Here is a 104842-nt window from a genome sequence, read left to right on the forward strand (position 1 = left end):
TGGTAGATCTGCGTCAGTTGAACAGCTCAGTCATGTGACTGAAGTTCAGGGTGCTTACACTCATCAGTCGTGTCTCAGACCAAGTCCGAGGACTGGTTTGTCACGATGGATCTAAGGACGCAGATTTCACGTCTCCATCCTTCCCTCTGAAGGGAAGTCCCTCAGGTTTGCTTTTAGGGGCAAAGCTTACCGATATCGGGTTCTTCCCGTTGGCCCTGCACTCGTACCCCGCATTTTCACATCAACGATTGGTTGATTCTAGCTCGATCAGAGCAGGTGGCGACTCGGCATCGAGATGTCGTTCTCGCGCACATGCAGGGGTTGAGACTGAACGCCAAGAAAGTGTGATTTCTCCAGTATAGAGAACCACTTATCTAGGCGTGGTGTGGGATTCGACCACGATGCAGGCACGTATGTCTCCTGCTCGGAGCGAGTCGATCCTCACCTCAGTCAAGAGAGTGAAAGAGGGCCAGTCACTCACTGTCAGGCAGTTTCAGAAACTGCTGGGGCTCATGGCAGCTGCGTCCAACGTGATTACTTTTGGCCTCCTGTACATGAGACCCCTACAGTGGTGGCTCAAGACCAAGGGGTTCTCCCCGAGGGGAAACCCGCTTCGCATGATCAAGCTCACGCGGCGATGCCTACGTGCCTTAGACATGTGGAGCCAAGCTTGGTTCTTGTCTCAGGGCCCGGTGCTGGGAGCTTCCTGTCGCCGCGTAATGCTAGCGACGGACGCATCCCTCACCGGTTGGGGAGCGGTCATGAGTGGCCACCCTGCCCGCGGTCTGTGGAGCGGTCGCCATCTAACGTGGCATATCAATTGTTTGGAAATGTTGGCCGTGTTTTGGGCACTCAAGCACTTTCTCCCGGACCTAAGAGATCACCATGTGTTGGTGCGCACCGACAGCACAGCGGTGGTCTCTTACATCAACCACCAGGGAGGTCTGCGTTCGCGCCCCTTGTACAAGCTGGCGCACCAGATCCTTGTGTGGTTCCAGGGCAAACTTCGCTCGCTCAGAGCCATCGATATTCCTGGGTATCTCAATGTGGGAGCAGACATCCTGTCGAGGCAGGGGCTGAGGCCCGGGGAATGGATGCTTCACCCCGAGGTGGTGAAGCAGATATGGAGGTTTTTGGCTGTGCGACTCGAGAGTCAGCGCTATGCCCCTCTAGTTCCTCCAGCTCCTTTGGACTGGACGCTTGGTACAGACCTGGCCGAGGCTTCGTCTGTACGGTTTTTCCCCGATCGCTCTGCTCCCGGGAGTTCTGGATGGCAACAGGGATCTGGTGAACAGGTTGGAGACGGGTTCGCCCTATCTCCTCCTGCATTCCCCAGATCTAGCGCTCTCGCTCGTGGAAGCCCGCGTGTGCGGTTCTTCCCCCTCTGAGTGAGTGCTCGCTGTTGCAGCGCACGTTGCCGAGGCGACGCCCGCATTACGTGTGGAAGTTCTGGCCTCTGAGGGGGCGCAGCTCATAGCTTCCGGTCTCTCAACCGAGGTTGCTGAGACCATCTTCCAATCCAGAGCTCCCTCTACGAGGAAACTGTATGCCCTGAAGTGAAAATATTTCACTTCTTGGTGCGGAGACCGCCACCTTGACCCAGTTAACTGCCCGTTTGGTACAGTGCTGCAGGTCCTGCAGGCCCGTTTCTCCGCAGGGGTAACTCACTCCACCCTGAAGGTTTACGTGGCGGCTTTATCGGCCTACCACGCCCTTCTCGGTGGCCTTACAGTGGGTCGACACCCCCTGGTTACAGGTTTCCTCCACGGTGCGCTGAGGCTGAGGCCTCCTGTACGACGTGTCCCTACGGGGACCTGGCTGTGGTCTCTTAAGAGAGTGGGGATTTGTAGGCCTTTCATGGCCCCTTCTTATCTCGTCTTTGCCCCTGGTCTGGCCAAAGCGTTTTTCTACCCTCGAGCGGGTTACTTCCTAGATCCCCTCTTCTATACCACGGCCTGTCGTGCTGCAGGCCCTCAGTCCTCCTCCCGTTCGGGAGCCTGACCAGCGAAAGCATAACTGTGTGTGTCCAGTGCGAGCACTGGACGCATACGTCCACAGAGCTGCCCTGTGGAGAAGGACGGACCAATTGCTAGTTTGCTTCGGTCCTCCTAAGCGGGGTCTGCCTGCTTCTAGGCAGACCCTTAGCAGGTGGATTGTGGATACTATTTCCTTGGCCTATGAATCTTCAGGCATCCCTTCGCCTCTGGGGCTTAAGGCCCATTCAACTAGGAGTATGGCGGCCTCCAAGGCCTTTCTGGCAGGGGTTTCGATGCAGGATATCTGCAATGCTGCGGGTTGGTCCACGCCCCTCACCTTTGTTCGGTTCTATCACCTTGATCTTACGGCCACTCCCAGCTCTTCTTTCTCGCCCTCGCTGTGCTCCCAGTGATACACACAGGGCAGGTATTTTGGAAGTCTGGAGGCGTGGGCATCTCGTTCCCCTAGCGCTTCGACGCAGCTCGAGTTCCTGGAAGGGAACGTCTCGGTTACGTATGTAACCCCGGTTCCCTGAAGGGAACGAGACGCTGCGTCTCGAAGCCATACTTCAAGTAAAAGAATGCCACCTCATTGTACCCAGTTTTTGAAGATGCTTATTACTGCATTCATAGAGCAAACCTTTTGATAATTGTTTACAGTGTAAACGGAAGTTACTCCCATAATTTGCATAAAGCATCATAGGAAAAAGGTGGAATCAAATGCAATTAAAAAAGGTCCTCTCTGATGTGTATAATGTTGGAAAGTCTGATTCATTAGTGAATTGTTTTTCTCGGGCTGATTAAATAATAACCACATCGAGTCTCTGCAAGCATTTTAGTGTAAATGTAGCTATCTGGTCAAGTTTGACAGCTTTTAGACAAAGCTGTTAATTTCACCCGCCTTCAGCGAAAGTGAAATGAAAAATTCTGTTACTCACCCGCATGATGTTCCAAAATCTGTATTGCTGTTGTTATTTTTCAGAAAAACAACCTTATGCAGCTTCTGCAGTATAGTCCATATTGATCAGGCAATGTCTGTATCAAAATCATTCATATCAAATGTTAATAAAATAGAAAAAATAATAAAATATAAGCAGACATACACTATGCAAAACAAAGCAAATAAGCAAGGCGCATAAAGTTGTCCTAGTTATTTAGAATCAGTGTATAGTGTGTATGAAAAAGCAGATTAAGGTAAATGTTAAGCTATAGAATATAATAAAACACTCATTTCACATTAAAAGAGCCATTTATATCCGGAAATATATGGAAAAATTGTGAAATGTGAGATGCTGTTCCTAATATATTATGGGTAGCTACAGTATATGTGCATGATTGTGTGCTGTGGTTGAAAGCAGTATGTTACGGATGGTTGGTTCTCTTGTTAAGGGGGTCCACATGGGCATTCCTTGAGTGAGATCAGGAGCACAGTGAAAGGTTTGGATGACTGACCCAATTAAAACTCGCTGCTGTTGACAGCGGTGGAAGTCACTTATGCATGAGATAATCCCAATGCTCATTAACAGTACTGTGTGCAAGTGTTTGTGTGTGTGTACAGTACAGAAGGTGTGTGTGTGTGCGCGTGAACGCTGCAGCACGTGTGGTAGATGCACGTGGAGATGCTGCGGTCGCTAGCGGAGGATCCAGGCTCTGCTGTTGCCTGGTTACCAGATTAAACCCAGCGCCTCCTAAACAGGATTTTTTCAAATTGTTTTGTTTCCCTTTTCATCACTGCAACAAGAACAAAATGTTGCAGGTTTAAGAAGCACATAGTGTTCATATCAAGCACAGTATATGAAATGTAATTCAGAGTGACAGGTAGTAGATATCCTTAGCTTGACCCAGAAATATAGAATTATCAGATAAAACTGGAGAGAGTGGGATTACAAGAGTACTGAGGGCGAAAAAGGCTGGTATTACTGAGGATCTGTTATGAACAGAAATTACATTTGCGATCATTGATTTTCACATCCCGAGGCTCTTGGTTAGAATATAAAGTTTATTCATGATTCAGTTATAAGTTTAGTAAAACATAACTTATAAACAAAATGTATTCATAAGCCAATTTTGTAAGACAACATTATGTAAGATACATAAAAGAATATATTTTAATACTTAGGAATGAATTAATTCTAAACATCCATGTCTTAGTATGTGAGAATAGATTTCTTTCTTTGGAAATTTTTAACAAAACTTTATGCTTAAAACAAGTTTATTCATAATTCAGTTATAAGTTTCCCATTAATTAAGTTACAAGTCTTTGTATAAGGAAAATTTTGTAATACAACATTATGTAAGATACGTTTAAAAGAATATATCTTACTTAGGAATGAATTAATATCTTAATATCTAAACATTAATATCTTAATACAACCCGAATTCCGGAACTGTTGAGACGTTTTTTAAATTTGAATAAAATTAAAACTAAAAGACTTTCAAATCACATGAGCCAATATTTTATTCATAATAGAACTTAGATAACATAAATATTCAAACTGAGAAATTTTACAATTTTATGCACAAAATGAGCTCGTTTCAAATTTGATGCCTGCTACAGGTCTCAAAAAAGCTGGGCACGGGGTAACAAAGGGCTGAAAATGCAAGACATTTTGAAAAGATTCAGCTGGGAGAACATCTAGCAACTATTTAAGTTAGTTGACATCAGGTCTGTAACATGATTAGCTATAAAAGGGATGTCTTAGAGAGGCAGAGTCTCTCAGAAATGAAAATGGGGAGAGGCTCTCCAATCTGTGAAAGAGTGCGTAAAAATATTGTGGAATCACTTTAAAATTGTTCCTCAACATCAAATTTCAAAGGCTTTGCAAATCTCATCATCTACAGTGCATAACATCATCAAAAGATTCAGAGAAACTGTAGAAATCTCTGTGTGTAAGGGACAAGGCCGAAGACCTTTGTTGGATGCCCGTGGTCTTCGGGCCCTCAGACGACACAGCATCACTCACGGCATGATTCTGTCATTGACATTACTAAATGGGCCCAGGAATACTTCCAGAAACCACTTTCTGTAAACACAATCCGCCGTGCCATCTGCAGATGCCAACTAAATCTCTATCATGCAAAAAGGAAGCCATATGTGAACATGGTCCAGAAGCGCTGTTGTGTCCTGTGGGCCAAGGCTCATTTAAAATGGACTGTTTCAAAGTGGAAAAGTGTTCTATGGTCAGACAAGTCCAAATTTGACATTCTTGTTGGTAATCACGGACGCCATGTGCTCTGGGCTAAAGAGGAGTGAGACTGTACAGCGTGTTATCAGTGTTCAGTTCAAAAGTCAGTATCTCTGATGGTATGGGGGTGCATAAGTGCATACGGTATGGGCAGCTTGCCGGTGTTGGAAGGCACTATGAATGCTGAAAGGTATATAAAGGTTTTAGAGCAACATATGCTCCCCTTCAGACGACGTTTATTTCAGAGAAGGCCTAACCCTAACAATGCAAAACCACATACTGCAGCTATTACAACAGCATGGCTTCGTAGTAGAAGAGTGCCTGCAGTCCAGATCTTTCATCTATAGAGAATATTTGGCACATCATTAAATTAAAAATACGTCAAAGACGACCACAAACTCTTCAGCAGCTGGAAACCTATATCAGGCAAGAATGTGACCAAATTCCAACATCAAAACTCCAGAAACTCATATCCTCGATGCCCAGACATCGTCAAATTGTTTTGGTAAGAAGAGGAGATGCTACACCATGGTAAACATGCCCCCGTCCCAACTATTTTGAGACCTGTAGCAGGCATCAAATTTTAAATGAGCTCATTTTGTGCATAAAACTTTAAAATTCCTCAGTTTAAACATATGTTATGTTATCTATGTTCTATTGTGAATAAAATATTGGCTCATGTGATTTGAAATTCTTTTAGTTTTCAGTTTATTAAAATAAAATAAAAAAATATTTAGACAACCATTTTTATTTATCATTTTTATTTTATTAATTAATTAATTTCCTAATTCTAAAACTTCATGTCTTAATATTTGAGAATAAATAAAATTTCTCATTGGCAATTTTTACTGTATTAAGGTTTACGTGTAAAATAAGAAAAAACATTTATTTTAAAATTGTAAGATATTTATATTTATTAAATATGAAGAAATATAATTTGAAAATGTATGATCTTAAACAATTTTGATTGTAAAAAGTACATTTTTCTTGTTTAATGATGCTTGAATATTTTTTACTAGAAATTAAGCCGATTTGTGTCTGCTACTTAGCCATTTAAAATGTACTACCGTATATATATCACATACTGCATGACATATAAAAACAAAGTTTATTGAAGATGCACAAAAGCATCCAAAGTTTTCAAACTATTTGACTCATATCTTTTACTTGTGTCTTGATCTGAATATATCTGAAATGTATCTTAGTCCAAAGCTGGCTGACACAGTTTTGCCTGAGCCAAAACACATATCTACCTCCTCTCCTGCCTCTTTTCTTCTCTTCCTCCCTCTCTCTGACCCTTCCACACCCACACGCACATCCATCATCGGCTGTGAGTTACCTGTGTGGGAAAAAAAGCCCTCAGCTCCAGAGATTAACCAAAAAAGAAAAAAGCAAACAAACAAAAAAAAAGATGTTTTCCCAGCCATCAAGCTCTGCACCACAGAAGAAAGTGGCTGCCACTATCATTCCTGCCAATTACCTCCGGCCCCCTCAGGCATCTCCAGTTTCCACGGTAACTCAAGGCACCCACTGTAGATGGGATGTGCATCACCATGGCAACCTGAATCGAAGCCCGGTACCCCAGTGTCCGTAGCTTGTCTTCATAGTGACAGTGCGGACAACCCTCATTACTGAAGGGCTCGTGCTGAGGCTATGAGAACCCTTTGATCACATGACCCAATTATGGCAAACATCCAGTATGTGTGACAACCGCAGACAGACTAGTTTCAGCTAGCTTATTCCTGCTGTGCACAAATCACTTTAAACTCAGCAGTGAATTCAGGCCATCACTCTGCTAAGCATTCATTTTTTGTCCTAGTACTGCACAAAGGTTTCAATCATGTCTCAATCTACATTCTAATAAGATTTAGTCAATGGATGCAACTGATGTGAACTTCATAGCCTACTCTCTTAAGTAAAATAATATATAAAATAAGGAGCTACTGCACCAAAGTATGAGAAAATATATACAAAGGATGACTTGCCATGTTCACCTTTATAGAATATTGTTACAGTTGTTAAAAAGACATAATTTTATCAAAAACGAATACATACATATTGAAAGCAAAAGATGAAAGGTATAGTATATTGTTAAAACGTTACAAATCATATATATGTGTGTGTGTGTGTGTGCGCACGTTTTTGTGGCAAATGAGGACATAAATTTGTATAATGACACAGGTATGACACATGTATTACAAGGTGAAGGTGACTTTTCAGGACTGGAAGGTGACTTTTCAAAACGTTTATAAATCATACAGAGTGAGTTTTTTTGGGGGGAAAGTTGAAATGCAGTCTCCTGTGAGGGCTAAGTTTAGGTGTAGGGTAGGTGAAGGGCACATACAGTTTGTACAGTATAAAAACCATTACGCCTATGGGATGTCCCCACTTTTCACAAAAACAAACGTGTGTGTGTGTGATTACTATGAATGTTAGTTGTTTAAAAGTTTACGCTACAATGAAACAGTACAGAGACCTTTACTGCAAACAAAAATATATATGCATTCATAAAATTACAACATGTATGTTCAAAACTTAACCCCGTAAAACCCATGACATACTGAAGAAATAGTACAAAATATATATATATATATCATAGCTGTTTTTGTTTAGGATCATATTTGATACGTCAGGATCTTATGGACTATATAGTATGATAGGAGAATATGGAGATGATACTCAAGGAGGAAAAAGCCTTATATTGAGAGGCCTAAATTGAGCAAAATGTGCAATTTTTGGTGCAGTTGCTGATATTTATATGGCCAAGAAATAAACACACACACACACATAGAGCAGACTACTTACATAAAATGCATATAAATATAATTTGTCACTCTGTATACATATAATGCAATGCACTGACTGCAGTGATGATTGAAAGATGAACAAATAAAAGTTCCTCAGAAGCCTGACGTATCATATTTGATGCATTTTCACTCACAAAAAAGCAATGCATGGATAATCAAGTTGCTTCAGTCCAGTTGGTGTTCGTTTTGAAATATTACTAACAATATAAAATGTTATGCTTATACTTTGTAAAAATCATCAAAGATTTCACATGTAGCATCTCCTTATGATCCTTGATGGTCATTGGGACTTCATGTCTTAAGAGACCCTTTTAGCCTTTTGACATTTGCATATAATTCACAGCCTGGGCCCATATTTTACCTTTATATGGGTACTAAATTGCCAGTGGTTGTCACCCCACTGTCAAAAAGATGCTGAACAGAATTGACTATCTGTTCTCTTCATCGGACTTCAAACACATCCCAAGAGAACTAAATGACCCTTGGTACCAGGCCTGGCTGACAAGATTACAAAATCCTGATTACAAGATACATAACACACACATAGAGACATTTTCTTTATTTAGACCATAATTAATCAGTTACAAATGCATCTGCTATATGCATGTGTTGTTTGTATGTTTCCTTATTATATTAGCCTAGTTAACACTCGTTATTCGTATTAGTAAGCTCTAAGCACTCATATTCATTGTATGAATGTATCTCTGGTTTAATACCTTTTAGATGTCTCTTTCTTGATATCAAAATGATCTGCTCTTTATTCCTCAAACAATGACGTGCACTATGTGATTATGAAATGCATCATACTAGTTTTACGGTAATGTGGGAAAAATTACACCATGTCTCCAGATCAGCTTCAGATCAGAAACATGCTTCCTGTTTCTGATGCAGAAAAGCTAGTCCATGCATTCATGACCTCTAGACTGGACTATTGTAATGCACTGCTAGCTGGTTGTCCTGCATCTTCAATAAACAAGCTACAGATAGTCCAAAATGCAGCGGCTAGAGTTCTTACCAGATCAAGAAAATATGATCATATTACCCCAATTTTACAGTCTCTGCACTGGCTACCTATTCAGTTCCGTATCATTTACAAAATATTATTACTTGCCTATAAGGCCCTAAATGGTTTAGCTCCTGCGTACCTAACTTGTCTTCTACCACGCTACAATCCAACCCGCTCCTTAAGGTCGCAAAACTCTGGACTTTTGGTAGTGCCTAGGATAGCAAAGTCCACTAAAGGAGGTAGAGCTTTTTCACATTTGGCTCCTAAACTTTGGAATAGCCTTCCTGATAACGTTCGGGGTTCAGACACACTCTCTATGTTTAAATCTAGATTAAAGACACATCTCTTTAGCCAAGCATTCACATAATGCATTTTATAATCTTGTACTGTAGTATATCTGATCAAATGTACATTATTATTATTCTTTAGCTTGGGTTGAACAAATCATTTTTGCTTAGATGGAACAGCAGCTACGCTAATTATGTCTCTATTTGTCTCTGTTTCTGCCACGGGATTAACATCCCGTGGTAATTAGGAATGACAGAAGCTTCAGTCTGGATCCAACCCCTAAATGATCTGAGATGACCGAACACCTGAGAAAAGATAATGCCAACCCCTCAGAGGACCTAAGAGGATGCCAACGCTCAGACAACATACAGAATTACCAAATGACCACTGGAACTAGTTGAGACCTTACAATCTGACTTTGCTGCAGTTAAATTGAACTGCTGGTTTGTTGGCCAGAGGATTTTGATTTTGATATTGTGCAGTTGCTTTGACACAATTTACATTGTTAAAATCGCTATATAAATAAAGGTGACTTGACTTGACTTGACAGTCATAAAACATGCAAATGAGTTGTCAAGGGGGACAAAGAAACACTTTCCCGCTGAAACTATGTGCCTTGTTTTTGGTCAAACTAACCAAAATGGGTGTTACAGGGAAACCAGTTAAAACGTATCTTCTTCTCTTTACCTTCGGTTCCCTGGAGACACACATCACCGTGGAAACCTTGCGACTCCCCTTTCGGGGGGAGTCCGAGCTTCTGGTAGTTTTGAGTTCAGTAACTTTGGCGATTTAACTTCGGACCAATCGACCCGTGGCTGGAATGACGAAGCTTTCACTCCTAAAGGAATTCATCAAGAATCTACGCATTATACATGCACCAGGACACTTTACTCAGCACCAACAAAACCAATCTGCAAGTAACCGCTTGTTAACTATTTAGATGCGCTTCTAGGCTTCGACCCCTTTTGATTAAGGTGATGTAATTCTTTGATGGTTCTAACAGGTTGTGTTTAGCTGATGTGCAAATCCTGCCATTATGCTCTCTCTTGCGCACGAGCGCTCTCTCTCTCTCTCTCTCTCTCTCTCTCTCTCTCTCTCTCCATGCCTTCCTTGCGTTGGCATCTATGTTTAATGTGTGTATGTTTGTGTTTAGTTCAATGTTACATCTTCCCCTGTAGTGTAGTTTAATAAACATCCATATGTATTCACACTTGGTTGTCTGTGTCTGCGGCTGACAGAACGAGGTCACTTCAGTGTTCCGGTTTTGCTACATGCTCTATGAGCGATGTATTAGTAAGGAAATTAATTTTTCGTGGCCAGAGAAATAATTTTCCTTAGAGTCAATAGACGATTAAAACTGTCCGTACTGCGGACGAACAAATCATTTTATTGTACTATTAATGCTACAGTTAATTCCTGAAGATAATATATAATTGATAACAACCCATTATGATTAATTATGTTCATCTCACTTTGAGCTAATTTGCTACACACAGTAAAAAAACTCACACCATGACCTGAAGGTGGGCATTTTTAGAACTATGCTAAAAGTCATTTTACTTGCTAAAAAAGTATGAAATATCAATCAGACAACTGAAGACATGTAGTAGATTTTGTACAACAGGCTTTTTTTAAGTCTTGATCATGTGAATAATTTCTAAGCGTTATAGGGCCGCACAGGATTAATGTCCGTTGTGTTAGGGATATGAAACACTGTGCTAAAACAAAGCTTCCAGCATCGGTTCACAGGCAGGATACTATCAAACTGTCTGCCTATAGCAACCTGCAGGGCTCTGCCTCAGGCTCCCATGTCTCTCTCTCTCCCTTACACACACACACACACACACACATTGGAACTCCTATCATTACAAGGACTTTCCATATAGAAATAGTTGTTATACTCAGTTAATGATATTTTCTATCCCCTAACCCTAAACCTCAAAGAAAACCTTTTTCATTTTTCATAAAACATTGTTCAGTAGCCTGTTGAATTACAGAGAGTTAGTATATGTTCTTATAAAGTGAAAATCTAGATATTCGTACTCTCAACATAGCATCTTCTCTTCCTCTTAGTCAATTATTCCTAGCAATAGCACAAATAACACAGTTAAATGCAAGTGAATACTGAGGGGAGGGAAGCAGACATTTCCTGGAAGGTTACATAACTTGCTCCAATCACAGACAACCATCAGCAAGCTGAGATAACAGATAGGGTTTTCATTTCTTCTTTTCACGATACATCCACTTATTTTTACATGGCAAAAAGGAATGCTTGTTATAATAATAACTTTAGTGCAAGAATAAGCTGCTGCTAAGACCTCAGGAAATTAAATTCAAATGCAAAACAGAATATACAGTGCCCTCCATAAGTATTGGAACAGTAAAGACAAAATTGCTATGTTGGCTGTAGAGTCAAGACATTTGCAAATATGATTAAAAGATGAAAATGAGACAAAACTACAGAATGTCACATTTTATTATTAGCCATTTCAACATATACAGGTTTTACCAAATAAAAAGAACAGCACTTTTAGAGTTCATCCCACTCATTGATGTGAGCATAAGTATTGGGACAGTTGAACATAAGGCAGATATAAAAGATTAAAAGCTATTATTTAGTTGCAGATCCCTTGCGCACAATCACAGCAGTGAGTCTGTGACCCATAGACATCACCAGACTCTTGGTCTCATCCTTTGAAATACTTTTCCCAGCCTTTAATGAAGCCAATTCCAATTGTTGCTTGTTTTGGGGAGTTTCTGCCTTTACTCTCCTCTTCAGCTGGTGAAATTCATGTTCAATTGGATTTAAATCTGGAGATTGACTTGACTTTCCATTTCTTTGCCCTTATAAATTCCTTGACTGAACTGGGTTTTGGGTCATTGTCCTGATGCAATATGAAGCACTTCCCAATTAATCTGGTGGCATTTTCTTGAATATTGGTTGGCAAGATGGTTTTGTACTCTTGCAAATTCATTCTGCTACTGTCATCATACATTAAGTCATCAGTAAAGTTGAGAGGGCCTGTTCCAGAGAAAGCCATGCATGCCCCTGCCATGACACCACCTCCACCATGCTTTACAGATGAGGCTGTGTGATGGGATCATTTGCAGTTCCCTTTTTTTCTCCACATTTTTGCTTTCCCATCACTTAGATAAAGGTTCATCTTTCTCTCATCGGTCCATAAACACAGTTGCAAAACTCTTCTGGCTCACCTTTGTGCTTTTTTGCAAACTCTAATCTTGCCTTTCTATTTTTGGTGCTGGTCAGAGGTTTGCATCTTGCTGCGTAGCATCTGTAATTCTGTGTCAAAGTCTCCTGAGGACAGTAGATTGTCAGAGCATCACCCCAGCTTTCTGGAAGTTTTTGGTGATTTTACAGACACGTCTTTTTCACAGCTTTTATGACTTGTCTGTCATCAACTACTTTTGTTTTCGCAGCCGATTAGGTCATTTTTGCTTGCTGGTGTCGCTGGTAGTTTCCAAACTCTTGATTTCTCCATGCCCTTTGTTTTTGCTATAGCTCTAATTGACTTCCTCTTTTCTTTTAGCATCCAAATTGCTTGCTTTTCTCTCAAAGTCAGCTCCCTCATCTTCATCCTGGTTTGTGTGTGTCATCATCGAATGCAAGATTCAGAATACAAAAGTAATGGATATAACTGATACGACACATTCCCTGCTTTTAATATCTGAAGAATTAATGCAACAGGACACAGCTGATCACTTAGAAAGACCTGAGAGGCAACTGTTCCAATACTTATGCTCACATCAGATAGAGGGATGAAACTCTAAAAGTGCTGAACTTCTTAGCTGGTAAAACATCTATGTGTTGAATCACCCAATAATAAAATGTGACATTTTGTAGTTTTGTCTCATATTCATCTTTTAATCATGTTTATAAATGTCTTGACTCCACAGGCAACAGAGCAATTTTGTCTTTACTGTTCCAATACTTTTGGAGGGCAATGTATATTGCTTAATGATGTAAAGGTGAGAGTTCACATAAACATCATTCAAATTCATGTTAGAACACATCTGAAGGAAGTTCCCTGCTGTATGAAGAAGCACGGAGAGAAGAAGAACAGCAGAGAGAGTGTATAGCTATTTTTGATCACATGATGAAATATTCACTGAGCTCCTCATGATGAAATAGCTTTCATATTTTCTCTCTTCTTCTCTCCCACATACTGCATCTTCTGCAGCCTCTCCTTTGCCTTTGAAAAATGGGTTTCTGTCTCTCATGAACTCATTCACTCATGAAAACAACTTAATTACAAAGGATTTGGGGCAAATGCCATTATTACCACACAAACAGATGTACACATACACAAACACACGCTTTGAGAAACATCTGGTGGAAAGACAGTGTACTGTAATTAGAAACTGATTGAAAGTGTGTTTCTCTGTGCTGTGTGTTTGTGTGACTGTTGATGCCTCTGTATGTGTTTGGGGATCCGCCTTCATTTGACTGGGTGCAATTTATCACGCATTGACCTCTTCCATCACACGGGCCGATATCATTTGCCATGGTGGGCGGATGAAAGGATCACTGTCCAGAGATCCTCACAGATGAATTATTTCAGAAAACGCCCTATAGATTTCACAGACACACTCCATGTATTACCCACAATTATATTCTGGCAAGAGTGTGTCAACTGGACAGTGTTGGGAAACTACTTAGAAACCTAATCATAAGTTTATTAATGACATTACAAGCCGCAAACAGTTACAGCTATGTTTTAGTTGGAAAAAAAAGATGAGGGGTTTTAATCAAATGATTAATATCAATTACAACAACATCAAACTTGAACTGGTAAATTTATACAGTACTTATACAGTCAAACAGCATAGAGACTTGAATCTGTAAATCATATTAAATCTGTTCATCGACAAGAACCATTTCAGTAGACAGAATTGGCCTGTCCAACCCTACACTCCATAAATCCATTCACTTGGAACATTCTACTGCTACATAATCTATGTGATAAAGGACCGTTTAGGACAAACCAACTCTCTAGAACATTGGTCTCAAACTCAGTTCCTGGAGCGCCGCAGCTCTGCACAGTTTAGCTCCAACCAGCTCCAAATCACACCTGCTTGGAAGTTTCTAGTGATACTGAAGAGCTTGATTAGCTGGATCAGGTGTGTTTGATTAGGGTTGGAGCTAAACTGTGCAGAGCTGTGTCCCTCCAGGAATTGAGTTTGAGACTAATGCTCTAGAATGATTAATTTATTCCAGTTATACAAAATGAGAGAGTAAAACATTTTTAGGACCAACTGATTCACTACGGAATCAGACTTTATAATGTTATAATACATTATACACACGCACACACAAACACACACGTGAGCAGCTGTGCAGAGCTATGAGTTTATCAGACACACACGCCGACGGTTCAGTACAGTCGGAGGCAAATGTTTGTGAAGAGAGCAGGCGGATTTTGTGTCAAACTAAAGGATGTGAAGGGCAGAAGAGAACATAACGATGAACTGAGCTGAGGCGGAGGAGGAGGTGTGCGAAGATTTGGTGGGATGTTTATTGTTTTTGTGCATCGTAGGCAGTGAAAAGACACTGATGCCCATGATGAAAGCACAGTGAGTGTGTGAGTGACAGCCGAGAGACGGAAGAATCACAGACTTACATAACCTCGTTAGCGTGTAAATGACTTGGCATTACGCCTCAGACAAAAATGTCATCTTAGGGATAAGAGGTTTTATTCCAGGGAACCACCAGACTATTATCACTCACAAAGCAGTCGAAATACACTCCTGCTGCAATCCAGAACCAAACAGAGTAGTTGTTACGTGATTCCCTCTAGCCATGTGTGTTCTAGGAAACAGCTTGCTGCTTCTACTAATCAGACTAAAAGTTTATCATGTTGACCAAAATTTGTTATGCCCAAGTCTTACGGCCATAAGCAGAAGATACACTTTATACCTTTTATTTTTGTAATCATGTTGCCATTTCTTGTCTTCATCTGTTTACATCATGTGTTGTAGTTTAGGCCACAATATCAGTTTCTGCATAGAGTATATAATCTAATACATAGACAGAAAGAGACTGTATATATATACACACGGGTACATCTCAAAAAATTAGAATATCGTGAAAAAGGTCAATATTTTTTGTCAGAAAGTGAAACCCATATATAGATTCATTACACATAGATTGAAATATTTCAATTTCTTGAAATTTTGATGATTATGGCTTACAGATAATGAAAACCCAAAGTTCAGTGTCTCAGAAAATTAGAATATTACATAAGATCAATAAAAAAAGGATATTTTAAACAGAAATGTTGGGCTTCTGAAAAGTATGTTCATTTCTATGCACTCAATACTTTGTTGGGCCTCCAAGAAGTAATTCATAGATTCTCTATGGGGTTCAGGTCAGGCGAGTTTGCTGGCCAATCAAGCACAGTAACACCATGATCATTGAACCAGCTTTTGGTACCTTTGGCAGTGTGGGCAGGTGCCAAGTCCTGCTGGAAAATTAAATCAGCATCTCCATAAAGCTTGTCAGCAGAAGGAAGTATGAAGTGCTCTAAAATTTCCTGGTAGATGGCTGCGTTGACTGGGGACTTCAGAAAACACAGTGGACCAACACCAGCAGATGACATGGCAGCCCAAATCATCACTGACTGTGGAAACTTCACACTGGACTTCAAGCAACATGGATTATGTGACTCTCCACACTTCCTCCAGACTCTGGGACCTTGATTTCCAAATGAAATGCAAAATTTACTTTTATCTGAAAAGAGGACTTTGGACCACTGAGCAACAGTCCAGTTCTTTTTCACTTTAGCTCATGTAAGACGCTTCTGACATTGTTTCTGACATTGTTTCTGTTTCTGACTCCAGCTTCAGTCCACTCCTTGTGAAGCTCTCCCAAGTGTTTGAATCAGCTTTGCTTGACAGTATTCTCAAGCTTACGGTCATCCGTGTTGCTTGTGCACCTTTTCCTACCCAAATTCTTCCTTCAAGTCAACTTTGCATTTAATATGCTTTGATACAGCACTCTGTAAACTGCAACACCTTTCAGTAATGACCCTCTGTGACTTACCCCCCAGACAGCAGCTGACTCTTCCCGGATCCATTTTCAAACTGGCAAATCCGCTTTACAGTCACATCCGTTTCATCGCTGTAACACGGATCCAGGCCGGGCCCAGTGTTTCAGTGGGCGGGAACTACTGTTGCAGAGAGGATGCTGGCCATGTCCGTGGAAACGAGCGCACGTTTTTTTTTCTGGAGTTCATAACAGAAGACGTCAAAGATATTTTGCTGTCTAATGATATGTGTTACAATATATTGTTTCAATATCTTAGAGAAACCAATTTAAGTGGAAGGATATAAGTGAAGTTTTTGAGGATAACAGCGTACAGTCTTGTATCTGCAATGTTAATGTTTATAAGTGCAAGGCTGCATGCATTTATTTGATCAAAAATAAAGTAATAAAAAAGTTATGAATGTGAAATATTATCACAATGTGAAATAACTATTTTTTATTTGAATATATTTTAAATTGTAATTAATTCCTGTGAATTTTCTGCATCATTACTGCAGTCTTCAGTGCATGATCATTCAGAAATCTTTCTAACATGTTGATTTAGTGCTGGATTTTTATTGGTGCTCAGTTATCAATAATGGTTCTTATTATTAATATTAGTTGTAAAAAACAATTTTCATATTAAGCAGTTTTTGCTGCTTAATATTTCCTGGAAACAATTTTATGATTATTTGATGTATAGACAGTTCAAAATAACAATTTATTTGAAATATATTTTTTGCAACATATTACATTTATAAAAGTAAAAACATTTATAGTTTATTTGCTAAATAAAAACAGTCTTTTCTATTAAATAACACTCACACACACACTAGACATTTGAATGGTTGTATATCATGGTTTCTGCATATATTAAGGAGCATACCATAACCTTTTTTTCTAACGTTGATAATAATCAGAAATGTTTCTTGAGCAGTAAATAAGAATATTATAATGATTTGTGAAGGATCATGTGACACTGAAGACTGGAGTAATGATGCTGAAAATTACATTTTGATTCCAGAAATACATAAAATTATAATAAGAATAATAAAATTACATTTTACAATATAATTATAAAGAAAAATATTTTAACTGATAATTACTTTGAAATTGTAATTAAAATAATTTATTTATGTGATGGCAAAGCTGAATAAATAAATGCTTTTCTTTTTAACATTTTATTTACACAGGTTCCCAAAAATGTAAGCAGTACAACTGTTTCCAACATCGATAATAACGGAGTATGAAATTAGCATATTAGAATGATTTCTGAAGAATTATGTGACACTGAAGACTGGAGTAATGATGCTGAAAATTCAGCTTTGATCAAAGCAATAAATTATATTTTGAAGTATATTAAAATAGAAAACCATTATTTTTAAATTTTAATACTTCACAATATTGCAGGTTTTTTTTCTTTATTTTGGTTAAATAAATACTGGCTTGATAAGCATAAGAGACTTATTTCAAAAACATTAAAAAGAGTAATGTGTCCAAACTTTTGACCAGCCCAGTCCCCTTGAATAAGCAGACAGAACGCTTTCAGGCACATCCTGAATGATAGAAACAGAGGGGCACTGAGGAGACAGACATGTATTACATTATATTGTTTGGTATGGTTTTTATTTATAAAATCTCCAAAATATGCTTTTATTTCTGTTAATGGTATGCTCCATGTTAATTGAGAAATTGTCCAGCAACACTATATAACAATTTGTTTCAATTTCAGGTTCCACCTGAGAGCCAGGACTGTCAAATAATAAGGTGAGTTTTTTTTAGTGTTCAGTGGAGTTTGAGTTATTCCAGTCATTTGAGTGCCACGATTTATAATTGAGTATTGATAATATTTAGTGCTTAATAATTTTACAACTAGTGTTGTTCATACTGTTGGTTTTTATTATATAAAACAGGTGGCACATTTTCCCTTGCTTTTCTTCTCTGTTATATCACTTATTATACTTCACACCTATGGGCAGTAAGCAGAATGAACAGTATCTTTGTTACACACAAAGCAGGACAAAATTGCTCGATTACAGGAAAAATACACAATGCTAACCATGGTTAACATTTATGATGTGGAAAAGCATGTACAGTGTGTGCATAATTATTAGGCGAGTCAATATGCTGATCATATTTTTTAAGCACTTTTACTAAACCACATCAATCATAATAACTACTATTAATTTGTTTTACGATCATATATTTTATAATTATGTAATCAACAAGAACTGGAAGTGAAAAATGCTTACTGATGTTCCAGAAAGAAACAATACATTAAGGGGGTGAAAAATTTTGAACAGAATGAAGATGTGCACATTTTTTTTTATTTTGCCTAAACATATTTTTTCATTTAGTACTGCCCTTCAGAAGCTACAGAAGATACTTGCATGTTCCACAGAAGTCAAAATAAGTTCAATTTACCCTGATCTATGACCCTAAATTATTTTAAAAGTTTTTAAGTTCCGTTTTATTGTTGTGATTACTTTTTTGAATGATTATTTTACATCCTTTTATGTAAAACACTTTGAATTTCCATTGTGTATGACATGTGCTATATAAATACACTTTTCAAATTCAAAAACGTTTTCACCCCCTTAATGCATGGTTTCTCCTTCTGGAGCATAAGTGAGCGTTTGAACCTTCTGTAATAGTTGCAACCTGGTCTCATAAAAATACGTACCTCTGTGCACTTTCTGTGCGACACCTTTTTAATAGTTGCATATGAGTCCCTCAGTTGTCCTCAGTGTGAAAAGATGGATCTCAGAATCATACAGTCATTTTTGGAAAGGGTTCAAATACACAAAAATGCTGAAAAACCAGCAAATTTGTGGGACCTGAAGGATTTTTCTGAAGAACAGTGGACAGTTTAAATGTTCAGGACATTGTTTGTCATGGGCTCATGAAGAACTATCACTAAACAAAAAAACACAGCCGTGGATCATTCAGGTAACAGCACAGTATTAAGAATCAAGTGGAAGTAAATAACGGTGTCATTTTTATAAATTCAACCATTATTTTCTCTTGTGGACAATATGTAAATGTGTTTTATGTGAAATATCTGAATCAGGTCAGTACTAAATAAATAAAAAATAACATGCATCTTGTATGATCCCTCTTACTTTGGTAAAATACTTAACATTTAGCAGATTCTGCAAGGTGTATGTAAACTTTTGACCATGTGTGTGTATATGTGTATATGTGTATATATGTATATATGGAAATAAAAAACCATTTCCACATTTAATCTTTTTTTTTTTTAGAGACAACGAAAAGGAGGGAGCTGTGAGACGGAGGGCTCGCATTTACCTCAAAAACGGCATTGCAGAAGACTCGAACGACTAGAACCAAGCACACAATGGTGACCCACATTTGTAAGAACTTTCCCTGTGGTAATTATACAGATTCTTCTCATTCTCATTGTGTAGCACTGTTTTAAGCTTAGTGAATATTATGTACAGTAAGCATTAGAAGTAGAGACTTGTACTACTTGGGCTAGTGTTTTAAATAAACTTTAATTTTGCTTCTGGTGCAAACATTTTCAAAATGAAAGAAAAGATGCACAGTGGCACATCTTTTGAATTGTTTTGTGTAGTAATTCAATCAGTGGCTGCTCCAGGATTTTTTTGTTGGGGGTGCTAAGGGGGGGCTTAACAGTTCAGAGTGGGTGCTAAAAAAACTAATTAAATTGAGAGAGTAAAGTAATGAATGCCTAAAGCTTTAGCTATCAATTTTTTATATATAACAGCTTCGAAAAAGGCATATTTTACTTTTTTCTGTGGTATTAAACTTCTCATATGCCACTGTTATTAGTAATATAGGCCTACTAATGCCAACTGCCAAATATGACACTTACAATGTAATATAATTTATGAAGGAATATAGAAAAGAGAGAATTGGGATTTTTTTCTTTTTTCAATTCAATAAAAACTTTTTTTTTTTAAGTCATAAAACTATTTCCACACGGGCACACATTGCAGGTGATAACCTCCCCGTGCTGATTTGCATGGTATCATGTGTCGATGATAGCCAGAGAGAAGCATCAACAATTGGCAATATTAAGAGGATTTAGCATTTCCAATTAATGTAGGCCTGTTACATTATTCTTATTATTAGGCCTATTATTATTATTAGATTACTTTTATTATTAAATTACATGAAATCATTGCCCCGAAAATTATTATTTTCATAGCGCATCACCTTATGACGCACTGTGAGGATAATAAAATAGGCTACTAGCTTACTCCTCATTGAAAATGTTTTTTTAAAAAGATTTTTTTTTTTCAAACAGGTCTATTAATTTATACAATGAATTATAGGCCTATAATTAAACTGATTAACACTGCAGTCATCAATGAAAATTCAGAGCAGCTTTATTTCAGGCAACGATTTTCAAAAACAACCTGTTTAACACGAAATACGTTTCTTCTCATGTTTTTCACTATACAAGCCAAAAAAAATAAATATTAAGGGAATAATTTAAGACAGTTATATACCATTATCAGCACATGTTAGAGTAGATTCATCTCTCGTTTTCTCAGAGAGAATATGCGCCGTTAATGCAGCGTTAGCCATCAGTTCCTCTTCAGAAACTCGAGCTGCGTCAGGAGACGCTTTGGGGAACGCCTACAGTGTAACTGGCTCTGAATACCAATGAAATCTGTCCAATACATGGGCGGGACGTCACGGGCGAGGTGACGTAATGACCAGCTGGTATAAAAGCACGTGCGATGCAACCGCCGTCAGCTTTCTGTCATTCAGCTAAGCGCTCTGTGTCTTGTAAGTCCTATTTATTGTTGTCTGTCCGTTTTACGAGTCATGTCAAAAAGGTTTTGTAAAACCCAGCGTGGGAGAAGTGAGGCGCAATATAGGCTGTGTGTTCCTCCGTGCAAACGTTATTTGTGTGCGGAGGATACGCACAGCTTGTGTGTGCTTTGCTTGGGAGCGAGGCATGCGGAGGCAGCCCTCGAGGGGGCTGACTGTCCGCACTGCGAGGGTTTTCCTCTGCGTGTGCTTCGCTCCCGAAAGGCCCTCTTCACTGGAGAGGGTTCTTTCATTGGCGTTCCCCGCGGCGCGGGGCCCGCTTCCGCTGTGGCGAAGCGGAGACGACGCTCGTGGGGTTCGCAACAGGATCTAGCAGAGGGATCGGAGACGAGTGAGTCTTTATCTCCATCCTCACCTGCTGGATCCCGCAACCGCTCCCCGAGTTCGGAAGCACGCCTGACGGTTACTTCCCCTCGGGCAGCGGCCGCGGCGCTTCTCTTGTCTTCCTCTGAGGAGGTTGATGTGGGAGGCGCCGAACATGTCGCACCCCCTCTTTCACCCCAGTTTGAGGAGCTTGTGGAGGTAATCACTCGTGCTGTAGCCTCGACTGGCCGGCCGAGTGTTCGGTGGAACCGCGGAGAGGAAAACTGGACGAGCGTTTCCTGCGGTTTCAGACCTCACCTCCACATCGGAGCCTGCCGTTTTTCCCTGACCTCCACACTGAGGTGTCGAGGTCGTGGGGAGAACCCTTTTTGGCCCGCCTCTTTGAGGGAGCGCGGTTATGGGGCGATGCCGCGTGTGGAGCAGACGCTTGCGGGCTATCTGTCTCCTGACGTGGTGTCGTCCCTGAAGGCTCCGACCTTGCCCACCAAGCCGCTGCGCACATCGTCAGCGCTGGTGGGCAAGGGGTACGTCATGCTGGTTCATGTCTGCACACCATGGTGGTGTTGCAGGCATACCAAACGGACCTGCTCAAAGAGTTGGATGAGGGCGAGGGAATTTCTGCGGAGGGCATTTGTGAGCTCCGCAGAACCGCTGATTTGTCTCTCCGCGCCACCAAGGAGACCCGTGCCATTGGGCGGTCTATGGAAGCCCTGGTGGCGGCGGAGAGGCACCTGTGGTTGACCCTGTCAGATATTAAAGAACGCGACAGGGTCTTCCTCCTGAACGCCCCGCTGTCGCCTTCTGGCCTGTTTGGTGACGCTGTTGACTCGGTTGTCAGCAGGCACCAGGAGTCCGGGAGGCAGGCGGCGGCGTTCCAGCGGTTTCTCCCTCGCCGCTCTCCAGCTCTCGGGGCTGCTGGGCGAGAGCAGCCCCTGCCGCGTGCTGGCTCCTCGCATAGGGAGGCGCAAAAGGAGAGCGTGGCCACCCGTGCGCCTCCCCGTAAGCGGGGTGGAAAGAAGGGTGCGCGACCGAAGACCGAAGACCTCTCAGCCTAAGCAGGATCTGCGGACCATGCTTCAGGTGAGGAGGTCTTCGGCCAAGAAGCCCTGATGGTGGTGGACCAGGGCTTATGTGGGTAGACCCCGCTGGGGTAGAGCGACGATCGCTGCAGCACACAGCGGTCGTCGCCCCCCAGCGCCCTCAGGAGATCGTTCTGCCAACCCTGCCACCTACGCTACTTCAGGGCACAGCGGTCTCCAGCGAGCACACATCTCAGTCTCTTGCGCCCGGTATCGTAATAATTATAGTGGATTTAACATAAAAATTAAAAATCTAACCTTAAAATGCATGCATTTCATGCACGCTTCTCACTTTAAATACTTTGGTGAATTAATAAGAATACTGGTAACACTTTAGTGTCCAATTCTCATGATTAACTAATTGGTTATTAACCTGAATATTTCTGGGATATTGGCTGTTTATTATTACTTAAAAAGCACAGTCTTATTCTGCAAGACTTTATTCTGAATCCTTAATCTGACCCAATTCTTAAACAATTACTTTACTAAGTATTAATAAGCAGTAATTAGGAGTATTTTGAAGCAAAAGTCATAGTTAATAGTGATCCTAATCTAATCTGTATATATACCAAAAGTATTGGAACGGTAAAGACAAAATTGCTCTGTTGGCAGTGGAGTCAAGACATTTGCAAATATGATTAAAAGATGAATATGAATATATGTATGTATGTATATGTGTGTATATATATATATATATATATATACACGTGCACATATACAGTATATATACACTGTATATTTATATACATAAATATAAACGCATATACATGTGTGTGTGTGTGTACTTATTTACTGATAAAATAAGACAAAATATTGACATTTTGTCAGTTAATAAATGAGTAAATAAATGCATGTAAGAATACCGCAAACTCTTTGCATGGGCTTAAGTATAAATGTCTTTCTTGCCTTCAATGTACTGAGAAATTTAGGCCAGTATTCTGGTGAAGACAATATATATGAATTATTTTTCTGATGTCATCCTGTGCTGATGAAATGCCCTGTTGTTCTGGTGTAAAAGTAATTGTAAATCATGCATGCACATCTGTCTCTGTCTCGTTCACACACACACACATACACTCAATTTCATCTCGCACACATTCACATTCCCGCACACACACACACACACAACAGTCCAAATCAGCTCTCAAAGTTTGGAGAGGTTGAGCCACACAAAACTGTTCCCATAGCAACAGTCTCTCCATGCAACTGTCTTTGCAGTAGTTTTAGATTTGCAAATGTACCCTAATGATACAAATTACTGGCACAGCCATCCTACTTTACTGTATGAGAAAAGATAAGAGGAAGAGAGAGGGGGAAAGAGTGCACTATACTCAGAATATACAAGATTCATTCTTTAAAGCTTGATATCTCACTGTCTCTGAGGTACTTTATACTGGAAACACAGATAGATAGAGGCTGAGATGGGACTGTGTGTGAAACTGGGCTTGGACGGTGTTGCAGAGAGCAGCCTAACTGCCACCAATTACACTCTCCCCAAAGGGGTCAACTAATTAGTGATGATGAGGCCTCCAAATTGATCTGTCACAAGCAAATGCATCCATTATTTATGCATGGCAGCATTCACTTAACACACATGGGCAAACTTTAATTGTGTGAGTGTTTTTAGGAGCATGTATAAAGGGCTGGTGTGTGAGTTTAGGTAGACTGCATGTATGTGAGTGTGTTTTATCCAGTCTTACTCCTTTAATTCCACTAGGGATATTGAGCACTTCTTCCTTAAAAAGAGAGAAATAAAAAGAGACGTTCACTTCGGTCTCTCTGCTTTATCACATCCCTTTGATTTTAAGGGAATCAACATCTGCAAAATATCATGCAAGAGAGATATTCAATGTTTACATCATCGTTTAATGTTTATATCATTGTTTGTTTAGTTCAAGCCACATTATCGGCTTCTGCATACATTATATAATCTACATTAATACACAGACAGAAACAGACATAGATTGTGTAACTTTCTAAAGCATATTTTTTCAAATATGCACAAAAAGAAGCACCTATATTTAAATTAGTGTTTTTATCTCGTTTTCCAGTAAAAAAATAAAAAAATAAATAAAAAAGAGAAGTAAAATTGTGGATAAAATTATTTTATTTTTATTATCCCATAAAAAATTTTGTCTTCTTTTGAATATAAACCTCACTGTATTTTGTTGCTCTTACATTGCGAATAAATGGTTGTTCAAAAATAAAATAAATAAAACAAAGATTATTGAAATACATTTTAATACATAAAAAAAATGCTCTAATTTCACATTATTTCAGTGTTACCTGCTGTTTCTTTGTGAAATTTACTAGCAATTTCTGAATGAAAATTATTTCTGCACCATTTTCTTTTCAGATTGAATGATTTGCACATATGCATTTTTTCATACAAACGTACTGAATTTGTGTGTGTTTTAAGTACATGTATGTCCATTCATTGAGAATTCAGTAGGAAGAAAATGAGATTAAAGTGTTTACTGAGAACAGTCTGTTTCTTCCTGACCCATCATTTCCATAGAGGGAGAATCTCGGGGCCCATATTCTGACACACAAACAAAATCAGAGTACTGATGCACACATAGTTCCTCGTCTAGTGCTTTCACTGGTGTATTTATCCCCTGTAACAGCATGTACTGCCATTACATTTGATTTTATATCTCAGAGGCAAAAGAACAGCCAAACTTACTAGCAGAACTCCTAGTTCTAGCCTGCAGTGATGCCAACAGAACAACTCTATCCCTCATATAGCTGATCCCCTCTGTTCGGCCTGTCCAGAAAGACAGCATTACAGGGCAGATTAAGACCTTCAATTTTCGGAGGAATGCTCTTGGGAAAAGCGGCCAGAGGTCTATTACAGTAAGAGGGGGAAAGAGTCCAGCCTGTGGTGTTACATCACCGATCCTGGGGGATATTTTAATCAGTGCGGACACGAGGCGGACCGGGTACTGGTTTTAGACCTACCGCCTGTCAATCAGGGTCTGTCGACCCGCAGTGGCAGATTATAGTCAAGGTCGGGACAAACCAAACATATGTCCAGAGTAAGGCATGACAAGAAAGGAGGTCAGAGAATTTATTGCAAGCTGGGATTTTGACTTTCAGAATGTATTGTATCCATGTGTGCTCAGATTTCTCTCTCGTTCAGGTGTAACCTACACTTTTTTTGGTTTTAGGTCAAACATAGTCCTGTCAGAAATGCTGTACCCCTTCATCAGCACCAAATCTGTACCATTATAATTAACATTACTAAAAAGTTCTTAAAGTATGGTAATTTAGTTATTTTGTGTGATTTTTTTCCCGCTGTGTTGTGCCAATTTTATTGTGTTGTGGCTTGTTTCCTTCGTGGTTTCTGTTGTGTTGTGCTAACTTCATTGTGTTGTGGCTTGTTTCCGTCATGATGAGCTAATTTCGTTGTGTTGTGGCTTGTTTCCGTCATGTTGAGCTAATTTCGTTGTTTTGCGGCTTGTTTCCGTCATGTTGTGCTAACATTCACAGGAGTACCACAAGAGAGGAGAAAATGTTGAATAACGTCATTGTTTTTGTTTTCTTTGCACACAAAGTATTCACATAGCTTCACATTAAGGGTGAACCACTGATGTCACATGGACTATTTTAACGATATCCTACCTTTCTGGACCTTGAACGTGGTAGTTGCGTTGCTTTCTATGCAGGGTCAAAGCTCCCGGATTTCATCAAAAATATTTTTGTGTCCTGAAAATGAACGAAATGAATGAAGGTGTCTTAGGGTTAGGGTGAGTAACTAACCCTTTAATGTGTTTGAAAAACAGACATACCAATCAGCAATAAATATTGTCTGATCCTTCCTCATAAAAGCACATGGTAATGGGATGCATCATATACAGTTCACTTTGTTCTGCATCCTTTTGCTCGTACTCCAGTGTCTGCAAGAAAATATGTCAGTGTTTAATAAAAACTATATATTGTTTTATGTACATATGGCCATACAGCAGAGCACTTTTGCAAGGTGCAGTCCAGGATAAAAACTCTAGTCATAAAACATTTGTTAAACCCAAGGTCTCCTGTTTGCGTGTCTATATGTGTGTGTGTGTGTGTGTTTGAACCGTGATTGGGTTTTAAAGGCTTTTATACTCTTGATGGTTGCTAGCAGATTTTAATCACACACTGAAGAGGAGAGAGAACGAGAGAAATGGCGAGGGAGGGGAAGAATCAGGAGTGCATCTCTCTCTCTCTCTCTCTCTCTCTCTCTCTCTCTCTCTCTCTCCCTCACACACACACACGTAACCTGACCATAACCTCTTCCTAGCTAAGATCATACAGTGCAGTCTCATCAGCACACAGTGTTCGTGATGACCTGATCTTAACCTAGCACAGTATTATAGAGGCAGTTACTTTTAACATGTTTTATCATCCTAAAACAGCCAATACTGCAGCTACATACTGCACAGCACATGCAATCAATATTATAATAACATGATTTTTGACATATGATGAATTCAGTGCTGCATTTTATAGAATGAATGCATTTTCTAGCATTAATACAACTGTATTTCAAGGTGACCTTGGTGATTTGGCTGACAACTGGTATGATCTCTGGGCAAGTTAAAGACAAATACAGGTAAAATCAGTGATTTAATCAGTCTGCATTCATTATAAGTGCTAAATAATGATTACCTCATTAAAATGTTAGTCTATGTCATCTGACTTTCTGCTGGTAAGAAGGTCCGCAAGCATTCTAGTAAATTCTGTGATGTGTCTGGGAGGGGGAGCTGGTCGGTGAGCTGGGCTTTCATTAGTGAAACTCTGCATAGATGTTTGCCATTCTGCTTTGAGAGCTTATTAGGGGGTTTAGCTCCTGCACTGTAAGAGAGTGGAAACGTACAGACTGTACAAACAAGATGCAAAAACCACGGGCAGATGTGTTCTCTGCTGCAATCCAGCAGATGCAAATCCATCGTATTACTTTTGCATGTATGCATGTGTGTGTGTTTGTGAGACTTTAGGTGTGTGCATATTTCTGGATTGGCTTTATTATGTTTTTAATTTTATGGTTCTAGATTTTGATGTACAGAAGTAACACACAGTGATTGCAGTTTAACAGATAAATACATCAGAGAATGCAACACAAAATTATATAAAGCTTCTAATCCAATCTACACTATATTCACCTGCATCTATCTATCTAATGAATGTTCAGAACAGACAGACATGAACTCATGCCTCAATGACATCATCATGTCTTCTCAATTGCACAGACCTCTGTCCCACTAATCTGTGCTTCTCAGTTAACATGGTGACACCATAATGGTCTTGAGGGGCATCCTTTGACTTTTATGGCCCTTAAAGAGTATATACAGAAATATATTACACTCTGTAATATATATATATATATATATGTAGGATGCACAGCAAAAATTGACAGCACTGGCAGCATTATGGATGGCTTGAAAAACGATTATACATTTATATTTTCTATTTATTATTGCATTTTATATTTTTTATATTTTAATTGTTAAAATCAAGATTAAAAAAAAAACTAGCAGCTGTGGATGCCAGAAATTCACAGATAAAAAAAAAAAAATTATTGGTTTATACATTTGGCATTAATGATTATATATTAAAGTTCTTAAATATTAATCAATTAACAAATGAATCTTTTTTTGCATATATATTTATTATATTTTGTTTATATATATTATTTTCATATTACAATTATTTAACCCACAATATTTGACATTTTTGTTATATTTTAATTATTTATGTATTTTAATAATTTATAAAATTGTTAAAATATATACAGTAGTAAATACAAAAAGGACTAAAATATAAACAATTGTGATGCAACATGTAAGGACTTTCCAGGAATGTTCTTCTAGTGTCTTTAACAGTACCATGTAAGGAAACCCATCTTTTGCTTTTAAAAAATCTTAGTGCTTCAAGTTAATTGCCACATTAAACCTAGTAAGGTAACATACCTTTGATAAGTTTTATACTGCAACACTGTTTTTTTTATTTTTTTATTTTGTAGTTAGATATTAGTATTGACACTAAAGCTTTCTCCTGTTGCAAATGTTTAAATTAATAGGTGAGAACAGCAATTTAAGAGATAAATGTTAACATTCTGTTGACAAAGCTCGCTTCCTCTCTCAGCACAACCCTGTCTCTCACCTGGGCTCTACTGCCCAGAAATCAGGGATTTTGGATGCATCTCACGAACTCACTGCATCCTCCCTGCGGTTGGAAGCCTCCAATTAGCTGTGCTGTCCGTGCACATGCAAGCCCAGGCTTCCTCCTCCTTCTCAAGTCGTCTGTGACCTGAATGCAATTGGATTCTTTAGGGGGAGACTGTGGAGCCCCTTTGCCTTCCATTCAATTCTGAATCTCATTCATAAGAAGCAGCACCACTGACAGAAGCATAACTACACAGGGGAGGGGGGAATCGCCCCGGCTCTCTCTCTGCTGCAAAACATCAATGAAAGCGCAGAGAGCATACCAAACCCAAGCGTGCACCTGCATACTAAGTAGGGGATGAAAGAGAAAGCACAGATAATGTAGTCTCTCTCATCATACAGATAAGTGAGGAAGCATTCGATGATATTTTAGAACATATTGAGGGTACTCAGACACACTGACACACAGAGAGTGCAGTGGATAACAGCTCTTGAGTGTAATTCATGCTTTGGCATGCTCATGGATATTTCAGCAGGGTGAAGTTTCTTTGGTTTCTCTCTCTCTCTCGCTCCCAGCCGCAGGGTGTATATGAATGTGGGAAATTTTGCTGGACACAAGCTAAAGCGGTCAGGCTTGTAGTGATGTATATCATGTGTCACAGGGCATGATTGAAAACACTTTTCCTGTCAGGTACAGTCAAATGATCACCCAAAATATACTTGGAAATATCAGCATTGTCATACCTTACCAGAAATGTGAAGAAATTGAATATATGAATAAATATGTACTCAATACTGTAAAATATAATTATATACATATGGATAGAAATTTTAGATGCAATTTTAATACTAAATCTTAAATCTAAACCTATAATATTTTGTATTATTTGAGTAAATAGATTTTTTAGAGAATAATTTTAGTATTTTTTATAAAGTAACATTATATCAAATAAAATTATTTATATATATATATATATATATATATATATATATATATATATATATATATATATATATATATATATATATATATATAAAGAGAGAGAGAGAGAGACATATACAGTGCCGTGAAAAGGTTTTTGCCCCCTGTTTTTTTTTTGTACTTTTTGCATATTTGTCACACTTTAAAGTTTCAGATCATCAAACTAATTTTAATATAACACAAAGATAACCAAAGTAAATACAAAATGCAGTTTTCAAATAATGATTTCATTTCTTAAGGGAAAAAGCGGTCCAAACCTGCCTGGCCCTATGTGAAAAAGTAATTGCCCCCTAAATCTAATAACTGGTTGTGCCACCCTTGGCAGCAACAACTGCAATCAAGCATTTGCGATAACTGGCAATGAGTCTTTCACATTGCTGTGGAGGAATTTTGGCCCATTCTTCTTTCCAGAATTGTTTTAATTCAGCCACATTGGATGGTTTTCGAGCATGAATGGACTGTTTAAGGTCATGCCACAGCATCTCAATCGGATTTAAGACCGGACTTTGACTTGGCCACTCCAAAACCTTAATTTTGTTTTTCTTGAGCCATTCAGAGGTGGACTTGCTGGTGTGTTTGTGATCATTGTCCTGCTGCATAAACTGACGGCCGGACATTCTACTTCAGGATTTTCTGATAGAGTGCAGAATTCATGGTTCCATCAATTATGGCAAGTCATCCAGGTCCTGAAGCTGCAAAGCAGCCTCATACCATCACACTACCACCACCATGTTTGACTGCTGGTATGATGTTCTTTTTATGAAATCCTGCGTTGGTTTTATGCCAGATGTAATGGGACACACGCCTTCCAAAAAGTTAAACTTTTGTCTTATCAGTCCACAGAATATTTGCCCAGAAGTCTTGGGGATAATCAAGATATTTTGGCAAATGTGAGACGAGCCTTTGGGTACTTTTTGGTCAGCAGTGGCTTTTACCTTGGAACTCTCCCATGGATGCCGTTTTTGCCCAGTTTCTTTCTTATTGTTGAATCATGAACACTGACCTTAATTGAGGCAAGTGAGGTCTGCAGTTCTTTAGATGATGTTCTGGGTTCTTTTATGACCTCCCTGAATGAGTCGTCATTGAGCTCTTGGAGTAATTTTGGTAGGCCGGCCACTCCTGGGAAGGTTCACCACTGTTCCAAGTTTTCTCTATTTGTGGATAATGGCCCTGACCGTGGTTCGCTGGAGTCCCAAAGCCTTAGAAACGGCTTTATAACCCTTTCCAGACTGATACATGTCAACTATTTTGTTCCTCATCTGTTCTTGAATTTCTTGAATTCGCGGCATGATGTGTTGCTCTTTAAGCATGCTTCACTTTGTCAGCCAGGTTCTATTTAAGTGATTTCCTGATTCAACAGGTCTGGCAGTAATCAGGCTTGGGTTTGGCAAGTGAAATTTAACTCAACTTTCTAAAATAATGTGGTTAATCACAGTTCTTTTATGATTTAACAGGAGGGGGCAATCAAGTTTTCACGTAGGGCCAGGTAATTTTACATACATACATATTTGGATATTTTTACACCATTTCAACATAAACTAATAAACCTAATGTGACGCATTTGTTATTCATACATAAGATTTTTCAGGTAAAGACATCATGTTGCTTAGAATCAACAAAAATCTGCTCATTGTGAAAATAATTAATTAATACAAAAGTATGAATAAAATATATTAAAGGGGACCTATTATGCCCCTTTTTACAAGATGTAAAAGAAATCTCTGATGTCCCCAAAGCGTATATGTGAAGTTTTAGCTCAATATACTCCACAGATAAATTTTTAAGGCTTGTTAAAATTGCCAGTTTTCGGGTATGAGCCAAAACGCGCTGTTTTGAGTATGTTGCTTTAAATGTGAGTGAGCTGTTGCTCCTGGAGAAGAGGGCGAAGCTTCAAGAAGTCCAGCTCTGCATTAGCAGTGCTAGCCTTTGCAAATAAACATTTCAATATTAATACAAGCCTTTCATCTTTACAGAAAACTACTCGGTTTCAAAGTCAGCATTGTACATAGCATTGTATTTTCCACTTAAATATTTATTTAGTAAGAGCATAAAGCTACTTTTGAGTTGCCAACTTGCCATCAATGGAGAAAGATGCTTTTTGCAGCCAGATGGTGTAGTTACACCATTTACCAGCAGGGTCTAACTGGACTATGCTAACCTGCCTTGACTCTTTGGCAGAAACTATGGTTACCATGGTAAACCTTAGTAAGGGGTACAACAGTTTGCATCAGGTAGCCAAGAATGCAATGTATCTCTGGAATCACAGTATCATCCATACAATGTGGGTAAACGTTCAAGTTAATTTTATTTGTATAGCACATTGTATAACATTTATTTGTATAGCATTATACCACATACACACACAACAGACCAGACAAAATTTAATACAACCCATTTAAAAATAAAAAATGGCCATATCACAGTAGTCAATACACAAAGGAAAACAAATACGTTTTTAGCAGGGACTTAAAAACTGACAGAGAAGAGGCCATTCTAATCTCTAGAGGCCAAAGTCGAGGCCCTGCCACTGCAAATGCACGCTCACCTCTACGCTTAAGCCTAACGTGCGGGACAACCAACAAAGCCTGGTCACAGGATCATAGGCATCTGGACGGAGTATAGAGATGAAGGAGTTCAGAGAGGTAGACAGGGGCTAGGTTGTGTAGGGATTTATATACAAAGAGGAGAATTTTGAAGTCTATTCTCTGACAAACCGGCAACCAGTGTAAGGATTTAAGAAATGGAGTGATGTGTTCATGTTTACGACACTTTAAAAGAAGTCTGGCCGCAGCATTTTGAACAAGCTGAAGACATGCAATTTGAGACTTAGATATACCGCAATATAAAGAATTGCAGACGAGATGTAACAAAAGCATGAACAGCCATTCTGAGAGTTTTAGGACTGAGGAAAAATTAAATTTTGGACAGTAAGCGAAGCTGATAGAAACTGGATCCGATAACAGAAGAGATATGTTTATACAATTTTAAATGCTGGTCAACAAGAACTCCTAGGTTCCGTACCCGAGAGGATCTAAAAACAGATAAACTTTCTAACTCAGGGCTTATACACTGAGAGTTTTCATTGGGACCGAAAACAATTACCTAGGTCTTGTCTTCATTTAGGAAGAGGAAATTTTGGGCTAGCCATGATTTAACCTCCTCTAAACATTGCAGAAGAGAAGTAATCGCAGTGGAATTGTTTCTTTTGATTGGTAGATAGATTTGAGTATCATCTGCGTAGAAATGAAAAGACAGGCCATGTTTACGTAGAATAGAGCCCAGAGGTAGAATGCATAGAGAAAATAGAGAGGGAGCTAAAATAGAGCCTTGTGGAAGGCTACAGGTCAGAGGAGAAACATGTTAACATTAAACATGTTTAAATGTGCAGGAGCTTGGTTATGTAGGGCATTACATTAAACACGCATGTGTGGAGAAGCATAAAGACACATGTTTCTCACACTGAGTGCATGTATATCCCCCTCCTCTCCCACCCTGCACCTTCTTCATGGATTTCAGACCATATTGCATGCGTGTCAGTGCAGAATGGAGGATGAAAAATGACAGCTTTGAGGGTGGCTGGCCTTGGCTGCCAAACTAAACACGCATAGGACAGAAACTCTGTATTCATTTAGGAGTGGAGAGACAGTTGCTGTGACTGTCAGGGATTCTGCAGCCGTAGCTGCTGCCGTGCCAGTCCATTAGAGCGAGGAGAGTTCCCGTAATTCCCTAACACAGATTTCCAAGCCCCACAGGTGATGCTGTACATACATAAACTACTGCGCAGTTCATCATTGTACTGCAGCTCAACAGTGGCCCCTATGGGCTGATGAATGTACAGCACCATATATTATGTTTCCCATACGCTCTGTGTGTGTGTGTGTGTGTGTGTGTGTGTGTGTGTGTGTGTGTGTCTGTGATGTGTGCACCTGGTATTTATCACGTCCTGGGGACCAAATGTCCCCACAAGGATAGTAATACCAGTAAATCTTAATCTTGTGGGGACATTTTTTGGTCCCCATGAGGAAACAAGCTTATAAATCATACAGCATAAAGTTTTTTGAAAATCTAAAAATGCAGCATGTTTCCTGTGAGGGCTAAGTTTAGGTGTAGGGTTGGTGTAGGGCAATAGCACATACAGATTGTACAGTAAAAACCATTGAGCCTATGGGATGTCCCCATAAAACATGGAAACCCAACATGTGTGTGTGTGTGTGTGTGTGTGTGTGTGTGTGTGTGTGTGTGTGTGTGTGTGTGTGTATACAATTAAGCCACATATGCTCTCTCTTTTCTCTCTAAAATAGCAAATGCGCCTTAAGTCATGCATCATGCCATTGGTCAATTTTTGCAGGGAACTGCCTTCAAGCTTTCTGATTAACTAACATGCAATAACTGCTGTGACTGTCAGACTGTCTTTTTGCTGTTTAGAGTTGACAGCTGTCACATAAAATGTGTGAGATTTAGCAGGAAACCTGAGTCATATGGACGTTTTATGCTTGGAATTGGAGAGAATCAGTTACAGCAGTTTTATTTGGACTGCTCACAGTAAAGCTGTATTTTCTGTCTTATACTGACATCTTCTGGTTATGTAGCCTATTTGAATTACATGATCACAGAATGCTTCTGTTTGACTACTATTACCCAGCGTCTCTGACAAAAAAATAAAGTAATAATAATAATAAAATAAAAAATAACTGCATTCTCAGTATTCAAATAGCCTACATTTTCTTATTGTACATGTGCTGCATTAAACATCTCAAGCCGTCTTGACTGCAGCAAGAAGTGATATTTTTTTTTTAAGGAATCATTCCTTTGTTTACCCTGTGGATGGCAGGCATGTCTGTTGAGACGAAAGAAGACTACTTGAGCTTTTGGCAGTTTTCTAAAGGGTTTTTATAAATATCAAAAAGTAGGTTAAAGGTAAACCATATCCATACCTAGGAGGACAATATCCTTTATTATGACTACAGCTTTTCTAAAAAGGATTCCACAGCCAGGTCTGAACAAAACACCTTTTCCTTGTTCTTGACTTCCAGGTAATTCACATGTGGAGAAACACACTCTCTCACCCATCCTACTGTTTTGTAATATGGCTTCAGTCAAAGTGCCTTGGTTTGCTATCCCAAGTCAGCTGTGCTCGTACTTGTGGCCTAATATCTGTTAAAAACAAAAACAGATCACGCTATACGTTCGTATAGTCGCACACAATCTCAGTTATGGACAACTGAGTAAAACAAATAATCATTCATGAGAAGTCAAAGCCTTAAACAAGAGACAGATTCCATGTCACGTGTTGTACCATTTTCAACATGATCAGTATGTCCAATTGATAAATTATCCCATGTTGCCTGTGGCGACAGTTATAGTTCCTCCCTTAGTGGGGTTCTGTTTACAGTGGCAGGTACAGTAGTTCCATTTGGTGAGCACTTTTCTGCAGGTGGTTCTGTAATTCAACACTTCATCTGCTTGTTGTTTGACTAGCATGGCATTATTGTCAGTTAGCAGACGGTTTTTATTCAAAGTATCTTAGTACACAAACTAATGCCTCCGTACACTTGATGGAAACCTGGCCTTGGGTGATTCTGGCAATGCTACAGCAGAAAAACATGACCTGACAACTTAACAGTATTTACTATTTAGGTTAAGGTTTCTTAGAAAATACGAGTAGTGTTTACCTGTGAAAAACTTACCACAGTGACGCCAGGGTATTGCTTTGAGGTTGCTAAAATATTCAATATCTGATAGATATTGTGGTCTTTATATATGACTCTGGTTCTCTTGTTTAGCATAAGTATATTGGATTGGAATCACATTTGAGGCGAAAATCTGATCAGTTCGAAATATAATAGTACACCTCACAATAAGAGGTATTATACTTGTTTGTATCAGTGCAGGGTGAGTTTAACACTTGTACTGTTTCAAAAAAATCCCACACCATTGGTTTCATAGAAATTTGAGTTTCGAGAAAAAAAAACAGTGTACAAATCCATATTTAAAAAAAAATTACTTTATTGAAGAAACGTATGCATATACACCACATTAAGCTCTCGTACATTTCAGGTACTCAGAACATGAAAAGTTTAGTGACAGTTAAAATGATGACATAAAATGCTTGCAGTTTCTTTTACAATATTGTACTGGAATTAACGCAGACAAAACCAATCACACATCTTTGGCTAGTTATCAAATGTGTGTCATTCCCCCACAAGGCACAAAATACTAATTTCTTTTAATGCACTTAAGTAATATTTTCTTAAATTGGCACTTTCCTCTGCCAAACCATCACGAATTAGCATTAAAGGCGCATTCTTGCCAGAGTTCTTGTTTTTTTGACGTACGAGTTAAATAATTTTTGGCATGCACATATAATTCAATACCCTAGAGTATAAGGACTCATTCAAAAAGAAACATTTATAAAATTGAAAAAAAAAAGAAACACTCATTCTGTCTATGGCTTTTAACAACTGAAAGTTATCAGAAAAAAAACAAGCCTATATAGCAAAAAGACACCAAACTCACACCATTTATTTACACAAACATACGGTCATAAAACTACACACCAAAAAGCTACACTCAAAAAGGTTATAGAAAGGCCATGTTGTGTTATGTGCATATTGTATGTGTGCAGGGTCTTGCCGTTACATTGTACAATTCTCAGAGTAAAACGAACAATGTGTGTCTTCTATTGTTCTGGTCTTGCAGCTGACAAAACTAAACAATCCTGCTAACCAAAAGCAGGCCACAGAGCTGACATCACTGTTCTTGGAATCCCCAGCGCACAAACACACAATCTTTTGCTGCTATGTCATGGCACTGTACACACAAATACTGCGCTTAGATTATTGTGAGAACAAAAAAAGGAAGAGTTTTATGGGAGTGGAGAGTGTGAACTGGCCATCTGGCCTGATGCTTCACCATTGCAAACACTTACTGATACAGTAAACCTGAAGAAGGATCATCAAATTAATATTTACATCCAGGACACTGCAGTATATTGACTTAAGTGCCTGGTTGGGGCTTTTGGATATCTATAAAGAATAAATAACTTTAAAAAAGTGACAGAACAAAATATGTTTCACTTATAAACAAGACATCACTGCTTGTATTCTACATGATGTGCAAGAAAGCATGTTGCTAAATGATACTTAATAATAATGCAGAGGATAATCGACTTAGTAATGCTCCATGTGGATGTCAATACTATAAAAGAGCAAACACGTCTTGTTAAATGTCATGATAGCCACAATTTCTACTACTAAATACAATTATTATCACCCAAATACACACATGCATATGTAAAGAAATATTAAAAGAAACAATAGTTTTCGGTGCCTGATGGATTTTTGTGAACTACTTACCCATTAGAAATGGCAGCTCAACAAAAAGTTGTTCCTGCATATTCTGTGTCTATCACACACACATCCATCACAATCAAACACTCTATCCACCAGTCACAAATAATCACACCATTCACCCACTCAAAACAACAACTTTCACCATACATTAGAATACAATGCAATAATAGTAATGAAGTGGAAGAAACAAAATCACAAATAAAGACACTTAATCAACGGGAACAACAAATTGAGGATGAGAGATCAGAGACCAGCTAGAATTCACAGCCAATGAGCTGTCAATCAGTTTAGAAGTATTTGGGTAACGGATTTGGAAATATGCTAATTCATACACAATCTGTATCTGTCAATCAGGCTGGTAGAAGGCAGATAACAAATGTCACAATGAAAGTCAGTTAGGGTCTAATTTTGTATTGACTAAAAGATCATCTTTTGTTTTCTTTAGAAGAAAAGTCATATGGGTTTGTAATGACGTGAGGGTGAATAAATGATAGAATGTTTATACTGTACACTGAAATGAGTTATAGTGTAACTGTCAGTTTAACTGACTGGTCTCAAAGCTTGTGAACTGAGGGGTTTGGGACTCACCTTATCTATAATAATGCTACAGTATCTGTAGTAAGACTCAGTTTATTCATGTCCCTGTGTGAGTGTGCTTTTTAATGTCATGAATGGTAGAACTTCTCATTGTAGCGATGGATGGTGACGCAGCCGTGGTAAGAAATGGGGCGGGGCATGGCGGCCACGCCTGTGATGATACCGGTGGACGGGTCATAGCACAGGATGGTGTCTGACGCCTCTCCGGTTTCACCACGGCCACCCAGGATATAGATCTTTCCGTTACATACCGACATACCGCAACTTTCCTGAAAATCAAGAGTGAGAGCATAAACATGCTGGTCTGTTTATTCAAGTGTGTGTCAAGTGAGTGCAATACATGAGTTCAGGAAGTAATTGTGAGCTGGGTAGATTACTTACGAATTGTAATCCATTACTTATCCCAAATTTCATAACAAAATTTGTAGTTAGTAATGTAATCCATTACATTACACATTTTAAGTAATCAGACTACTTTTTGATTACTGTTGACTTAACTCATTTATCACACTGATTTAAATAGGATAATCTTGTACTATATTGATTTAAAAATACAAAGAGTGAGAAAATATATTCTATTTGTTGTAACTAACAACATTACATTACGTCAAGGTTTCCCACACTGGGGTTAGTAAAGAAACTGCAAGGTGTGCGTGAGCTTAACGAAAAGCTAATATTTAATTAAATCATAAAATATGTAAAATAACATCAAAATAAATTACTTACTAAAAAATGAAATATTTTATTTATTTACCTGCATGTCACGTGAAAATTAACCAACAGAGAACCCCGAACATGCAAATGTGATAATTATTAAAATATTTATTTTTAAAACTCTGGTGAATTTCTGGATTTTAATGCGTTTGAAAGACAAACGCCTTCCAAAGACATAGTAATACATGGTTAAATCATAGGCTATATATTTATACCATATATATTTTGCCTCCAAACTTTGCAATATTATAAACTTATATTCTGTTTCTTAGAACTCTTTATTGATTTTTATTTTTTTTTAATTCTCTACTGAGAAAGTGAATAAGAAAAACCCCTTCTAAAGGCAAATTCACTTTGCGCTCTGAAGCATGTTAAATCTTAACTTCATAACAGCCAGTACCTGCTTGCTGAATGTGTGGACTACATGCATCCAGTAATCTTCAGTGGGGTCATAGCAGTAGATGGATTTGGTCAGGCCTCCAGAAACATAGATGAGATTGTTCAGCGATACTGCTGTAATGCAGCGCTTAGCAATGGGGATGTTGGCCCTTAGCAACCAGGAGTCAGACTCTGGGTCATAACACTGAACCTAGGGGAAAACACAAAGCTGACGTTAAAAAAAACAAAAAAAACAACTGGACTACGTAATGTCTCCTCAGGCTGCACAACAGTTCCCGGAGTCACAGACATCTATCAATCTCCCTGCCATTTTAGAAACAAGGGCGTTTTTTTTTTTTTTTAATTTGTAGTCTTAAAATATGAAACTGCCTTGAGGAAATGTGAACTCACAAAAACAGAAATCAGCGATAATGTGTCCCGATAAAAAGGAAACATAAATCACACAAAGACACAATATCTCCTGAGAAAAGCCTGAGTGCATTTTATCTCCCTCTCTGTGTGGAATATGTGATATGGGAGGGGATGGTATTACAGGGGCTTCACACATTTTGGAAATAGCAGACACTTGTGCAAAAGAACGCTCTGGGCACAAATGATCCAGGAGACTAATAGGATAGAAACATGACTACAATAACGGTAATAGTCAAATTACACACACAGCACATGCTTTAACCAATCAACGTTAGACAGGTGGCATTATTACCATAAGAACTTCTTATAAGCAAGCAGGAAATGCTCAAACAGTATTGAATTACCTGAGGCCCTTTTCTTCAATATCCTAACCATCACAACAAATATTTTACAAATACAATTTCAAGCTGTACTCAGTGGAATTATGGGTCCAAATAAGTTTTGTTTGGGAATTAAAGGTCAACTAGTTCAGAACCACGACACTGAATCACAGCAAAATACATTAAGGGAATCCAATGAAATATCTGCGGCTGAGTGTTTCTCTCCAAAGAGACACCTGGAGAATGCATCAGAGCTGGCTGACAGATCCAGGTCAGATGGTCGTAACTGTTGATCTCCATTAGGGGGCAGTGGACAGCACATTCAACATCTCTCCAATCTATTGTTCAGTTAAGGCAAAGTTAGGCCAAGATGAAGGGAAAAACAAGCTGCTATCATGTAACAAAGGGGAGAATCTAACAGCTGGCACACTCAGGGTTTAAGCAATTGATGCCTTTTTGGTCACACACAATGTCGTAGTTACCATAGAAGGGACTTTGTATACTTAAACTTCCTGTCATTCATCAACTGAATGCATTTAAACATAGAATGACCTCTGTTTCAACTCAATTATTCTGTACATTGATAAGTTTTTAAGCTTCAGTATAAAACTGTTGCTACTGTTCAAGGAATAGTTCACCCAAAATTGAAAATGTTGTCATCATTTAGTCACCCTCATGTTATTCCAAACCTATATATGTTTCTTTATGTTGAACACAAAAGGAAGATGTTTAGAAGATTGTTCAATAACCAAACAGTTGTTGGTCCCCATTGACTTCCATAGTAGTCAAAGAAATACTATGTCAATGGGGAGAATGGAAGATTTGATTACCAGCATTCTTCAAAATATTTTCTTTTATGTTCAACATAAGAAAGAAACTCAGGTTTGAATGACATGAGGGTGAGTAAATGATGACAATTTTTTTTTGCATGAACAATCCCTTTAACCCTTTTACCTAAAACTATCAAAAAACATTTTTGTTAAATAAAATAGTTGATTTTTTTTTTTAACACTAGATTAAAAACAAACTGAAATGAAATTTAGAAATATTGTTGTTTTATTAGTACTAAAGTACTAAATATAAAACAATAAGACTGAAATAACGATAAATATAAATATTTAAAATACTAAATAATAATAAAAAATAATAAAAGTACCTATAAATAAATTACTTAAATTTAAACTAAAATGAAAATTTAACAATAAAATCTAATTCAATGTATTAATAAATATGATAATAGTAGTACATAAATTAGTTAACCCTCACATTGTTCCAAACCTATATGAATTTCTTCCTTCTTCAGAAGATATTTTGAAGAATGTCTAAACTTTTTTTGCCCATGCACTGAAAAGCAATGGGTTCCAAAACAGCAATGGACTCCACTTTCTTTTTTTTTCAGTCTATACAGTGACATTTTTCCAAATATCTTTTCTATGAAGCATAAGAAGTAGTAGTAGTACTTCTAAGTAATACAATTTTCATTTTTGGGTGAACGGTCTCTTTAACCATCTTAAGTGATAGCTAACAGACTTTAATAGGACAGAAGGATTAAGGATTTACTATAGTAACAGCATAGCAACACAAATAAAGACAGCATCACCCATATATCAGTTTAAACTATATAATCAGAGCTCTTTTATTTACTGTGGCTGGGTTTATGGTCCACTGCACTGTTTAGATAAATCCCAAGATGACTACACTGGAAAACAAAGCGTGTCACACCCTCCAGTACCGTGACCCAAAAATAAATTTAATGTTAACATGCAGTAAATGCACAATGACATGCAGAGATATCTAACAGGGCAGTTTTCAAAGACGCCCTACTCCTCAACACCAAGCGTCATACTCTTCAACAAACCTTATCTGAACATGTGTTGTCGTCAGGTCCTCCTCCAATCACAAACAGCTTGTTGACACAGCTGGCGACGGCTGGCGAGCTGACGGCCTCCTTCATGGGTGCCACCTCTGTCCAGCGGTTTGAGAAAGAGTCGTAGCATTCGACACTGCTTAGTCGTGATTGACCATCGTATCCACCAACGGCATACACCTGTAGATGCGCACAATCTAAGTTATGGAGCCTGTACACAATACATTTCAAACGCCATATTAGTGTTGAGTAATGTAGGTATGTTCAAATTGGTTTTGTCTGTTTTGAATTGTACACGTGACGTTTCTGTGGATGACACAGTCTGGAGGGTAAATGAAGCGTGTCGATCTAGCCAAACAAGAACTACTGTTTACCCTTTCATATCACGGTTCTGAAATTGATGTGATGACAAAGGGATTGTTACAGACACACGCACATGCACGAACCCCGAGGCTAGCACTGCATTAGCGACAAAACAAAATCTATGATTACACTTGCTTTTTCTTACGCAAGTGGACTAAGCAAACCCAATCCAGACAGGCTTGACAACAAATGGCAATTCACAGGAAATTCTACATCCAACTGAGTTTGCATTATAAATAGTCATGAGGTGAACACGTCGCTTCTGATTGTGTCGGCGGTTAGACTCTTCTGGTTTACTCTTGAGTAAGCAGAGGCAAGTACTTTGAATAACTTTGTGGCAAGTCTAAGATTGAGATAAGGAAATAAAAAATGTTTTTTGTCTCCTCCCTCTCCTGCCTCATGTCTCCATAAAGAAGAAGGTAAACATGTTTCCCTTAATGGAACAGCCAAGAAAACCGGTTGGACCAGTGACGGTGCACGAACATGCTCAAACACAGAGGGGCCACACACCACTTACACAAAAACAAAGCCATGTGCTTTCTGGTGAGCTCTTTGTTCAGACTCAGATATTATTGAGACAGTCCTTTCACCCCTGGGACTGATAAGATGGTATATCAACAAAATAGCTATAAAAACCATGCTTCATCAGTTCAGTGGAATTCAGTTTCCTCTTCAAATGTGTGCATAATTGAAAAGGCTAATATATGCTGACAGTCATTTTAATTTCAATGTTAATTAAAATGTTGTATCACACATACACAATAATCACATACAGTATATCTAACCAGTGTCAGCATGGCTCACATCACATTATTGCAGCATAACCCTGTGGTAACTCTTTTTTTTCCAAGTCTTGGTGTTGTGACTTCAGTTGATTAGATTTCATCCATCAGTCATGAATAGTTCGTAACCGATAAATCCAACTGCAGTCAAACAATCCATATATCTGAAAGCCTGCTACTCTAAAACAAACCCAAATGATCTTTTGGGGTCAAAATGAGTTTGAGTCCAAAACTATTATCTGCCTGAACAGAAACACAAAGAGTTGGAGAGACTATAGCAGACACCCAGAGACAGGAAGCTGGGGTGGGAAATATCTGAATAAGCCGCAATACAAAGCATCAAACAAACAAACCAAGAGAAAGAGGCGTTCATGCAGACAGCTGGCTATAACTTACAGTGCATGTTAATTAGTTATTGCACAAGTAGTTTTTCTTGGATTGGCTCATTGCATTCACAAGAAGACAGTCTTAATTTATTGAACCTTTGAGCTGGTTCCTCACTGAGTACATAAAATGCAGCAGATCTTTCGCAAACAGAACAGAACAAAGCTGTTTTACCCCCTGACAAAGTAAATCAGATCTCTGGAGCTGATAATGTTTATTAAAAAAAAAAGTTGAAAACAGCCTGTTATGAGTGATGCAATATCAACTTGAGTATACAGAGTTTCTTTTATGGTACAGGCCGTTCACGTCTGATCACTTCAACTTCAGTTACTGATTATTAAAAACTGCACTGTAAGCAAACCAGCTTCAGGGGGAGGTTAAAAATTATGTCATTGTTGAATAAAAACAAGGAACAAGTTCCAAGTGGGAAAAGAGGGACAAATGGAGGCTTTGAGAGTGATAGACAAATTGAGGACAAAACAGAGCAGTAAATGACAAACAGGGAATCAATTATAAGGGTGGGAGCATGTTTCAAAGCTAAATATGTGTTAAGACAACACCCATTTCTATATGTAGGAAATATTAATCATGGTTAGAGTTATGTAAACCATAGCCATCATCAAAACAAGAAATCATCTTCTTCAATGTGGCATGACTAACTGAGCCAACAAAAACCCCCTTACAAGTTGGAACGTATTGGTTTCAGTCAACTGGTATTAAACAGTCTGTGTAGTCTACCTTCTGTAGTTTTGTTCATAGCTGAGAACGTTAAACAAACTGTCCATGTTAGCATGAGCCAAATTTGGCTAGCATCTATAAAGTGGCATATGAATTTATGCAGAAATACTCTCGTTTCATTGGATGCGTTGCCTTTGACGTCAAAAACAAAAGATATGTTTTTTTTTATGTATTTATTATTTATTTTTTATCATTTTTATTATTTGTGTTAAGCATCGGCTACCTTTCAAAACAGATCTTGGAGTGACTGAACTCACCTTTCCCAACAAAACTGCCATTTTGTGTCTCCAACGGCCCTTGTTCAAGGAGGCAACCCTGATCCAGATGTTGAGCTGGGAGTTGTACATCCAGACATCCCTGCTGTTGATTCTACCACCTGAAATTGCATCACCAAACCATCACAAACAATTTTTGTGTGTCATTATGCACTTATTATAATACTTATGAAATAATGTAAATAGGTAAATGACTAATGACACACTTAGTGAATGTTCCTTATTATCTCACATAAACACATGAATGATATGTGAATAATAAAACTATAATTGCAGACCTCTTGCCCCAGTTCTGAGATAATTCCCGGTGAAGCAACATAGAGACCAGCTTAACCAGAAATATGCTGTTAAGAACTTATTTTTAAAAAAAATGATGCAACACAATGAATGATCACATTCATTATTTACATATACACTACTAATCACAACAATGACTGATTTTATGATTGATTTTATACTTTGAATTTGTTTCTCTGAAACATCTTAAAATCCTTTGCTAATACTTCAATGCTTAAAATATGTTTTGTACAAAAATATAAATAAATAATATATACATTTATTTACCAACAAACATTTTAATTAAATTTTACATAATTGTATTTTTTACAACATAGTAAAGAAAAATCAGCCAACAAGTGTCTGTCATTCTACTGTTTAGAAAACATCCCAGGATGCACCTTTTGTTAAAATAGTTAAAATTTGTTTGAAAAACTGACCAGAGCTATAATCTAAGCTACTCTGAAAAACTAAAATTGCAAGATTTGTATAACATTCATTTAGTCAACACATAATTCCCATACTTCCATTTTTCCATTATTTCACAGCTTTAGTGTCTTAACTACAGCTACACAATGTAAAAATAGTAGTAATAAAGAATGACTAGGTAAGTGGTAAATCTGAGCAAACATTTGACTGGTATTGCATCGGTTAACACGTGTACATCTGTGTTATTATGCTAACAAAGGCTAATCGTCTACAAAACTGTTCCAGTTCTTCAGGAAGCACAGGCAGTGTGGAAAGAACACACTGGGCTCAGCAAAGCTGCTTAACCTGAAATTCATCTTTCTATTGTGTCAATTTCCATTATTTTCTGACTCACATATATACAGGTCCTTTTCAAAAAATTTGCATATTGTGATAAAGTTCATTATTTTCTGTAATGTACTGATAAACATTAGACTTTCATATATTTTAGATGCATTACAACACAACTGAAGTAGTTCAAGCCTTTTATTGTTTTAATATTGATGATTTTGGCATACAGCTCATGAAAACCCAAAATTCCTATCTCAAAAAATTAGCATATCATGAAAAGGTTCTCTAAACGAGCTATTAACCTAATCATCTGAATCAACTAATTAACTCTAAACACCTGCAAAAGATTCCTGAGGCTTTTAAAAACTCCCAGCCTGGTTCATTACTCAAAACCGCAATCATGGGTAAGACTGCCGACCTGACTGCTGTCCAGAAGGCCATCATTGACACCCTCAAGCAAGAGGGTAAGACACAGAAAGAAATTTCTGAACGAATAGGCTGTTCCCAGAGTGCTGTATCAAGGCACCTCAGTGGGAAGTCTGTGGGAAGGAAAAAGTGTGGCAGAAAACGCAGCACAACGAGAAGAGGTGACCGGACCCTGAGGAAGATTGTGGAGAAGGACCGATTCCAGACCTTGGGGGACCTGCGGAAGCAGTGGACTGAGTCTGGAGTAGAAACATCCAGAGCCAACGTGTACAGGCGTGTGCAGGAAATGGGCTACAGGTGCCGCATTCCCCAGGTCAAGCCACTTTTGAACAGAGAAGCAGCACTGGACTGTTGCTCAGTGGTCCAAAGTACTTTTTTCGGATGAAAGCAAATTTTGCATGTCATTCGGAAATCAAGGTGCCAGAGTCTGGAGGAAGACTGGGGAGAGGGAAATGCCAAAATGCCTGAAGTCCAGTGTCAAGTACCCACAGTCAGTGATGGTCTGGGGTGCCATGTCAGCTGCTGGTGTTGGTCCACTGTGTTTTATCAAGGGCAGGGTCAATGCAGCTAGATTTTGGAGCATTTCATGCTTCCATCTGCTGAAAAGCTTTATGGAGATGATTTCATTTTTCAGCACGACCTGGCACCTGCTCACAGTGCCAAAACCACTGGTAAATGGTTTACTGACCATGGTATTACTGTGCTCAATTGGCCTGCCAACTCTCCTGACCTGAACCCCATAGAGAATCTGTGGGATATTGTGAAGAGAAAGTTGAGAGACGCAAGACCCAACACTCTGGATGAGCTTAAGGCCGCTATAGAAGCATTCTGGGCCTCCATAACACCTCAGCAGTGCCACAGGCTGATTGCCTCCATGCCACGCCGCATTGAAGCAGTCATTTCTGCAAAAGGATTCCCGACCAAGTATTGAGTGCATAACTGAACATAATTATTTGAAGGTTGACTTTTTTTGTATTAAAAACACTTTTCTTTTATTGGTCGGCTGAAATATGCTAATTTTTTGAGATAGGAATTTTGGGTTTTCATGAGCTGTATGCCAAAATCATCAATATTAAAACAATAAAAGGCTTGAACTACTTCAGTTGTGTTGTAATGAATCTAAAATATATGAAAGTCTAATGTTTATCAGTACATTACAGAAAATAATGAACTTTATCACAATATGCTAATTTTTTGAAAAGGACCTGTATATGTATAGTTTGACACATACACAGGCTTCCTGCCTTGGAAAAGCCTGCCTGGCCCTGGCTAACTGAAGAAACTTCAAAGAAGGAGAAGAAACAAGAGTTTGGGAAAGGAATGAACTTAAAGGAGGTTGAAACTAGAGAGACAGAGAGAGAGAGACAGAGAGAGAGAGAAAAGTGTTAACTAGAAGAACTATGAGTGAAACACGTGAGTGCTTGGCACATGCAGAATGCAAGCCGATCGCTAAGGATTCCAGCCCCCTCACTCACCCTTGCGCTCACTCGCCCTCTCTCTAACAATCTTTTCTCATGAGATAGCTGGTAGTCCTGGTCTCTTTTAATCATGTCTCACAGTCTTTTTGCTGAACCTGCTTGCTGTTCAAAGCGAGCTGCTCTTTAAAGCGTGGTGCCCTGCTGTGTCTAACAAATCCCTGCAGACTAAACCAGCCAAGAGGTAAACATCAAACTAGGTCATCTACAATGATTGAGAAATTAATGACTCAAATGATAGGATTCAAATGATTGGCAGATGAAGGGCATACAAAAGTAAGCCTTAGTTATCAAATGAACACAATACACAATCTTTCATTTTACAATAAGTAATACTCATATTAAATACTTAATATTTCTGTTACTGTAGCTTTAATGTCATCTACATCTTAATGTACCTTTAAAAACGGACAAAATTAGCAGATATACACATTCAAAATGTATAGTCTATGTCAGACCAAAAATATTAATAGCTCATATTGCACTGACAAGATTTTCAACATTTTATCCAATCAAATGATGTCTAGAATGAGAGTGTGTCTCCCCTTAATACTAGCATTCGCAAGTAGCAAATCATCTTCCTGGCTCAGACGTAAACAAAAGGCTACTGGTGTTTTCAAAAGGGAAAAGGGCTTTGATATTTCCTGCCTAAACTTCATGTCTCGGTAGGAAATGCATCAACACGAGGAAGAAAACTAAGCCATGTCTTTCCACCACTGCCTGCGAAACAGTTTAGCATTCATTAAACATTGTTACAAATATCCATGTTTACCTGAGACCAGGATGTCATTCCTGAGGGCACACACAGCATATTCTGACTTGGTGAATTCTGGGAGTTTGGCTAAGGATTTCCATTCCCCAGTTACAGGATCATAGCATTCAGTATACGGTAGGTTGAAACCCCCCATCCTCTCACACCCTCCGACTACCACAATGACTTCTGAGAATCCAGTAGACCTGCAGGGACACGACAGGATGACAAACTTGGACACATGGACAAAATGTAAATCATTAATAGTCATGAAACATGGAAAGGGAAACTCAGTCATACATCTAGCTCTGCACAAGTCATTGTTTACATTTTGTTTTCTTGTCATTTTTGGCCTATTTGTTCTCTGCAGTGACGCAGAGATGAGAAGAGTTCAGAACCCCTTCTAAGAATAGCAGTAAACAACACTGTCCACTAGAGCCCTGAGCACAATGTGCATTCTCTGTGCAAAGAACCAATCCACAGGCAAACACAATTCATCCAGAACTAACTCCCCCCAGTCTTTTGTTCCCTGAAATCATCTGCCTAGAAGACTGTGCTCTCTGTGTAAATGATCAGGGGGTTGGAGAGTGCATAAGAGAAGACGCTAAAATTAGAGTTGAACTTTGAATACACTCTCCGGGGGAAAGAGATTAGAACGTATTGAGCCAGTCATCCAGTCAATTCATGCAAACATGGAAAATTCAGATCAGTCTTTCATGCGTGATGTAATTAGTCAAAATGTGCCGCACCCACACAATTCCTGAAAATAATTAGGGGAGATCGGCCAGGCCCTATCCAATAATTCAAATTTAAGAACCATCCAAAATCTGCCTGGAAACAGAGGTGGACCTTCTGCCAACTGTAAACCGACACTCGTCTGAAAACTCTAACACAACCCTCTGAAGCAGAGGAGGTGTTTTGAGAGTGTCCCTTTTTCACCAAACCAAAGAAAAACAAAAGGTATGTTGAGTTGTAAACAAAGAGCCCTCTTTGGTTTTGCACGAATATATAGCAAGCTTTTGTCAATGTTTAGCTAATTGGGTGTGACTGGGGCTGTGCTACACCTCTCTGCAAGCATTCTATAATGAGGCTGTTAATAAATAAGCCCTGTAACATTGGCGGATCCTTCAGCGAATCGCATTCAGGCAGATTCCAGGCCACTATACATTCGGCTCTGAGAAAACCCCCCCCCCCCCCCCTGCTCTCTCTCAACCCACGTTTCTCCAGACATAACAAAAACAAAGGTACATGTTTCGAAACTCAGGTGTTTGTGTGTTATGAAGTTTGTGGAGGAAGAATTTCTATGGGCAAGCCCCGCCGAGACTTTATTTTCCCTCAGTGCACTGCAATACAGCGGGCATGAAGGGGCCATCTCTTCTTGCTCCTTCTCGCTGTACTTACAATGTGGCTTGGATTGTTCCATATCCATAAATTTATGCAACGGTTTTCCCAATGCTCAACTACAAAGTGTGAAGCTATAAAAAACAAGTCTTCAAGTTACTTCACTTGTTGAATCATGCCTTCGCGTTTTGAGGATGACTGAATCTATAATTGTAGCCTTTATTGAAAAGGCTCCAGAAGTATCTGGGATCTTTAAGTACTTGGAAGAATGCATTTCAACTAAACTAGACAACTATGACTAGTAAACCACCATTTGCTTGATTCTGTAAGTTCTTGGTGGCCAATAACTTGAAGTCAAATCATGGTAAACAAGCTCTTTGATAGTGATTTGGACAAACAGTTTCAGGACAAGGCATGGAAGACTCTTCTGTCTCCTCTTTCTATACTGCTAAAGACGAAGCCTTAAATTGGTGCTTGCATCAGTGAACATTTCTAGGTCATAAATTTAATAAAGACCTTCAGGCTACATGGTAAGATGCCAGTAATACCTGCGTGGACGGGTCCTAGGTGACATCATTTCATTGCCCAAGACATGATAGCGTCTTGCTTCGTGCAGAAGCTGGTAGCACTCTGGTGCATTTTGGATCAACTGGTCACCTTCTACCGTCTGCACAAAATAATTTGGATGCAGCAGGGGCAGGCGGACATGGGTGAGAAGGTCTCTAAGCATGATTCGGCGGTGGTCCATGTCGTAGTACACCCAACGCGTCACTGCCTCAAACACGGTCTCCTCCTTTCCAATGACTAGGTCGTCACTAGCAATGTACTCTTCCAGTTCCTCCTTACGCAAGTCCAAGAATTCTTCATGCTGGGCCACATCGGTAAAGCTCTGCAGTGCATAAGAGCGGCAGCGGCTGGCCAGCTGCTTGAGGGAGTGCACGTCAGCGAAACGCTGGATGCCCAGGCAGTTGCAAGGATCAAGTTGGTCTTCCAAGAACTTGGCACAGGCATCACGCAGAGTGCCGATCTGGAAGAGGCTAGAGGTTTCGAAAATGAACTGCACGTTATCTGTAGTGATGCGAGCACGTCCGGTGTAGACGTACTGCAGGAAGGTGTCCATGGCTTCAGCACGGATGCCATTGATCTCCACTAACATCTCACGGCTCTCCCGGTGGTCATTGCAGAACATTGCACGGAAGTAGCTACTGCAAGCTGACAACACGGCGCGGTGACACGGAAACTCACGACCCTCCACGCTGATCACCACATCTGTGAAGAGTCGGCCGTCACGGAACTCATTAAACATCTGCAGAATGCTCTCAGAGTGGCACGGGCCGGAGGAGAAATCAAACACATCGTGATTACTGAGGGACTTGTTGTCCATCTCCAGAACCTTTCGCTTGACTGCTGGGGACTCACGGACTCCAGAGTCCTCCCGGTTCAGTCTTCTGCCCAGAATAAGTACCATTGCTTTTATACCAATGAGGCCCAAGGCCTTGTAGACAATAGAAGAAAATGGTGCCTCAGCTGAAATTAAAAAGAGAAACATTATTTTAATCAGGAAATGCATGAACTTGTTATAATTATATAAAATGACAGAGTCACATTTCTGAGTCATAGATTTTGTAACCTTTAAGTAGTGATGCATAAAATATAAAAAACATGCTTTATGAAAGTAAAATAAGCTTGAAACAGCAACTAAAGCTTATGCAGCTTTTCAGGCTAAATGCACAAAACATGAAGTAGTAGCTAATGTCACAACCACACAGTATCATGTCAACAAAGTGTTGCCATGTTGCCAGAATTTTTAATACAGTTTAAAACTGATTTTTTTAAACAAAATTACAAAATGTAGGCTACTGTCTAATATTTTATGTACTTTATAAACCCTTTATCATCTTTAGGTTAAAATTGTACAGACAATCTGGCAACCTTTTGTTTGTCTCACATTGCCCTCTCAATACCCCAGGTGAATTCACCTTTCCGCTAAACATGATGCTTTTCTGGTCCTGCTGCCCTCTAGCGGCCAACATCCGTGTTCAACAAGTGGATCAAAACAAAGAACTTAGGGAACGTCAACAAAATCTACTTCAAAAAAGGACCTGCCAGCACGTGTCGACTGACAAATTAATAATATATATATTTCTTATACCACTAAATCGCGACTAATGTCATGCATAACGAAAAAATTTGGTCAACTTATAAACGGTTATTAAAAACATATTTATAGCATACTGGAAGCTTAGCCAAAAGTCCCAAAGTGGCTGACCATAATTTTTGTGTCGCACTTATGCCTAACTGTTAACAACAGATAACTCAATATGAAGAATTTTAGATAAAAGTGCACAAATAATATTTTTGCATTGTTTGTGCGGGACTTATATGTAAATATACATTATACATTATAAATAGGCCTTCATATTTTTAAAATGAAATGTCACAAAATGTGTTTCATACTTATATATTTTAAATGATCATAGCTACAAAACTGTTACCGAATAGAATATAATAAACTTCATAATATAACAATCATAAACTTACCAGTTTAAAAAGTGAAGGGTTTGTTATGAAAGTCTCGTCAGTGTGTAAAAATCAGTTAAGGAAAACTGTGCTCGTCTACCCGTCGGCGGTCATCTCTATTTCAGCAGCGAACCCAAAAGATCATATGGGGGAAAACGGTCCGCTGTGTGCTTTATTGCCATCACCACATCCGAAAAACACAAGCGGCAATCAGCTGATGACGCAGGGAGTTCTGGGAAATGTAGTCTGCAATGCTGGCTAAAGGAATGACGGTGGAGGCACAGGAGACTACAAGTACCAGAGTTCTAAAAACGCCACATGGCCACAGATTGTTTGTAAACTTTTCAACAGTCTCGAGAGTGGCAGAGGTGAATCTCATGTCCGAAAGATGTTCTGTTTTCCTCTTAAGAGTTTCATATGTTACAAAATACATTCATATGCCTTTTGAAACTATGAAACTTGATGAAAAAGTAAATGCACATTTTAGTAAACAATCACCACTGTAGTCATATCTGTAATAATCACACACACGATTTTCCATTGACGTATTATGTTATTGTAGTCTACTGCGCAAATGGTATTTTCTATCCCCTAAACAACACAAGACTTTAAGTTTCTTTTTATCAAATCGCGTAATTTGTTCATTTCGCCGTCTGAACTGCAGTTTTAGTCCATATAGCAGATTCCTTATTTTCCTACATTGTGAGGACATTTTTTACTTTCATATTTTACTGTATGTGAAACAGAAGCACAGACGTTTGCGTTTAATTTAAGCAACAGTAAAAAAAAAAAAATCTCGAGTAATTAACAATGTGGTCGAGTTTCAATGCTCTTTCTCCATTGAATGAGGTTCAAGACAAAGATTTCCTTCTGCCAGTCCTTTCAACAGCAAAGGCACAGTTTAAACAGGGACACCTGCTTCGTTGGAAAGCAGGCGAGGCGGTTGGACTTCCTTTCTTCTTCTGAATGCCTGGAGGCTAAACGTACCTACAATACAATACAATGTTCAGGTAACTAAAATATACTATTATAGTTTTTTTTAATTACTCTGAGTTAGTTTTATTCTTTATATTATTTAAAATTTTCAGTTAAATTTTTGTTAAAGTTTTAGTCGTTTTGTTGCGTGTTTTGTCATTTTTATTGTTAATAAGAAATGTAGCCTTGACAACTATCTAAAATAAAATAAAATAAAAGGTCTGACCTTGCAGTCATTTCAGTAGAACAGTAGCCTAGATATGTATTTTTTTTTTGGAACTCTAAAAAGAAAAAAGTAGCAGTTCACACGAATATGAAAATTTGCTGAAAATTATTTAATCAGCCCATCCAAGATGTAAATGTCTTCATCAGAACAGATATGGATAAATTTAGCATTACATCACTTGCAAACAGTTGATAAAATCATCACAATAAACCACAAAGAAGTCCAGTCCATCAATTAATATCTTGTAAAATTAAAAGCTTTGTAAGAACTATTGCTTCTGGCCAAAATATGAGTCCATAATGTATAATAACACTTCCTCAATGAAAAAGTCAATTCTCTGTTATCCTCTCACATTAAAATAGACCGACATATTAGTCTAGAACGGTTTTAGACTGTTTCCATGGATCTGTGCATATTTCTCTCCTGGTTCAGACAAGACTACTTTTTCACTGGAGAAGGCAATATTATGGAAAGAGGATCTTGATGATGGATTTCTTTATTACAAACAATCAGCTTTTCACTTCACAAGATGTTAACTGATGGACTGGAGTCATGTGAATTATTGTGATGTTTTTATCAGCTGTTTGAACTCTCATTCTGACGGCACCCATTCACTACAGAGGATCCACTGGTGAGCAAGCAATGTAACACTAAAATACTCTATATCTTACTTTGATATTGAGTAGACTGTTGGACTGTGAAGATAAACAGCCAAGAAAAAAAGGCATGTTGATGCCTAAAGCATTCTCTGGCAGACTTTTTCTTCCTCTTTCAGTGCTTTCACCTGCAGTTTGTCTCTGTCCTGTTTGTGTTCTGTTGCTGTCATGTGTCTCTGTTCTCTCTTGGATTCCACACCATTAGTCCACAGCAGCTGACTGCACTTTCTGCTGTCTAAAGCACATTCCTCTGTATCTGTGTGTTTATGTGATCAGTAGTCATCCCAGCATTTAATAGTGCTATAATAGAGCTTGGAACCAGTCAGTTAAGCCACACTAAACACAACAGGGAAAAGCCCGGTGCAAGTTCACTGCCTTAAGCCAAACAGAATAACACAAGTAGTACTGAAATAATAATAATAATAATATTTTATATTTGAATGCCAAAAATGTATTCAAACTGGCAGATGTATCCTAAACTAGCCACAGGGTGGCAGCAGAGACTTGCAGCAGAGCATACAGTCATTTAAGGAAAGAGTAGAGTTCCAGGTTATAACAATATCCCTCTATTTGACATTACACAGTTTAGAAAAGAGTAGTAGATTTAGCATAGAAATTTGGGAAAATTACATCAAAGTTTGGCATACAGTTTCAGACGTTTAAACAAAACACTGCCAAGTCTCCCTACAGTTTACATTCCTTTCAAACACTTTAAAGTTAAAAAGTAACCAAATATGCTACACTTAATTGATTAAATTCTATAATATGTGCTTAAACCTTAATCTAAAATCAGTCCATATGTCCTCAGAAGAACATCATCTTTTTTTTCTTTTTTTTAAACAATTAACGTTACCTGAGATTTGCAGGCCCCAGGTATTTGTTTGTAAAGCAGCGTAAAATCCCGTTCGATGGCCTCGATCATTACAGCGCGTCCCTCCAGTTCTCGCGAGAACTTTCGGTTCATGAGCGCCACTGAGCGCAGTGACGGCAAGCTGGAGTTCGTAAAGCGACGGAGGCAAAAACTGTAGTGAAGCGCTTCACGGCTGGGGCAACATCCACATCATCTCTTCCCCCTCTGCATTGTTGCCCCTGCCTTTTTTGCTCCTTTTTTAATGAGGGGCAGAATAATCTTTAAGAAATATGCTTGGAAGCAGCGTTCCTCTTTCATTTTAAGTGATTATTTACAGTATTTCCGACCCGGGGGCTGCATCTCCCGAAAGTAGCGGATTTCTGTCTTTTTCTCTACATTGAAAAACATCCTACACAAACACGCCGCGTAAACAAGTTCATAAATGGGTGAGTACAACAGATTTGTGGAAAGTCAGGTTAATTTAAGCCACATATCGACCTGAGTGTGCTATTGATGTGTCATTTAAAACATTAATGAAAGTGAAAATCATTGAAAGTGTTTGCATCATGCATCCGTCGCTCTATTATAAGTACATTGAAAGAAGATCTGATGATTTCAAGATGTGGACACGTTTGCATGTTTCCTTCTTCTTCTTGAGTTAAAAGCTGAATTTCATTTCCCTCTGAGGTTTCTTGCTCTCCTCCAGCTGTCTGTTATGTTTCTCTTCACAGATGTGGCTTTTGCTACATTGTTTCATAAGGATGTGGAGGAACGCTCTTTTTAATAGCCTATGTGTATAATTGCATTATGACCTTACAGTATAACTACTCATCGTGTTATATTTGTTTGTCTGTTTGGATTACCTTAGACATATCGACCGATATTGTTTATTTATATATATATATATATATAGATATGTTGAACTCTCTACTTTTTTTCTAGACTATAATAAATACAATTAGAATACAAAATGAATAAATAGTTTAAATGATCCATAAATTGTAATATACTCATATATCGGTAGGGTGATTGATCGGTTGATATTTTTACTGTATTAGCTCTAACTGTACTCGATAGGCTGTTAATAAGTCTTAATGCACATTTTCTATTTTCAGATATTTTAGTGAATTTCAAGGAAATATTTATGTAAATTAAGCGTTCATTGAAATTCAGTGAAATTTTCCCAAAAGGGAGCAAATATGTTTTGAGATTCAATTATGTCTCAATTCTAAATGTTTCGTAGCATTAAAGATGGCTAGAAATAAAAATGTACCCTATCTATTTTCTAAATGCATGTTATTGAGAAAATTCAACCAAGCATATTTTATTTTTTGGACATGATTTTAATCAAAATGTTATAATTTGATCTTCTGGTAGCTACTTTTCTTTTCGGTAATTCATTTCACTTAGATGCAGGTCACAATATGGACGAAAAGTTTGGTCGCTACGTTGTTTTCATCGTGACCTTTAAGTAGAAAAGTGTGAATAATATTAGTCAAACCTGATTTTCTGTCTATTTAGTTCAAAAGGCCACAAATGCTTCTCGCATAAGGTTGTATCGGCTACCATCATACTATATGCTGTTCTTTAAAAAAAGTTGAATTTGTATGTTTGTTTTTTAAACAGACGGCCTCCCCTGACGCCCCCACAAGCTTATCACGGTCAATAACTGGGCAGCTGCAGCCAAAGCTGTTTTTAGCATTTCAGTCCAAACTAAATAGTTGCTGGTGTCATTTTCTTACGTTGCACTGATGATAAAACAGGATGGCAAACATTTTTGAAGAATGCCACATTATTGTGGAAGAGATAGCCAGAACTGCAGAGTCATCACTGTAATCTTAAATGTAGTGTAACACTAAGCAGATCAGAGCCTATCATTGACATTGGATTACAACCATTTATGATTTACATCAAGCAACTAAAAACAACTTCTTATTGACTGAAGCACTAACCGATGTACAATCCTCTTATGACCCATTCTGTTCTATGCGCTCTCCTGTGATGAGCTCATCAAAAGGGGAGTGTCTTTGACAAAAAAAAAAAAAAAAACAGTGCGAGACAGTCGCACACGTGTCTCTGATCTTTTGGCAAGATTCAAGTGTTTAGATCAACGGACATACGTGTTGAAAATTTAAACAGGTTTTGAGCACATTGCACAGCACATTTGGTTACATTCTATAATGACTAAAGCCAAGCGTGTACAAACCCACCAGAGTGTTTGTTAGGAAAAGGTTTTGATTGTTTCTGCATAAATATAAACGATAACGGTTATTAATGACTTAGGGCCAGCTGTGTGTACCAACTATTTCAAAACATAAATCAATGACACAAACAGGACTGCAGGAATGACATGATCTAAAATCAATCTGGCAAATGATCCATGCTCTGCTCTAAATTAAAAAGCGACGAAAAATCGTTTCACTGTTGGAAAGAAATGTGCAAAACATAAAATGTTTTGTATGTTATCAGTGTCTAAAGATTGCATGTTAGTACCTTAAAGGGATACCCAAAAATGAAAATTATCTTCTTGTTTACTATTTTTCCTGACGTACCAAACCTGTACAACTTCTATTTTCGGTTAGATTGTGTGGTTGATAGCCTATTTTCGTATATACAGTGGAAGTCAGTGAGGTTCAAAACAACACTGGAGCCCATTAACTTTTATTGTTGAGACAAAAATACAATGAGACATGTTTTCTTTTGTGTTCTGCAGAAGAAAGAAAGTTATACAGGTTTGGAACAACATGAGGGGGAATAAAGGCCTGTTCACACTAAGAACAATAACTCTAATAACTATACAGTTCTAAAAAACATTTTAAATTTAAGAGAGTAGCAGGGTTCTCACCATAACTTTAACGATTACGCCAGTGGAACAATATCATTAGAATCAATTTCAGAATGTATTTTTCCTGCTGATGAACAATAAAAACATTGACAGCCAATCAGAATCCATCCTGCTTTTAAAGCGCACAAGCATATAAAGAGGCAGATGACAAAACTGCAGTGCAAGCTTATAATAAACAGAATGTTATTGTGCATTGGTGTAGACGCTAATATAGTTATTTTTATAGTTATCATTCTTGGTGTGAACAGGGGAAAAACGCTTAAGGGGAAAAGGTACAAAGGTTCACAACATTAATATGATAAACACTTTGCAACAGCTTTATTAATATTTTAAATCAGCGATTTCATGTGACGCTCCAAAGACATGTATGTATGAATATATATTGTTGACTTATTTAGTGATTTTTAATGAGCATTATTAACAGGCCAAGCCTCAAAAGGAATAATTTTCAGACTAGTATACATGACCCACCCGTGATTTCCGGTTTAGCATTGAACATCCCTACTGACAGCATTCTTTTGGCTGTTATTTTTTAATTAAACATACTATCAGTAAATGAATTCATAGTGATCAAGGGCTCTTTGCGAATCCACATATCGCATGCAAGTTAATGAAGCCCTGGCTTCCTCTGTTACTGTTTTCACCTCAAGCTTTGCTTTTCCTCCTAAGTGATGTGGTGAGCTTTGGATTCGAGAAAGTGTTGCACTTTACTCAGGTCTCTTTACTATCATGACTGCTGTGTCATGCTCATTCATTGCCCTTTGGCAGAGAACGGGGAAGTGGTGAGAGAGGCATGTTTCTGTGTGTGATGAGTTCTCGTTATATAGTGGAGCATTTACACACCTACCTTATGTTCCTCCATATTACAATAGTGGGAACAGTGTAGGGGAACCAGTAGTAGTTGTACTTACCACAAGATTTGGAAGATCTACACATCTCCAACTTCTTTTGTTTATGGTTATTAAATATTTTGGCTAATTTGATTATTCTTTCAGCAATAAGAGTACTTTATGCTCCGTTTAACACATCTTGCCATGTTTAAATCCATTTCTGCTGATTTTTCCCTGAATGCAGCACAGACATTTTCTGCAGCTGCCTTCTGGGCATCCCTATGTTGCATATTAGTATTCATAGATCTTTATGAAATATTCCAGAAGAGAGCTACTTTTAACGTAATAATTTTCTGTGTATAGCACCGTAGGGAAATGCACAATATGCAATAATAAAAACCATAAGGTTTTGTATCAGAAGGAAAAATAATAAAAGTTTTCCTTGCAAAAAAAAAAAGTTATCTGTTTTGAAGCATGAGTAATCGTTGATTTCTTAAGAGATTGCTCCATTCAAGAGTCACCTCATGCGATAATAGAGAAGTTCCACCACAGCTAGTGTGTGAGTTTTGTACAAAATTGTGCAATAGCTCCAGATTTATTCATCATATACAGTCCAAAAAACATCTGCTGAAAGTAGATTAATAATTTAAGTTTTGTTACACTCGCTGTGCTGAACATTTAGCTTTTAAATCATGCATTTAAGCTATGATGAAACTTTGCGAGAAATCTGAACTCTGCGGTTTGTTCTCATATATCCGCAGTAGGACATACAACCAACGAGTGCTTTGTACCTTCATGATTTATTAACGTGTCTGAATTTGGAGCAGTAGCTTTTAAGACAGAGTTGTAAGGTTGTTGAGCGTTGGCTTTAAGGAAGTAATATTAGACTTTGTGCTTAGGAATTGAGCTCAAGAGTGTCTGTCCTACATACTACATCATTTAATGGCATGCTAACTGTATGTTTTATGCTTCTGGGAAAAGTGCATCATTTTGTATCTTGCACTATTCGTTTGTAAGTTTCTTTGAATTTCTGCACATGACCCAAGTCTAACCCACATAATCATTGACTTGGCTGACACAATTCGGGAAGCCGGGACACATGGCGAGCCACATGTGGTCATGCATTTAAGAGGATCTTCCCCTTTTGTTCTGTAAAGGTCCTGTAAATTTGTGGTTTGTCCGCCAGAAACTATGGTTGTATCGGTATCATGTACACTCACCTAAAGGATTATTAGGAACACCTGTTCAATTTCTCATTAATGCAATTATCTAATCAACCAATCACATGGCAGTTGCTTTAATGCATTTAGGGGTGTGGTCCTGGTCAAGACAATCTCCTGAACTCCAAACTGAATGTCAGAATGGGAAAGAAAGGTGATTTAAGCAATTTTGAGCGTGGCATGGTTGTTGGTGCTTGACGGGCCGGTCTGAGTATTTCACAATCTGCTCAGTTACTGGGATTTTCACGCACAACCATTTCTAGGGTTTACAAAGAATGGTGTGAAAAGGGAAAAACATCCAGTATGCAGCAGTCCTGTGGGCGAAAATGCCTTGTTGATGCTAGAGGTCAGAGGAGAATGGGCCGACTGATTCAAGCTGATAGAAGAGCAACTTTGACTGAAATAACCACTCGTTACAACCGAGGTATGCAGCAAAGCATTTGTGAAGCCACAACACGCCTTGAGGCGGATGGGCTACAACAGCAGAAGACCCCAAAATTGGACGGTTGAAGACTGGAAAAATGTTGCCTGGTCTGATGAGTCTCGATTTCTGTTGAGACATTCAGATGGTAGAGTCAGAATTTGGCGTAAACAGAATGAGAACATGGATCCATCATGCCTTGTTACCACTGTGCAGGCTGGTGGTGGTGGTGTAATGGTGTGGGGGATGTTTTCTTGGCACACTTTAGGCCCCTTAGTGCCAATTGGGCATCGTTTAAATGCCACGGCCTACCTGAGCATTGTTTCTGACCATGTCCATCCCTTTATGACCACCATGTACCCATCCTCTGATGGCTACTTCCAGCAGGATAATGCACCATGTCACAAAGCTCGAATCATTTCAAATTGGTTTCTTGAACATGACAATGAGTTCACTGTACTAAAATGGCCCCCACATTCACCAGATCTCAACCCAATAGAGCATCTTTGGGATGTGGTGGAACGGGAGCTTCGTGCCCTGGATGTGCATCCCACAAATCTCCATCAACTGCAAGATGCTATCCTATCAATATGGGCCAACATTTCTAAAGAATGCTTTCAGCACCTTGTTGAATCAATGCCACGTAGAATTAAGGCAGTTCTGAAGTCGAAAGGGGGTCAAACACAGTATTAGTATGGTGTTCCTAATAATCCTTTAGGTGAGTGTATATCATGATATTAAAATTGATACCTCGTAGGGGTGGGCGATATGACCAAAATTTTATATCACGATATGAGTGATTTTATTTCACGGTAACGATATATATCACAATATAGTTATTTTTGCTTTAAATAAGTTATGATATCAAATATAATACTAGCCTAAAAAAAACCTCAAGCTCACTGAACACAAGTAAACAGTCAGTGAGTAAATAAGAATAAGCAACCAGTTACAAGCAATAGGATAAACTACAGTAGAATAAATTAAAAACAAATGCTACATAATTTAGTAAAGTAATCAAATGTATAAAACCACTGCATATTCTTCACAGTGTAAATGAAATCTATATTTCTTCATACTAAAGTTACAAAAGTGATTTAGTCAAGAGCAGTAAGAGATTTTCTCTATTTGCTGTTTGATTAACATGAATGACAAACAGCAGGAATATTAGACTGCTATCACTTTAAGAGCTGCCCGCATCCAATATACACATGTTTTCGTTCTCAGCTCTTTGCTTTCACTTAAGACCTAAATTACTGTATTTACAAGGATACTTGCAAAGACAGGCATTTTGACATATACAAGTGTGTGTGTAACCATTAAAGGCCCATAAAGCAGCAGAAATAACTTGGTCCAATACTCCTGCATTCTATGAGCATATGTGTGAAGGAAACAGTCTCTCGTATACCGCGAAATTAGCTCTAATCTTAGTTGCTGATTGCATTTCAACGGCTTAAAATCACTTGTTTTTAAACAGCAATACTTAAAAATGCATGCAAACGATAAGTTTTCGTGACCACGGAGCACAGCAACATCACATGAGCGTGTAACCGCATTAGAGACAATAGTCCAAAATCTGTACCGGTTAATCGTGTCTACCGGTATATCGCCCATCCCTAAACATTTGCTTACTTAGTTATAATACAGCCGAACAGAGACTATCACCTGCACTTGCACATTCCCCTTGGCTGCCAGTCAGTCTCAACTTGCACCCCACGCACACATATGCAGCAGAGAAAATGTCTGAGAGAACTGAGGCTGATGCGAGGTAACTTTAGATATCCCCAAAGCACTCAGATGCACCTTTTAACATTTAGTACATTTATATCGATTCTTAAATCTCAAGTCTTTTAGACTATTCTATTTTCAGTTTATGTGTGAATAAAGCTTCTCTAAACGTATTTGTAGACACTCCTCCCATCCAATAATTGCCATAAGCTTATATTAATGTACCAAATGAGAGGGTTCCCTGTAAAGTTTACAGCATTAGCTAGTTGCTTTTTCTCTACTGAGATTTTTTTTCCTTAAGACTATTGACATGTACATGAAATATTTAATAAGTAATTAATATCAAATCACATTGTGTGATGCCATATATTGGGAAACCATGAAATTGTGAAATAGTTATGCTTTTTTTGGCAATATACAAAATAAATGCATATAACAAATAAAAACCTTTAAGAATATTGCTGTGATTTATTTTTTTTATGTTTATTTAGTCAGTTCAGAAGTCTAATTTTCCTGTCTTGAATCTTAATTATAATAGACTTAACATATTTTTTACCCACATTGTATTAGTACAATATCATTAATAAGATGGTGTTAAAGATTTTTTTCTTCAGTATAATATTGTATCGATATTGTATATTAATTTTGCTTGTGTATTTCCTATTTTACAATAGGGCTGTGTATTGGCAAGAATCTGGCGATACGATATGTATCACGATACAGGGGTTGCGATACGATATATTGCGATACTGTAAGCAAGGCGATATATTGGGATATTTCTTATTTTAGGAATAAGATATATATATATTTTTTAGGAAAGCTGTCATTAAGAACACACCACCATATGCAAACCTTAGCAAAAAATTATTAAATAAAAATAGTTTAACCAGAACACACTGGGATCTGCATTTGCAATAATCAGTCCCTATAACATTCAACATTATTGAACCACTTTTTGTGCAGTACGAGTAAAGGGGGAAATATTCAAGTGCTTGCATGATTCTTTAGTTAAATGTATGTATAAAATGTATTTTATAAAAAGAAAAATATATATTTATAGACTTTACTTTAAAGGTTCACAGTTTGTTTACAATTGACATACAATGTCATAACATTTGAGCTGAACAAAAAATGGCATCTGCTTAATATCAATGAAAAATAAAGTGCTTGCAGGATTCTTAAAGAAAACAAAACAATTGTAAAACAATCAAACAAATACAGATGTTAAACATTCTCAGAACTTTTCAACTTGGATTTCACAGGTTTTTCAGTTTGTATTTATGTTCCGCGTGGAATCGCCGAGACCGCGACGCGAGCACCGCCCCAACTGCACAAAACCCCCCCGAATTACGAGAGAAAGCTGCAGCTGCGCAGCGACTCTACCGCCCACCGCGCAAAGGCCATGAATCTTGTATGATTTTTTTTTTTATATCGATATTCCATTTTGGAGGATCGATACAGTATCGCCAAGCAAAATATCGTGATACTCACGTGTATCGATATTTTCTTACACCCCTATTTTACAACTCAATTGCCATAATTTAACACAATACGTTAATCTTGAAAAATGCATTTTCAAAATGAATATCCATTTTCATACTGCACATTATAATCTTGTGATGCCTAAATTCAGTTGTAGCATTTAAATCAGTTTTTTTTTTTTTTTTTTTATCTATTGAGCTTTAATGATTTTTGTAGACAAATAGCATTGAATTTGAATTCAGCCAATGGGTTCCCATGGTACTGTTGACAGACAGCTCTAATTGTTATGTCTCTGGTCTGGTGTGGTTGAGATTCAGCTATACCCAACTCGCCCACATCACATCAGCTTAATGTTTATTCATCTCAGTGTTACTTCCTATGTTGCCTTGTTCTAGTGACGACAGATCTGACTTCAACTCAAACGGAAGGACATTTCTGTGTTTTAACCAGACCACAGCACAGTGTAGCTAGTGAAATGGGTCAGGACTACGCCTGCGATCACAGCACAGCTCTACATGTAGTATGCTTGTGTTGGAATCTGCTGTATTTCGCCATGGTTGTTTATGTCTTGTGCATTTTTGCAGTGGTTATATGCAGTTATATTAAGCATGCAGTTAAATCTGAGGTGTGTAATCAGGATGGCATGACATTTTTGGGCTGTGAATGAAATCAGCTATGTTCTTTTTTTTGACTCATCTTGCAGTCAATATGAGCCGTTTGCACCTAATGCTCATCCAGTCAGATGCTGAATTCGCCAATGTAATTAATTTAATTCGTGTCCGTTCCATTTAATGCAATCTTAATACCGCAAATTTGATTAACCTTTTCGAAGGAGAGGCAGTCGGTCTGAGTCAGTACGAGAATGACCAATTAAAATCATCTGTAAGTCACAAGCTCCCCATAGACGAGAACAATGAGGGATTTTAGTTCAGCTCAGTCACATCACATCATTAGCCAAAAAGGTTGTTCGTACAATGCTGGAACATTATTGATCTTGTTCTGAATCAATGAAACCTAACTATAATGCTTGCAAGTCTTAACTTATGCAGTGGATTATGGGTTTAAGGTTTATGTGACGGGGTAATGGATTGGGCCTACATAAATTTAGTCATTATTAAAAAAACGAGTGTGTTGATGTTTAATGCATGAGCTCAGAGAGTTATGCTGGCGTGAAAGCACATCACATGATTTCACTGAGGTCCTCTAACGCAGACAAACACTTGACTCACATCAGTGCAAATCAGCTGAGTCCAGGCACATAGGCTAAAGGAGCTATTTAAGAAGATGAGTATTTATAGCTGCTCAGGGGGATGACCAGCACACAATGACGCTGGTTTAAACAATACCTCTAAACTTTAATGCGCACACGTGGTGCATAGGTCATTTTGAACATGAAATGAGGAATCACATGACATCAGAATCAGGTGATTGACCTGTTAAACACCCGCATACCTTATTTAGATCAAATGTTGTTGTAGGAGTTCAATTTTTATTTTATTTTTAATTATTTTCTAGAGGAAAAGAGGGTGAGAGAAAAAAGTGAGTGGTGTTTGCATTGCATGCAGCGCTTCTAGTTAATGGACACTATTTGGCCTTTTGAATTAATTTTCTTGTATATTTTTACCTTTATGGGGACTTTTTTTTGATAAAATTTTATTTAAACCAATTAAATATAAAGAGTAGTTAAATATATTTAATATATTGTATTATATTTTAAATAATATTTTATTTATAAAAATATTGTTACATCAGTTAACAAATAAAAATATTGTTACATCAGTTAACAAATAAAGCATATATATATATATATATATAATATATATATTTTAATAAATAATCTGTTATACTTGATGACAAAGTTCAATATAATCAATTGTGTGTGTGTATATGTGTATACAGTTGAAGTCAAAATTTTACATACACCTTTCAGAATCTGCAAAATGTTCATTATTTTACCAAAATAAGAGGGATCATACAAAATGCATATTATTGTTTATTTAGTACTGACCTGAATAAGATATTTCACATAAAATGTTTACATATAATCCACAAGAGAAAATAATAGTTGAATTTATAAAAATTACCCCATTCAAAAGTTTACATACACTTGATTCTTAATCCTGATGTTATCTGAACGATCGATCCAAAGCTGTTTTTTTTTTTGTTTTGTTTTTTGTTTTTTAGTGATAGTTGTTCATGAGTCCCTTGTTTGTCCTGAACAGTTAAACTGCCTGCTGTTCTTCAGAAAAATCCTTCAGGTCCCACAAATTCTTTGGTTTTCCAGCATTTTTGTGTATTTGAACCCTTTCCAACAACGACTGTATGATTTTGAGATCCATCTTTTCACACTGAGGACAACTGAGGGACTCATTTACAACTATTACAGAAGGTTCAAACGTTCACTGATGCACCAGAAGGAAAAACCATGCATTAAAGTGAAAACTTTAAGTGAAAACTTTTGAACAGAATGAAGATTTTCAACAAGACAAACATTTTTCTTGTTTTGCCTAAATATCATATTTTTTTTCATTAAGTACTGCCCTACAGAAGCTACAGAAGATACTTATATGTTTTCCAGAAGACAAATTAATTCAAATTTACCTTGATCTTCAAATTCAAAAGGTTTTCACGCCCCGGCTCTTAATGCATGGTCTTTCCTTAGTTTGAACCTTCTGTAATAGTTGTAAATGAGTCCCTCAGTTGTCCTCAGTGTGGAAAGATGAATCTCAAAATCATACAGTCGTTGTTGGAAAGGGTTCAAATACACAAAAATGCTGAAAAACCAAAGAATTTGTGAGACCTGAGGGATTTTTCTGACGAACAGTAGGCAGTTTAACTGTTCAGGACAAACAAGGGACTCATGAACAACTATCACTAAACAAAAAAAAACACAGCTTTGGATCATTCGGGTAACATCAGGATTAAGAATCAAGTGTATGTAAACTTTTGAATGGGGTCATTTTTATAAATTCAACTATTTTCTCTTGTGGATTATATGTAAACATCTTTTATGTGAAATATCTTATTCAGGTCAGTACTAAATAAACAACATGCATTTTGTATGATTCTGAAAGGTTTATGTAAAGTTTTGACTTCAACTGTATGTGTATATGTTTGTGTGTGTAATATATATATATATATATATATATATATATGTCATTTGTGTTTTTTTTTAATAATCTGTTTTTCTTGATGTCAAATAGTAATATAATATAATAATGAATTGATTATAATATGATATATGGTCAATTCATTGACACAAATTCTGAGTTATTATTTTGAGAATATCTAGTTGCTCTTTTGAAAAGATAGTACCTAAAATTCAATTAACAGAAAGCAGTCCCCATATTTTAAATTTCTTACTCCAGATGTATCATAATATAAGTATCGGTATCAGATGTATCGGTAATATGATAACTGATCCTGGCTAATACTGTTCCAGTCTTCTTGTGACCAATAAAAAAAAGCAGAAGAAAGACAAGAATCATCAGGAAATAGCTTTGTTATTTTATGTTTTTGTCTGTGTTTTTGTGTTGTTGTGTGTTAATGGGTTTGTGTGGGTCAGTTGAAGAAAGATTGGGCTGAAAAGTCAGACGGAGGATGACATTTGTGGGTTTGGCGGAGATTCAAGACAAACTCAAGTATTCTCGGTACGGGGTGGAAGTGTGGGTAGAAGGCTTTTTTGGAAGATGTTTTACCATGAACATGGCAGCTGTGCTTTGTCACATCTTTAGAAACTCAAACAGCTGGAAGACAACAAAGAGATTGAGAGCGAGAGAGAAGACACTCCTCAAAAGTAAAACACAGATGGATCGACTTGATGGTCATCATTCAGAATGTTATCAAGGCTAGCATAAAGTCATTTAAAGAATAAAAGATCCAACTCTGTTCCAAGCCTGTGAAAATGTCAAGGATGGAAAGTTGTGATTTAGGTCATGATCTGATGAATAGGACCTATGCCTCCAAAACTCCACAGAACACAACTGATTTCTGGTAAAATTGGAATGTCCATCATTTATAAATTGTACGCATTTCCCAATCCTTTTATGTTTGTTATATTATATAAATATATGTTAATATACTCATTTTATATATTAAATTGATATTATTTTTTATATTTTATATATATATTTAATATGTATATATCTTTTTTTACATATTAAAGTTGTTATATTTTAATGTAATATATAAATTCCTTTATAAATTTAAATTTTAAAATTGATACTTTTTAGCCAATACTGAAAATAAATACTAAAATGGAAAACTATTAGCTTCGTTAGTTTAGGCATCACAACATTATAATGTACATTATGAAACATAGAAAATGATTCTTCTGAGATACTGGCCAGTAAATATTTGGTATTGACCAATACAACGCATAACAAATATGAAAGAATCAAATCATACAAAATCACATGATATGAAAAAATCATTAATCATATTGGCTATTAACCAGTACTGTCCCGGTATATTGTCCAATCCTATTTGTTTTATGTTTTTGATTCATTTAAGCTTTTTAAAACCGAATTCTAAACTTTTCCCAACAAAGCAATGGAGGAGGAAAGGAGAGAAACATCTGCAGAGAGTCTGGCTGGGCCTGATCGGCCATTAGAGATGATAAATCTCCATAAAACAATACAGACTGTAACATTTCTGTATTTATATGTGTGTGGGTTTCTGCCTGTAGGTTTTTTATATCTGTGCATATGCGTAGGCGTGTTCCACCAGATGTTTGGAAGTATTTGTTACCTTTAGTGTTTGTTATGGCTGCGGGCTGACCAATTTCTGTTATGTGACCTCATGCTTTCCTCCCTGCACAGCTCAGCAGTTTCCAGAATATTCTGCAGGGTCATCTGAGGGATCCTATAGACCATACATTAATGTATTTTTGAGTGTTTAATGGTAGATTATCGATACCCTTGTGCATGGAATGATAATCCGGGTGGGTTGGTATCTGATATGAAACCTGTAGTCAGAGCTGCCATATAGATCAAACATCATATAGAAGTCACAAAGGATGTTTGCAGTGTCCTGCTGTGTGTGTTTGTGTGTGTGCAGTGTGCATTGCATTGGAGCAAGGCGTGGGTGTGATCTCATCTTGTGTGGCATGGCTTGATGACTCATAAACACATCATTGTGATGTTGTATCTCCATCTCTCATCCCCATCCTCACGGTAACCCCTCCTCACCGTCATGACCTCATGCAAACACACAACTCAATTTAAATCCAAAGCTGAGAGGATGACATTCTCATCTTGCACTTTCCTACCAGAAATAGCACGTGTAGTTCACTAGAGTTCAAAAAGCTTCTTTTTAATATTATAAGCTGTGACGTGAAAATATCTTGTCACTTTAATTTCACGGATCCGTGTTTTGTTGCTTTCGCTCCTGCCTTGATCTCACCTAGAGTAATCCTCCTATCTGCAGCGAAAACATGATGCCTGCTTATGCTCCAGGGGCCTATTAGCTCTCATCCCTATGGAAGGACTCGTATCTTTCTCTTGCTATCTCAGTAAATGTTTTATTGCTGTAAATATATGATTAAAATAAGTTGTGATGTTGTCAGAGCACACATGATAAAGTATTTTTTGTGGTAAGCATCACTATTTCTATTGTTCATTTGGGGATTTGCATAAACCATAAAGGGTGCAATGTGTAATTTCTGCACCATAGTGGTGACAAATGAAATTGCAATAAAAATAAATCATTGTGATTAAAAGTGATTACACTTACAATTTCTCCAACAGGGACAATAAAACAGGTGAAAACTCTCTTAAACTTATATCAAAGGAAAGTCTCAAGCCATATCTAGAGACCAAAATATCATAGTGATTTGGGATTGGGCTGTTTTGACTTGAAACAATAAGCAACCACTCAAAATGCCATAAAATAACACTCAGAACATCACTTAACAACACCCTAGAAACCATCCCGAACTCAATCAATCAGCAATTATCAATTAGCAATGCCTATAAACCATCTAGGACACATTAGTCACCTAGCAACACCCTAGAAACCATCCAGAACACTCTAGAATCAAATAGCAACACCTATAAACAATCTAGAACACATTAAAGTCATCTAGCAACACCCTAGAATCAACTTTGAACACACAGAAGCAGAACAACACAAAAATCTTCACGAAACGTTTTAGTGCCCACATAACAATGCCCTGGCAACCATCCAGAACTCCCTATAATCACCTAGCAATGCCTTAGAAACAATCCAGAATACATTAAAAATCACTTATCGATGCCCTAGAAACATTTCAGAATACATTAGAATAAATTCAGAATACATTAGAATCATCTGGATACACCCTATAAACAAACCAGAACACACAGCAGCATTGTAACACACTAAAACACTCAAAAATGCCTTAACACCAACATGGCAACGTCCTAGCAACCACCCAGAAACCGCTAGGGTGTCTAGAAACCATCCAGGACACCCTAGAATCACCTAGCAACACATTAAAAGTATTTCAAACATTAAAAACACCCTGGCAACCACCCATAACACCCTAGAGTTTTCTAGCCTTGTCTTAGAATCACCTAGCAGCACCCTAGAAACCAACCTCAACACCCAGAAATTACATAGCAACACAATATAAACCATCTGGAATACGGGTGACCGACCAATCAAGAACCATTCAAACAACCCAGAACACACAGCAGCATAACAACACACTAAAACCATTTTAAACATCTTAGCACTTACATAGCAACAACCCATAACAGCCTAGTGTTTTTGTTACCAAAAAACAAGTTTGCATTTTCTATAAGGTCAAGTGTAATGATCACAATTCTATCTTGATTTTTATAAGGGATTTAAATGGATGTTGTGTAGATGATGCTGTCATTTTCATTCAGTGGTGAAAGTTGCGTGTCTGTGTGAGTCTTTACAGTAATACTGTATATCCTGCTTCCTGCATGTAACCATGACCTCTAAATCACTCTGTTTGTTTTCCTCTCTCTCTCAGTGGAAGCCATTGTGGAGTTTGATTACCAGGCCCAGCACGATGACGAGTTGACCATCGCTGTCGGTGACATTATCAGTAACATCAGGAAGGATGAGGGCGGCTGGTGGGAGGGAGAGCTGGATGGTCGGAGGGGGCTCTTCCCCGACAACTTTGTCAGAGTAAGTGCTGAGCTCATCATTTCCCTTTTGACCTTTCGCTGCTGGAGGTAGTGGACGGATTCACAGCTGAGTCTCACCACAGGCCATCGGTTCTACGCCTTAATTTAGCATGACCAAGCTATCAACACTTTTTTTCAGAGTGTGAGTGAGTGCGCATAGAGTGTTAGGGCTGAGCGAAATAGGAAAAACACTTCTATCTTGAAATTTCACACTTTTGACAGTATCCAATACATAACTCAATTTGTATAAATGTACTTTGAAAAGGTTTGTTTTAAAAACATATTTTCAGTCAAACACAGAATATGACCAGTTACACTACCGTTCAGGGTCAGTACAGTAAGATATTACGTTTTATTTAATGCAAAAATATTTACTATGTTACGAAAGATTGCTATTTCAAACAAATGGTGTTCGTGTGAACTTCGCACAATTTCATATTAATCAGCACAACTGTTTTCAACATTGAAAATGATAAATGTTTCTTAAAGGGGTCATCAGATGCCCATTTTGCACAAGTCGATATGATTATTTAGGGTCTTAATTAAAAGTCTATAACATACTTTGGTTAAAATTTCTTAATAGTAGTGTAAAAAACACCTTTTTAAACCTGTCAAAATCAGCTCTGTTTTTAGCAAGCCATGCTAGTCCATGTTGCTTTAAATGCTAATGAGCTCTGCTGACCCCACCCCTCTCTTCCGTGGGGTGACGAGCAGACTGTGAACTTCAGCTGTGAAACTGGCTAACTAGTACATTATTAGGAAAAGTGATTTGCAAAGATTCATAAAAAACCCTTACACGCTTCTTCTGTAGATGAAGCTGGATCATGAATGATTCGCGTGAACATAGACACATTTAGGCAGATCAGGGATCGGCGCATTCACGTCAAAGCGAAAGTAACGTTAATCCTCTGCGTCTTCAGCGGCTCAGATGTCGGGAGTAACTGACGACTCTATATTCATTATTACATCCAACAACAAAGCACCTCAATCGCTTAATGAGAGAGTATTTAAATGAATCATGCAAAGTGACTTACTAAGATTTGCAGTGGTCAGTTTATTAGTATTATTTAGCATCCAAAAAAAGCATGTGTTAATATTTTGCACTTGTGTTGCTCTTGGTTGAATGCATTGTTCATTAATGTAAATGAGCCGGCTTCGTCTGTGTTCTATCATTTGTGATTTTTCAGTAGATCACCCGCAAAACTTTCCACTCCCGTCTTTGCTTTTATGGGATTGTGTTCTCACACTAATTTGCCCTGTTTAGTACATTTGGCACTGTATCTCCAAATAAAAAGTGCTTTAAAAAAGAATTCTACATGTTTTGATGCCAACAAGTCTTTGGGATATGTATTGAATTTTCATTATATCACTTGTTATATTGTCGAGCTATATTGTTGAGTGTGTGTTCACAAGTGTGTATGTTTGTGTTTAGCTGAACTCAGCAGGCCACTAATGCTGACTGTCAGTGGATGGAGAGGTTGTGTGTCAGTGTGTGTGCTGACTGGAAGAGTATTGGTCACAGACGAACAGGATCCTAGTGTTGTTGATTTGGAGAGAAAGAGCGAGAGAGTATCGCTATGACTTGCGCACTCCTTCTCTCGCTCTCTCTCCAGTGGCACCATTACATCAGGTGTGTATTTCAGAAGGAAATCTGTGAACTCCACCAGCAGATTGTCATGAGCTCAGGTGTGAGGAGTCCATGAAATCTTGTTAGCGTTGTAGCACTACATACTTGTTAGCACCAGGAAGGCGTTATATGAGACACTTTCTAATGACACTGGGATAGTTTTTAGTACTTTATTAGTACAGTTCTCATTGGACACTCCTTTTGTTTATACTGTACTGCGACAGTAATACCACTAATGTTGGTGTGAACTTCAATGAAAATCATGTGGTTGGCTGAAATGTTTACAAGTCAAGTCTCAAAAGCCCTTGTGTTTATATTTTGCAAGTTATTTAACCCTGTTGCAAGACAATTGATTTTCTTGTTCTTTTAGTCTCTGTTTATTTGTTCATTAAGAGATGCTTGTGTAAATGAAAGCATGTAAAAATTTGACTTGAATCAAAGTTGGTAAGGAACTGTTCATCGAAAAAACAAACCATTGATCTGCTTGAGGCAAGTTTTCTTTCTCTAAAAGCCCACTCAAAACTTGAGTCAAATCAAGTCTAAATTTAGTCTCAGATTACTTGAGACTATGTTTGATCTTTTATGACAAAATACTGTAAATTTTCTGGTTTTAATGTCTATTTCATAGCCTTCGGCTTGTCTGTAGGCCTGTGAAAGATGCAGTTTATGCAGTGTACAGAGAGACTCTGCAGCTTCGTGAGGTCACTTCCTTTTCTATGTTTCATGGTAGAGGGAAGTGCAGACTTCCTCTGATGGCACTGAGGAAGGGTAGATGCTTAACAGCAAGACGGTGTGAAATTCAATGGGTGCAATTTAAGCACACTTTTTACAGCTTGACCACAACAGATGAACTAAAACTGAAGACACTAAAAGTCGTCATGTAATCATAGTCAAGTTATTTCTTTAAATAATCTGATTATATTCTTCACAGGCTGTGTAAACTTGATTATTAAAATAGGTATTGGGGTAGTTCACCCAAAGTTGAAAACATACCGTATAGTTTTTCTTTTCTTGCAGTGAAAGTCATTGTTGTTCCCATTGGTTATATGAACAAAAACAGCTAAAACATTATTTTTGAAATGGCTTCTTTTGTGTTTCACAGAATAAAGTCAATCATACCAGTTTATAGGAATAGTTCATCCAAAAATGAATGTTTTCTGATGATTTACCAACCCACAGGCCTTCCAAGATGTGGATGAGTTTATTTTTATCATCAGAACAGATCTGGAGAATCTTAAACTTGCTCAGCAATGGATCCTCTGGTGAATGGGTGCCATCAGAATGAGAGTCCAAACAGTTGATAAAAACACAATAATCCACAAGTAATCCACGCAAATCCAGTCAATCATCAAGAAATAAATCTATCAAATCAAAATATGAGGCCTCTTATTACAATGTTGCTTTCTTCAGTGAAAATGGCGTCTGAATCAGGTGAGAAATATGCACAAATCAAGCACTGTCTCCAAAACAAATATGTAGGTAGATTTTGATGTGAGATGACAACTAAAGCTCATTTTCATTTGATTTTGTTGTATTTATAATAATAAAACATTTTAATGTAACTGTTAGATTAATATTACTGTCAAATTAATCTGCCTGTTATTATGTTGTATCACAATAACTTGTTTACTGCTACCATGCGTATTGTATTTTGTTAGCATGCTGACTTTGAGCTTGCCAAATAAATGGCTTCTAAACAAGCTAGAGTGACATTTCCATTCTCAGAATGGTTCGGATAGTTACCATACACCCACACATCTTACATCGTCATTTAAAATAAACACAAATCTACCTTCGAAATGGTTTCTCATGAGTATTTACACACCCAAGCCCATTTAACGTAAACAGTAGATGTTGGCTGCATTGAAGGGTTTCAGAAGCAATTCATGGTGCCTGCATACTGAAGCTGGGACAGTTTTGTTATGTTCTCTCTGTGGGTTTGGATAGTGCTGAGTTGGGGTATCAGTAAAACGGTCTGTGAGTCATATTTCCACCTGAACAGCTCACAGTAGTCTTGGAGCACCCGAGCGAGGTTGGAACATTCACACTTATTTGTGTTTACGCTATCGTAAGTCATGCACCATGCTCAGGGTTCAGCAGCTTGATGGCCTTAAACGTTCAGAGCAAAAGGTTTTCCTGAGGTGGTTTGTATGATCAAGACACATTGAAGATAGATGGCAATCTGGAGGGTACTAGCTTGTTAACACATTGTGTGACAACATGCCTTCCTTATGCTTTATTTAATACCTCAGGAGACAAGATTTTAAGAGCTGCTGTTCAAAAAATCTTGGGGTTGTTAAAATTTTTATTTATTTTTTATTTAGCATTTTGGTGTTTTTTAGGTGTCTATTATGGTAGTATTTATTTGATCAAAATACAGTTAAAAAAAAACTAATATTGTGAATTATTATTTGCAATTTACCATTTTAAATAGAAATTTACCATTTTTCTATTTTAATAATTTTTAAAATGTTATTCCTGTGATGGAAAGCTGAATTTTCGGCAACCATTACCTCTTCAGTGTCACATGAGCCTTTAGAAATCATTCTAATATGCTAATTAGCTTTTTTTTTCCCAGGAAAAAACTTTTGGTAAATCTTTTTGAAACTGTTGGCGAGGCACGTGTGTATATTTGTTTTTGTTGTTTTTTTCTCAGGAGAGAAAGCAAAAAACTTGCAGAAACCTAGAAGCAGAAGTCTCCATTCTCTCTCCATTTAAACGTAATTCTTTCTAGGAGAAACTGTTGAGCGTCTCCGTACTGTCTTGTCTCCCCTGTGGGTTTGTGAGAAAGAGAGCGTGAACATTCAGACATACACAGTGTGTCATGAAATAAGCATCTGAAAAATGTGTTGAATTTTCTCTAGCTTCATTCTCAGACCCCCTGCTCACTTGAGAAGTATGTAATCTTACATAATCTCTTATCTGAGCAAGAGTCTTTGGGTAAAGAGAGTAAGTAAACAAAGTCTCATTGTAGTTCTTAGCTCATGTATATGACTTAGTTTATTTATGTACATTTTTGTTCATTATAATTATTGATTTTATTTTGTTCATATTATATTTATATTTTATTATAATTGTTTTTTTTTATAGATTTATTTATTTATTTATTTATTTAGAAAAAGAATACTTAAGCACCACTGCTAAAATTTCTACTCGACCACACTTGGTCAACAAGTTAATCAATTAGTAGTTGAGGATAACACCTCAAGCACCTCACGCATTCTCATCTAATGTATAAGTGGAAGTGTGCATTTATCTTTAAGTGAAAGAGATAAAAATTGAATGTTGCCATCTCCAGGTGTTTCCTGTTTGAGGTCTGCCACAACTAAATCTCACCCTTATCCTGTTTGTCTATCGATTTGTGATCTGCCATGATGCTTGTGCTTTCATGAAGCTCAATCAGATCTGTTGTAGTTCAGCTGAGCTGCCACATGCAAAGGGGAGGCTATGATAATGAAGGATGATAAATGCACAGTCGCAAGCGCTCTCGTGGGCCGGTCAGTTCTTGTACGGGGTGGCTTCCTTTCTGGCAGATTGGTTCAGTCATGCATGCGCTCCAGCTTCCTGTTTTGGTGATGTGATAATGGACTGATAATTTAGCCTCTTCTGTGATTAAATGAGCGATGTAATTTAGAATAGACAGGCATCCGTTTTTCACAAGCGCTCAATCATGTCTGGACTCGTGCCATCCGTCTATCTGCCTGCTTTTCTTCTCTTTTTCATTCTCTGATTCAAGTCGACACAGCTGGCAAGGATTGTTTCAGTAGCACGTCTTTAATTAGCCTCAGATAATCTGCTATTCTCTGAATTCAAATAAGAAGATTATGTTCTGTCATAAATGACCTTTAGCCTTGCATTTTCCTCTCTTCATTTTTTTTCTCTGTCCTTTAGGGTAATTATAGTTTTAAATCTCACTAGATTTTATTTTTATTTCATTTTATATTTTGGGTTTCGTCGCAAAACTTAAATGGCATAAATAGTGCTTATTGGATATTTTTTATTATTAATTGCATATAAATTACAAAGACCATGACTCCAGCATCTCCAGAGTATTTATGATCCAACAGCACAGGCTCGATCTGCTCAGATCCTGTGTCAGATGGTCCGCAGCGCAGAACAATTAATCACTGGAATTGGCAAAATTTACAGTCATGGCATTGAATATTTGGAATATATTCACGATGAACATAATGAGACTCTTCATTTTTTGGTGTTGTCTTTGCAACATTTCACAGAGACCATTGTAATTATTTGTTGTTATTAAGGAATGTATTATAGAGAGAAATAGAGAGATGACATATTTATTAATATATTAATTTTTTTGTCCACTGCTTGTTTTGTCTTCATAGCACAAACATGCTGTCTGTAAGGGGCTTTACATTTTACTTTCAGCTTTTTTGGCCCCTTAAATGTCTAACTAAATCCTTCAAAATCACACGTGGATGTCTCTACGTGTATATGTTGTTTTCCTGTGTGTGATTGTCATTTCCACCTATCTGTACTTTTGTATGTGGGAATGCATGGGGCTCTGTTGTCGCTTCACTGCACTGATAATCCATGGGGCGGCAGCTCTTAAAACTGTGTCACAGGCAATGATGCATTTCACCCTGAAACATGGAATTCTGTATCCTGGACCCGGCATCCTGAAGCACTTGCTGATGTAACAGGGTTGTAGAGCATTTAACCTCCTAACCTGAGAGAGAGGTTTAGGTGGAACGTCATTTATTGTTCTCGTTCCATTCTTCTGTTCTACTTAGAACTGCACTTCACTGCAATCTTGACACGACGTATTCCCAGCCACCACCACTGTTGCTATAGACATTTATGGGGGATTTCACAAAGCCTTGGAAATTTTTAAATGTCTGTGATGGACTTAAGACTAGGCATGTGCAGAGCTACATTGGGTCATCTAAACAATAAAAAGCCCAGCCAACTGATCAGTCTTTAAGAAGCACTAAATAATTTGACTATTTTCTTAAAGGGTATAACTTAGGAGAGGTTACATTATTTTGCAGACAAAAAGGTCCATTATCTGTTGTCAATAGTGTAGCAATGCATGAAGCACAGCTCACACAGTCACACTTTCAAACCGAGCAGCTTTCTGTTGGTAAACACAGCATAAACCGCTGAACCCGTTGTGAAATCTTCACACAAAATTCCGGTTTGTGTGTATTCATATCAAAATGACTGAATTTTGCCTGTAAACAACAGTAAATGTCACCACATCTTAAGACATTAAAACTCTATAATCAGATAGCTGGAAGGCAACCAAATGTAAAAGAGCGCTGTGGTCTCAAAAAAGTTTGTTTGAATTTGGAAGGTAGTTAAAAGTACATTTAAGTTTATATGTATTCATTAGCATCAGAGCAGTTCATCATAAAAACCAACAATATTACAGTACACAATATTTTAAGGAGGATTTTAATCTGCCGGTTGCGTAAGTGTAGAACAGTTAGCATGCTAATTAAATCAAAACATAAGACAATCCAAAACTAGTCAATCACACTGACCCAGATACAACTTGGTCATTTTAATGTGAATTGTTTGTATTTTTAATCATCCAAGCGTTACTTCAATCTACCTGAACCTATTATTTAAGATTGCATATCTGTATGTTAGCTTGCTAATTGCTAACTTGCTAGCCACAGCACATACATGTTGACCATTTCCCTTTGCCACAGTTGAAGCTGACATGCAATCTTGTTCTTTTTTTATAGCTGCTATAGACCTTAGTCAGGGAGGGTTGTGACATATAAAATTTTTTGATAGAAATGAAAGCAAGGGAGTGAGGGATAGAAGTACAGTGCATTCTGTGGATTGTACTGCTGTTGAACAACAAGCTGATTGTTCAGTTGATAAAGACTTTCAGTAGACAAAATCTCCATAAAACATTTTAAAAGTTCTGAGTTGGCGAAAATTATGTGATCTATGACCTTGTGTGCCATTATAAGGACTGTAAGTCTATCCCTAGTTTTCATCTGTTAAATTCAATATGATGTCTAACCAGGGTGTAAGTCATTTAAACATATGCGTTAACATGCTAAATTCAAGCTTTAACATCAATCTAATGCACTTTTATTCAAATATCTGAACCAATTATTGTTCAAGCTACTTTTATATTCAAACCTGCACAAATAACTGAGACTTTCTGGAATAAACATGGTTAAAAACAGCCATTAAGACATGTTTTTGTGATGCAGACATTTCCATTATTTACCTACTCTGTCTTCCAATGTGAAATCTCTTTTTACCAGATTAAATTATTACAAGACTTTTTTTAGTACGCTGTGCAGCCTGAGTCTCAGTGTGAGCAGGCCTGTGGCATTGATCAAAGAGCAGCGCTAGCGTACCAAGGTCGTCTACGCTGTTGTGTATGAGAGGGCCTGTCATTCCCCGAAGCACATGTTGACTTTTTTCTCCTCCCTATGTAGTGGAAGATCGAGGAATGATGGGACGCTGTGAAAACCAGCTACTATTGACCATCTGGAACAGACCAGTGAGCGGGGGAGAGGAATGTAGATCACACACACACTTTCAGAGCTCTGTTAATGCTCTTGTGAACAGGATGTCAGTGAAAAGGAGTCTCGTGACAGAGTAGGAGCTGAATGTGTGTGTGTCAGTGTGTTAAACGAATAACAGTGTTGGTGATTCATGTGCGCATAGTCGGCCAGTTTGAGATGAAAGTTTACTGCTTTGTGGTCTAAAGTATGTGAACGCCCCCCTTCTGATCTGTTCTTTTGATAAACAGACAATTTCTGTCAGGTGAGTCTGATTAGGCCTTTGCTGCTCCCACAATGCTTTGCAAAACCACTGTTTTTACTGCCATGTTTATTTTTTTCAGTTCAAAGGGAAGAGGTCTCATCTGGTCTGGTCTGTATGTCTGTGTGTGCATACAGTAGCGTTAGAAGGGGCGCACTGCAGAAGTTTGCAGCTATGTACTGTGGTTTGACTTGACTTGAGCTCTGTCGAAGCCTATGACTTTGGCAGGAAATGTATATTAAAAAAAATGAGCCTTGCAGCTGCATGCCGTAAAGCGAGATGAGTGAGAAATGGCGGGTTGTGATTGTCCCCTCCACAAACACCACAGTTACCTACTTAAAATGATTTTTGTCGTAAAATTACTTTTTAATTGTGTATAAAATATTTTACTGAGAACACTAAATGGTTTTAATATAGCTGTGAATATTTGTGTATATGGTAGTGATAAATAAAACTATGTATTTTCAAATATTGACTAGTTAATGGATTGATTAAATGATGGATTACTTAGTTTTTATGCAAACTGACTAACAGCTCATGTACAGGATGTTGCGTAAATAAATGCTGCTAAAAATATCAGAACTAAATATGTATGCATATAAGAAAAATGGTAAACTTGTAAAAATAGTTAAGAAAAAACAGGAAGCAATATAAACAATAGAACAAAAAAACTACAGTAGAACAAATAAGACATGCTACATACATTATATAAAGTAATCAAATGTATAAAAACACTGCATGTTCTTCACTGTGTAAATGAAATATATATTTCTTCTTATTAAAGTTATAAAAGTGGTCAAGAGCAGTGAGAGGTTTTCTCTCTTTTGTTCTTTGATTTAAAATGAATGACAGAAGCAGGAATATTAGACTGCTGTTACTTTAAGAGCTGTTTAAGTTTCTTTCTCAGCTGTTTGCTTTCACTTAAATTACTGATGTACGAGGATGCTCAACAGCAAAAACGCATGCTTAAAAATGCGTGCAAATGATAATTTTTCGTGACCACGCAGCCCAAGATCTCTACAGGTTGCCAAATAAAAAAAAAAAGGTTAACAAATTCTAACAATCCAGAGAATCTTTTTTTATTTTTTGATGATTAGTTCGCCATTGTGATGCATCTCAAATGTTTTTTTGTGTCTGTATGATCCCATTGTTCTTGCTCAGGTTTCAATGTTGTACCTACTATGTGATCTCCAGCTGTACTTTGACCCCTAGGGGCCTGGCTTTAATACGTTTCCATGGCAGTGGCACCATAAGGTATACAGGTAGACCATTACACATATGCTACACCGTCTATGCTTTAATTAGGTTGGTGATGATGGAGCTGCATCTACCTTGTTGTAACTTGTTTACCACTCTCTGACCGAAATCAAGTGTGGTTTGAATCATTGATTAAAGTCCATTCAACCTTTTAGAGTGGAGCTCCAACAGACACAAAAACATAATTCAGGACTGATTACTGAGCTTTTATCAGTGATTGTGCTCTACACTAAGAACAATAGTTGCAGTAATGCTTGCTTCTAAACACTGTAATGTTTTCAGAGTTCATCAGCTCCATGCTGATGGCTGGCACGGGCCAATCCCAATCACACAGTAGGACTTTGTGAGATGTGGAGTCTGGAGATGACCCATCAAACAATGGGATTGTCTCTCTGCTAACAGTGACAGAGAATTGGCACACTAACAAACAGTATAGTTAATCCTAGGCCTGCAACTATTTTGGTAATCAAATCATTTTACAATGTTCTTCAAACAGTGTCAGATAGTGTATGCTTAACTGTTAGTGCAAAAAATAGCTGTAAATATAGTGATAGAATAAAATATAAAAATATAAAAATGTTGTAAATATAAAATGTGAATTTTAGCTGTGAAATTAGTTTTGCATGCTATAGATTTTAAGTGCATAACCCGACTATTCTAAGCTTAACAATTTCTAAACTCTTCTTAATAACTTAACCTATTTCTAAACTTAACAATTTCTCAATGCAGAATATGTGATGTGAAATATGTGAAGTGACATTCAGCCAAGTATGGTGACCCATACTCGGAATTCGTGCTCTGCATTTAACCCATCCAACGTGCACACACACAGCAGTGAACACACACACACACACCGTGAACACACACCCGGAGCAGTGGGCAGCCATTTATGCTGCAGCGCCAGGGGAGCAGTTGGGGGTTCGGTGCCTTGCTCAAGGGCACCTCAGTCATGGTATTGAGGGTGGAGAGAGCGCTGGACATTCACTCCCCCCACCTACAATTCCTGCCGGCCGGAGACTCGAACCCACAACCTTTGGATTACGAGTCCAACTCTCTAACCATTAGGCCACGACTTCCCCTAGAACAATATAAAACACACAAAAGACAGATAAAAGTACAGTCACGATCATTTTGGATGGTGTTTTTGTCTTTATTCATATAGGACAGTACTGGATCAGAAAAGAAGCAGGATGTCCAGCACAACGTGTTTGAGTGCTACAAACATAATTTTTTTTAATTGTTTACAAATGGCAAGGTTGGGTTAAAAATTTATCCTCATCACATACAGGAACAGCTGATTAAATGCAAAAAATTAAATGCACAGTCAAAATGTCTTGCATTATTTATCGACTTTCGATTCTCGAGTCAGTCTATAGCCAAAGGTTTCTTAAAGTAATGGGTTACCAGACACATCAATAAATAGACCCTAGAGGGTGATTTATAGTGATGCAAAAAAAATAAAAAACATTTATATACATTAAAAAATAATTTGTGTATCATTTTAGTTTTTTAATGAAATAAGAATTTTGTATTATGAAAATGAGTTTGTATTTGCCTATTCTGTTCATCAGTGTTAAAACCATTAAAGAGGAAACCACATCTTCCCCATTTCATTTCTGATTTAAAAAAAAAAAAGAAGAAAAAGAAATGGATGCAAAAGTACACAGACCATACCTGTGTATTTTTGGAAATGCTTTAAATAACCAAAGTTACCAAGCCACAAGCTAAATACTAACTGTAAAGTGTCAAGATGTCCTGCAACACACACACACACACACTTCCTTTTCTAAACATAGTCAAATGCTCTATTGTAATAACTTTACTTAGAGTTTTGACTGAAATTATTGCATTCAGTTTCTTTGTTGTGCTCATTGGGATTGGTGTTGACATGCATGGACACATTCAATTAAATGTTATGTTAAATCTATTTTCTGGTCCACCAGCTAGACTGGTCCACCAAACAAGCAGGAACCATCATAAACCAGCTTGAGCTAGCATGAAATTCTTCTGAATTCTTTTCAGCAGGTTAGTTGCTGTGTGCTCTTTTCATCATAAATAACTTGATAAAGCAGTTATGGCAGAGCAAATGGAATTTTGTTTTCAAGGTTTTTTTCTTGGAAAGAATGTTTCTGGGATACACACAGATGTGTTCACACACACACACACACACACACACAACAAGCAACACAATACAGACATTGACAGGATCCGTGTGTGATATGCTGCTCAAGGTCAACTCTTTTTTGCTATAGAGGGCTCTGTCTTTTTAATCTATCTGGTTATCTCCTGGCTTCCCTGCAAATGAGTGTGTTTGAGTGTGTACATATTGGTTTTTAGCTCTCAGTAGCATTCTCTCTTACTTATATTTCCAGGCAAAAACAGCTGGAAAGTCAGTGAAATTTATGCTAAGCTTTAAGTCACACCGTGTGCTGTTTTAGTGAAGTGAAGTGGAGTGACATTCAGCCAAGTATGGTGACCCATACTCGGAATTCGTGCTCTGCATTTAACCCATCCAACGTGCACACACACAGCAGTGAACACACACACACCGTGAACACACACCCGGAGCAGTGGGCAGCCATTTATGCTGCAGCGCCCGGGGAGCAGTTGGGGGTTCAGTGCCTTGCTCAAGGGCACCTCAGTCGTGGTATTGAGGGTGGAGAGAGCGCTGGACATTCACTCCCCCCACCTACAATTCCTGCCGGCCGGAGACTCGAACCCACAACCTTTGGATTACAAGTCCGATTCTCTAACCATTAGGCCACGACTTCCCTGAAGCTTTTTCTATTTCTAAATGTTAGCAAAATTAGCTTTTAGCAGTACAGTATACTGCTGTAGTATAATACAGTAACATTTCAATGTATGTTGTTTCCCTTCCAAGAAAACAGACCAAAAAATGCTGATTGTGTTCTATTTTAAGTGTCATATAGGTGTAGATGAGAAAATACTTTAATAACCAGGGATGCGCACAAGTGCTGCATGGGTGCACATTTGTGACCAAAATAAAAAAAATTCACTGTGAAAATTTAGACTGCTTATTTATATACTGACCTGAATGCTGTTAATGCACAATCACTATTTAGACAGACTAACTGTAATACTGTGTAAGATTTCTATTAGAACTGAAGGCATAAATTTAGGCTATGTCCTGCCAGTTTCTGAGTAAAATGCAAAACTTTGACATTTCATTCACTGACGCGCTTCACTTAGCAGTGCTAAAACCGGCAGTGCATATCCTACTTACTTGCTGGAAACCCGCCAAAGTAAAAAATTAAAACACTTTAGGTTTAAAATGATGAAAATTCAGATAAAATAAATTTTAAAAGTAAACAAAGTCATATTAAAAATGTAAATATTAATATTATATATTGTAGTATTGTCACATTTAATTTATTATTGTGTTTTATTTTATTCAGAAAAATTCAATAATACTATTAATTGCTATTATTATTTTATTTTTATAGTTATATTTAATGGGTCACACTGTGCATTGTGAGCACCAAACCCAAATCTCCTGATGCTCTCATTAGAACCAGACTGAAAAATATATGTGCATCCCTGTTAATGACTTCTTCACCATAAAAAAAAAAAAAAACATTGACATCAAATTGCGTAATATCAGGAGAATCTTGTGGTCTATATAAAAGTTCTTGTGCACATGATTGGTCTGCTGAGCGGATGTTATATGCAGGATGAAACGCACATAATTATTATGCTTGAATATCCTTTCTGAATGCACACATTTACACTCTCGTTTCACGCCTAGACTGTTCACCGCTCTCTCTCTCCTTCAGTTTATCTCTCTCTCACACACTCACGCAGTCGACATAAAGAAAGCTAACTACTGTAACCTTATTTCATTCCCTGGCTGATAACTTTTACATTTAATATTTCTGCACAGAAAAGAAAATCACATTTTCCTGTGTGAGAGAGACTTCCTGGTTTGTGTGAAAAAGTCTTCCCATTTTAATTAGTTTTTCAAATATTTTTTATTTCTTGGATTTTGTAAACGTATGAAATAGCTGAAAAATATTCCAGGGATTTATTTAATTTTTTTGGTGTTTTGTTGAATGTTAATGAGGTTTTGAACTCATTTAGAAAGCTTGCTTTTCTGAAGGATATGTGAAGACTGGATGTTTAGTGATACTAATGAAGAATTTAAACTATTGATAAAAGACCATGTGAATCCAAAATTAGAAACGTATGGTGTGTAGTCGATATCTAGTAGCTTTAAAGCATCTATGTTTTTATACACTCCTAAATGTTGAAATAATACACTTCTAGTCTATAGACTGTCCCAGTAATGTTAACAACAGACCTTGTTTTTACGTTAGAAACCAAAATCCGCTTTTGTAAAATTGCAAATGGCTTGAAAATGCTATTTCTCTAATGGATTTTTGGGCAAATTAAACTATTTAAAATACAAGACAAGCCCTTGAATATGTTCTCCCTTAACTTCCTGTATCAATTGGAAGCATGTCACCTCAGAAAAAAATAATTGCATATATTTAACCAGTTATTTGTAGACATGAGTCAGATTTAAAATATTTAAGCTGTGCTCCTGAAAATGTAGTTGAGATTTATGATGCTGTTTTAAATATTGTCCACCTGCAGACTGACAACTTGATCTGCAAGCATGAAGCATCCAGCAAGCAGATAGTCTGTTCTTATTCCTCTAAATAAATAACCATGTCACAGTGAGTGAGAGAGTAAAACACGCAGAAAGAACTTGCAGCGAGAGCAGAGAAAGATAACATTCAGGAAATTGAGAAAGGATGACAGCTCTGTGTGAGCCAGCAGATGCTCGAGATCTTTCTCTGCAGTTCTCTTAACCTTTGCACAGGCCTTAAAGACAGATACCATAAAGTCATCAGAATGATCAATCATTGCGCATTTAAAATATCACATTATGGCTTATTGTATTACTGTATATGAGCTCTCCAAACAGCACCAGACCATATCAGGCAATGGTCAGTTTGCTATCCACAGTGCGATTTGCATATATATTGTTCATTACAATACAATGCGATTCATTTTTGGATACTTCTGCATAATTACTTACCTTTTTGACCATTACAGGTTACCAAGTCAAGAAAAGATGAGTGCATTTGGTGCATTATTGCAGATTTGGAATGAGGAGTGTATTAAAAATCAACTAGGTCAACCGCCTCTATGCAAGGGTTTAACCAGATTGCTTTACTGTAAAATGCTTTGTGAAAGTGGCGAATTTAAGACATATTGTTCCAAATTAGTATTACGCAAAGGAAATAATGACAACGAGGCATTTTATTAATGATTATAAATAACTGTATTATTCAAGTGAGCTGGATTTATTTTATTTTATGATTTATGTAATAAAAAATATTATTAATATTCTATTTCAAATATATACCTAATATTTAAAATATTATTTAAAGTTTATATTTTTTATTACTGTTATTGCTATTATTATTTAAAATGTTCATATTTAGTATTATTAGAATTATTTTTACAAAGCCGTTATGTTTTCAAGTTCAACGTGGACTTCTTCATGTGTGTTAAACGGACATGAGCAAAATAGAAAATTTAATTATTAATCACAATTATTTGTATTACAGTTAATCAACAGACACATTTACACAGCCTTAACAGCTCTAGTGGAGGGAGAGAGAAGTACAGTACAGACTGCTACTTCTGCTAACAGACGGACAAACAGATGGAGAAGTGTTTTAAAGCAGTGTGTGTGTGTGTGTGTGTGTGTGAGGTTGATTCTGAGTCACTGTATGGCCCATCCAGGAAATGAGTGCCTTTCTGCATTGCTCCACTAAGGCCTACATTACGCCTCTCTTTCTGTCTGTCTCTGTTTTACACGCAGACAGTGGATGAGAATGGACTAGAGCTCCCTCTAGAGTTTCTGTGCATTAAATGCCCGTTTTCTATTTTTAGGAGATAAAGAAAGGCTCGAAAAAAGAGGTGAAGAAGGAGTCCAGCTTGGCCGGATCCAAATCAGATCTGTCCAATGGCAGCGCCAGTCCAAAATCAGAACCCAGCCTCAGACCCGCCAAGAAAGGTAGTGTATCTGATCTGTTCCTGATCCGAAAAGTAGTCCAGTGCTTATTCAGCACAAAACACCCACACAAACATCCCCTCATGTCTCACAGGACAGGATTTGGGGAGCGGTTAAAGTTTCCGTTGATCGAAGATTCAATTAACAGAGATCTGGCTCAGGTTTGCTTCTGGCTGATGAAAAGAGTGACAGTTAAATCAAAAAATACCCTTTCAAAGACACTCAAGCATCCTTAAATTTGCCAAGTCATCCATACGGGTCTGGAATATGTCAGTCAGACCGGTCATAATGGGATTGTGTGTGTGTGTGTGTGTGTTGGGCGCAGTATTACTGTGTACAGTATTAGTACAGTATTACTCCTACCACTTCCTGAGTGTGATGGTACATGATTAAACATTATTAAATTTCCCTAACTCAGATAATTACAGGAACTTCACATATTGTCTTTTTGGGGCCACTGTGTGAATCTTCTAATTGATCAGATTTGAGATGAATTGAGTATATTGTCAAATTAAATTAAATGCAAATGAATAATTAAAAAATAATGAAACAAATCAATTTGTTTTGATTTTATTTTTAATCAATTAGGACATTTTTCTTTGATCTTATAAAAATGGTTATACTGTGTAATCGTGAAGATATGAATTTCATTGTTTACTAAATAATTGATATTTCTTTCCTAATTAAACAATTAATTAAGAAAATAAATAAGGTCACAGAGATGTATTAAATCAAAAACCCTCATTTGCCGGATAGCTTTTTCACTGTTGTACTTTAAATGGGACAGATACTCAACCGGTTTCTGGAGCACAAGCTTTGTTTACAGCCCTCAATTTATGTCACCTGATTTTCAGACAACAGTGCCAGTGTAGGTTCATGTGACTTTAATTTGTTTTGCAGATGGAGATGTTGGCTTTCAAAGACAATATGAGGCAAAATATGTGTCTCATTGGTTTTCTCCAGTGTATTAACTATTGCAATCTTTGGTCATTCTAAGTGCTTTTATGGCATCAAGATATTAATATTGGTAGGTTATTCTGTGGAGAACGGAAACTTTGGGTGTCTGTTATCAGAGGCTATTTGTTGTTATGAGCCACAGAGGTCTGTGTGTTTAATGAGAAGTCTTGGAGCAAAATGTGTAGCTAATTGTTTAGCATAAACTAAAGAGAAGAGCGACACCTAGTGCTGGAATATGTAAGTGCAGCTCTGTTCTTTTGTTTCATTCAATTCATCAAAGTAATAATTCATTCTGAAATAATGTATCACAGTTTCCACATAAGTATTAAGAAAATATTAGATGACGAAGAAGAAAAAGAAATGTTTCTTGAGCAGCAAATCAGCATATCAAAATGTTTTTTGTAGGATCATGTGGCAGAGAAATGGCTGCTACAAATTCACCTCTTCCATCATAGGAATAAATTATAATTTTAAATATATTAAAATAGAAAACAGTTATTTTAAATTGTAAAAATAATTAACAATATTACTGTTTTTATTGTATTTTTGATCAGATAAATTGAGCCTTGGTGAGCATAAAGGACTTAAAACAATACATATCTTACTGACCCCAAACTTTTCAAAGTCTACAAACATTATTTATCTATGTGTGTTTCACATAAACAGGGGAGGCAATCAGAAAAAGGCGTTGCAAAGCTAGCTTTAGCTACACTCCGCAGAATGAGGATGAGCTAGAACTGAAGATCGGAGATGTTATTGATGTTCTGGGAGAGGTGAGTACTGCATGACCATCCTAGTCACATTATATATATTTTTTTCAAATATAGAACCTCTTGTTTATGTGTAGTGCTTAAAACCGTTTCTGTGTGTGTTTGCTCACTAAGGTGGAGGAAGGATGGTGGGAAGGCTTTCTCAATGGCAAAACTGGGATGTTTCCCTCTAACTTCACCAAGGAGTTGTTGGCCGAGGCTGAGGATCTGACCCCACAGGACGACACACGCACCACACGAACCAGTCAGTCTGCACTGCATACTCACTTGTCCACTAAAGCTGCTTCCTCATCTTACCAACTACATGTTTCTGAAGATTTCCAGACATAGAAAAAAATGGAATGGAATTTATTTTGGAGCATATTTTCCTTTTTATTGAAGACGTATTGTCTTGTTGAAGTGGTAAGGCAGCAAGCAGGCAGATGGTGAAACATGAAAGTTTCATCCCGTCGCATATGTCAACGTGATTCACACCATTAAGCAAGCGACTCCCACAGTAATTTGTGAGTTTTGTGATGTTACAGAGTGAAATGAGGTTAAGTGTGGGGGAATCTCCACCTCCTCCCTACGACTGATGAAGTCATTTGGATGAGTGGTGTAACCTTTTTTTAATACATGGAAGAAATGCATCCAGATACTTATAAGCTGTACAAAATAACCAGCCACGTCTAACCAATTATGTCACAATCATCTTTAACCATTAATTTCCTCCCATGCTTTTAACCAATTACAAGTATTCAATTCGATTCAAAACACTTGCTAAAAGAATATATAATATTTTATTTGTTTAGTTGCATGGCATGTGACCATTAACCAGCAACAGAGAACTATGAACATGCAAATGTGCTTTAAATGATTGAAACATTAACTTAAATTCTCAGGAGGTACTTAACTAAGTATTTTAGGTCAAATGGTTTGAGAATCCCTAGCCTAATAAATACTGTTTTTTTTTTTGTTTTTTTTGTACTTTCATTTGAATTAATATTATTTGCACTGCTGTTGAATAGTATGGAGTCGAAAATTTTTTTTTATGTTTTTGAAATATTTCTCATATACAAAGGCTGCATTTATTTGATCAAAAATCAGTAAACTGTGAAATATTGAAAACTGTTTAATATTTAAAAAATTTTATACAGGATTTTTTAGGCAGTGGTTAATAGAAATTTCAAAAGAACAGCATTTTTTTAACAATATTAATGTCTTTACTGTTACTTTTGATCATTTAAATGCTTCCTTGCTTAATAAAAGTATTTCATTTTTTTCATTAAAAAAAAGTAAAATCTTACTGAACCCAGAATTTTTAACAGTAGTGTATATTGATTTAGAGTTATTATTTATATTATTATTTTTAAAATAAATTACTGTTGATCACCATATTATTTTAAGCTGTGACATTGAACCCATAATGCCAATACCAGGAAATTCCATTTCAGTGTCACAGCTAAAATTAATATGCTAATTGTCCCAATCATTTATCACTAACCTACTGAGCTTTTACTATTGTGACAGCCTTACACAGCACTTCTTGGCAAGGACAGATGGACTCTAACAGTTCAGTTGTGAAGAGTGCTGCATGCAAAGGCTGCATGCAAATACTCAATTGCTCCTTTGAAACGTGTTTTTGAATCTGCAGGTATAAAGGACAGCACCAGCTCAGAGAGTGATGGCGGCGACTCCAGTAGTTTACGCTCTGATACTGGCAGTGTGTCCTCCAGCTCTGAGATTCAGCCCAAAAAAGTTCGGGGGTTCGGCTTCGGGGACATCTTCAAAGACCAGCCCATCAAGCTCCGCCCACGATCCCTGGACATGGACAGTGAGGGAGACAAGGTGAGTTTGTATTATTGGAGTCCCTGTATTTTAATGAAGCAAAGTGTATGTGCGTTTCTTGGATTTTACGACTGTAATTACAGTCCGTCTCTTTCTTGGTCCCCTGTGCTTACCCTGCCTTCGGCCCCACAGTCTCTTGTTCATTAAAACCTTCCCGTCTTCCTGTTCCACTGAGAGCGGCATGCATCCCTTTGCTCATTTCCTCTTTTTCTCTATCCATAGTTGGCTCTCATTATTAGGCCCACATTTAATTTGTCTTTTTTTTTTTCCAAACATAATTTTATATATTTTTTAGGGGTTTGTTTTATTGTGGAAAGTTTGCATTTGGTGTGTGTCTGTCTTTTTTTTAATTCTTGCTCAATTTGGTTAGGAAGTCGTGGCTATGTGTGAAATAACAAGGTAGCATACTATACATACTGTTTCTGCAGTATACAGTATGTACCAAATGCATGAGAATTGCTTTAGGAATGCACAAAATTGGTATATTTATCAGTTATTGATTTCTTTAAACTTATCTATATCGCTTGATTTTGGATAAATAATTATGCATGCTAATTTCCCCTATTTTTGTGAATCTTTAAAAGCACAAATAATTCCATAACACTGTTAAATGTAATATTTAGAAAATATTAAAATGAATATCTGTTTTTCATACTGTTCATTATAATGTTGTGCGGCCTAAATTCACTTCATTTTAGTTTAACATTTTATTCTTAAAATAATTTTTAGTTGCATTTTAACTTGTTGCATTTTAGCAAGTATTCCTTTCAAAAATAATTAATATAAATATTTAAAATAAATATTTATTGGTTTAAAACAGTGTGCACTATCTTAATTATTGTATCCATGACTTGGTGTTTTACTTGATTTCCTGTAATAATTGAATCAGGTGTAATAGCTTTTTTTTTTTTTTTTTCTTAAACTTTCAAAAATTAACAAAAGTGCAAAATGATGCAAACTGTTGAGGTCATGTGGAACAATGTGGCTTAGTACTGTTTAAAAATGTTTATAGTTGCATGATATGGTTTCAAATGTTATTTAAAGAAATAGTTGGCAGTATTCAGTAGGCAAGTAATCCATTTCAAATGCAACGTTTGTGCTAGTGTGTGTGTGTGCGTGCATGCGTGCGTGCGTGTGTGTGTGTGTGTGTGTGTGTGTGTGTGTGTGTGTGTGTCTGTCTGTGTGTGTGTGTGTGTGTGTGTGTCTGTGTATGGAAGAAGGCACACAAATAGCCGATCTGGCACTCTCGGTCACGTAGAAAGGAAGTCATTATCAAAGAGGTGTTTATGGGACGTCTTCCGCTCTTTGTGTCTCTCAGCCTCACTTTGCTTAGTCTGAAAGAGAAGGAAATCTCTCCAGATGGTCTCTGAATATCTATTATTACGCATTCCAGCTTAACTCTTCTACCTGTTGCTTGCAGAGACAATTTTCTATTTTACAAGGCAAGTGATCAATGGAATATGGAAATCTGATGTCATTTACAAGCTGTAGGTTTACCCATATACAAATTGACCACACCCTGACATGGCTCTCTTTCCATATCCACCCCTCTCCTCCTCTCTTCCTCTCTCTCTCTGAGTGGTTTCCTAATTTAGGGCTGTTTAAAAGCAGAAGTAGGGCTTGTAAGACTGTAAGAGACTGTCATGACTCAGGGGGGAGTGAACCGCAGTTAGACTGAAAGCTTGTTGGAGGTTCCTGTTGCAGGCAGGACTTGCGTGCATAGATGTAGGTAGCAACACCAGCCATTTCTCAAGGATTGTTTAGTCATTTTGCAAGAAGGTAAATATTAATCTCATCTGCATCTTAAATTCATCTGCATCGCTCTCTCTATCTATTCGTCTTTCTATGCTAATGATGTAAAACTGGCTAGAAGTGAGCTGTTAAACGACGATCGAGATGTGTTTCCTTTCATGTGGCTGTAATTTGGGCTTTGAGACACAGCATTATGGGTGTTCTGAGGGTGGAAGTCACCGTAGGGTCTTCACAGAGATGTCATGAGGCCTTTGAGAAGAGCTGTGCAGCCAGATGTTGTAATGATGTTCCTATTTAAACACCGTTTAAACATTTGGCTGCCACATGGTGCTTGTTAGTCCGACTCCATCATGACTACTTTAAATGAGAGGAAAAGGAAGAGAGGGAGGAGGAAGAGTGGGTGAGTTTTTTTTTCACAGCGAACACAGCAAATGTGTGTGTGTTAAAGCCACTTTGGGAGCGCGGGATGTTAAAGAGCTTGTTGTATGTCGGGTTGGATTGATTCCCTGCCGTGTTTGTGGAAGGACTGTGGCTCCCCTGCCGGAAAGAGGCCAGATAAACCGAGCCAAATAGACAGTATGCTATTCACACACGTATGTTTGAATTCACTGGGCTCCTGACAGCTTTTTATGGCCTCGGAAATGTACAATATCTTGTACGATTATTAAATTGCATGTCAAATTATTGCTGATTACTATCAAATAAATGCATCAGTTTTTTCAAAAATGTTGGAACCCTCATCGGGGTCAGGGTCAGTGCTCGTAGTTGCCCTCATTGATGACAATTAACTTACAGGCAGCATTATTATTTTTAATATGAATTAAAATTGATATGAAATTAGCTACTATATTTACGTTTATAGCTTAAAAGATGTTATATATATGTTATGCATTATATTGTATATATATATATATATATATATGTGTATATGTGTGTGTGTATATATATATATATATATATATATATATATATATATACATACAATATATACGTGTGTGTGTGTGTGTGTGTAAAATGTACAATTTTACATAACAATGATTTCTGAAGAATTATGTGACACTGAAGACTGAGTAATGATGCTGAAAATTCAGATTTGCTTTCAAGGAATAAATCACATTTTAAAGTATATTACAATAGAAAACATATTTTAAATTGGAATAACATTTCAATATTACTTTTGAATTTTTTAATGTTACCTTTTTCTGTTTTTTTTTTTTGTTGTTTTTATTTTTTATCTTATCAACCCTAAACTTTTGAACAGTAGCGCTTATAAATTATCATTGTAGTATTTGACACAGTATTTGATTCTCCTTAGCCTCAAATGGTGAAGAAAGTCGCTCCAGCTGTTGCCCAGGAAACCATGAAGGCAGAGCCTGAAAGTAAGGCCAAAGGTAACAGGAATAGATCACACCTGTGCTGTGGATTATTTAAATGCTTAAGTTGTTTATGTAGTCAAATTGTATGCAGATATGACAATTGGCTCTTAATGTGATATTGTGACTGTGAAAATTCAAATTACAGCAAAGGAGCTTTGCAAAGTAATTTTCCCGTACGAAGCTCAGAACGAAGATGAGCTGTCAATCAAAGAGGGAGACATCGTTACGATTATCAATAAGGTGAGTTTGGTGATTACAACTCAAACATTTAGCTAAAAAACAAAGTGATAAATAATTGTTTTATTCATTTTTAATGAAAAAAGTGAAATCATTGATCCAAAAATCCTATCCAGATCATTTTACAGTATACTATACATAAAATATATTCTAATTTATGCTTTCAACGTGGTTGAATAAATTGTCACTGACATCACGTCTGGCCTTCTTAGAACACAAATAGACTGAAGAAATGTGTTTTCGCTGTGTGTAGGAGTGTGCAGATGCTGGTTGGTGGCTTGGAGAGCTAAACGGCAAACAGGGAGTGTTTCCAGACAACTTTGTGAAGTTATTCATTCCTGAGGTAGAAAAAGAGGTGAGATCTTCTTGTTTGTCTCTCACTGACACACTTCAGCTTTTTTCAACGGGGAGCTCCCGTCCTTATGACAGCGGGCCTCAGTCTCTGAGTGACGGCAGCGCTGTGTTGAAACACACACACACACATATGCACACGCTCCCCTCTGCCCTGTACCTTTGACTCTCTCTTCACCCTTTGCCTGATGCAGTAGCATGTCCTTTGATGTTTTAGTGCTGTTTGGCCTGAAGGGATTGTGTTTTTAAAAGGACAAATGTGTATGGTTAACTGTATGTGTTTTAGTGTGAGTTGAACTGTGTTTTAATGAATGCATGTGGGTGTTTTAATAGGTGTACTGTTTGTTTTAACTGTGTGTGTACTTACAGAGACCTAAGAAACCTCCTCCACCTGCAGCACCAACCACTAAACAGATCACAGGTAACACATTCTTCTTCTTCTTTCCTTTTCTTTCTACATTTTTTTCTTTAATTCCTCTCACTATGTAAGCTTATTTGCCCATCTGTGATTGTCTTATTTGCTTGATTTGTTTACATATGGTGATGTATACTACCGTTCAAAAGTTTGGGATCAAAAAGATTTTTAAAGGGGTCATATGATGCGTTTTTAAAGATCATTATTTTGTATATTTGGTGTAACAGAATATGTTCGCATACTTTAATGTTAAAAAAAAAACACATTATTTGTCCTCTATGCCCTGCCTCTCTCAAACGCTTCGTTTTCTACAAAGTCCCTCCTTCCAACAAGTGCAGTCTGCTCTGATTGGCCAACTGACCCAGAGCATTTTGATTGGCCAAACACCACAAGCACTCGTCGGAAATGTAACGCCCCTTACCATAATCGCCATTACCATTAATCAAAATAAATATAAAGACAGTTAATAATGTCCTTAGTTTTACCATCAGTTCAAGCCCGAAAGGGGAACAGAGTTGCGTGACAGACACAGTGATGAATCTCATATGTGTGGTTGTGATGTGACCATGTCTCCTTCTCTCACTAACGCGAGCACACACACACACAACGCTGCGACCCCCCCCCCCCCTCTCTCTCACACACACGCACACACACACACACACACGTACACATACACGACGTGCAAAACTCCGCATTTGAACAGTCAATAGCAAATACTTAATGTTTTTAAAGGAGTCTCTTATGCTTATCAAAGTTGCATTTATTTGATCAAAAATACAGAATAAAAACAGTAATATTATGAAATATTATTGCAATTTAAAACAATGGTTTATATTAATATTAATATTGTATTATAATGTATTATATATTAAAGATTCATGTAAAAAAAAAAATCTATCAGCTGTCTATCTATCTATCTATCTATCTGCTTGATGCTCATTGGGAATCTATTTTTTGTGAATATGTGTAGGTGCAACCAGATTAGCCAAAAAGCTCTTAAAATATAAATAGACAAGTTCTTCAAAGCTTCCCTTCAGAGGTTTTGAAACGCTGCCCACATAATCTTCGTACCATGAAACAAAAGTGAGAGACAAACAGGGAACGCAGAGATCAATCAGTAGTTCTATTTCCAACACTGGTATATGGAATAGTGGTAGACTTGTAGACAGATATTTGACTATTTTTGCATTATCAGTTTGTATGTGAGTCAATATTGTTAAAATTGAGTGCTAATGTAATTTCAATGATGTGCTTGCAATTAACTAGAGCTGTCAAATTGATTAATCGTGATTAATATCATCCAAAATAAAAATAGGTTTACATAATATATGTGTATGTACTGTGTGTGCGTGTATATATCTATCATAAATATACATACACGCACACACAGATATGGAAGCAGAATAATGACAATAGTTTTTGAAACATAAAGCATGCTGAATTCCACAAATCGAAAAAAAAAGTTGCATTGCAATTAAGAGTGCTTGCATTTTAATGCCTTGTATTTCCAGGGCTTGCATTTTTAGCTCCTGAAATTTAACATAGTTGTTTATTTAAGCTGTGAATATTTCAATTCAAACATTTCACACACATTTTCATAATTAAAAATTCAATAATTCATATTCACCTTACAGAATTCACTTCCAAAAATATTAAATCTGTTTAAAAATACGATGTATAATATTCGACAGGCAAATTTCTGTCATTTTATTTCACTGTCCAAATTCGCTGCACCAAATTCAGTGGTTAAAATCCGGCAGAAAATTCAGCGGGGCACATTCAGGACCCGCAGGAATAGCAGTAGAGCACCGTTGCATCATCTCCAGCGGATTTCAGCCGTTCACCAGCAGGTGGCGCAAGCGGCTGTTGATGAAGGCCATATGTGGATCAATTCATTCATTTACAAAAACTGATTTGCAGAAATGGAGCAAGCGCTAAGTAGAAGTTTTGATTATCGGGGCCTTTATTTCGGTTGCTTAGTTTCTGTAACTTTGTATCATGGCTTGTGTGACGCTGTGCTGTAATACTGGGGTTCCCCTCATACGTCACACTCAATACAGTCAACTAATACAGTGATATAAGACCTCAGATCTCAGAACACACTTTACTGATGATTATGCAAACTATATTGACAGTTAAGCAGATGTAGAATATGAACGAACGCGCAAGGTCTCACGCTGTTTCCCTCAGAAAAGAAATCGGTTAAAGAAAACGCATTACGCGGCTCAGTAGCAATGACAGCTATTATTAGGCTTGTTTGAGATGCGCCTTGCCTCGCCTGATGAAATAAGCTAAGCGCAGTGAATACGGGCATTTCTGACCTCTAGAAGTAGAACGGATAGCTACGAGATCAAAGACGGATATCGCGTTATTCTCACTCATGTGCTGTGCTGCTGATAAACGTGATATAGCCTAATTTCAGTTCTGTTGCTTTTATATGAATATTATATGATGAACAACAAGACACTCAAAGTGCTTGCTATTTAATCCCAAGAAAGGCGTATTTATTTCATTTCTACTTTAATACAAATTTTTATAAAAATATGCCAACAATCACATATCTCACACAGAGATACAAACTTTTATTTTGGATCCAATTACTCGCAATTAATCGATTTGACAGCCATCTCAGCCATGTAACACAGTTATATAATCATGTTTCAAGTATAATATATATGTAATATAATAGTTTTTTAAAACCTATTTTAAACTGTATTGCATTGTGGGATACAGTGGATATGTCCCATTTGCTTTAATAACAGCAGAACTCAAGCGGTATCATTTTTTTTTCAAGTTGTAAAACCTGATGATTATATTCTCCAGCAAGATTTTAGATGATCCCAAAAATATCAGCAAGAACACCTGATTATCTATACTAAGAGCCACTTCATCAATAAATAAATAATATATAAAAATTCATTAGTGACCTATAAACAGCGCAGAATCTTAAGTATTTTTCTTCATTTTACAGATGTACAGTGTGGTCTCATACCCTATACATTTTGACATGTTTCTGTGTCACTTTATCTGAAAGCTTAAGTAATGTGTCAGCTGTGTCTCGTTGAACCCTCATATTATGTGTATTAATCCCCAGACAAAAAGACAGAGGCTAAAAAGGTTCCACCAGAGCGGCCTGAATCTCTCCCACACAGAGCTGAGGAAAAAGGTAGGTAACGTCTCTCTCAACTCTTTTAATTTGCATTGGTTAACTCTAATTCTGTGACTCTGACCTTCTACTACAGCAAAACCTATAGCTCTGTGCTGCCCCTCTCTAAAAGGGTTACTGCTTGTGTGTTTTCAAAGACTTCTTGTTTCTCTGAAGTAAACAGATGTTGGAATAACATTTTCCCTCTCTGGTTTAAAAACCCCTCACTTAGTTGCCTGTAAACAAATTTGTATGACTTTTTATGCCCTTTAATAACGATGATGATGATGATTACATGTAGGTGAGGAGTTGAAGCTGGGTGAGATTGCAAAGCCGTCCCTGCCAGTTGTCCTCCCAAAGAAGCCTCTCCCCCCAAAGAACAACAACTCGAATCGACCGTCATCCCTGCCACCCAAACGCCCAGACAGACCCGAGAGACCAGCTGTGCCCAATATACCGTTAGTCTCACACGCAAACACACATGAATCACTAGATCACAGAATGCACACAAAGTAGCAAGATTCTCAGCCCATTATATACAACTATAAAAAGATACAAAATATCTATGGTGAATTATGTCTTTTTGAATGTTTTGTTAGGTCTTTTTGGAGCCTTCTGGTTGCTACAAGTGATTGTAAACTTTATACTGACCCCTAGTGATTTTTCTTCAATTTCCAGCCATCATATATTTATTCATTTATGCATTTTCCAGCCATCATATATTTATTCATAAGCTAAAAGTGTAATTAATTGAGATAGCCACATAATTTTGTAGTAATGGACAATTACCTCATAATATGATCACATAATCACACACAAGTCATGATTAAATAAAGCATGATGCATCATGATATCTTATCAAAGTATCAGATGATATCATTCATTTTTTATAGATAAATACAGAACAGATTTTATCCGGCACAAAAAAAGCTGATCTCAATTAGTGTGATTAAACAGACTTTTAACAGATAAATGCACACTAAATAATGAATACAATGACACCCTATTTTACATGACTGAATCTCAGACCAGTGAAATAATTTATTTTCGGAATAGATTCATTTAGAACCATCCAAACATCATCTGTGCAGTAAATCCCAATGATTCAGTGAATCATTTGTTTTATCAACTGATTCATTTAAAACCATCCAAGCAACTTCTATGCAATCACACTGCAAAAAATTATTTTCTTCCTTAGTATTTTTGTCTTGTTGTCTAGTATATATATATATCTCCAAATTCTGGAATTAATATGTATTTACTTGACAAGTAAAATGACTTGTTTTCTGAAAATATTATCCAAATTTTGTTTAAACAATCAAAAATATCTGCCAGTGGGGTAAGAAAAATCATCTTAATTCAAAGACTAAACAAGATTATTTTTCTTACCCCATTAGCAGATATTTTACGTGTTTGAAGCAAAAACTAACAAAATTTGGATGTTTGTTTCATAAAACAAGACATAATATCTTGAGCTATTTTACTTGTAAAGTATACGCATCTTAATTCCAGAATTTGAAGATATTTATGCTATAAAACAAGACAAAAATGCTAAGGAAGTAAATCATTTTTTGCAGCGCATTCCAATGAATCAGTGAGTCATTTAGTTTTTGAATGGATTCCTTTAGAATCATCCGAACAGCATCTGTGCAGCAAATGGATTCATTTGGAACCGAACCGAAAGACTTCTGTGCAGTGAATCAATGAATCATTCAATTTTTCAGTGGATTTATTTAAACCATCAAAACCACTTTTTACAGTGATTTCAGTTAATCAGTTAATTATGTCATTTTGACTAGATTAATTTAAAACCTTCCGAATAAACCTATTCACTAGAAAGAATCAGACTTCCAGTTCTACATATTAGAAATCCTCTCTATCTGTTATTTCTCAATACATGTGCTCTGTTTTCATGGTTTAATAAAACTCATTCTGCTTTAAATCTCTTTTGTACAGGTGTGACAGTCCAAAGTCAGACGGCAGTGTTGTGGCAGCTGACCGAAGCTCTGCAGACAAATCCGTAGATATTGGTGAGATATATCCCTGTCCAGAGCTGCCTTTCATTCCACAATAACACTGTCATGACTAATAAGACTTCTAATAATCCATATCTAATCGGATTACAACAGCTCTCTGCCCATCTCACTTCATTCACTTCCATTCTGGAGATGTGCGATTACAGTCTGGCGTTTTTTCCTGTGTTCGTGATTCATATGCATGTGATATATATGTGGTCCTGTGTGTTTATGTTTGTGGTTGTGTGACGCTCGGCTGAAGATGTAGAAGACTTCGACTCCATCGTCTCATCCACAGAGAAGCTGAACCACCCGACCACGTCACGGCCCCGTGTAATGGACCGACGGCCACGATCACAGATCTTCACGTCTGTGAGTACACCAGATACTTTTCTTTTTTAAGATTTAATAATTTTGTTACATTTTTGCAATATTTATTAGTTATTTTAATATGTCTGTATTCAAAATTGCGGTTGCCCTCGACTAAAGACTTTTCTGGTTGACTAGTAGCCATTCATTTTAAGCATTAGTTGACTATTAGTTGGACGTTTATTAATAAACCATATAAATCATAATAATGAGCCTTTAATTGCCTACATAGCCTAATGAGTGCTGAAGCGCACACATAAAGCTTGCCACAGCGCACCAGCAGATATAATAATTATAAATGTCTCTGGGAAAAACAGCAAGGAGACTGCATTAACATTTTAATAATTTATTGATAAACTAGTGCTTGCTTTGTTTTTGTCTTAAGAGATGAAGTCGGCGACACTGACGGATATATTTTTCATGTCTATAAGGCAAGTAGCCTATATACGGAGTTTCGGTTAATTTTTTTGACATACTCAAAAGCACACAAATAAACGTAGAGTCTTTACAGATTCAAAGGATGTATTACTTTTATCTGTGTGACCAAAAATGACTTGCTGAGTATTTTAAGAGCAAGTGAGCGCACCAGCGCCTCCATCTGTCCTGCAGTGAACGTGCTACGGTTCAAGCTTCCACACTCCGCACAGACGTGATCGTTAACTGTTAACAATTTGTCCGTCACGGACTGCATGACTTTGCCACTTCCTGTGGATATTGCTTTAGCAACAGATTTTTTTAGTTTTAGTTTAGTCAGCTATAGTAGTCAACGTTTGACGTGGATCAAAACCTTTCATCAAAGTTGTCCTAAAACCAAAACGATACCCTTTCCGGTCTTAGGACAACATTGATGAACTTTTTTGATCCACTTCAAATGTTGACTACTGTAAAATAAGCCTACCACACAACATAAACATGCTTGTTTGTTATTATTTTTAACCTATTAAAGTGTTAAGTCAATCACATTTGGTTGTTTTCACACCTAACAGATGCAATCAGCTGGCGATGTCTCATAAATTTGTGACCCTTCAGGCATTCAACATAAATCCGTCAGATATGATTGTGCTATTTGCTATGTGTGAATGTCACATGGGCTTGCCATGCTTCGCCTGTCTGTGGGTTATCTGGTCACGATCATTTAAAAATCTCTCCTCCTTAGTCCTCTCTCTCTAGTCCTGACCTCCTGGACTCCCCATCTCCAGAGGAGGAGAGGAGAGACAAGGAGATGGGAAAGGAGGAGCAGGACTCATTCACTCCCAAAAGTTTTGACAACTCCAAGAAGATGCCCAAGGCAGTGCCAGTCATAACAGTAAGCCCCGCCCCCTCCCAGTCACCCCACCCCCTGACACCCTCCCTTCCTTTTGCATGCACATCCTTGTCCTACCACAGTGGAGCGCCATAGTCAAGCATTGTATAACAGTGACACAAAAAAAAGTATTACTTTTGGATACTTAAGTCACACTTTATTTTTAAATATGTATTTGGTGTTCTTACATTTTAAGTGTGTCTTAAAGGGATTGTTCACCTAAAAATTAAAATTCTGTCATGGTTTACCCTCCTGTCATTCCAAACATGTATGACATTCATTCTTCTGAAAACTTGAGTTAGAATAGTTAAGAGTATGATTATAAACACAACAAGGCTGTAAATATGAACTAGTGAGCAGATGAACTTACATGTTCGGCATGATGATGTTTAACCAAAAACCAATTGACTTCAGGCCGATAAACCAGAAGTGCTCAGGTTTTGGCATACTAAAAATACATAATCCCTGCAGCTCGCTGTGTTGTTTTGGACCCCACTGACTTTCAATGGACAGCAGTTTTTCAGAATATGTTCTTTTGTATTCCACAGTACAAAAAATGTAATATAGATTTGGAATGATGTGAGGATGAGTAAATAATGTTTGAGTTTTAATTTTTGGGTGAACTATCCCTTTAAGTGTCCAAATACTTTATGGTGCCACTGTACTGTGTATACACACACACACACACACAGAGAGAGAGAGAGACTGAGGCCCTGTGGAACGGCCTGAAATGGAAGATAAACAGAGTAAATGTGACTGATATGCTCTTGTTCTAATATCTCATGGGGGTTTTCCACAGGTTCCTGAAAAATCATCTTTGCCCCCTAAGCCCAATGCACCTCCATCATCTTCTGGGTCCGGAGGGGCTTCTCTCCACCAGGGCAGCACTGGTCTGCGGCCCCATTCCCCTTCCGTTGACACCCGAGTGAAGAACGAACAGGGTTCCGCCACGCTTGAGGAGCTCAGAGCACAATTACGAGACCTGAAAGGAACTGTGGAGCTCATGAAGAGCCAGCACAAGTATGAACTGGCGGGACAGGGGGTTAGATGAAAGACAGAGTGAAGTAGTGAAGTAGAAGTGGAGGGAAGTTTAGAAGGAAATTAGACGTGGGAAGTACGAGTTGATTGATTGATGTCTGTGAAATGTGTGTTAATTCTCAAATTTGTTTTCTCAGAAAAGAAATAAAACAGCTGGTGAGTGAATTGGATGAGGAGAAGAGGATTCGTATATCACTGCAGGTAAGGAGGCATTATACTAGTCATAAACGTAGCTCTAACCTGATGCAACACCTTTTTATAGTAATCAAAACAATCTTAAACATCCAAATATGTGTTGCTATTATTATTATTAATATTATTATTATTATTTTAAAAAAGGTATTATTATAAATATCATTATTAATTTTGACATTTAATATTTTATTTATCATTTTAATGTTATTTAATTTTTAAGTAATTCATTCATATTAAGATATGCTGAAATGACTTACAACTGTTTTTTTTTTTCTATTTTTAAATATTTTTATATTTAGTAAGTAATGTATGTTAACTTAATTTCAGCAATTTTGTTAATATTTAAAAAAATCAATAATTCTCAGACTACCATTCAAAAGACTGGAGTACTTTCATTCAGTAAAGATACATTACAAGTAAAGATCAAACTGTAAAGATTTACTTACCTATTTTTTTTTTTTTTTACATTGTTTACTAAATTTTATGTAGAATCCTGGAAAAAAAAAGACGTATCTCAGTTTTCACAAAAATATTATGCAGCATTTTTTAAACATTGATAATAATACTAAATGTTTCTTTAGCTGCAAACAGCATAATAGAATGATTTCTGAAGGATCATGTGACACTGAAGACTGGAGTTGTGATGCTGAAAATTCATCTTTGCTATATACAAAGCGCAGCACAAATTAGCCTAGTCGCAAATAGGCAGAGACAATGCTCATCAGGTGCGGGTGATCTACTTACGTCACTGGCACAAAATAGTTTAAGGCGTGCTTTTTTTGGACGTTTAAATAATGGTGCAAATACCAGTAATTTGACGAGCGCAAAGGTTAGTAAATCGTGTTGCGTGATTCATTTTAATACTGTCTTTCCATAAATTTTGCTTCTGAAAGGGAAAGGGTGTCCACGCCTTTTCAGCGCTAATTCTTCACTGTGCATCTTTAGTAAATCCTGACATTTGGATTTATATCTGGCCCTTGGTCACTTGATTCTCGAACATTAAACAATCTTGCTGATATGTAAAGTATGTTTTATTTCGTTTCTATTTCCCATGACTGTTTAACAGGCTGTGTCTTTGTTTTATGCTGTTTTAGATGGAAGTGGAGCAGATTAAGAAATCCCTGTCCAAATGAACTCAAGCATGCTGGATGTATCAGATGAAGGGTCAGGCTGAGGTTCCACACCACAGTTAGATTGTGCCAAAAAAAGAACAACAATGTATCAGAACAACTGCTTAAAGAAATCAACTGTTTACCCCCCATTCACTTGTACTCTTTCTGCTTTCGTTTTTTAAGAAGCTTTGTTTGCGTGTTATGCTCAGACTGGCCGCTGACTCACAGACCCGTTGCCCGGGTGTGGCCTTACTGTGGGTCATGTGATTAAAGGGTGGTGATGACCCACACCTGGAGACAGGTGATAGCGGTTGCCATGGGGATTAGCTGGTCTCCTGCACAACTGTGACACAGTTACCCCATCACCACCCTCTCTGGTACTGCCTCTGAACGCTAGTCACAGAACACATCAAATGAAGGAGAAACCAGTGCGTTTTACTTAAATACTGTTCACCTTAAGTTCTTTTCTTTTGACTTTGAGGCCTTCAGTTATTTTCTTTATATGCAAAGGTGCGTTTAATTTCACACCCCTTGCGATTTCCACAGCAACCCCACATTGAGGCCTTGTTTATTTGGAGCTTTCCAAACTCTTCTGTCTTTCCTATTTCTTTTACGTTGGTGATGACAATGAGAAAACTCGCGTTTTGTTTTCTTGAATATATATTTTAATGTACTAAATGCAATTATGTGTGCAGATTTTATTAAAAAAGATTTCAAAAATTGTTGCAATGTTTTGTTTATTCTAGATGCTCATTAACCTATTTGATGCCATTCATATACACACACACAAAGTTAGTTTAGTTATTATTATTATTATTATTATTACTTGTTCAGTACTCCGAACTTTAAAAATGTATTTTTAATAAATGAAAGTAATATATTTAAGCAATTATGTAAGAAAATAGTGTTTTTAGTTTTTTATATCTATATATATATATATAAATGCAGTGGGGGAAAGAATTATTTGATCCCCTGCTGATTTTGTATGTTTGCCCACTGACAAAGAAATTATCAGTCTATAATTTTAATGGTAGGTTTATTTGAACAGTGAGAGACAGAATAACAACAAAAAAATCCAGAAAAACGCATTTCAAAAAACTTATAAATTGATTTGCATTTTAATGAGTCAAATAAGTATTTGATCCCCTATCAATCAGCAAGATTTCTGGTTCCAGAAATCATAATATTTTGTCATATTTGAGGGTCATAATATTTTTTTTTGTTTGTTTTTTTTGGTCTCTTCAAATTTGTTATAAATCACAACTTTAAAAAATGCATTTCTAAAAAACAATTATCATATTAATTTATTTAGCCTACATTTCTTAGTATCATTTAGTTCATTGTGTTGGTCATCTTTACTGACCATCTGAAATGAGAATAACTTTAATAGAAAGTTTATTTTCCTTTCCAGAACATATCAGAAGCCTCCATTCAATCATCAACACCTGATCTGTGGTCAGATTTTAAATTCCTAGAAATGTGTTTGGATAAGAGTTACTGTTATATAACATTTTAAAGGTCATGTATATCTGAGAACTTTTATGAGATGAAGGTCATTTTAAGTTCAGCTCCTAGAAAGGGTAAGATCACACACCTCAAGCAGCTCATATACACACAAACATTCAATCCACCCTCAGAAGTACACAGAGTCAGCAGCTAGTGTGCATATGGACCCTCTCTCTCTCAAACACATTTAAGACATTCACTGATATCATTCCATAGGCATCCGCTGCTCTTTATGGTATTTGATTTGGTAATTGAGGATCAGGTCTCCTGGGTGCTGACCAGTGAAGCCTGCAGATGTCTGGGTCTCCAAGGATGGTCACATCACTAATGATGCCCATGAAGAAATGAAGATCAGAGCCTCTGAGTGCTCTGAGAAGGTAAAACCAGGAGATGTGAGCCCACCTCAGACATGGGTGTTAATTTGGTGAATCATTTGAAAAGAAATGTGTAAAAAGTTAAATATCAATAGATTTGCAGAAAGACTCATTGGAAATATGTATATTTTATTCAGACACAAAAGATGTATCATCCTAAACCCTTTAAACACACTTTTGTATACAAGAGTTAAGTTTGAGGAACTACTGTTTGTAATAATTAGCATTACACCACAACCACACAGGCGTTGAGCACCGAGAAACCAGTTTTATCAAGTCTTTTCAGTCTGTGACGCCAGTATGTTGACCGCATGTCTGAAGAAACAAATCCTGTGTTGTAATTAATATATATTTTTGTAATTTGTGTGAATTACGGGATGTGTTATTCACATAATCTCATATGTGTTGCCTGCCTTGTCCATAAACAAATGAAATGATGATTAATTAGTAATATTAAAACTTGCCATTATTCTTTATCTTAAAGAACAAAAGACAAACAAGGAAATAAATGTGTAAATGTATTATTATTTTTGTATATTATAGTAGTTGTATCTGTCAAAGTTAGTTAGTGGTTAAATGGTATGATCAAAATCAGACATGTGATGTGTAAAAAAAACAACAAAGCAAATT

General features: G+C 37.4%; 2 protein-coding genes across 3 annotated transcripts; one reads left to right on the forward strand and one right to left on the reverse strand.

Annotated features, from left to right (window-relative positions):
- Nucleotides 1-35651: 35651 nt before the first annotated feature.
- Nucleotides 35652-51608, reverse strand: LOC306864882 (kelch-like protein 24). Its single transcript, XM_079409157.1, has 7 exons — nucleotides 51431-51608; nucleotides 49438-50416; nucleotides 47570-47754; nucleotides 43844-43962; nucleotides 41311-41499; nucleotides 38723-38911; nucleotides 35652-37877 (listed from the first exon to the last, which is right to left on the reverse strand). The coding sequence occupies exons 2-7, from the start codon at nucleotides 50355-50357 to the stop codon at nucleotides 37677-37679; spliced, it is 1803 nt and encodes a 600-aa protein (XP_079265283.1). The 5' UTR covers nucleotides 50358-50416; nucleotides 51431-51608; the 3' UTR covers nucleotides 35652-37676.
- A 2615-nt stretch (nucleotides 51609-54223) lies between these two features.
- On the forward strand, nucleotides 54224-103058 carry LOC306864727 (SH3 domain-containing kinase-binding protein 1-like). Of its 2 annotated transcripts, none has more exons than XM_079408919.1 (18): nucleotides 54224-54562; nucleotides 69625-69782; nucleotides 85350-85473; nucleotides 87094-87200; nucleotides 87312-87441; nucleotides 88831-89024; nucleotides 92092-92167; nucleotides 92298-92392; nucleotides 92643-92744; nucleotides 93110-93161; nucleotides 96250-96321; nucleotides 96602-96758; nucleotides 98257-98330; nucleotides 98578-98687; nucleotides 99841-99990; nucleotides 100787-101007; nucleotides 101163-101226; nucleotides 102315-103058. In XM_079408919.1, the coding sequence occupies exons 1-18, from the start codon at nucleotides 54559-54561 to the stop codon at nucleotides 102351-102353; spliced, it is 1929 nt and encodes a 642-aa protein (XP_079265045.1). In that variant the 5' UTR covers nucleotides 54224-54558; the 3' UTR covers nucleotides 102354-103058. The 2 variants fall into 2 exon arrangements, with proteins under 2 accessions (XP_079265045.1, XP_079265046.1); XM_079408920.1 differs by having other exon boundaries at nucleotides 54238-54562; nucleotides 98584-98687; nucleotides 102315-103051.
- The last annotated feature ends 1784 nt before the right edge of the window (nucleotides 103059-104842 follow it).

This window comes from Barbus barbus, assembly GCF_936440315.1.
Source record: "Barbus barbus genome assembly, chromosome: 46".
Classification (NCBI taxonomy): domain Eukaryota; kingdom Metazoa; phylum Chordata; class Actinopteri; order Cypriniformes; family Cyprinidae; genus Barbus; species Barbus barbus.

Coding starts and splice junctions, on each gene's coding strand:
- LOC306864727 (XM_079408919.1), top strand. Junction 92,393..92,642: donor TCGTTACGATTATCAATAAG/GTGAGTTTGGTG, acceptor CGCTGTGTGTAG/GAGTGTGCAGATGCTGGTTG. Junction 96,322..96,601: donor ACACAGAGCTGAGGAAAAAG/GTAGGTAACGTC, acceptor GATTACATGTAG/GTGAGGAGTTGAAGCTGGGT.
- LOC306864882 (XM_079409157.1), bottom strand. CDS start 50,357: ATGGTACTTATTCTGGGCAGAAGACTGAACCGGGAGGACTCTGGAGTC. Junction 47,755..49,437: donor CCTAGGACCCGTCCACGCAG/GTATTACTGGCA, acceptor GTGTCCCTGCAG/GTCTACTGGATTCTCAGAAG. Junction 38,912..41,310: donor ACAACACATGTTCAGATAAG/GTTTGTTGAAGA, acceptor GTTTTCCCCTAG/GTTCAGTGTTATGACCCAGA.